We start from the raw sequence: 144,179 nt of genomic DNA on the forward strand, positions 1-144,179 counted from the left end.
TCTCTTTATTGAGCCATGGTACAAATAGGCTCTATGTGAAGGTTTCCAAATTCTCTGTAGCTGTCCATCACTGTACATAGACTAAATACATTCCTGAAAGGCTATTTGTAAAGCAAATTTTCCTTCAGTAAGGCTCATTTTTCTACTGATTGTCTCTTTATTCTTATTTATATTACAAAAGAAGTACCTAGTCACGTCACCTCTTTTGCTCAAATAGAAGTATATGAAGAAGTCTCTGATCCCTTTCTGTAGAGATAACAACTGTTCATTATCTAGTATAGACCTTTCCAGATGTTTGCTGCACACACGTACTGTGACATATACTTATTTTTTTTCAAAATGAGAGTGAATTATGTGTACGAACTGCATATTGCTCTTATTCGCTTAATAATATATCACAAACATCATTTCATGTCATTATGTTTGCATATAGATATTTAAATAATTGTGCCTCATTCTTTTTTTTTTTTTTTTTTAACCTAATACAGTATTCTATAGTATGGATATACCATAAGGTATTAACCATATTCCTATTAATGAACACTTGAGATTTTTTATTAATTTTTCACTATTAAAATAATACTCTGGTTACTATTCCTGTGCATATATCTTTGTGTATTTGTTCAGGTTTCTCTGTATAATAGAGCCCTGTACATGAAAATGTCAAAGAGTATATGCATTTTAAATTTTAAAAGATACTGCCACATTGTCTTTTAAAAAGGCCAGGCTGGGTGCAGTGGTTCACGCCTGTCATCTCAGCACTTTGGGAGGCCGAGGCAGGTGGATCACCTGAGTTCCGAGTTCGACAGCAGCCTGGCCAACGTGGTGAAACCCCATCTCTACTAAAAATACAAAAGTTAGCTGGGTGTGGTGGTGGGCACCTATTGTAATCCCAGCTACTCAGGAGGCTGAGGCATGAGAATCTCTTGAACCCGGGAGGCAGAGGTTGCAGTGAGCTGAGGTCGTGCCACTGCACTCTAGTCTGGGCGAGAGTGCAAGACTCTGTCTCAAAAATAAATAAAATAAAATAAAGGGACCAAAACTATTTACACTCCTACTTAGAATATATGAGTGCAGGCTGGGCGCGGTGGCTCACGCCTGTAATCCCAGCACTTTGGGAGCGCAGGCGGATCACGAGGTTGGGAGATTGAGACCATCCTGGCTAACATTGTGAAACCCTGTCTCTACTAAAAATCCAAAAAATTAGCCGGGCGTGGTGGTGGGCACCTGTAGTCCCAGCTACTCGGCAGGCTGAGGCAGGAGAATGGCGTGAACCCGGGAGGCGGAGCTTACAGTGAGCCGAGATGGCGCCACTGCACTTCAGCCTGGGTGACAGGGTGAGACTCCATCTTGAAAAAAAAAAAAAAAAGAATATATGAGTGCAAGTTTCTTCATATTCTTGCCAAAATTGAATATTATCAATCTAAAAATCTTACCAACTTGAAGGGGAAAATAAAAAATATTTAATAACCTTTTATATCTATTTCTAAAAGTAATACTTATTCATTCAAACATATTGTTAAAAAATGTTTTATTTGAATAACAGTAACTTGGCTTGTACCACGTGCCATGTAGGATCCAAGTGAAGCAGACAGTTTTATTACAGAATTTTGGTTTGAAGAGGGATGCTTTGAATAAATATCCAAAGGTTTAATCAGTCCAATAGTCCCAGTGGGACTATTCACTCGGTCTGAGTGAAATAGTCCCATAATTATTTAAGTATAATTATGGGATTTGTCTATTTCATAGAAGGCATTAGCAATAGGAATATTTGTAGGATTGGCTGGGTGCAGTGGCTCACGTCTGTAATCCCAGCACTTTGGGAGGCCGAGGCGGGTGGATCACAAGGTCAGGAGATCGAGACCACGGTGAAACCTCGTCTCCACTAAAAATACAAAAAAAATTAGCCGGGCGCGGTGGCAGGCGCCTGTAGTCCCAGCTACTCAGGAGGCTGAGGCAGGAGAATGGCATGATCCCGGGAGGCGGAGCTTGCAGTGAGCTGAGATCGTGCCACTGCACTCCAGCCTGGGGAACAGAGGGAGACTCCCTCTCAAAAAATATCTATCTATCTATCTATCTATCTATCTATCTATCTATCATCTATCTATCTATCTATCTATCTATCTATTTGTAGGATTGATGGGAATGGAGATTAACTTGGAGGTCAGATAGTGATTTAGTGAATGAAGTGGCTGTAGACCACTTCTCAAGGAATTTGTCCTTAGCTGTAAAGAAAGTCACTGAATAAGTGGGAGAATCTGGAGAAAGATTGTTCTGGTTCTAGCTTCCTTTTTCTCATCTGTGAAATGAAGAGGTTGAACTTGGTGATTAATAGCCATCATTTTATACACCCTTGCCATAAATCAGGAATTTTATAGGCATGATTTCATTCCCTCAGAAGAGTCTTATGAATGAGGTACCATTATTATCCCCAATTTACAGAAGAGGCTGAGAATCAAGAAAATGTTATATAACTTGGTCTAGAGTGGTTGACTTAAGTCCAAACCCATATGGTTTCCATCCTGCTACTCTGCATCTAAGTAGCTTCCCAGCACTAACAGTGGAAGATTTTGAGTAAGGGACACATTAAAATTTTGTTATTTTACTGGTCTTTTTAAGAATAGGACATATTGGAAGCTTTTTGTATGTTAAAGGGAAAGGATAACAAAGAGACATTTAAGGCAAGTTATGATATCGATGACCTATCTTTTTTCATAATATTACTGGGCTAGAATCACTACAGAGAGTGGGCAAAAATATACGAAAAGCAACGTTCTTACAGATTCAACGACAACCACAGCAGATTTTTCGTATACTTATGGCCTTATGGATAATAAAAATATTTTGTTATTTTTGATCCTTTATAGGAAGGTTGCACAAACAATTTCAAGGATAACTGTGGAGGATTTTATATGGGGGGGGGTTGGAGTTATCTTTAAAAAGGACAAATAAGGAGTTTCGTAAGAGAAACTGAAATTAAGTTCCACTAAAATCCTGCTGTGATTTTGACGTGGACCACAATGTCCTGATGGATTAATTTCCAAAGACTTGACTCCATACAATACTGTGTCTTCCTATCTGGGTGCATTAGATGTCTGTTTGTTTTGGTGTTTCCATTAATTTAAAAACCTGAAAAATGTGCCAGAATGAAAATAGTTATTTTGAAAAAACAAATCGTTTCTCAAAAATAACATTTAGATGTAGCTACTATGCCTTTGATCATTTTTTAAAGGAGTGGCTTAGGTTATTATTTATGTTCACGGTGAGATCATCTTCTGCCTAGGTTTCTGATTTCACTGGTTGTTTAACACAAGCCACTAAAGACAATATTTGGCCTGGTTGTTGGGTCTGCCAAAAATAAGGTTTGTTAATGACAAAATCTAACACAACTTGTCAATGCAAATATTATTATGAAGTCCTGCTGCTTGTATTTGGACCGCAGGAGAAAATTATTATTATTCTACAAACCCGTGAAGTTTAACACGCAAAGGCTTGTTACACAGTCAATGAAGAACAGTTGTTTTTTGCCCTTCCATAAATAACTAATGCCAAGAGCAGCCTGGCTATCTGTTTCAGCTTCTTGTTACAGAATAATAAAACAGGCAAGGCCTAAATATCAGTGCCTCTTAACAGAGCTGTCCTTTAAATTCTGTTTAGCTTCTAACAGACTAATTCTCATGCTTTTAGTACTTATTACATTGTATTTTGAATCTGTCAATTGTATTGTACATTTCCCTAACTCTTCCATTTCCATACGTTTATCTACTCCATTTCCAATTGGTTTGGTAGTTCTGGGTAGGACTCATTACAGAGGCAGCTTGATGTAGCGGCAAGCACCCTGGTCTAGGAGTCATAAGCAGTGTAGTAGGAAATTCAGGCTCTGTTACTAGTTAGTTGTGTGACTGGACAAGACACTTAACCTGCATCTATTTCTTCATCTGTGAAATAGGGATAATAATACCCTATCTTCCTAATAAACAGCGTTGCAAATGTTCTCTTTAAAATGTCAGACAGCTGCTTGGGAAATATTTTGCTCCTGGGCAGTAATTTCTGGAAGGTTTCTGATGACAAGAAATTAAGCAAGGTTTGTTTTGACTCTGAAAAAGGAAAGCTGGAAATAGCGTGGTTATACTTGGTTTCCTTTTTGGAGATATAGTTCTTCTTTCCTCTTCAACTTGGGTGCAGTTAAATGGGGAAGAAGGTGAGATGTGGTAGGTGATGAAGACAGCCAGAACTGTACACACTAATGAATAGTTTAAGTAATAAGAAATCTTGAAAATCCAAGTAGCTTCTTGGTCTGATAAACATACTTATATGTATATCATACACACATTCGTATACCAAAAAATGGATAGTTTCAGGCTATAGTGATTTCTTTCCTTTATGTCTTGTAGAGCTGGAGGAACTTCAGTAAGCTGAAGACTATTCAGAGGAAATTACCTAATTGAAAATGTCTGGGCTAAGAGACTGACAATAAAGGAAACTGGCAAAAGTAGTCTTTAATTACAAGTTCTTTTTCATCTTCATCCAACACATTGATTTATGTGCTACACTGGGTTTGTATTATGTCTATATTTTAATTCCACAAGTAGACACTAACTTTGTTGAGAGCAGCGATATTCATTTCTTCAATTTCATTTGTGTTAAGCCAACTGTAGGTGATAGTGCTCTGTACATCATAGTTAACTGAAAAATGATTGCTGATTTCTGGTATTGAAACAAGATTTCATAAAATAAACAATGCAATTAAACCAGTTGTTTGAAGTACTGAACTTTGTAGGTCAATCTTCAAAAAGGAAGCTACACGACTGTCTTAGCAATATTTATAGGTATATTTTATGTAAGTAGGTAGGTTTCTTGGAAATTGAAATGGTAATATGGCTTTAGAGTAGTAACACACAAAAACTGTAGCTCTGTGCTCTCAGCTAACCACTTTTAGTGTCACCTGGACTGCTTATTAAAAATTCAAATTTCTTATCCCTACCCAGATTAGAATAAAAATACCGGGGGGTTGTAGCTCCAGGTACCTACATTTTAACAAGCACCCCAGATAATTGTGATGCACACTGAAGTTTAAGAACTACTCTAGCCTGTAATCTCAGGTGGTAAGGCATTTTATATATACATATATATACACACACATATATATACACATATATACACACACAAGCAGAAATGGTAATTCTATGGGAAAATGGAAATCAGCAGGTGAAGTGAAATGTCGATTGCCATCAGGAACAGGAAGCTAGTTCACCATTACACATCAGTGAACTGGAAGAATTCTTGAGATTTAATTTTTTGGGTGATATATTCTTGGCAGTTTATCAGGGCTCATTTGCAATTATGGTCTTTCCCTTTTGAAGCCCTCAGATAGTTCGCTGGAATTTTAATTTTAATGGCAATTTCTTGCATCTGTTGTAATAGCATTCGTATGACCAGCTTATAAGCAATGATCAGGGCTAGTAAGATGTCACGGAGCTGCGGTGACTTTTCCTTATCAGTTGGGGATTCTTTTGCCATGAAACCATCGTGGAAATGGAAGACAACGTGAAAATCCTGCGTCCTTGTGATATTTCATCAGTGGGAGTCAGCGGGGATCTTAACGCAGTGAGAGGCAAGATAAATGGATGAGAGGCATCAGCTCAGGCTTACAGGAGCAAGATGTTTTTAGTCAGAGTGTTTAAGATAGCTCTCTAAACTTGGAGCAGTGAAATACAAAAACGAGTGTCTTTTGAGGGCAGCTGGAAGATGACCCGAGGGGAACTTTTATCCTGGGGTGGAGTCCTGCGAAGCAAGCCGCAGGTGAGGGCGTGGGCCAGTCCTGCGCCTCACAGCTATTAGGCGCAAGGACATTCCGAAACACACTCAACGACACCAGCAGCGAGCCTCACAGAAGCGGCTCGCCAGCGGGAGCAACAACTTGAGGCGAGCCGTTAGCCGCCTCGCCTTCCCCGCAGCGCCCCTCCCTCTCCCCGGGAAGCCCGTTCGGCTCCGCCTTTTCGGCTGACGTCCCGGGCGAGCGGGGGCGGGCGCGTGGGTGGGCCGAGCCGTCTGCAGCCAGCGATTCGGCTGGCTCTGCCACACCACCGCGCGCCCCCGCTCCGCCCGCCCCTCCGGGCGCGTCTTTTCCGGGATCGCGCTGAGCCCCGCCTCCGCCGGCTGTCCGGGTGCGCGCGCGCCGCTGCGGCTTTTTCTCTGGCCTCCGCGGCGCGCTCCTCCTCGTCCCAGCGCTAGCGGGCACGCGGTTCCTTTTTGCGAGCTTGCCGAGTGCCAGGCGCCAGCCGGCTGCGAAGACGCGGTGGGCCGCCCCTCCGGTGAGTATCCCTGGCTGGGGAGGCTGCGGCCCTGGCACCCTTGCCCTGTCGGTACCAGGGCCCCATCTCCAGGGTGGGGACTGGCGTACCTCACCTGAGCCGGGAGGAGGTTGGGTGGGCATTCCAGCTGCTGGAATCGGCTCGCTTTTTTTCTTGAGCTAGGGCTATCTATCTGTTCGCCTCCGCTGGGGCCGGGAAGATTCCCTAGGTTACAGTAACCTCCTGTAATGGAGTCTGGGGTCCTCGGAACCCCAGCCTCCCTCTTCCTGCCGCTCACCGCATCCCGAGGGCTAGAAGTCATCTTCCTGATCGGGGTAGTAGGTTTTGCCACGGCCCTTTCCAGAGGAGACCATGAAGTGCTTGCTAGACCTCCAAACGACCTTTAGGATGCCCCTAAACCTCAACTCCATTTTGTCCCCTCCCAGTCGCTCTGTTAAAGAGGGCCAGGGAGTCTCTCTAGCCCTAGAGGCATCCGCCCTCTCGAATTTGAGGGATGCCCTCGCTTCCGATATCTTCCTTGCTTCCTATATCTTCCTAGCTTCCGTAGGATTAGGTATGTTAGAAAACAGCTGGATCCTGGCGACGCGTGCTTTCCTTCCTTCCCCCACCCCCGTTCTTTCTGTCTACATCCCTGCCTTCAGTGGGTGCTATATATTTAGTATGAGCTTTATTCACTTCCTCTTCCTCTCGTTTGAGTGCCCGAAAGAACTGTGGCTGATGTCTATAGACATAGAAAAATCTAGGAGAATATGATTCATTGTCTAACCCCATCAAGGGGTTACATATTTTAAATAAGACGTCATTTCTCCTCTTCACTCCAGCATCTCCTCCTTCAAAGGCATTTTTCACCCTCTTGAAATTAATTTGCTCTATTAGCTCTTTTCACCTAAAAAAAAAGGTCAACCGTCGCCCTGAGAGACAACAGTGAGATGCAAAATAAGGGTAAAATGGCATTGAAATGAATCCCTTTGAAAAAGTAAGCGGTTTGCTTTATTAATGGTCTCATCAGCGCTTCAGTTTCCTCTTCTGCAAAAATCAGTCTGTTGAACTAGAGCATAACTAAGGTTCCTTCTAGTGTTTTGATTCTAGGACCTCTAAATTCATGCAGGCTGCGTAATGCAAACTTAACCTGATTAAAGCCTTACTTCTCATAGTTGCTTGTCACTTTAGTTTTTCTTTTATTTTGTCTCTAACAAGAAAGACTTTTAAATGTTCTTGATACATAAGACAGCAGGTGAAGATTCAATGATGGTACTGCCATTGAGCATATCAATCAAGATTTTAATAATATAAGACCTCTTCCTTAAATTGTAAAATAGCTCATCTTTTGATTGAAACTGCTAAAGTGTAAGACATGTAAGATTCCTGTTAGAATTAATACTCTGCCATTTAGGTGGGGGAATGAAACATTAAACTGTCAGTATACTTGTACCTTAGAATAAAGTACCTTATTGTCCTGATATAAGAAATAATTTGACAACTAAAAATCCATGGAAGGTGTAATACAGCAATTGAAAGCTTGAGTAAATTCAGTTTTTTTTTTTTGGAAAACCCCCTATTTAAAAACACAAGTGATTTAGATTAAGATATTTCTTTAAGTATTTTTGGTAGGGGTGAGATGGGTGAAGAAACAAGAGTCTTGTTCAATTCAAAGACAAGAGAAATGAATTGGAACTCTGAAGAGGCTCAGGTTCTAGACCCAGCTCTAGTTAGATATATAACCTTGAACAAGTCACTTCACCTCTCTTAGTGTTTGCGTCTGTAAAATAAGTGTCTTTATGGCTGTTGAAATGATCCACAAGTCCCCCAGTTTGAATGATATATTCTTAAAATGAATATATATGACAAATATATATGTATACACACACGTATATAATGCAATTTGCATTAAGGCTGTCATAAATCCTGTTATACCCGTTGAATAGAATGTTTTTCTCAAAGGTTTGTGTATAGTGGTTTCAATTTAGGTATACTTAGTTCTTAGTTCATCCTGATTAAATAAATTATTATATGTGAAAATCTGTAAACCCAGAAGCATTTTACAAATGTTGGGTATTACGTTAATTTCTGCTTACAAGTGAAATGTGTGTTATACAGCACTTTTTTAAACGTCCATGGCTTTTAGAAATTTGTAAGGGAATGGCTGGGTGCGGTGGCTCACGCCTGTAATCCCAGCACTTTGGGAGGCCGAGGCAGGTGGATCACGAGGTCAGGAGATCGAGACCATCCTGGCTAACACTGAAACCCCGTCTCTACTAAAAATACAAAAAATTAGCCGGGCGTGGTGGTGGGTGCCTGTAGTCCCAGCTACTTGGGAGGCTGAGGCAGGAGAATGGCGTGAACCCAGGAGGCCGAGCTTGCAGTGACCCGAGATCGCGCCACTGCACTCGTATACTGCCTTACAACTGTAATTGGCTAGGAACTTTAAAAGAATATGTGAGCATCTCAATCATTTATTAATTCATTCAACTGTCTTCTTCCTTCATCTGCCACTTGTGTCAGGCCCTCAGTACATGATGGTTAAGAAGACAAACCGTATTCTATGAGTTTATACTTTGGGCTGATGGAGATGGTTGTGAGGCATGTGGAGAGACAGATGTACATGCAGTTTATTTTTATTAAAAAGAACAACAGTCAAATCAAGGACAAACAAAATTCTGGAGAAATTAAGGCTCCATAGGGAAGGAAGATATGATTCTATTGTAGCCTGTAGACTCTTTGACATTACCTTTTTCTCCATCCTTTCACTTTCAATTGCTGAGCCTTTAGCAAAAGTAAAAGCTTTGTTTTTCCACTTCTACCATTGGCTGGTCTTATGTACTCTTTCTTTCCCTTTTAACTTTTTATTTTGAGATGCTTGTAGATTCACATACAGTTGTAAGAAGTAATACGTTTTATCTAATTTCCCCCAATAGTAATCTCATGCATAAGTGTAGTGTAACATCACAACTACAAAATGGAAATAGATACAGTCCATCAACCTTACTTAGATTTCGTCAGCTTTAATGCAGTCATTTGCACGTGTGTATTTAATTCTACATGATGTTATCATGTGTATATTCATATAAGCACCACCACAGTCAAGATACAGAACAATTGCATCACCACAAGGATCCTTTTTGTTGTCTTTTTATAGATGTAGCCATCTCCCTTCATCCCTGACTCCTGGCAACCAGTGATCTGTTTTTCAGGTCCATAATTTTGTCATTTCAAAAATGCTTATATAAATGAAATCACATAGTATATAACCTTTGGAGACTGGCTTTACTTCACTCAGCATAATTCCTTGGAGATTAGTTCAAGGAATTGTACCCTTTATCAATGGCTTGTTCCTTTCCATTGCTGAGTGGTATTCCATAATATGGATTTACTGCAGTTTGTTTACCAGTCACCTGTTGAAGGGCATCTGATGTTTCCAGGGTTTTTGTTTGTTTTACTTATTTATTTATTTATTTATTGCCTGTTTTGAATAAAGCTCATATGAACAGTTGTCTACAGGATTTTGTATGAACATAAATTTCTGTTTCTGAAATGCCCAAGAGTGTACTTCTTGGGTGGTATAGCACTTGCATGTTTAATTTTCTAAGGAACTGCCAAACCATTTTCCAGAGTGGCTGTACCATTTTACATTCCCACCAGGAATGTGTGAATGCTCCCCATCCTTGACAGCATTTGGTGGTGTTACTATTTTTTATTTTAGCCATTCTTATAGGTGTGTAGTAATATATCCTCCTAGTTTTAATTTGCACTTTTCTGATGGCTAATGATGTTGATCATCTTTCCATGTGTTTATTTGCCATCTCTGTATCTTCAGTGAAATGTCGGTTCATGTCTTTTGTCCATTTTCTATTTGGATTTTTTTTTAACCTGGTGAGTTTTAAGAGTTTTTTATTCTTTTTTTTTTTTTTTTTTTTGAGACAGAGTCTCGCTCTGTTGCCCAGGCTGGAGTGCAGTGGCGCGATCTCGGCTAACTGCAAGCTCCACCTCCCGAGTTCTTGCCATTCTCCTGCCTCAGCCTCCCGAGTAACTGGTACTACAGACACCCGCCACCACACCTGGCCAATTTTTTTTTTTTTTTTTTTTTTTTAGTAGCGACAGGGTTTCACCGTGTTAGCCAGGATAGTCTCGATCTCCTGACCTCGTGATCCACCTGCCTCGGCCTCCCAAAGTGCTAGGATTACAGGCGTGAGCCACTGCGCCTGGCCTTTTTATTCTTAATACTAATCATTTGTCAGGTAGTGGTTTGAAAATATGTTCTCCCAGTCCGTAGCTTGTCTTTCCAACCTCTTCACAGGGAATTTCACAGAGCAAAAGGCTTTAATTTGGATGAGGTCCAGTTTTAACTTTTCCTCTATAGACTGTGCTTTTGGTGTCAAGAAATCTTATGAACTTTTGTTGTTTAATTTTATTCCTTTCTGTTCTGTATAACATCTATTATTTCTGCAAGCTACTTGAGCATTTTCTCTTTCAACAATTTTAGAGCTCAAATATATTCTGTGAACAAGTGGCCTTAATGGCTTAGAATGTCAATACATATTCACACATGCTCTCACTATATTAAAATGGCTGCCTTCAAAATATAATGTCTACCTCACCAGGCTGTCAAATGAAACATTAAAATTTGTATTTTAAAATTAAATAGATGCATGATATGCTAAAGAGGTTTTTGGTCTCACTTTCTAAATTAAAAATATTTTGGCAAAGCTGTATCATTTTCCATCAAGGATTTTGGTAAGTAATCCAAAAAACAAATTTGTGTTCTTATTTAAATGCAAAGTCTACTTCTGCATTTTCAGTAGTGAAGTTATGATTCATGACCATGTATTTAGCACTCTTTTCTACTCACTGTTGATTATGAGAATAATGAATAAAAGATCATTGTATTTGACTGTCTAGACTGCATTTTTCCTTTTATAGCAGCTACATAACACTCATTGTAACTGTTTTTTGGAATAAGTATTAGGTTCAAGGTGATTACAGTTTTATATTTTGAAAAATGTATGTGCTCATATGAGAAGGACTTACAGGAAAATGTTAGTGATTAATTTTGAGAATATTCATTTCTGTAAGGCAGTACTGAAATCATTATTTGTCCCTTCAGTGTTACTATATTTACTCAAATACGTGTGCAATGAGGGAAGTGGATTCTTATTTGAAAAAGATAAAACATTGGTGTAAGGCAGGGGCTGGCAAAATACTGCCTGTGGACAAATCCTGCCCACCACCCGTTTTTGTAAATAAACTTCTCTTGGAATATAGCCACATCCATTCATTTATGTATTTTCTGGCTGCATTCACAATACAACATCAGAGCTGAAAAATAGACCTTATGGTCTGTGAAGCCAATTTTCTCTCTGGACCTTTATAGAAAAAGTTTGCTGACCCCAGAGATGAGGTAACCTTATAAATTGTTGATTTACACACACACACACACACACACAAAATTTAACAAACTATCCTGACTTTTTATATCTTCTGGTTCCATTTCTAGGTGATACTGTGATTCAGGAGAGTGCATTCATTTTCTTTACTAAGTCTCCAAAGCACTGTGGTCTAGGAGCAGCAATAAGGAATGCACAGAGAATTGAGACGGTTGATTTGTTGTTAAGTGTGGGTTATTTAAATGTGAATGTAAATTTACATGTGTGGCAACCAGTAAGCTGCAGATAGACTAATATGCAGTCTATGATGTCTTTTGGAGACCCTGTTGTGAGCCATAGCGGTAATGAGAGCCAGGCATAGTCGTGTTTTTGCTCCTGAAACTGCTATGTGATCCTTAACTACATAGTAGTAAGAGCCTATCAAACTGAAATTAGACTGTTGGTTTATTATTTTGTTTGTACAACTTCCTTTCTTATAACTAAGCAGTTGACACTTTAGTTCTTTTAAGTGTTCTACATGTGATGCTGAAAATGGAAGTTGAGTAAAGACAGGTGGCTGTGTATTTAGAAAGTAATACATCTCCATCTCTCATCATACATAAAAATAACTTAAGGATATATTTTAAAAATCTAAGTATATATTAAAAAAAAATCTTCTGGAAAGCGTGAGACATCATAACCCAGTTAAAAAGACAAGTGATGGTCGGGCCCTGTGGCTCACGCCTTTGGGAGGCCAAGGTGGGAAGATTGCTTGAGCCCAGAAGTCTGGGCAACATAGTGAGACCCTGTCTTTACAGAAAAAAAAAAAAAAAAAAAAAGGCCAGGCATGGTGGCATGTGCCTGTAGTCTTTGCTACTCCAGAGGCTGAAGTGGGAGGATCCCTTGAGCCTGGGAGGTCAAGGCTGCAGAGAGCTATGATTGCATCACTGCACTCTGGCTTGGGTGATAGAGTGAGACCCTGTCTCAAAAATAAATAAATAAATAAATAAAAATGAAAAAGCTTCTACATATGCAGTAGAAGCTTTAATTGACCTCCACTGACTCACCACATTGAATAATTTTTATTTCTTTTGTAAAATACAGTGTACACTGAATACTTGGTATTAGTTGGTGGATCTCCAGTACTCCAGTGTGCTTGTGTACCTACCAGTACAGTAAATTTTTTTTTGTTACTAAACCTGTATATGTTGGTTGTATTTGTTTGTTCGTTTATTTTTGAGATGGAGTTTCGCTCTTGTTGCCCAGGCTGGGGTGCAATGGTACAATCTCAGCTTACTGCAACCTCCGCCTCCCAGGTTCAAGCAATTCTCCTGCCTTAGCCTCCCGAGTAGCTGGGATTATAGGTGCCCACCACTATGCCTGGCTAATTTTTTTTTTGCATTTTTAGTAGAGATGGGGTTTTGCCATGTTGGCCAGGCTGGTCTTGAACTCCTGACCTCAGGTGATCCACCTGCCTCGGCCTCCCAAAATGCTGGGATTTACAGGCGTGAGCCACTGCGCCCGGCCATCTAAAAGGGTTTTATACTCACATTACTTTTCAAATGTAAAATCAATGGGCCTGGAGTTAGAGAAAAAGGTCTTGGCCTCTTGGCCCCATATGGAAACTTTGAGGCTGGCATGGTTGCTCATGCCTGGAATCCCAACATTTTTGGGGGCCAAAGCAGGAGGATTGCTTGAAGCCAGTTCAAGACCAGCCTGAGCAACATAGCAAGATCCTGTCTCAAAAAAAAAAAAAAAAAAAAAATTAGCTGGGCGTGGTAGCACACACCTGTAGTCCCAGTGGCTCAGGAGGCTGAGACAGGAGGATTGATTGAGGCCAGGAGTTCAAGGTCACAGTGAGTCATGATCACATCACTGCATTCCAGCCTGGGAGACAGAGTGAGATCCTGTCTTTAAATAAAAAAACAAAACAAAAACAAACAAACAAAAAACCCAGGTCAGGTACAGTGGGTCACGCCTATAATCCCAGCACTTTGGAAGGCCAAGGCAGGCAGATCTCTTGAGGCCAGGAGTTTGAGACCAGCCTGGGCAACATGGTGAAACCCCATCTCTACAGAAAATTGTTGTTATTATTTTTTGAGACGGTGTCTTGCTCTGTCACCCAGGCTGGAGTGCAGTGGCGTGATCTCGGCTTACTACAACCACTGCCTCACAGATTCAAGCGATTCTCCTGCCTCAGCCACCCGAGTAGCTGGGATTACAGGTGCTCACCACCACACCTGGCTAATTTTTGTATTTTTAGTAGAGATGAGGTTTTGTCATGTTGGTCAGGCTGGTCTCAAACTCCTGACCTCAAGTGATCTGCCTGCCTCAGCTTCCCAAAGTGCTGGGACTACAGGCATGAGTCACCATGCCTGACCCAAAAAATACAAAAAATTAATTGGGCATGGTGGCATGTACCTATGGTTCCAACTACTGGGGAAGCTGAGGTGGGAGGATTGCTTAAGTCCAGTAGGTGGAGGTTGTAGGGAACCGTGATCACTCACGTCACTGCATTCCACCCTGGGTGACAGAGTGAGATCTTGTCTCAAAAAAACAAAAACAAAAATTAGCCAGGCATAGTGATGCACACCTGTAGTCCCAGCTGCTTGGGAGGCTGAGGCAGGAGGATAGCTTGTGCCCGGGAGGCAGAGGTTGCAGCGAGCCAAGGTCACGCCACTGCATTCCAGCCTGGGCAACAGAGCAAAACCCTGTCTCAGAAACAAACAAACAAAACAAACAAAAAACCCCCCCCCCAAAAAAAATCAAAACCACACAAAATGTTTGGTGAATGAGTGTATATATATACACCACTGATGAAAGGAAGGTGAAATGTTTGCCATACATATTTTTTATGATCGTTTACCTGAAATTAACCCTTTAAATTATGTAACCAATTGTTCCAAATCACATTAGATAAAAAGGGTTTCTACTGCATAATATCCATAATAGAGAAAGAGCTCCTACAGATCAATAAGAGAAATGTACCCACTACAAAAAGCAAAAAGTGGCAGAAGATTATATGTGGGCATTTCCTAGGAAAATAAGTACTGGTGAATAAAAAAGAAAAGATATTCAAATTCACTCTGGTTATTAGGGAAATGTAAACCATTTTTCACCAGACAAATTGGCAAGAACTTAATATAATATCCACTTTTAACAAATAGGCATTCACATACACTGTTAATGAGAGTTCACATGTATAACTCTTTGCTGAAGAATACCAAAATCATCTCATTTTTAAATGTGCATACATTTTGACCCAATAGTTTTATTAGAAAACAATTCTAGGGAAATATCACATGTGTATAAATCTATGTATAAGGTTTCGATGCAGCGAAACTGTAACTGAAAATTTGGCAGTATCCTAAATAGCCATCAGTATGGGAATAATTCAAATAATGATACATTATACTGTGGAATACCATTGAGCTATTAAATAAAAAAAGGAGAAAAGCCTTTCAGTTAGACCCATATACACTGACATAGGAGTTCCAAAGTATGCTGTTAAGCAGGGGAAGAGAGGGGGAGGGAGTCAAAGAACTGTTGTATACCATAATTCCACTTATCTAAAAATAAACCCTTATCATATGTATGGGTAATACAAAACAATCGGATTGATACACATCAAGAGTAATTATCCCTAGAGGAAAAGGGAATGGTGTTAGAGGAGGGCAGTATAGTTTTACTTTTTCCCTATACAGTTCTATATTATATGTTATAATTTACAATAACTATGCAGATTACCAGTATGAAAGATTTGCACACTGGAGGATGCTTATTATAGCATTCCTTCATTCTACAACAACACTCTACTATAAATGTAATTAAGCCTTGTACTGAACACTCAGGTTTTTAAAAACAATGACGCTTTCTGCTATCGATGAAGTACTATTGGTATTTTCTAAATTTTTGAAACCAAAAATATAAGTATAAAAAAGAATAAAAACAGTAATTTCATACCCAGAGACATCCATTGTCAACTTTTTGGTATATATGCTTGTGCTTATATGTATGGACACTTGCATGCACATGTGCACACATGTATCACCTTTCTACAAAAATGGGTTTTTACTGTACGTACTGATTTGTAACTTGCTTCTTTAACTCGACACTATATTGTGAGCATCTTGCAGGATCAGTAACTCCAAGTAAGTGAAAAAGACATTTTTGGGAAAAGACCAACATCGTGCCATGTAAATATAGTGTTTTAGTTAAAATAACTGGTTTCTAGGACAAACCATAATTAAAAAAAAAAAAAAAGTCATAGTCACCAAAGTAAATAACCAAGGATTTTTAAAGTCTTTAATGTTGAATTAGTTCAGTTCTGTTTTGAATTTAACTATGAACGTGTTATTTATATTGTAGTTACCAATGACGATGTAAAAGTGCAGTGTATTAAAATATCATTAGGAAGCTTTTTTGGGTGGAGTTTGATTTTAACGAAGAATTAAAAACTGAACCTGAATGGTTATTTTTGTTCAAAGAAAAACCAACTGCTGTGGCTAGTTTTTGGTAGAGGTGTGTGTAGTTGTATTCTTTGACAACTTATAAAAGTAAAGAAAATCTAGGTATCTGTAGCAACATTAATCTTTTTCTATGATATCTCAGTTTGTAGTTTATCAAACTGATTGTTAGGAGAACTGTGTCAGATAATTAAGTTTGATTTGGGCAAGTATGTATGCTACTTTCTCTTGTTATCTAGAAGTATTTGTTAAACAAATTTGCTGAAGACCCATTATAACTTCCTCTGGGTTTATGCTGTAGGATTTAGAGGTGAAAATATCTTACTTTTGTTGAAGGCTTTTTGTTACTTATTATTTTCCATGAATTCAACAGTGCCTTTTACAGAAGAAGATTCTACCTGGTAGACAATGGTGTTAATGTGAAGGCCCAACATAGCTATACTCAGGTTTTTGTTATGATGATTGAAACAGTGTCCCTATTCTCCAAAGCCATTTAGGCCTTTTTGGAATTGATTTCACAGTACAGAGGATTTTAGGCGCTATCAAGTTAGCAGATTTTAAAGGGAATCAGGATAGAGTTTCTCTATTTCTCACTTGATTAATGAGAGGGCATGTGAGATTAAACTTTTAGAGAGGTATTGAAAATGTTAATGGTGGATTCTTGTGGTAGTTATGAGGTTAATGCAGTGGGGAGGTATGGTGAAATACCTGGTTTTTTTTTTTTTTTTTTTTTTGACGGAGTCTTGCTCTGTCACCCAGGCTGGAGTGCAGTGGCGGGATCTCGCCTCACTGCAACCTCTGCCTCCCAGGTTCAAGCGATCCTCCTGCCTCAGCCTCCCGAGTAGCTGGGACTATAGGCGTGTGCTACCATGCCTGGCTAATTTTTGTATTTTTAGTAGAGATGGGGTTTCACCGTGTTGGCCCGGCTGGTCTCGAACTCCTTATCTCAGGTGATCCACCCACCTCGGTCTCCCAAAGTGCTAGGATTATAGGCATGAGCCACCACACCTGGCCCCTGTTTTTTCTTAGGTATTCTGTTTTATTACCTTTAATGTGGACTGAAAGTGTTTTAATACTATAAATAATGATAGGGTTTTGAAGGACCAACTCTCCTGCGGATACCTGAATGATGCTTTATCAAAGAAAACCTGGAGAAATAGAGCTGCCACTGCTAAGATGGTGAAAATTCACTGTGCTCAGGATATGTTAGTAATTTCTGCTTTTCAAATGAACTGAAAACTGAAAACTTCCCTCAGTCGGGAGACAGGAACTTGGTGAATGAGGATAAGATTCAGTCATGGTTTTGAGAAGAAAAAGAAGAACTAGCACTAATACCGCATGGCATGAATCCAAGTAAAAGATCCTGTGTTCCACATGACCACTGAAGATACTAAGTTGAGAAGCAGCTTCAAAGAATAGTTGAAAAATCACAACTTTACTGAAGGGTAGAACTGGGCAGAAGTAGCTGTAGCAATTGTTAGATGAATATGTTTCAGACAAACAGAGTAGAAAAGAGAAGAGAAGGCCTAGGATAATGATATTTCTTCACCTGGAACCACGGAAACTTTCCTAATTTGGTCAACAGTCAATAGCAAGGTTAGTCTAGGATGGTTTAAAGTCTTTAGTGGAATATTTGGGGTTCAGAAAGTGTCAGGAACTAAGGCAAGACCCATTTCAGAAGGCATCGGGGTCCCTTCTATACCCAGACAATTCCTTATAGGAATAAGTTAGAATTTCTGTGAAGCAAGTTGTTTCCATAACCTGGAAACTACAAAAGGCAGGGCTCAGGCACACAGTATTGGTAAATTATAGCAGTCCGTAGATGGGAAGCTATGTAGTTTTTTTATTTACTCAAGTAGAAATGTGAGTATTAGCATATTCATTCAAATAGAGTTACATGTTATAAACTTTTAAGCAAAATGACTGACCTAAGTACGTTATACAGCTCAAATTTCCGCCCAGAAAGTTTTCGACTATTTTACTAAGATTTTATTTTTTAGTGTCAAGTATTAAGGCCAGGGTTTTTATGTGGAAGCAGTTTTTAAAAAATTTATATACACATTGACTTAATTTTAACATCCTCTTGATCATCAAGAGATTAAGTATTAAAATGTTTGTGGGAAAGTAGCTTTTTTTTGAGGCAGCGTCTCTCTCTGTTGCCTAGGCTGGAGTGCAATGGCGCGATTTCGGCTCACTGCAATCTCTGCCTCCTGGGTTCAAGTGATTCTCCTGCCTCAGCCTCCTGAGTAGCTAGGATTACGGGCCTGTGCTACTACGCCCAGCTAATTTTTGTATTAGTAGAAGAGTGGTTTCACCATGCTGGCCAGGCTGGTCACAAACTCCTGACCTCAAGTGATCTACCTGCCTTGGCCTTCCAAAGTGCTGGGATTACAAGCCTGTGCCACTGTGCCTGGCCAGGAAAGTAGCTTTTTTGTTTGTTTGTTTGTTTGTTTTCTGTGAGACGGAGTTTTGCTCTTGTTGCCCAGGCTGGAGTGCAATGGCGCAATCTCAGCTCATCGCAACCTCTGCCTCCCAGGTGCAAGCAATTCTCTTGCTTCAGCCTCCTGAGTAGCTGGGATTACAGGCATGTGCCGCCACACCCGGCTAATTTTATATTTTTAGTAGAGACAGGGTTTCTCCATGTTGCTCAGGCTGGTCTTGAACTCCCGACCTCAGATGATCCGTCCACCTCAACCTCCCAAAGTGCTAGGATTACAGGCATGAGCCACCACGCCCGGTGGAAAGTAGCTTTTTAAAGGAAACATTCCCCTAAAGGAATTTACTTCATTACAGGTGGTATCCCTTAAAGTACAGACTGTTTCAGAAGAGACAGTAGCAGAATGAAAACTTTCATGGTGAATTCCCGACCTTGTTTTTTATTCCTGTTTTGAAATGGAGTTCCCCATCATCACCATTACAGCTCAGCCATATCTTTGCATTTCTTTGTGGACTTGGTTAGAACTGAATGATTGATTTTCAGCGCGAGGAGTACAAAATAGGGGAGTTGACACTTGCACCAGCCCTGACAGCTGTCTTGAATCCTAGCTCAGTAGGGGTCACTCTTAAGCTGCCGTAGGCGTAACAACTTTTACATAGGTGGCACTTCTGGCACTTTGGAGAACATTCTAGTGGTGGGATAGTTCCTTTACCCCTGTCTTATCACTGTGGTACCCTCCATCTATGCCATTGTTGTTTGGTTACATAAAATGTTTCTGTGGAGTGATTGGCCTATGATTGCAGTGACAATATTTAGTAAAACAGAAGATTTGTTCCTAACACACGTTTTACAGAGCTGATCTTTTTATTGAAAAACCCCTAACCCTAAAGACCATGCTTGTTTTTTTGTTTGTTCGTTAGCCTCATAGGGATAAAGTGCTTCCTTATAATCTTGTTTCCAGTTGTCTTCAACCGAGGAAGTCTATTGACTGTCTTCCTACACCCCCTTTGATTGAAGGATCACCTTGTATAGGGCCCTGCCAGCTTAAAAGAGGAGGTGGATGCCATACTAGCATATTACCAAAGATGAGGAGGAGTGGCAGTGAACTTACAGTCTATAGCCAGAGTGTACATTGAGTTTTAAAAACCAAGAATCTGAGATCTAGTCTCTACTTAAGAGACATATTTAAACAACAAATTGTAGACTATGGGATTTCTTTTCTTTTCTTTTTTCTTGAGACCGGGTTTCACTTCTGTCATCCAAGTGCAGTAGTGTGACCTCGGCTCACTGCAACCTCCACCTTCTGGGCCCAAGTGATCCTCCCACATCAGCATCCTAAGTATGGGGGACCACAAGTGCACGCTACCATGCCCAGTTAATTTTTGTATTTTTTGTAGACACGGGGTTTTGCCATGCTGCTCAGGCAGGTCTCCAACTCGTGAGCTCAAGCAGTTTACCTTCCTCAGTCTCCCAAAATGTTGGGATTACAGGAGTGAGCCACTGCACTTGGCTGACTATGGGATTTCTTAAGCTAAGTAGTATATTGAGAAGTCTGCAGTATTTCATTTGATGATCAGTCTCCAGTGAAGATTTGCAAAATTGAGTCAAAATTGAATTTGTCTTTCTTTTTCAAAGTTGGGATTATTGTTATATAACACTTACCTGTTACCTTAATGACTTAGTGAGATGTAAGCAACACGTTTTGAAGCAGCTGACTTTGGGTGAAACAATTATTTTTCAACCTGGAGTTGATTTCTCCAATTTTGCATCATTCCTAGCAAATTGTAACATTAAGGTCATATCATTTGTCCAACCTTTTCTAAATGCTGTAATGTTTTGTCATGAAATCATGGGAAAATGTTACTTTTGCATTGTGAGGGGTGAGTAGGAATTTGTTTAGGACAGAAAACCAGATCTTAGAATTGTGGACTTTGCTTATGACGTCTACCTCTTTAGTTAAAATCAAAGTTGCACAGTTACCTGTTTGAGTTGCATAAAATTGTTTTGTGGAATGATCCTCTAAACCATGGTTGTCCAACCTTTTGGCTTCCCTGGACCACATTTGCAGAATTGTCTTGGGCTACACATAAAATATGCTAACACTAATGATAACTCATGAGCTTAAAAAAAAAAAAGGTGTGTACATAATTTTCACAGTATCTACCACCAGAGATAAGCAAAAAAGTCCTCGCATTCAAAGGGTTGGACACGACTGAGTATAAACTGTTGGCAATTGTGTTGAGTTTGATTTTTGTCCAGGATTGGGGCCATGTCCTGCTATTGCCGGACCATTTTTTTCCCCTTGCTCTTACTAGTACTGCCCCATTGCTGCTGAAAGACCAGGATGCTGTCTGGGCTTGGCACAAGGCTCTGAACCTCAATGTCATTCCCTTCTAGTTTCAGGTATTAGCAGCCCTGAAAACTATAAGATGGGGCTGTTGAAAGCATTTTGGTATTAATCTTTTCTTGTTTTTTTTTTGAGATGGAGTTTTGTTCTTGTCACCCAGGCTGGCGTGCAATGGCGCTATCTCGGCTCACTGCAACCTCCACCTCCTGAGTTCAAGCAATTCTCCTGCCTCAGCCTCCCTAGTAGCTGGGATTACAGGTGCCCACCACCACGCCCAGCTAATTTTTTGTATTTTTAGTAGAGATGGGGTTTCACCATGTTAGTCAGGCTGGTCTTGAACTACTGACCTTAGGTGATTCGCACGCCTTGGCCTCCCAAAGTGCTGAGATTACAGGCGTGAGCCAATCTTTTCTTATTCTTAAAAAAAAATCTGGCTTGTAAGACACGGTCACATAGCCATCAATCAGAGTTAAAGATGTATGGTAAGAGAGAACAGTTTTGTTTTCAAAACTGTCCTCTGTGTTGGCCTTAGTTTTGTCTTTGATGAAAAAGCAAACTACCTTCTTGTATTTTATTGCTATTCATATTGGTTGCAGCTGCTTCAAGGAGGATTGAATTACTGCCTAGTTTAAAGGTGATATATCTTAAATAATCATAGAAATAGCTGCAAAAGGATATCTTAAAGGTACATTACATTGCAGATGCAACAGAAGCTAAATGCATTAGGATACATGGGCAATATCTACTAGTAGGAAATATCAACACTGTTAGGATTACAGCAGTTTTCTTGGCTGACCTTTGTATGGGGATACATAACTCTCCTTCCTTAAATAGTATTTCATTGAGATGGGAAAAAAGACTCCTGCTCTGCTTGGGCTTTTTTAGTGCTCTGGCTCTTCTCTTTAAATCTGTTCTTAGAGTTCTTGTTTTGGCACCATGCAAAAGTGCCTTATACTGAGGCATTTTAAGTACTTAAAGAATGAAACTTCCATTGGCTGTGTTACACAGTGGAACTAACCTATTCCAAACTTTACACTTGCTGGAGTATTATAACCAGACAGCAGTGTTGTTTGTAACAGCTGGCTAGTCTGTAGATGAAATTCATCAAGATGTTTTAGTTTCTCAGTTGGTGCCCTTCGACTCTGCATTTTTCTTCCTCTATTCTTTCAGAACCTCACTTTCATCCTTTGGCTTTGCATACTCTTCCTTGCCCCAATATTTGAAGGAAGTTTTTAAATAACACTCATTTTCAAAGCAAGCCAGGTGATACCTAAGTAGTAACAGGTATAACTGGTTAATTCCAGAGGGTAACTATTATTTTTAACTTTTAAAAAGCATATAATTGTCAGGTTGGGCAATTATTATAGGGTTGAGGATTGTCTCATGTGTGACCTTCCTTTCCTATTCTACCTATATGTCTAGTTCTCTCTGTTAGTCTACTGTCCACTTAAAATATCAGTTGGACGGTAAGCCTCACAAGGGCAGGGCATAGTATATACTTACTGAGTATTTCTTGAACAAATGCATGCACATGTACCTGTAACTACCCAGGGTTTAGGAAACTAGCTTTTTAAAAATATTTTGAAGGAAAAGGGTTGTTACTGGCTATACTTAACTTTTAATTTTTTCTCTCCTTAAATCAACATGTTATTCTTCAGCAATGATGTTTACAAAACCAAATAAAACAGAGAATTAATCGTTTCCCACTTCAGGGAGTCTGTACCCAGTGGGGTGACGTCACTGTCATATTTAGGAGAGGCCAGAGGATATAATTGCCTTTATAACTTTCTGTTGCAATTTAAAAGAGCATAGTGACTTACTACCAGAAAAGGTTTGTGCCACCGTATTCTTGCTTATATGTAGGGACCACTTAACCAGATGGATACTTTTGTTTAGATTTTTTAAAAGTTTTAGTTTCATGCCCTCTAGATTTTAAAAATATGATCTTATTATATGATTTATTTTTTTGATCTCTCTCTCTATATATATTTTTTTCTTTTTTTTTGAGATGCAGTCGGAGTGCAGTGGCATGATCTCAGCTCACTGCAACCTCAGCCTCTCGGGTTCAAGTGATCCTTCTGCCTCAGCCTCCCAAGTAGCTGGAATTACAAGTGTGCACCACCACGCCTGGCTAATTTTTGTATTTTTAGTAGAAACAGGGTTTCACCTTGTTGACCAGGCTGGTCTCGAACTCCTGACCTCAGGCGATCCTCCCACCTCAGCCTCCCAAAATGCTGGGATTGTAAGCATGAGCTGCTGTGCATGGCCTGTTTTATAATTTTAAATTACAGAAAATTTGTTTAAGACAGTTCAGAGGTCCTGTGTAATGTGCACCCAGCTTCCCCTAATGTTAACATTTTATATAACACTAGTGTGATACTATTGACTAAACTAAGGAATTTATTTGGATTTCCCTTGTTTTTCTACCAAAATCTTTTTCTTTGGTTTCAGAATTCAAAATTATTATACATGTTTATTTTAGAAAATGTATGTTTATAAAAGTGTAAAACAAAATACAGTAATCTTCCTACCCAGAGACAACTACTGATATTTTTAGTATATATTCCTCATTCCTTTTTTTTTTTTTTTGAGATGGAGTCTTGCTCTGTTGCCCAGGCTGGAGTACAGTGGTATCATCTTGGCTCGCTGCAACCTCCATCTCCCAGGTTCAAGCGATTCTCCTGTCTCAGCCTCCTGAGTAGCTGGGATTACAGGCTTGTGCCACCATTCCTGGCTAATTTTTTTGTATTTTTAGTAGAGGTGGGGTTTCACCATGTTGGCCAGATTGGTCTCGAACTCCTGACCTCAGGTGATCTGCCCACCTCGGCTTCCCAAAGTGCTGGGATTATAGGCATGAGCCACCACACCTGGCCCTTCCATACTTTTTTACATGGAGAATATAAATCCATTCCCCCCAAAACTGTTGAGATTTCCCTAAAAGACAGGTTTCAAACCTATTTTATATACTGTTTTGCATTTTGCTTTTTTTTTTTTTTTTTTTTTGAGATGGGTTCTTACTCTATCACCTGGGCTAAAGTGCGGTGGCACAATCATAGCTCAATGCAACTTCGACCTCCCCAGGCTCAAGTGATTCTCCCACCTTAGCCTCCCAAGTAGCTAGGACTACAGGCACTCATCACCATACCTGGCTAATTTTTTTTTAGTGTTTTTTGGTAGAGATGGGATTTTGCCATGTTGCCCAGGCTGGTCTCGAACTCCTGAGCTCAAGGGATTCCCCACCCCCGCCCCCACCTCAGCCTCCCAAAGTGCTAGGATTTGAGGCGTGAGCCACCACACCTGACCCATATTTTGCTTTTTTAATACTTAATATAGCATTTAGTTTTTTTGTGAACCTCTTGCCATGTTTGCTGTTTTTAATACATGTAGTTACATAGTCATAGGTTGTTTAATGACAGTGACATGTTCTGAGAAATGGGTTGTTAGGCAGTTTCATCATTGTGAACATTATAGAGCGTACTTACAGAAACCTAGATGGTATAGCCAACTGTGCACCAAGACTGTATGGTACAGCCTATTGCTCTTCGGCTACAAACCTGTGCAGCATGTGACTGTATTGAATACTGTAGGCAGTTATAACACAGTGCTCAGTATTTATGTATCTAAATATATCTAAACATAGAAAAGGTACTATAAAACAGTATAAAAGATCATAAAATGGTCCAGCTGTATAGGGTGCTTAGCACGAATGGAGCTTGCAGGACTGGAAGTTGCTCTGGGTGAGTCAGTGAATGAGTGGTGACTGACTGTGAATGCCTAAGACATTACTGTACACCACTGTAGACTTTATAAATACTGTACACTTATGCTACACTAAATTTATAAAACAATTTTTTAGTAATAAGCCTTAGCTTACTATAACCTTTTTAGTTTATAAACTTTTAAATTTTTTTGACTTTTTGATTCTTTTATAATAACATTTAGCTTAAAACACAAACACACTGTACAGCTGTACGAAAATATTTTTTTCTTTATGTCCTTATTCTATAAGCATTTTTATATTTTTAAAATTGATTTTTTTTCTCTTTAAACTTCTGTGTTAAAACTAAGACACAGTCGGAGGCCGAGACGGGTGGATCACGAGGTCAGGAGATCGAGACCATCCTGGCTAACACGGTGAAACCCCGTCTCTACTAAAAAATACAAAAAACTAGCCGGGCGAGGTGGCCGGCGCCTGTAGTCCCAGCTACTCGGGAGGCTGAGGCAGGAGAATGGCGTGAACCCGGGAGGCGGAGCTTGCAGTGAGCCGAGATCCGGTCACTGCACTCCAGCCCGGGCGACAGAGCAAGACTCCGTCTCAAAAAAAAAAAACAAAAAAAACAAAAAACTAAGACACAGTCTAAAACAACAACAACAAAGAAAACTAAGACACAATCTAAAACAACAACAAAGAAAACTAAGACACAATCACAAACATTAGCCGAGGCCTATACAGGGTCAGGATCATCAGTATCATTGTCTTTCACCTCCACATCTTGTCCCACTGGAAGGTCTTTAAGGGCAGTAACATGCATGCAGCTGTCATCTCCTATAAGAAGAGTGTCTTCTTCTGGAATGCCTCCTCGAGGGCCTGCCTGAGGTGCTTCTTGAGAAGGTGTCATTCTTTTCAGAAATATTGATACGTCCATGGTGGTTTGCTAGATTTGTTCCTTTTTTTTTTTTTTTTTATCATAGATATTCATGAATAATGAGCTCTGCTGTGACTTCACTAGTCTACAGGAAGTTTTCAGCTCCGTTATATTCTTATGAGACTACTGTATATGCAGTCTGTCATTGACTGAAACATTACTGTGTGGTGCATGACTGTAGTTTATTCGCTATTTTTAGATATTTTGTTGTTTCCATCTCTTTGCTCAGTTAATTCTTCATGATTTTAAGTAAAAGGCCAACTGTATGTGTCTTCTCAATCTTTTCCTCCCTAACAAATGAGAAATATGACAGTCATTACAGTGGCTCAATAAGCCAGTGATTCTAAATGTATGTATATTATGTTGAACCACTTAAAATTGCCTTTTTTTTTTTTTTTTTTGTCTGTAGCAAATTTTTTACTATTGGCAATTTTATGTGGTTCAACCTAATAGCTTAAAAAAGCTTTCTAGGTTATTCTGACCACCCTGCACCCCTGTCCCATCTCTCACTTCCCTGAGAATCTGCACTTAGAATAGTGAGCTGTTTCTGAAGCCTTTGGACTAGGCAACAATGTTGACAAACTCACCTTCCAGGAGTCTCTGATAAACACAACATCCTGAAGACATATCCTTGTGTTGATGACATACGCAGAGAACTTTAACTATAGTGACTTGCATCTGTGTGTCAATACAATGGAGATAGACTTCTGAGTTTTCACCTAAGCTCTGCAAGAGAGCCTCATGTTCCTCTATCCTGGTTCCGTATCTGTAGTGACTAGCTAAGGACAGTGGTGCCACCCAGTGGCACGTTGTAGACAAGCTGCTGATGTTGCTCTAGCACTCTTCACTGTATCAAATTCTTCTTTTCTTTCCCATCCCTTTCCCTTCCCTTCTTCCCTTCTTCCTTCCCTCCCTCCCTCCTTTTTTCCCTCCCTCCCTCCCTTCTTCTCTCCCTTTCTTCCCTTCCCCCTTCTCCCTGCTCTCCTCCTTCCCTCCCCTTCTTCCTTTTTGTTTTCTTTCCTTTCTCAGAGTCTCACTCTGTCGCCCCGGCTGGAGTGCGGTGGCGCAATCTCGGCTCACTGCACCCTTCACCTCCCAGGCTCAAGCGATCTTCCCACCTCAGCCTCTGGAGTAGCTGAGACTACAGTCATGTGCCACCACGGCCTGCAAATTTTTGTAGAGACAAGGTTTCCCCATGTTGCCCAGGCCAGTCTCAAACCCCTGAGCTCAAATGATCCACCCACCTCAGCCTCTTGAGTAGCTGGGACTACAGGCACCTGCCATGGCACCTGGCTTTCTTTTTCTTTCTTGTATGCTCTTCCACATTCATGGTCTCACTTTCCTTTTATTTTCCCCACCTGTGCCACTGGTATTTATGCGCTTCATTTTGGCCAGCTGATAATATTCAGGGAGCTACACTAGCCACATAATTTTGCTGTGATACCCTTATTTTAATAAAGCTTTGGAATATAGGATGTGAAATAATAAGTATAAACACACTGAACACACTATCACTTACTCTGCTTATGAAGTCATGGTTCTTACCCAGAATTGGCATCAAGTTTGTTCTTGGTCAGAATATGGCACTTCTTGGCCAGGCATGGTGGCTCACCTCTGTAATCCCAGCACTTTGGGAGGCTGAGGTGGAAGGGTCACTTGAGCCCAGAAGTTTGAGACCCGTCTGGGCAACATGGTGAGACCCTGTCTCTACAAAATTTTTAAAAACGAACCAGGCATGATGGTGAGTGCCTGTAGTCCCAGCTACTCAGGAGGCTGAGGCGGGAAGCTTGCTTGATCCCAGGAATTTGAGGCTGCAGTGAGCTGCGATTGTGCCACTGTGCTACAGCCTGGGCAACAGAGCAGGACCCCATTTCTTTAAAAAAAAAAATGCCACTTCTCCTGTTCAATAGTGAGACTCCTAATATATGAGAGGAGGCTCTCCTATGTATTTCAAGTGTGGAGAGGCATATACTTCTACTCAGATTGAAAGACTTAGCTTGGAAATCCTTTTTTGGTTTCCTTTCTACATAATGTGACTTGTTATTTCATTCCAACTTAATTCCAAAAATATTTATTCAGCACCTACTGTGAACCAGTACTGTGCTAGGCCCCAGGTATTACAGTGGTTATCAAGACAGACATGACCTCTGCCTCTAAGGAGCTTACAGCCTAGCAGGGGAACAGAAACTTAGACAAGTTTAAGTGCTATTCTGTAGAGTACTTTGAGGTCAAATAGTAGAGGCACCTCATATAACAGGAGGTCAAGGAAGGCTGTCTACATATTTCATTTAAATGCAGACCTAAAGGGAAGCAAGAAAAGGCAGAAGAGAATGTTACTGGCAGAGGGAAAAGCATGTGCTAGAAGCAGAGATGAGAGATTAAGCTTGATGCTTTTGAGAAATTAAAAGAAGTTCAAGTTCATAATGGCTAGCGCTGTAAGATCAACCCATTTAAGCCTCATGACAGTACCTGTAAGTAATAATATTATCCCCTCCATTTTTATGGTTGTGGCAAATGAGGAAAAGATGTTAAATATTTTGCCCTAGGTCGTCTGTCTCTAGTAAAGTGGCACAGCCAGGATTTGAACCCAGGTCATCTGGCTGTAGTATATTGGCTCCTAACTACCATACTGGATTGCCTCTCAGCTGGGGCATAGTCTTCCTTAGTAAATGGAATGGTCTGTCTGGTACTACATATCATAAAAAGAGCTGGAGCTTATAGGATCTGGATTAGTTTAGAAATACAGGTTTGCTTGAGTCTTTTATTCTTGATTGGGAATGAACTGCTTCATTTGATATGCAACTCTGAGGCTATTGACACGTATTTTCCAGAAAATCATAGATGGGAAATTATAACTGGTTACATATTTTATTACAAAAATAAAATTAGTGTGAAATATGTATTTCCTGCAAGGCTAGGGTTTTTGTTTGATTATTAAAGTTAACTTGGCAATATCCTTTTCTCTGATTTTTAAAGTTAGTTAGGCTGAGTGCAGTGGCTCATGCCTGTAATCCCAACCCTTTGGGAAACCAAGGCCGGAGGATCACTTGAGCCCAGAAGTTTAATACCAGCCTGGTTAAGATAGTGAGATGCTTACTCTACAAAAATAAAAAAAGTAAATTAGCCGGATGCAGTGGTGAGTTCCTAAGTCCTAGTTATAGGAGGCTAAGGCAGGAGGATCCCCTGAGCCCAGAAGTTCAAGGCAGCAGTAAGCTGTGATTGTACCACTGTACTCCAGCCTGGGTAACAAAGCAAGACCCCATCTCTAAAAAAAGAAATAAAAAATTAAAAAATAAAGTTAGTTAAAGGGTGAACATAACTTATTAAATAGGACTATAATTTTTTTAAAGTCACAAATTAAATACCTATACACGGAGATATTTTCTTACAATGCATCTGATTTATCCTATATGTGTTTAAGATACAAGTGTGTTTTTTGTGAGATGAGAAATTGACTTCAGTTTGAAGTCATCAGTTAAGGTGTTAATCTAGATTTTAGAAATTAGATTATAAATGTTGTACATAAACTAAGATTGTAGTAATTTGATATCATTGAAACACTTGGAATAAAGAGTCTTGTGTGTATGTGATTAATGGTGTGCAGCTGGTGCTTTCATTTACTTGCCCATCGTATATGACTGTGGATTCAAACAGGAGTTTTTACTTGGAAGTGTTCTTCCAGGAGTGAAGGTTGGCTTCTGCTAATATACCCATACCATACCTATACTGCCTTGTTCTCTGTGGGATGAAAGTTAGGATACAACTAGGGTCATCATTAGGATATTTTTGCAAAAGAAAGAGGGATTTGATAATTATGCTGGGACAACCACAGGACAGTCCTTGGAAAGCTGGGAAATGTGTTCACCTTTATTTTATTTTATTTTATATTTTATTTTATTTTTTGAGACAGTTTTACTCTTGTTGCCCAGGCTGGAGTGCAATGGCCTGATCTTGGCTCACTGCAACCTCTGCCTCCCGGGTTCAAGCGATTCTCCTGCCTCAGCCTCCCGAGTAGAGGGGATTACAGGCATGCACCACCAGGCCCAGCTAATTTTGTGTTTTTAGTAGAAATGGGTTTTCTCTGTGTTGGTCAGGCTGGTCTCGAACTCCCGACCTCAGGTGATCCGCCTGCTGCGGCCTCCCAAAGTGCTGGGATTACAGGCGTGAGCCACCACACCCGGCCTTGCCTTCATTTTAACCAGTTTATCTGGGGATCAAGTTTGTGACTCTAGCTTCAGAAGTACTGGCTCAACCCAGTTTAGTGAACCATCAATGACAGAGAGATTTCCCTTTGGAGTAAAAATGTTAATTTTTGTGTAAATATTCTATTGTATTATTATACTTGAATTGTATGCATAGCATCTGTATTCTTTTTATACTTTCTAGCATTGTGAACTCCATGCTGCCAGACCGTGCTGGGGTTATTACAGGACACATTTGTAGATGTGTGGGCCTTACAGGAAGTGAAATTACCTAATGATACTTTACCACTGCTTGAAACATTTTGAAATAAAAACTTTGAGAGAAAGAAATGATTCAGCCTTTTCTGCCTCCTACTTTTTGAAATCAGTTAGTACACATTTGTAATGTGATAGCACCGTTGATTGGAATGTCTGAAGCTAGACAGGTAAGATGATATCCTCTGAAGTTTGAGTATTTGGCCCCAGAACCAGGTTGTAAAGAAGAGAGTACTGATGGAAAGCTCACTTCTGAAATACCCTCGTTTCACAGGCCCTCTGATCACCTGTGTGGAAAATAGCCCTCTGGGTCTACTAATCACAGACATCAAAGGAATGATACTCATTTGGTTCCTTTTGTTTAAGTTACCTTCTCCTGGGGCAGGTTTCATTTCCTGTAGGGGACTAATTCTGGTCAGTTGAAAAACATTTTCACTATGGGGCAGAAGGTTGCAAATATGGCATGGTACCTATTCAATCTCGTGCAGATATAATCTGGCATTTGAGTTCCCATTTGTTTTGTTTTAATAGGATAAGTAAGTAGAACTCTTACCTTTAAAGAAATTATACTTTCATCTGTGCAGAACCCATCATGATTGTCTGGCTTTTTGATACTGTCTGTTCACTTGCTATTACAGGTTGAGTATCCCTTATCCAAAATGCCTGGGGCCAGAAGTGTTTGGATTTTGGAATTTTTCAGGTTTTGGAGTATTTGCATTATATACTGACTGGTTGAGCATCCCTAATACAAAAGTCTGAAGTAGTCCAATGAGAATGTCCTTGTGTCATGTTGGTGCTCACAAAGTTTCAGATTTTGGACCATTTCAGATTTTGGATTTTTAGATTAGGGAGACTCAGCTTGTACTAGTCAATTTTTGTTAGTCACGTTTTGACATAGGGGACCACAAGGATGCTTAGCTTCAGAAAACAGTTAACCATGGTAGTTATAGTAAGGAAGAAAACCCTCATTTTATTTAGCTTATAGATTATATTACATGAGCAAAAGAAGAGTTTATTTTGCTTTGAGCCTAATTTAAAAACAGAAGAGTCTAACCTGCTTTCCTTAGTACAGGTAAATCCAACATTTAGCTCCTTTTACAGTATTACTTTGCCACTTGAGTAGGGCTAAACACCTTTTGGAGCATATTCATTGTTACTATCAATACAGAGACACACGTTAGAATTAATTGAAAGGCTGGTGCTATATTTTCTACTTTATTATTAAATGATAAAAGTGACATTCACTGTAGAAGTTTTAGAAAATGTAGGGAAATTATAAGGATAAAACCAAAAATAACCTCTAGGTGGGCACAGTGGCTCATGCCTATAATCCCATCACTTTGGGAGGCTGAGGCAGATGGATCGCTTGAGCCCAGGATTTGGAGACCAGCCTGGGCAATATGGTAAAATCCTGTCTCTACCAAAAATACAAAAAATTAGCATGTGGTGGCGCATGCCTGTCGTCCCAGCTACTCAGGAGGCTGAGGTGGAAGGATGGCTTGAGCCCAAGAGGTCGAGGCTGCAGTGAGCCGAGATTGCACCACTGCTTTCCAGCGTGGGTAACAGAGCAAGACCTTGTCTCAATTAAAAAAAAAAATCACCTGTAATTCTACAACCTAGAGATTAACATTTTGGTTTATAGCCTACATAAATTTCAGGAAGTTGATCTTGAGTATGAAGTTTCATCTTAAACCAATTTTACTTCATATATCTTAAACATTTTCTCATACTCTTAAATACTCTGGCAATACTGCATTTGATGGCCGTATAGTATTTGATCACATGGATACATTATTTTACCAATCTCCTATTGGGCATTTGAAGTTGTTCCTATTTTTTTTTCTGTTATCTGTACCACCATGATGACTGTCCTCTATTTTTTGTGTGAATCTCTAATGATTTCCTTTAGGATAGGGGTCCCCAACTCCCAGACCATGGACCTGTACTGGTCCGTGGCCTCTTAGGAGCTGTGCTGCATAGCAGGAGGTGAGCGACAAGTGAGCATTTCTGCCTGAGCTCCACCATTGGTCCCTGGTGCCCAGAAGTTTGGGAACTGCAGCTTTAGGATATTCCCAGAAATAGAAAGTGAAATTACAAGTGCAGGAAGTATAACTGAAGGCCTGTTGTCAAATATTGCCAAGTTGTTTTCTATTTAGCATGTACTAATTTCTACTTCTGTCAACAGTATATAAAGTGCCTTTTTGTATACTTTTGGCAGCACTGAGTAATTTCTTTATTCTTAATTGGCACTAGTTTTTATGGACCCCCAGCGCATTGCTATCTGTTTTAGTAAATAAACGTTATTCATGGCAGAAATGAAAGTAAGGATGCAATATTATAAGTAGTAGTCCTGCAAGGAACTGGTAACCCCAGCTGGTACTTTGAGAATTGTCTAAACGGACCATGTTTTAACTCTAAGAGTCTATGTTTCTAAAAATATATTTTTCCTTTCTGAAATACTTTATCAGCCTCTAATGTAGAGGAAAGTGCTAATTTTTTTCTCCTAAAATTATAATTCCATATGTACTTTCTGCTCATAATGTTAGGCATTTCTCTGTGTGTAAGACTTATGTTTTTGTCATTTTAAACAAAAACAAAACATACCTTCTGGCAAAAATTGTACAAATTTTGTGGGAAGTCTTGATTGTTACACAGGAGTGCTTTCTGGTTAAGATCACTTAAGGTAACAAACAATTTCTTCAAGTATTGTTCAGGTCTCTAGTATTTTAATGAATGCCTTGTAAATTCAGATTCATCCATGTATCAACACACTTGTTGACTAAACTTGGAAGGGAGGGAGAGTTGTGGTAAGGTCAGTGTTTGCTGTTATGTAATCTGTTTGTCCAAAATATTTAAAAATCAGTATCATAAGATTCTTGATTCTGAGTCAAGAATTACCAGTGTGACAGCAATTTTCATATATTGAAAGTTTTTTCCCCAGTAGTTGTTTCATAATAATCAAGCTGTTTCTTAGGTGTGGACCTAAAAAAGCATGATCTGTTGATTTTTATGACTTTGAAAAATTCTAACTTAAATGCAATTGATATATTGAGAGCTCATAAAGAGAATGTGCTTTCACTGTTGATACCACTGCTAATTTAATTCTAGGTAACTGAAAGAATAGGAATGGTGTACTTTCTTGCTGTTTTTTCATATTCTCACATTCATCTTTTATCTAGTCTCAAGATGATCTTAAGAGTAAAGCTGTAATTATAACTGATTAGAAAGAATTTCCTAATTTTAGTATAGAGGGAAGTACATAGGGTGCTTTCTTAATGTTCCAGAAAGCAGACCCTATTTTAGCTTCTTAGTCATGGAGTAGGGGGAACTGTTTCTTTCTTTTTAAAATTATTTACAGTTATCGTTATGTTCAGTTTTTAAAATTCTTACAACACTCTGTGAGGAAGGTAAAGAGTAGATTAATAAATTTTAACGTCAACCTTGTACTTCACTCCATAATTTATTTGTGTTATAGTAAGTTATTTTAAGCTAGTATATACCCCTATTCAAAAGTCAAGATTTAAATATTATTGCTAAAAAGTAAATGGGGCCTGGCACGGTGGCTCACGCCTATAATTCTAACACTTTGGGAGGCTGAGGCGGGCGGATCACCTGAGGTTGGGAGTTCGAGACCAGCCTGACCAACATGGAGAAACCCCGTCTCTACAAAAAGTACAAAATTAGCCAGGCTGGTGTCGCATGCCTGTAATCCTGGCTAATCGGGAGGCTGAGGCAGGAGAATCGCTTGAATCCGGGAGGTGGAGGTTGTGGTGAGCCAAGATCGTGCTGTTGCACTCCAGCCTGGGCAACAAGAGTGAAACTCCACTTCTCAGGAAAAAAAAAAAAAAAAGGAATTTTCTGGCGTTTAAAAAACTTTCTATTTGTCATTAAATATGAGGGATGGGTGGGGTTGTCATTAAAAAAAATAAATAAATAACAACACTTTCCCAAAAGGTACATATTTAAACTGAATTTCAAAGCTGAGATAAAAAAGTATGGCTCAGAAACTGGAGATTTCAATTAAGCCTCAGGTAAAGGAAGCAAATAGGCAGAATAAACCACACAGACAAAATGTCAAACCAGGCAATGTTTGTCTTTGAGCATCTTCCATTTCTTATTTTAGTAGGCATCTCACTGGTTCCCTGTGTCTTTTACCCTGCTCTTTGTCACTGGTAGCAGAACAAGCTAAACTTCTTAAGCAAAACTGTCCTAAGAAATGTATACTGCAGAGACTTCCTAAAGAGAGATGGATGGATTCATTTGGAAACCTCTGTGTGCACACTCTAATTTGTATTCATTTTTCCCTGAAGAATGATTACACCTGTATAATTAAAAAGTTGCCTTTGAAAACTATTGGCACCAAAAATGGACAATAATTAACCACCCATCCCTCATTTTTTAAAACCATTTTGTTGTGGTATGATTGACATACAAAAAGCTGTAAAAATGGAATGTAAACAACTTGGAGAGAATAATCACCACAATCTATGCCATAAACCCATCCATCACCTCCAAAAGTTTCCTTCTGCCCTCTTTTGTATTGTTATTTGTGTGTATGTGTGATAAAAACACTTAACATAAGATTTACCCTATTAGCAAATTTTAAAATACACAATGCAATATTGTTAAGTATAGGCACTATGCTGTACAGTAGATCTCTGGGATTTTTTCATCTTTCTTATGAAACTTTGTGTCATTTGACTAATACCATCCTGTTTCTCCCTCTACCCAGCTCCTGGTCACCACCATTCTGCTCTCTGCTGCTTTGAGTTTGACTATTTTAGTTTCCTCCTATAAATGGTATAATGTAGTATTTGTCCTTCTGTGTCTAGCTTATTTCACTTAGCATAGTGTCCTCCAGGTTTGCCCAAGAGAAGAGTTTCTTTTTTAGAGACAGCCTCATTATCTTCACTTTAAAGCCTATTTTGGTTCTAAGAGTCTACAACTTGGTATGTCAGGAGTGAAATTTGTGTGCTTGCAGTTCATTAGGCACTTGATAGATCTACATCAGTATTTATATATCTCCTTACTAATGACAGGGGATAATTTATGTAACAAAGTGAATGATAATAGAATTATTAGCTAAGATTGGAATATTTCTCTTGGCATTCAAACTAGACTCTGTCTTTGAGTTTAGATGAAGAGAATGGGTCTAGGATAAATAAGCATTGCTTATTTGCTTTAATTTTTACCTTACTTAGATAAGAAAAATAAAAATAAATAAACTGCTTCAAAATGGATAAAGTGAAAACTATCAGAATACTGCATATTTATCTATGCAAAGAAATATGACTGTTGTCATGGATATGTAATTTGGTGTCTCAAGCAAGAAGGCATCAGAGAATGTGAATATGGCATAGTTTATAAGATCTTCGACCTAGTAATCATACTTCTAAGAAATGCGAGGGAATAATTTTATAGTCTTGAAGTGGGAAAATGACCCAGAAGCCATAAAGGAAATACATTTTACTACTAAAAACTAAAAAACAGACAACAACAACAAAAAACCCCACAATATTTATCCAAAACAAGCACTCAAAACAGAGAAAAGCTATAATGGAGAAAATATTTGCAATATCTCAAAGGGCTTATTTCCTTAATATACAAAGGGCTCTTATGAATCATAAGAAAAAAATGAAAAACCAAGTTGAATATGGGCAAAGAACTTGAGCAAGTAATTTATATAAGAAATTCAGACATAGTGAATTTTTTTTTTTTTTTTTTTTGAGATGGAGTCTCGCTCTGCAGTGGTGCGATCTCGGCTCCCTGCTACCTCCACCTCCCGGATTCAACCAATTCTCTTGCCTCAGCCTCCTGAATAGTTGGGATTACAGGTGCCTGCCACCACACCTGGCTAATGTTTGTATTTTTGGTAGAGACAGGGTTTCACCATGTTGGCCAGGCTGGTCTCAAACTCCTGACCTCAAGTGTTCTGCCCGCCTCGGCCTTCCAAAGTGCTGGGATTACGGCATGAGCCACCGTATCCAGCCAGTGAAATATTTTCATATGTTCATTGGCTAATAGTGAAAAGCAAAAAATTAAGACAATGTTTTTGGTATCTGTCAAACAGTTCAATCTAGTATTGGAGGAGGTATGGGGAAATGGGCATGTTAATATACTGCTGGTGGGAATATGAAATAGTATACTCTTTTTTAGAAGGCATTTTTACATTTTCATAAAAAAAATTTTAGACTTACAATAGAGTTGCAAAAATTATACACCATTTCCATGGGACCTTTACCCAATTTCCCCTAATGTTAACATGTTACACAATTATAGTATAATTATAAAAACTAAAAATGTTCCTAATCTGGGTTAATCTAATGTTTTTTCATGATTTGATTGAGATTATGCAATTCGGGCAAGAATACCACAAAAGTGATGCTGTGTTCTTCTCAGTGAATCAAGCTAGGGCTTACATGATATAGATGCACCTTATTACTGGTGATGGTAACTCTGATCACCTAGTTAAGATGGTATCAACTGTTTTTCTACCGTAATGTTATTATTTTCCCTTTTGCAATGAAGTAATATCAATACACTTTTTATTAATACATATTTGGGGGAGATACTTTGAGACCATGTAATGTCCAGTTTCAGCTTTTGCTCACCAGCATTAGCATTCACGGATGGATTTTGCCTGTAGTAATTATTCCTGTGGTGCTCTAATGGAGATTTTCTATTTCCTTTATTCCTTCTACATTTATTAGAATTTTTCTGTAAGGATGATTAGTCTCTTCTCCCTCATTTACTTATTCAGTTGTTCATTTATATTAGTATGGACTCATGGATATTATTTTATTCTGTGGGATATAATCTAGTATTACTGTTATTTGTTGCCCAGGTTGTGTTAATACCAGCTTTGGCCATTGGGAGTTCTTTTTGGGTTGACCCCTGTGTCCTTTTCACATGTCCCCATTTAAAAAAATTCAGCCCTCCTTTATTCCTTGGCACCAGATGACACTAACTTCATCTTGACTATTTCCTGCCTCAGACCTGGAATGAACTGCTCCAAAGAGCTCCGGTTCCTTTTCTTAGAGAATTGTATTTGGAACCCAAGATCTGTGTACTAGATATACTCATTGCTATTGGGGTATCACTGCTTCTAGGCCTGGAGGGCAATTTTTAATAGACTAAATATAAAATCATACCCTTTTGAATCAGCAATTCTGCTAGATATAAACTTTCTAGAATCACTAGCATAAGTATATTGATAGGGATGTTCATTGTGATCTTTCGAGTGATCAGAAATTAGAAAAACCCCAAATGTCTACCAACAGAGAATATGGGTTGACTTAATTGTGATGTGGTCATGTAATCAGTGGAATGCCATGGAATGGTTAAAAAGTAGATCTGTGTATTCTGCCATGGAAAGACATGTAAGAGTCAGTTTTTTGTTTTATTTTTCTTTTTGAGACAGAGGTTTGCTGTTGCAACCTCCGCCTCCTGGGCTTGAGTGATTCTCCTGCGTCAGCCTCCCGAGTAGCTGGGATTACAGGCACCCACCACCATGCTCGACTAATTTTGTTTTTGTATTTTTAGTAGAGATGGGGTTTCACCATGTTGGCCAGGCTGGTCTCAAACTCCTGATCTCATGTGATCCACCCACCTCGGCCTCCGAAAGTGCTGGGATTACAGGTGTGAGCCACTGCACCCGTCCCAGTGTTTTTTTTTTTTTTTTTTAAAGCAAGTTGCAGACATGTATAGATGGTATGATTCAATTTTTGTTTAAAAATTTTATGTGTTGGCCAGGCGAGGTGGCTCATGCCTGTAATCCCAGCGTTTTGGGAGGCCGAGGTGGGTGGTTCACTTGAGGTCAGGAGTTCAAGACCAGCCTGTCCAATATGGTGAAACCCTGTCTCTACTCAAAATACAAAATTAGCTGGGCACTGTGGTGTACGCCTGTAGTCCCAGCTACTCAGAAGGCTGATGCAGGAGAATCTCTTGGACCTGGGAAGTGGAAGTTGCAGTGAGCCGAGATCATGCCACTGCACTCCAGTCTGGGTGACAGAGTGAGACTCCAGCATCTCAAAAAAAAAAAAAAAAAAAAATATGTGTATATTAGAATATGCTTAGAAAAAGGGCTTCAAAGTTACCCACCAAACATAAAAGCTGTTATTTCTAGGTGGTTGGATAAAAAAGGACACTTTCACTTCATTTGATATATTTTGTAATGTTTGAATATTTTTATTTTATTGTTTGTTTGTTTATTTATTTATTTTGAGACGGAGTCTCACTCTGTCAGCCAGGCTAGAGTGCAGTGGTGTGATCTCAGCTCACTGCAACCTCCGCCTCCCGGGTTCAAGTAGTTCTCCTGCCTCAGCCTCCTGAGTAGCTAGGATTATAGGCATCCACCACCACGCCGGGCTAATTTTTGTATTTTTAGGAGAGGCGGGGTTTCACCATGTTGGTCAGGCTGGTCTCGAACTCCTGACCTTGTGATCTGCCTGCCTCAGCCTCCCAAAGTGCTGGGATTACAGGCGTGAGCCACTGCGCCTGGCTCACATATATTCTTTTTTTTTTTTTTTGAGACGGAGTCTTGCTGTGTCACCCAGGCTGGAGTGCAGTGGCCGGATCTCAACTCACTGCAAGCTCCTCCTCTCAGGTTCACGCCATTCTCCTGCCTCAGCCTCCCGAGTAGCTGGGACTACAGGCACCCGCCACTTCGCCCGGCTAGTTTTTTGTATGTTTAGTAGAGACGGGGTTTCACCGTGTTAGCCAGGATGGTCTCGATCTCCTGACCTCGTGATCTGCCCGTCTCGGCCTCCCAAAGTGCTGGGATTACAGGCTTGAGCCACCGCGCCCGTCCTGGCTCACATATATTCTTAAGGGGAAAAGGAAAGTTTCTCCCACAGCTTAGCCTGTGAGCAACACCTTCCGTAGTTTGGCTTACTACAGTTTTTTAGTACTGTTTTTAATGAGTCATTTTCTTGTTCCTTTATGGTTTTTAAAATACATTTTAAGTATACAATTTTTATTTTTGAAAATTTTGGAAGACACTAAATCAGCAGAAAAAACCCAAAATATATGCAAATATTAAAACAATTCACCTCTAATCCTACCACCCAGCAATAACTGTTAGTATTTGAAATACATTTTGCTAATTTTTCTATGAATATGTAACACTCAAATATATGTATATATGTAGAATGGAGTCATACATACTGTTTTTGACCTGTATTATTTCTTGATAACAACGTTTCTAAACATTGAAATGTATTTTAGTATGGCAGTTTTAATCTACTATTTACCAATATGTGATTTATGTATACTTATCTAAAATAAGACTTATCAAGGACCATTGCGTAGGGAATTGTTTTGAAAAGGACTTGGCCAGAATTTACTTTTAGATTTGAACATTAAGTGCTAATATTTTTATATTTCTTAATATTTTTCTTTTTTTCTTTTTGTTTTGGAGACCGAGTCACTCTGTCACCCAGGCTGGAGTGCAGTGGTGTGATCTTGACTCCCAGGTTCAAGCGATTCTCCTGCCGCAGCCTTCCCAGTAGCTGGGTTATAGGCATGCACCACCACACCCAGCATATTTTTGTATTTTTAGTAGAGACAGGGTTTCGCCATGTTGGCCACGCTGGTCTCAAACTCCTGACCTCAGGTCATCTGCCCACCTCAGCCTCCCAAAGTACTGAGATAACAGGCATCAGCCACCACCCCTGGCCAAAAGCTTTCTTAATATTTTTCCACTGTTTTCTGAAACATTCTATTTTAAACTTGTTAAGATCGATTTTCGAGACATTAAGTACAGGACGATGATTTTTCGTGCTTGAAACACTTCGTTTTGCTCACTGGCATTTGGTGAGTTGGGCTTTCTCAGGTTGAAATAAACAATATATGCTTCAGTCTGTTAACAATTTGCTAGGCTAAGACTTTCTAACTTTCTTATGTTACAAAAACCCGCATTATTTCAACCTAACAGTAACATGGTGGCATTAAAAAAAGAAAAAAAGAGATAATACAGCATCAAGAGTTTATTATCTTACCATTAGAAAAGAAGGCAGCACTGAGAAAGCCCAACTCACCAAATGCCAGTGAGCAAAACGAAGTCCATGCAGCTAATAGGACAGCAAAAAGTGATATAAAAAAAGTAAAAACTGATAAAAATACAAGGCAGTGTTCAATTTCAGACAACCCTCATATCTGGGGACAGACTTAAAAACAAATCATTAATGTGTTTGGCTCTAGCCCTCTCTGCAAATAAGTTGGTCTCTTAACCAATATTTTGAAAACATTCTTCCACAAGCAAAGTCAATACTAAACTTGTGATAGCATCTGTTGGAAACCAAATCACATTTTGTAACCTAGTCTAATTTAGTTCTACACAACAGAAAAACTGATTCTGCACTCTCCTCTCTTTTCTTTCCTGGGTAGCTGCTACTTTCTTTCATTTTTTTGTGATGAAAGAAATGGCTTTTAAGGTGATAGGCATTGAGAAAAATTACTTCCTTAGCATTAGAGAACCTCTGAGAGTTGCTTCTCCTGCTCAGCCAATTTGGGGCTACGAGAATGGAGATGAGTAGAAGGTTTAAGCTGGGGCTCTCATCCAGCTTGGAGAATTCCCTGACACTCTCTAGTACCAAGGGTCAAGAGTTGACTATCCTTTGCAAATATTTATTTATGGAGTTATTTTCCAAATTAAGCAAACTAGCAGATAGTTTTGTGTTTTCCCTTATCCCTCTCCCCTGCAACTTCCACCTTTAGATCTTTAGATGATTTTTTAGAAGGATGGGTGTTTTTTTTTTTGTCATTTATTTTTAAGTTATTGGAATTATCTATGGGGGAAATGTGTATGTTTTTATATAGAAGTATGAAGTTTTTCTTTCCCAACATTCTCCTTGTGAGCTCTTTGGATCTTATTTTAATATAAGTGCCCCAGCCCCCCCCCCCGCCCCCCGCCTTCATGTTAATAGCCAGTGTTAGCCTTCTGGAAGAAAAATAAGAACATATGAAATGGCATGACTTCTGTTTATAAGTAGTTTTAACTATTTGTGTTAAGACATATACTGATGCTGTCCCTGGTAACCCCTCAACAAAAGTAGATTGTGGATATTAACATAAAGTTGAAAGTAGTTCACTGTTAGTAACTAGTCTTTGTTAGTAATAGGCTTGGGTATAAATCATTCTTTCCTTCATCTCTTTAATAGTAGCAAGGAGAAAATTAACTGTCTGAATTAACACCAGCTAGTTAGTGTGATGATTACAGTTATGTGGATGTTTGTATGACTTCCATGGGGGCGTCTAGACTAAAAAAACAAAAAAAACAAAAAACTTGAAGGGTTATTCTTGTTACATAATCATATGCAAGTAGTAGTGAATACTGCTGGATGGAATAAAGCCTCAGTTATTTAGAGTATAGCATCATGCCCAGGGAGCCCCAGCTCTGTAGAAAGCAATATCAAATTACCGAAGGGCCTTATTTTACTATTCCAAGTATTCAGATGGTAATTAGTTTATTCCTGCATTGTCCAAAATAGGTCAAATCCCAACCCTAAACTGACAAACATTTCTGATGTATATATCTTTTTCCTTTTCTTTTCTTCCCCCCTTCCTTCCTTCCTTCCTTCCTTCCTTCCTTCCTTCCTTCCTTCCTTCCTTCCTTCCTTCCTTTTTCTTTTTCTTTTTCTTTTTCTTTTTCTTTTTTTAAGACAGGATCTCACTCTGGTTGCACAGTCTGGAGTGCAGTGATACAATCTTGGCTCATTGCAGCCTTGACCTCCCAGACTCAGGTGATCCTCTCACTTCAGCCTCCTAAGTAGTTGGGACTACAGGCATGCACCACCATGTTCGACTAATTATTTGTATTTTTAGTAGAGATGGGGTTTTGCCATTTTTCCCAGACTGGTTTTGAACTCTTGGATTCAAGGAATCTGCCTGCCTTGGTCTCCCAGGGTGCTGGGATTATAGGTATGAGCCACCATTGCCTGGCCCTTTTGGTGTATATCTTGAAAAATGTCACAAAAATGGTGTGTTTACAGACTGAAAGAAGATGGAAATATATTTAGGTTTCTACTTAGACCAGTGTCGTATTTGTATTTGGGAAGGAACCTTGTGTTGTTTCGAGGAACTTACTCGTTTTTGGTTTCGATGGGAGAATAGATGCCTGCAGTCATCTGCATGTGGGGATGGCTGTCTTGTGTGACTGACTAGTTTGCTGTGGTCAGACATTGTCTCTGTGTCTGAACATAGCTTTGGTCCTGACCATAGGGGATTCAGAGATACAAATAAAACCGTTAAGAACATGACTCTTGCTTCTTGTCATTCTTCCATAGAGTTTCAACTACTGTTACTTAGAGTCTGGCTCAGTTACTTTCTGAGATTGTAATAGCACTAATTCTAGTCAGATACTCATCTCTAGTCATTTCTTGCTTTTCCTTTAGTAAAAAGGAAAAGCTTACGAGCTAAGGTGCGCAGATAATGTGAATAAGCACTCAATATTTCTTTTAAAGGGGTACTTTTCTCATGTCATTGTACTCATAAATGCTGTCTCTTACTGCAGATTGAAATCACAGAAGATATTCGTGTTCTTCTTAAGAGAAAAAGAGGACATTTGTAAGTATTTGTCCTTTAGAAATTCTAAATGTGTAATTTTATTAGCTTTTTGAGAAAAGTAAGTGACCATACTAATGGGCATCTTGACTCTTATAGAGGAAAAACTCCACCAATATTTATGATTGTGTTTAAAAAGGCACTATTTTATACAGCAAAATAGGAAAACATTTTACCTTGTGCAGCTTCTAAAATTTTAACCATTTGCCACTCATTTGTAAAAGAGCAAGTGGTAATTAAAATCCAAGCAACATCTTTCTATTTGAGTCCTACCCAAAACTGGATCAGAGATTAGAGTTCCAGTTCTGACTACTGAGGCTTATAGAATATGTGTCTTTGGTAAACTACTTAGTCTCTCATTATCTCAGTTGCCTTATCTTTAAAATGAGTTTAATAGTAAGTACACAATCAGGGGTTCATTATTATTATTATTATTATTATTATCGTTGTTGAGACAGAGTCTCGCTCTGTCTTCCAGGCTTGAGTGTAGTGGCGCCATCTCAGCTCACTGCAACCTCCGCCTCCCCCTCCCGAGTAGCTGGGGTTAGAGACACGTGCCACCATGCCCAGCTTTTTTTTTGTATTTTTAGCAGAGATGGGGTTTCACCATGCTGCCCAGGCTGGTCTTGAACTCCTGGCCTCAAGTGATTATCCCACCTCCGCCTTCCAAAGTGCTGGATTATAGGCATGAGCCACCGCACCTGTCCTCAGTGGTTCGTTATTGTTGATGAAGTTACATCCATAGCAGTTTATGCTTGCCCTGATGCATTGAAGTTTATTGGTTTTTTTTGTTGTTGTTGTTTGTTTTTTGCCCCAAGATGGAGTCTTGCTCTGTCACCCAGACTGGAGTGCAGTGGCATGATCTCGGCTTACTGCAACCTCTGCCTCCTGGGTTCAAGCAATTCTCCTGCCTTAGCCTCTTGAATAGCTGAGATTATAAGTGCCCACCACGGCGCCTTGCTAATTTTTGTATTTTTACTAGAGCAGGGGTTTCACCATGTTGGCCAGGCTGGTCTGAAACTTCTGACCTTGTGATTCGTCCACCTCGGCCTCCCAAAGTGCTGGGATTACAGGCGTGAGCCACCATACCAACCTGAAGCTTATTCTTTGAGAGACAGCCACAATGTATACTTGCGCCAAAGCTTATTGAAGAATAAACTTCAATGTGTTGGGGCAAGTATACATAGAGGCTCTCTCTCAAACTGATTTAAGTGTATTTCTGATCTTCATAAATTTTTAAGTAGATGTTTCGTTGAGGCATCTATTCTAGACTACAATATGGAGAAAAAGAAATACAACAGAGCACTTAAAATTAAAATCATAGTGTTTGAGGCTTGGACTTTGAAATTTACCTATTCCTATAATCCCTAATTATCGACTTTTAGACCAGTGCTGGTTAGTGAAAACATTTTCACTGGTCTATGGTGAAGTGAGAAAAATAAGGACAGAAGATAATGAGTTTTTAAAAGCTAAACATTTTCACTTTAAAGGAGTGCTTCTTACGGAATATATCTTTCTAATTTAGGGGAATTAAACATGTTCTTTATCTCGTGAAATGATGGTGATAATAAATGGTAGGGCTTTAAAAAAAATTCATGCTCGGCAAAACAACAACAACTTGGTAGCTCTATGTCATTTCCACCTACGATTCTTCTTTCTTTTACATTTTTTACTGTTTTGTGATATCTTAAAATATGAACCCAACTTCGCATTTTACAGATGAGGAAACAGACATTGACAGGTTAATTTGTTCCAGGTCTTACAGCTCAGCAGCTTGTGAACCACGACTAAAACCCTATGTGTGATACTGTCTCTCTAGAATTCCTGGTCTTCTGAAAATTGCTTTCATTTTAATAGGTTATAAATTTGAAACTGAAGATATAGTAGTTCTTATGTGCTAATAACTATTTTTGATTTCCAAGTATAAAGAAATTCAAAAGACCATGTTCTTGTATAGCTAAGTGCTGAAGTCCACTGATTAGCCTGCATTAGAAGAATCTTAAACATGGCCAAAGATTTTTATCAGCAGATCAGAATTAGCTGTCACCGAATTCAGCTACTTAGGTGTTACATGCTCCCCAATGACTGACAAAGAAGTTAAAATATCAGTAAAGTTACTATTTCCTTTTGGAAGTTGACAGACTATACTGCCACGGTGGAGAGTGTAGTATTCAAACTTCTATAGTTAATTTAACTACAGAAAGTACTGTTTTCTCTCTCACAGATATACACCCACACACGCATACATATTCATACCAATCAATCTGCAGCCCATCTAGATTTGGAAGGGAAAAAACTACCAGGGTGAAGAGTAGAAGTTACCAGAAACATTGGCATGAACATATCTGGCCAGTTGTTGTGTTCAGGAGATTGCAGATAGTACTCTGTGACACTTTGGAGGCTCCCCATTAATTGCCGTTGTCTGAAGTTTCCCAAAGTATGTTTCAAAATGGAAATAATTAACTTCCTTATCACCCTTGTCTCACTCATCTTACTGAAACATAAGCCAGATAAACAAATGAATGTGGAGGGAGAGAACGGAATGAAATGTATTCCCAATCCTAATGCGGAGACATTAACTCTAGGGGTACTTTTCCATGGCTTCTTATATTTGACTTTGTGTGACTTACTTCTTTACGTAGGAATTCTTTAATTTCTGAAATGTCAGACATACTCAAAATGAAATGCTAATAAGGATAAAATGCATTTTTGAATTACCTGCTGTCTTTAGAATATGTGTCCTTCTGTTCTTTACTATGGCTAATATGTGAGCGTTGACTATATGGCCATAAAATTTCAATATTCAACAGATTATTGAATAATCTGTCTTTGAGTTCTTTAATTAGAATCACTTCTAAGATCCCTTTAATACTGAAAAGCAGAATGAGTTTTTTGTTTTTTTAATCACGATACAATTTTGTATTATGGTAGTCAGGCAGCTGAATTATAGTCATTTATTTGGCCATTTTATAAGAAATGGTTTAAGACTACATTGTTGCATAATTTATTAACAGTCTGACATATTGGAAAGAACATTCACAAACTAACCTATTAAACTGGTTCCTCCTCTAGCAGATGGGGAGGGCAGATCATGTGGCAGAAAAGGGCATAGTTGTAAAATTCTCCCTGTAACATGAAGATATTCCTATGGGAAATACTACTGCTGCTTAAAGACTTTTTTGGAACCTACACTCATGGTTGAAAGCCCTAAGTTGTATTACTTTATTATAATAAATATGTAAGATTACAGGAAACAGATGTATAACCTATAGATATTTTGTATATTCTTCACTTGAAGAAAACACATTTGTTATAAAGTTAACTTTAAAGTTAAATTCTATAACCCAATTATTTTTGGTTAACTTCTGTTAAAATCATCTATATATCCCAACAGAGAAAAAGCACCCAATAAATTGAAGACTTTGTAGATACAATTAAGTCTCCACTGTGGTACAATGGGCAGTTTAATTTAGCAGCAAGGTTTTGTGTACAGGGACCTGCAGCAGTTACTCTTTAGCATCAGTTGGACAACATTAACATTGTCATTATGCTATCTGCTGCCCTTCTACAGCACTGAACCATTTGTATTGCTCTCTAAACACGTATCACCCAGAACTTAGTTTTTGTCCCTTTTTCATTATGTTTAATAAAGTTTGATTATAGCATCATGCTTAGCCAGCAGGTGCCACTTCTAGCCTGATTTATCCTCAAGATTCCTTAGATGTAAGCTTTGGATTAAATTATTTACAACCAATTATTGGATTAAATTATATACAACCAATTCCCAGCTTTAGAAAGCTACACTTTAAAAAATCAAGTATATCTTGATCACTTGAAATGAGGAATAGATGTATAATTATACACAGTGTAGGTGAAGTGTGTAGGCAGCAGCATTGACTCCTAGAGCTCCTCATTTTGACACACAGATAGGATACCGATTATAACATCCTATGACCTAGAAACAACATTATCTGATGCATGCTGGGGATCTTCTTAAGGCACGATGGGAGGGAACTCACTGTAGAGCATTAAAAGTATCTTCAACATGGCAGCTGAGGTGCTTTCTTTGCTGGGAAAAGCTGCAAAGAGACTGGCAGAATGGCGAATTCAGGAGTTAATACCTCTCCAGGTGATGAAGTAAACAGGTTCAGTTTATCTTGTGAGAGACGCACCCAAAGATCAGTCATAATTGTGAAAAGCTTTCAGTCAAACTAGCCAGGCACAGGTGTAATGCGTTGGTATACAGCATCTATATAGTCATCTTAGGTTTTGTTTTGCTTTTCTTGGTTTTAAAATGTATTTATTATAATTACTGTGTATTTGAGCTTAAGGTTTGATTGCACAAGTTATTTTATATTGAATAGACTGCTTGTTATTTGCAATATAACAATCTGAATCAGATGAGACAAGTGCTATGATGATACATGTATTTTACATGATTATTTCATCTTGCAGACTGATCAAAGATCTTGTTAGCAACTCTTAATGCCTTTATTTTCTTAAGGTATTGTCATTCTCTAAGTTTTAATGTTAAAGTATAAAGTTAATTGTCTCTTGTAAAGTTCGATTTCATTTACGAAGTGAAACCATTCTTAACCTAGTAGTTTAGCTTTCTCTTGTATATTTTACAATCATTCCAAAAACAATTTGGAAGTTTTTAATAGTGTGTGAAAGAAAGTAAGATTTTAAGGAAACACTCTGCCCCTTTACAAAAGTCTTTGTGATGCAACATCTATTTAGAAATATGATCTTTTAAAGTACAGCAGATAGTCTTATCTGTTTAATCTCTTGGAGCTTTTATAATTGTTTCCTGATTTAATGTTTACTAGTTACAACTAGTCTGTTTCAGAAGGCAAATTGTCTCTTTATTTGGTGTTTAAATTACTCTTAAATAATGTGTAACTTGAAAATGAAACTTTAAAAAAGTAGCACTTACATTATTAATTGTTGATTTTCAAATTGATTTAAAAACTATTGTAAGATCTTATGTCAAGGACAAAGTTAATTTGGCACTACTGTATGTTTCAACGTGGCAGATGCATGGATCCTTGCTTGGTTTAGTTCATTTTCTAAAACTTTTGAAAAAATGTCTTGGCATTAACCAACTGCAGTTCAGTAGTTTTTCTCTTTCATTCTCAAATTGGTGTTGTGTCACATGCTTCTGGGTAAGACGATTTCTTCTTTTAAATTCAGACTTTAATTAATATGTAGTGTCTGTTTACTTTGTGTACTAGAGCTTAATGTATCACTAATGCTTTTTGTGTTTAACCTATCTTGGAGTGTTTGAAGTAACTGGAATGAAATACTTATTAAATCTCACCTCAGAACAAAAATATAAAATTGAATCTGATTTTCACTAAAACTTCTAGTACTTACTGGACATCTAGACAGCCCCCGCCCCCAAACGAAATGTCTTAGGATGTAGGGACAGATCATTGCTCAAAATTGTTGCCAGTATTTCTTCATACCCAAAGTTTGTCACTCTCACTTATTTAGATTACACCACTATGACTAGGATCACAGACAACTGAGCTAAAAACATGGACTTTAAAATCAAATCGACCTGGGTTCAAATCTCTACTCAGCTGTGCTATCTTGGGCAACTTAATCTCTCTGAGTCTGTTATATCTTTAAAATGAAGGTACTACCTCAAAGGAGTTTTCTGAAGGATTAAATGAGATAATAGATCTGAAGGACTTAGCACAGTACCTAGCTTGTAGTAAATGCTCAGTACCTGGTTATTACTATGATTCCCATATGGAATGGTGAAGTTCAACAGGAGCAATGAACTATCCAGTGACTGAAGATAATGCCCTGCCTTTTTCTGGCTGACATACAAATACATGATCTCAAGGAAGCGCCAAAGTCCATGTCCTCCTAATGGTGGGATAGCAGTATCACTCTTCATACATGGAAGGACAGCATACCTTTGTGAAAAGTATCAGTGAAGATGCACATAGTGCAAATTGTGTAATCTTCATGCTTTTATAACACCAATCTTTTTCCTCTGTGCAACAGGCAGTTTTTCCAGTTTCATATTTTCTATTAAGCAACTAATAACACATTCAAGTTTATTTTAATTACCAGGGATTTTAAGAGTATAGTATTTCCTAGGATGTTGACATGGACAAGTAATTGTTTTTAAGATGATTAAAGTTAGCTACCTTCATGTTATTATACTTGCATATACTTTTACCTTATAGATTCAGAACAATTCCGGTACATTCTTAATTCAGTAAACAGTTTGAAGCTAACACATGGAGGCACTGTTCCAGTCACAGATTCAGCATCACATGAGACAAACTCTCTGCCTTGTGAAGCTTATATTCTACTGGGGGCATAGACAGTAAACATGAAAAATAAAACATGGTATATTAGTGAAAAGTACTGTGGACAAAAAATAATGCAAGTAAGGGACAGAAAGTGTGGGGAGTCCAATTTTAAAAGAAGGTGGTTGGAGAAATGCCTCACTGAGAAGGTGTTCTTTGAGTAAAGAAAAAAAAAAAAAAGAAGCAAGAGAATAAGCTATGTAGGTGTCTTGGAAGAACATTCCAGGCAGAGGGAACATCAAGTACAAAGGCCATGAGGCAGGAACAAATGGGATTGCAGAACAGTGTTCCAGGGAAAGCGTACTAGGAGGTGAAGTCATAACCTTGGGGTAGGGGAAAGATTATATAGTCTTATAGGTTATAGTAAGGACTTTAGCTTATATTCTGGGTGAGTCATATGGGAATTCTTTAAAAGATTTTGAGCAGAGGAATGGTATGATCTAACTTACATTTTGAGAATAGTACTGTGTCTTCTGAGTTTAGAATTTATTGTGGGGGTATGAGGTGGAAGCAGGGAGACTAGATCGGCTATGCCATTTATCCACTTGAGAGATGATAGTGGCTTAAACCAGGATGGTAACAGTGGAGGTGGTGAGAAGTAGTTGAATTAGATTCAACTGTTTTGTAAGTCAAACCATTAGGATTTGCTGATAAATTGCCTGTGGAATGTGTGAGAGAGCGGGGGTAAAAGGGTGAATCTAAGGTTTTTGGTCAAAGCAAGTGGAATATATAGAGATGGGCAAGACTGGGTGAGATAGGATTGTGGAAAGATGATCTCAGTTTTAAACACGCTAAGTTTGAGGTATTTAACTGACATCTAAGTGGATCTGTTGAGGAAACAGTTGGATATACAAATATAGTGTTTAAGGCAGACTTCCAGGCTTGAAGGAGAAATTTGGAAGTCATCACAACATATATATGGTATTTAAAATTGTGAGGTTCGAAGACCAAGCCCCATACCATTTAAAGGCCAGGAATATGAGGAAGAAGCAGGGGGAAAAAAAAAAAAAAAAAAAAAAAAACCAAAAAGGAATAGCCAGGGAAGTAGGAAGAAAACCTGAAGAATATGGTGTCCTGGAAGCTAAGTGAAGAAGTTTAAAGCAGAAGAGGGCTCAGCTGTGTTAAAAGCTGCCAGTGGGTCAAGGAGGAAGAGAATTGAGCTTTAACTGACCTTTGGATCTAATAGCATGGAAGTCGTTGGAGACCCTGATGAGGAGAACAAGTTTATAGAATGGTAGGAGACATAAGCCTGATTGTAGTAGGTTCAAGAGAGAATAGGAGAGAACTGGGAGACAGAGAGCCATAGACATGTCTTTCAAGGAATGCCAAAGAGATAGAAAATAAATGGGCTATAGCTGAAAAGAAGATGCAAGGGAGGGAATGATTTTTAAGATGAAAGAAATAACAGCTGGTTATGATGCTGAAGGGAATAGTTCAGAAGAGCAGGGAAAATTAATGAGGAAGGAAGAGAGGGAAGAATTGGTAGAGTAGCACTTCCATGTCCTTATAAAGACAGGGTGTAATGCACAAGTGAAGGGGTTGGCCTCAGCTTGGAGCATCAACAGTTCATCCATAGTCACAGGAGAGAAAAACAGCATGTGGCCACAGATGTGATTAGGTGGGTAGATGTAGCAGTGAGAGTCTGTGGAAATTCTCTTTGGATTGTTGCTGTTTTTTCTGCAGAATAGGTCAGCTGCTGAGAATGAGTGTGGATGAGGAATGTTGGTGGTCTGAAGAGAGTAAGTATGAAATCCAGAGGAGTGGGCCAGTGAGTGGACTAGTGCAGTGTGGTCTCTCTGCATCAGGGAGAGGCCATTTGAGGTAGCAATCACAAATTTAAAGTGAGACATTCAGCACAGTTGTGTGTTTCTCACAGCAAATTCAGCTGCATAGGTACAGGTACAGATTAGGTGGAGAATTGGATAGGATAGAACCAGGCTGTGGTTGAGATGATTAAGTACAACCAAGTGAGGGCGTGGCAAGAGAGATGAGAGTATTTATCAGGGACTGAGCATGATTAGCTATGGAATTTAAGAGGAAGAAGACAAAAGTTTCTCCCAAAAGCACTATAAAGGAGGTAATATAAGCAGTATTCCTGTTTTACAAATGAAGCCACTAATATAGACCTTTCTTTTTTAAATTATACTTTTAAGTTCTGGGATACATGTGCAGAACATGCAGGTTTGTTACATACGTATACATGGGCCATGGTGGTTTGCTGCACCCATCAACTCGTCACCTACATTAGGTATTTCTCCTAATGCTATCCCTCCCCTAGCCCCCCACTCCCTGACAGGCCCCTGTGTGTGATGTTCCCCTCCCTGTGTCCATGTGTTCTCATTGTTCAACTTCCACTTATGAGTAAGAACATGCAGTGTTTGATTTTCTGTTCCTGTGTTAGTTTGCTGAGAATGATGGTTTCCAGCTTCATCCATCTCCCTGCAAAGGACATGAACTCATTCTTTTTCGTGGCTGCATAGAACCACATTTTAAACCCAGATCTGTGAGCCTAGAAAATTTTTGTTGTTTCTCTCATGAGACATTATATTCTGCCTAATGATGGGTACGATGCTCAGCATCATACCCTTACCACCAACTCTTTTTTTTTTTTTGAAGTAAAATGAAATGTTTAAATGTTTTTTGAAATGAATATATCAATAGACTGAGTATAACACCTGACAAGGAAGTATTATAGTTTAAGATGATAGGCAAAACTGGGCAGAGGCTGGCTAGTGTACTTGAAAGAGCACTGGGTGCTCGATTTGTGCTCTACCATTCATTTGCTTCTCTGTAAGATGAGGGATCAGACAGTATCAGTTGTTCAAATATTCAGCTGAACTGGAAGTTCCAAGGAGTACCTTCAGGGGCTGTCATAGCCTCCCCTACCAGAGCAGCTATGCTTTTTGCTTTCATCTACACTTGTGTTTTTATATAAGATTCTATTCAAATGGATGACCCATGACCCCCTCACTACCTGCAGAAAGAATTTGAAAACCTCTAGACTAAATGATCTCTCTGGTTTCTTCTCACCTGAATGTTCTTTGAGCTTTGCCTACTGTGTGTGTGTGTGTGTGTGTGTGTGTGTGTGCATGCAATGTGTGTATGTCTGTACTAACCATTATGAGGATTACCTAGAAAGCATTTCTCTTTCTCCAAGACTTAAGGCAAATATGTATAAAAGATTAAATTTATGTAACATCAATAACTAAAAAACATACAGTGCAGTTTAAATCCAACTAAAGTATAGGCTCTTCAAAAGCTATTTTCTATTTCTTTATATATCTTCAGCCTTAAGTCTGAAGAGTTCTCAATTGAGGATAAGGTGGTACTCACCCCTTAGGGGCATTTTATAAATCTGAAGACATGCTTTTATGTCTGCTAATATTGTCTCTGAGAATGTATGTTTTGAAACAACTATTTTTAAAAATTTTAAATTAGTTTCTTTATGGTACTCTTTTATAGTACCAGTAAGAAATTATTTTTTAAAAATGGTGTGTTGGTAGATTATGACTATCCTTTGATGTTTATGAAGAGGTATCACAAAATATTTGTCATAAGAAAGAGGTATTGGGTTTGATATGGTTGAGAACTACTGGTCTATGTTCTATACTAAGGCACCCAGAAGTTTGGAAGTGATGGTAGTATAATCATATATCAGATTGAATGGTAGATACTGCTAATGATGTGTGAAATTAGAAAAATTAAAGATTGTTCTGGACTTGGGTAGCCATGAAATCTTCAGTGGGAGGAGAGGATTGTTAGAGGGGATCTTACATTCAGCACTATGATTAAACACTTGACATGACACACCTTATCTTGAAGAAATGAATGACCAGACTTGTCCAAGAGACTGAGAAAGTACTTTCCAGGTAGGGTATATCATAGAATTTAAAGCTGGAACGGCCCTAAGAATCACCTAGGCCAGACATTTTTAGTTCAGGATTGTTGCCCTTTGAAGTTCATGGATGGATTTCAAGGAACTTGTGAATCACTTGAAATTGTGTCTATCATTTAGCATGTCTTTCTGAGGGGAATTGGGTTCCTAGTTCTCATTCTCAAAAAGGCCCATCATCTCTAAGAGGTTAAGGCCTACTGATCTAGTGTGGTCCCAGATTCAGACAGATGGTTTGCTCAAGGTTACACAGCCAGTTAGGGGCAGAGATGAGGATCGACACCCAGTGACTTCTAGTTTCTTGCTGATTTCACTATACTCAGCTAAACTACATGAACAAAGGCACAGGCAGGATTAAGCTACGATTTTATATTAGATGGCATAAAAACAATCAACTAGCCTGGGGTCAATTGAATTAAGTCTGTCAGTCTGTTTCTACAAAAGTTTCGGAAGGATGGGCTTCAGTTTGTCTCTTCAAAGTGAACTAATATTTTGATTTTTCTTGCTACGACTCACCAAAGTAGCTTTCTCAGTAGAAGGTAAACTCTTTGAAAAATATTCCTATTCTTAGGCTGGGTGTGATGGCCCCCGCCTGTAATCCCAGCACTTTGGGAGGCCATCGAGGGCAGATCACTTGAGCCCAGGATTTTGAGAACAGCCTGAGCAGCATGGCGAAACCCCGTCTCTACAAAAAATGCAAAAACACTAGCCAGGCATGGTGATATCAGCACATCTGTGTTCCCAGCTGCCCGGGAGGCTGAGGTGGGAAGGATCTTTTGAGCCCTGGAGGCAGAGGTTGCAGTGAGCTGAGATCACACCACTGCACTCCAGCCTGTGTGACAAAATGAGAGCTTGTCTCAAAAAAAAAAAAAAAAAAAAAAAGCAAAATTACTATTTTTGAGCCTGTTTCCGCAGTTTCTTTCCAGTGGCACTGTTTTTCTAACCTGCAGCAGCCCCCAGCTTTCTGCGTAATCCAATCAAAATTACTTGGCCTGATTTGTTAAATCTTGTAACTACCGTAGCATATTTAGTCAAGCGTATTTAGCGTATTTAGTGTATGCTGTGCCCCAGTCAGACTAGTGTCCTTGCTATTGGTACTTCCTATTCTCCCAAAGTCCTTTCATTCCCACCTTCGTATCTTTTTTCGTACAGTCCCTGAGCCTGGAATGCCTTCCATTCCTCTTTCATTTCTAGATGCCCAACATGAGGTCCAGCTTAAATCTAATCTCCACAACGCCTCTCCTAGTTACTCTTGGCCATTTTGCACTTTCTGTGAACTCCTTTTGCGTTTATTGCTTATACTGCTGCCTATACTGCATGTGGTAGTTACATATTAGTTATGTATTACCACAAGGCTTTTCAGTGGAAATGCTTTAGTGGTCACCTTGGGAGTTGGGATTCAGGGAATTCTGGTGCAGGACTCTAGACATCCCCAAACCCTGTTTTGGCCAGAGCAACTCCACTTTTTAGTGTTATATATGGGCAGTTTGCAGTAGTGTTTATTAGAAGAGATGGTTTAGTTGCGCCCCCTGTCCCCATGCCCCCAAACAGTTTCAAAAACACTGGATCTATCTTGTGTGATAGTTGACTCATAAATGTTAACTTATAATGGCCAAGGGCCAGGAATTAATACTACTTCAGACTTGTATTACCACTCCTAGGCAACTGGTGCAGTTTTGAACACAAAGTGGACATACAGGAAATGATTTTACAGCTGTATTGATCCCATATGGGAAACAGGAGATAGTAAATAGCATTACCTGAGAAATGTACCTTAATGAAGAACTCAGAATAATGTTTCTGGGTTGACCTTTGAGAAGTAAATCTAAGTTGGTAGTTTCTGCCCCTCCACCCCCCGCCTTTGGATATAAACTTAACACTATTTAAAGATGTCTAGTTTACATGCACATGTTTAAGAAAAATCTCATTGGCATACCCTATTCTACCAAAGTTTTGCCAGACTTAAATATCATATTCATGCATTTGTGTAAGCATTAAGGTTGTTGTTCAACTCACAGAATGATATGCAGAGTACCACTACACCTAGAAATCTAGAAAAAATTAAATTCGGAAGTTGATGTGCTCAAAGACATTTATGTCAATAATGATTACAAATGGAAAATGCCAGCCTTTCAGACCAGTTATTTCAGCTTTCTGTAATTAATTGTGTAAACTAATAAAGACCTGAGTATTTAAATCAATTGTGCTATCAACTTGTTAATACTCTTTTTTTTTTTTTTTTTTTTCTCCTGCTCTCTGCTTGGTTCACTGTCATCACCTACAGGCGTACTTTATTGTTGGCTTCCAAAGATTACTAACTTATCTGTATCACTGAGATTGAACTGCCTTGGCTGTACTGCTATTCTTACTGCTGCTTCTATTATTGCCTTCTTCAGCAAAATAAGGCTTTCAAAAGCCAAAGAATAACAAGAAATACCATTTTAGAAGCCTTTCCACTATGAAACTTAAGCTAAATGTACTCACCATTATTTTGCTGCCTGTCCACTTGTTAATAACAATATACAGTGCCCTTATATTTATTCCATGGTATTTTCTTACCAATGCCAAGAAGAAAAACGCTATGGCAAAGAGAATAAAAGCTAAGCCCACTTCAGACAAACCTGGAAGTCCATATCGCTCTGTCACACACTTCGACTCACTAGCTGTAATAGACATCCCTGGAGCAGATACTCTGGATAAATTATTTGACCATGCTGTATCCAAGTTTGGGAAGAAGGATAGCCTTGGGACCAGGGAAATCCTAAGTGAAGAAAATGAAATGCAGCCAAATGGAAAAGTTTTTAAGAAGGTAAAGTATTTTGGTGCTTTTCATTTATGTTTTAAAGAGTAAGACACATTTGTTTTATTATAAATGGAATGCATTTTAAATATGCTGGCATTCTATTATAGTGCTGTGTAAAACTACTCAGAAGCCGTTCGTAGCTTCTTTATGTTCACTTAAGAGCATTTTTAGAGTTTTATGCTTTGGATAGTATTTTAATTGCTTGTTTGAATATATTAATATTAGGGAATGTATCACTTTAACAGTTAATTCTTGGGAATTACAAATGGATGAACTACCTTGAAGTGAACTGCAGAGTGAATAACTTTGGTAGTGGACTCACTGCACTGGGACTAAAACCAAAGAACACCATTGCTATCTTCTGTGAGACCAGGGCCGAGTGGATGATTGCAGCACAGACCTGCTTTAAGTACAACTTTCCTCGTAAGTGCCTTGTGTTTTTGGAGCGGGGAGAGAAGAGTCTTTGCTTGCATGTGAAAATTGTTTTGAGATGTTTCTGTTTTCAGAGTAGGTGTTGTTTAGCCATTTTACACAGAAATTACGTCCACAATACATTTTGTAATATTGCGGCTAAAAGATATCTGATAGCTCCTGTTAAATATAACTTTTAAGAACTAATATGGGAATTGGCAGCTTTAAGGGATATGATTTACATTTATTTTCCAATTGGAAATGAATTGTACCTGAAAGAGTTGGAGTTTGGGGGTATTTTTCAGGGATGATATACAAAGAGTAATGATTAAAAGAACAAAAAACCATTTCTTAGGATAATTCAAGTTCATTGCTACACTTTGAGACCTCTTATTTGACTTATTCCATTTTACATGTGAAATATGCATGTGACAACTGGAATTGGCATTAGTTATGTTAGAAAGTAAAATTGAGTATGTTTCTAATACTCAAGCATTTGTTGTTGCCACTGTTTAAGAAGTAAACAATGTATTGTTCCATACTAAGTACTCCATTGTTTGTTGAATGAAATATAACACTGTAGGGTAGGATTGAAGAACTTAAATTTCAAACAAAAAATAGATAATATGAAAATGATCCCCTATGTACCCATTACCCACTTTCAACGATCAACAGCTTGTGAAAAGTGGCTATTTTTAACCACGTTGTTTCTAGTTACCAATCTAGAGCTGAATTTTCAGTTCTTTCTAAGTTTAGCAAATGTCCTTTGATTCCAACTGATCTTGGTTTAAGTTTATGTTATCTCTGGTGGCTCCTAAGGAGTAGATCTCCTTGATCTCTCTAATTAAGGTGTGGAGGTCACCAATCACATTGGACATTGGACTCACAAAAGCAGCTTCTTAGAAGGAGTAAGGACATTATCTGTGGCTGATCTTATGACTTAAGATCCTCAAGATTTTCAAGGACTTATCCATTCTTTGGAGTCTATGGCCAATGAAAGTGTGTATCAAGAGGAAGCCCTAGCTGGGCCAGTCTGACCTGAATTAAGAGTTCAGCCAGTATCAATTGGCCCTGAGCATCTTAATTGACAGATTTTTGATCAACTGTGGCAGTGCGAGTGTTTCTGGGTTTCTTCAGGTTTAGGAAGTGAGAGTTCTGGGAATTTGTAAGGAAAACTTTGGGCTCCGAGGGAGTTTGAAGCAAGGTTGAAGGATGGTGACAGAGACTATGAAATCAAATTAAAATATACAATGTCTTTGTGTCTCTAAGTGTACCTATTATTAAAGACTGACTTCAATAATATCCATTTCTAATAGATGTTTATTACTTAATATTTCTGTTTATTTTTATTATGTAGTTGTGACTTTATATGCCACACTTGGCAAAGAAGCAGTAGTTCATGGGCTAAATGAATCTGAGGCTTCCTATCTGATTACCAGTGTTGAACTTCTGGAAAGTAAACTTAAGGTAAATATGAAATTTTATTTTAATTCATGGTTTGCATTGTCTGGCAGGACAGAAAAATATTCAGTAAGTGAATTTTTGTTACAGGCTCAAATTTAATAGCTGTTTTTTTTCTTTCTGCCTAACAGACTGCATTGTTAGATATCAGTTGTGTAAAACATATCATTTATGTGGACAATAAGACTATCAATAAAGCAGAGTACCCGGAAGGTTTTGAGATTCACAGCATGCAATCAGTAGAAGAGTTGGGATCCAACCCAGAAAACTGTAAGTACAGCAGTAGAAACAATTTTATTTACCTATTCCAGGTTAGTTATTTCGGTAGGTTAGGGAAACAAGTGATATGAGTAAATCCACAAAAGTTCTTTGACTGAAAAAAAAAAGTTTAAAACTCTTTAAAAACCATCAAGACCATATATGATTAAGATTTTCCCTCCATTTCTCCTCAAAAAAAGTAAGTTAGTAAATTTCACTAAATGGTTGAGATGTAATCAGTGGTTCAGACTTTATGGCAGTTGCTGCCAAATGTTTCTTCATTTTTTAAATAACCCACTATAACCTTCCAATTTGGGCCTCATAAAAGAAAAATATTTCAGGCCTTCCATTCAGTAAACTTTCTGAAATAAATGCTTAATGCTAGTTATCTTAAGGATGTTTCAGAGGATGCAAAACTGTTTACCAAGATTAATGCTTGGATGTATTTTACCACTGAAGTGGTAGTTGGTATTTCATTTAAAGCAAGTAAGTGTACCTTGTAGCAAAATGTCAGTTGGCCATCAGGGCAGAGAGTTGAGGAAATTAATACTCCATTTGAAGAGTTTTCTTATCATGTTTAATGCGATGGTCATAATACCATACTATAATGAGGAAAGGATACATTTTTGCAGGAGAAAATGTTGGTCGAACCGCTACTCAGCTTCTGAACATTTTACTGTTAGAGAATGAACATGCGTTTATAATAACAGGTATAGATTATAGCTTTCTGCCATGTGTCCAGAATGGCAGAGAGTCTGAGATTTTACCCTGCTTGCCGGCAAACAGATGAGCCTGCAAAACTTCTTGGGGCCATAGACTTTTGGGTCTGAGATGAGGGACAGTTTTTTACTCACAACAATAGCAGTAGCCAGAGTATCATATCAACATTTATGTCATAAGAGAGGAACTCTGAGCTTAAAGAGCCTGAATATCTTATTATCTTATTGTACTGGACAGTAAGCATGCCTGCTGTTTGCTCTGGGGAGAGACACTATCTCTTTGCAAATATCCTTGTAAAGATAGTCTGGAACAAAGTCAATGTCTCTGCTTGCAAGATGTGTGGAACATGAGACCCATAGAGAATTATTTCTCTACACCAGGTTGACCCTGTAAGACTGGGATAAACTTGACTGAAAAGTCCTGATTGGTAGGGATCAGTTGCAGTTCTGCTGATTCACCAAAGGGTGTTGGTAGCAAACTAAGGGGTCACCAGTCTTCATAATTTTGTGTGAGCAATAATGTAATAGGCCACATATCCCACTTAGTTCTATTCATCTCTGCAATAGATAGGATACATATGTTTTTGTGGTACAGACAGTTATTATGATGCCACTTTTTTGCATAGTTACTTAAAAGTGGGCAGAAGCAAAGCATCACATTATGTGCTTAGATTAAGAATTTAGCTACTGCTGTTGCTTTGGTTAATCATCAGAGGAAATATGCAGTCCTTATTTGCTTGGTTTATAAACTATGACTGTATCTTTAAAAAGCATTAAAATTAGCCAGTTTAAGTGTAACTATCTTTGTTTCAGTGGTATAGCTCACTGTTTTAAAAAAATTTTATTTTAATGTGTATAAAAATGTAAATAATTTGTGTAAAGGTTTTAAAATCTAATAATCCTGTTAAACTTGTATTTAATTCTGATGATATATCTGTGGCTTCTTAGCCACTTTGGTATATTCTTGGAAGGAAAAGTGGTTACAAGGTTAGCACTATACACTGTCTTGAAAGTGGAAGCTCCAGGGTGCTGTTTAAAACTTATCACCTTCGAATTTTAGCATTGGAATCACCTTAAAGATCAGATCCAGTGGTTTTCAATCAGGGGCATATATGAGAATCACTTGTGGAGCTTCATTCTATCCCAGACATATTGAATCTGAATTTTCAGAAAGGGGGTTCAGAAATAGTATTTTATTTAAGTTCTGCAGGTGATTCTGATACCCACTAGTGGTTAGTAACCACAATCTGTCCAACTGTCTTATTTTAGAGATGAGAAACTGAGGCCTAAGAAGTTTGTACACAATACTCTGTCCTCCTGATACTCCAAAGTCCCAGAAATCTTTCTACGACATTGCTCTGTATACAACACTGTGGAGAGGCAAAGCACAGACAGGGATTAGGTTAAACATCCAGAAAATGGGCCAAATTGAGTCCAAAATGCTCACTGTAACCAGAATTTGATAAACATTTTTGTTTTCTAGCCCAGGCTGGAGCACAGTGGTATGACCACAGCTCACTATATCCTCAACCTGCTAGGCTCACCCAGTCCTCTTGCCTCATCCTCTTGAGTAGCAAGGACTGCAGGTGCATGCCACTGCATCCAGCTAACTTTTTTAGTTTTTGTAGAGACAGAGTCTTGCTATGTTGACCAGGCTGGTCTCGAAATCCAGGGCTCAAGGGATCCATCCTCCCACCTTGGCCTCTCAAAGTACTAGGATTACAGGCATGAGCCACCTCACCCAGCTCATTTTGATGATTTAAAGCAATACTGTCTATTGATAGTTTATCATTATGCAAAATCTAAATATCCTATTATTGTTTAGTAATTTAACTTTTGATCTGAAGTAAATGTGGTGTTTTTCATTCATTCATTTAGTGGGCATTCCTCCAAGTAGACCAACGCCTTCAGACATGGCCATTGTTATGTATACTAGTGGTTCTACTGGCCGACCTAAGGGAGTGATGATGCATCATAGCAATTTGATAGCTGGAATGACAGGCCAATGTGAAAGAATACCTGGACTGGGGTAAGATAGTTCTTTAACTTTCTTCTTAGAAATCAGAGTTCATGTTCAGCATTCTCTAAACTCAATCTATATTAAAATGATAAAGTTCTTGGTATTTCTAACTTCAAATGCCTTTTCAAGAATGGTTAAAATATTTCTCTTGTTTTAGACCAAAGGACACATATATTGGCTACTTGCCTTTGGCTCATGTGCTAGAACTGACAGCAGAGATATCTTGCTTTACCTATGGCTGCAGGATTGGATATTCTTCTCCACTTACACTCTCTGACCAGGTGACAAACTTTTCATATTGGCATGATTATATGATGCTGCATAGTTTGGCTGAGAACATAATACTAGGACACGAGATATTTTAATTCAGCTAAAGCTTTCTCCTTGACATCAAAGTAGCTTCCATGAACAATATGTAGCTATAGGAAATTACCCTGTGGATGTGTTAGCATTGCTTTAGCTATATATTTTTAAATTATTTCTTTTTTCTTTTCTTTTGCTCTGTCGCCTAGACTGGAGTGCAATGGTATGATCTTGGCTCACTGCAACCTTTGTCTCTCGGGTTCAAGCGATTCTCCTGCCTCAGCCTCCGGAATAGCTGGGACTACAGGTGCCCACCACCACGCCCTGCTATTTTTTTTGTATTTTTAGTAGAGATGGGGTTTCACCATGTTGACCAGGCTAGTCTTGAACTCCTGACCTCCAGTGATCCGCCCATCTCAGCCTCCCAAAGTGCTGGGATTACAGGTGTGAGCCACTGCGCCCAGCCTTACAATTATTTCAGAATGAATAACTATTTTTATCTTTCTCTGCTAGATTTTTACTCTTGAGAACTATGATAGAGAATATAAATACAGTGAGCCTTTTTGACACACTACCCATGAGCATTGGTGGGTTTTCTGGGAGGACATATGTTAGGGTTTTGGCCCAGTTTTTCTGAGATTTTTCTGGAGCAGTGCTGTCTGATACAGTAGCCACTAGGCAGATATTTAAATAAAAATTAAGTAAAATTGAAAAAAAAATTCATTTGCTTTAGCCATATTTCAAGCGCTCAATAGCTATGTGTGACCAATGGCTACCATATTAGGCAGCAAAGATAAAGAATATTTTTATCATCACAGAAAGTTCTATTGGTAAGGGCTGAGGCATCTCCAAAGGTAGTCTCAGCTCACCATACTAAGTTAGGATTCTTCCTTCTTCCTGTAGTTCATAGCAGAAATCCCAACAATGGGTGGGGCTAACTCATATATGTTTTACCCATTTGAAATTACACACCTAATACTGTTGTCCACAGTTCTGTTTTATGTCTTCTTTGGAATAGTTGCTGTAGAAAAGCTTCAACCAGGCATAGGGGGAAAAAACAGCCACTAAAGAAGCTGTGGGGTTCTGGATACTGAAAGATAAAGCGAGTATAGGTAGGAATGACTTGTCTATATGTGGCTCCGCTCCTTCAACACTGGGGGCCCAGCTGTTGTTTTTCAGACGCCCCACCCCCCCACCCCCGGCAATGCTGCCTTTTGTTTGAGTCTCCATGGAGCATGGAGTTGGTAAGATATGTCCTTGGTGTTCACAGTTAGAAATTGTAATACTTTATTTGTAGAAATACCATTTTAGGGAAAGGCTAGATAGGTTGTATACTACTAAAACAAAAAAAGTTAAATAGTTTTTTTTTTTGAACTTGAGATTCCAATCACCTTTTGTGTGTGTGTGTGTGTGTTTTTTTTATGTATGACTCAAAGTGCACAAATATTAAGTGTACTGCTTGATTAGATTTAATAAGTATATATACATATAGACCTCTGTGATCATTACCATCTAGATTAGGAAAACAAAGAACATTTTCAATACCCGTGAATGTCCCTTGTGTCCCCTCCTAGTCATTACCACATTGGATTCTCTTTGAAAGAAGAATCCAGCCTCCTTTTAAAGTGGCTTTTTCTGTGAGAAAGCATTCTGTTCCAAACAACTCCTACGTTTTTACTTTAAGAAACACAATCTTTGTATGACAGGGTGCTGCTGTGTTTGACTATACCACTCAGCTATAAATTCACACTTAAAATCTGCTAGAATAGTAATGGAATGAATAAATACACTATCCAGTTGATAAACAGAACTTGACCTAGTAAAATCAAAGTAGACCTATCAATAAGACTGAGGCTTAAACTCTAAAAAAAATTTAGTAAAATCTCTGATGATTATGTTTTATTGTCATGGGTTTTTCTTATGCTCAGAGACATTATCAAAATGTAGAAAACATTTCAGTAAACTTTCAGTATAATTTTTTTTCCCTTTGTGAATTTGGAAGCCGGGACTAGCCACTCTTTGATTTTTCACTGCCTTTCTGAGAACAGTAGCCTCAGTGTGGGAAAGGAGGGACAGTTGGAGTCTGTTGCTGGTCTGACTTAATTCTTGCTGTCTCTTAGGCTAAGCTAGTACATTAGAAGCCTGTTCAATAAAATTCACACCTGCTTTTTAAATGAACTATTGTAAAGACTCTCAATCTTTAGGAATCTAAAACACAGGAACTTCCCTCACATAGGAAATCAGAAGGACGCAGGAGACTAGAAGCATCACATTTGGAGCCAACTGATGATAGCAATATTGTCATAACCAGGATTACTATGATCACAAGAAGACGAAATAACTGATAAAATTACTAAGTAAAAAAAACAAAGAAGGACTTCTTGTGGCTTCTGCTATCCTAGAACTGCTCTCTGTAGCAAGAACTGGTCAATAGCCTGCAGAGGGCAACTCTGACCTGAAGGACATGAGAGCCCATTTTGTCTCTGCAGAGCAGCCCTCCTGTGTGTGGTGTACCTGGTTTCTGTGTAGGTTTCCACTTGCAAATTTGCACATCCTTGCACACACGTAAAACAAGTTATTTTATCTCCTTTATCCATATTAAAGAAAAGTAGGAGAAAGGCAATTTAGTTCTATCAGGAGAACCATCCTCTATATGGCCAAGCTGGTAGTTCTTATGGATCACACTGCTTAACAGCTGGTTTTCTTCTTTCCTGTATTAGTAATGGCTAACGTGTGACAAACACCTAAACTTGCAGGCTAATGAACTGTGTTATAGCAGATTTTTATTTTTATCTTGCTTTTTCAGTGGGTTACTTTATCAACTTTTCTACCAACTGATCTAACATTTGAAATACCAAATTGTATTTATGTGTATAAGAAAGAAAGTTAAAAAGAGAATATGTGCACATTTTTGTATATATATGTGTATCTCTACTTTGTCCCTGGCAGTGTTCTCTGTATCTTACCAACTAGGGTATTACCAAATTAGAGTTTCAGTATGATGTTAATTGATGTTCATAGTAGTTTTCCTTTTTTTTTTTTTTTTTTTTTGAGATGGAGTCTCGCTCTGTCGCCCAGGCTGGAGTGCAGTGGCCAGATCTCAGCTCACTGCAAGCTCTGCCTCCCGGGTTTATGCCATTCTCTTGCCTCAGCCTCCTGAGTAGCTGGGACTACAGGCGCCCGCCACCTCGCCCGGCTAGTTTTTTGTATTTTTTAGTAGAGACGGGGTTTCACTGTGTTAGCCAGGATGGTCTCGATCTCCTGACCTTGTGATCCGCCCGTCTTGGCCTCCCAAAGTGCTGGGATTACAGGCTTGAGCCACCGCGCCCAGCCATATAGTCGTGTCTTTAAGATGTGGCTTTGCCTATTGGTTAATCAAAGAAAGTTAAAATCACCTTCAATTTTGTTTTAGTGTTATATCTGTCTTAATCATTTTTTTTTTGAAAATGTAGTAGTAGTCTGTGCTATAATTGATAGTGTGTTATTAATAAGAATGTTTGATTCATCAAAATATCCCATTCTCTTCTTATCCTGGATCAAGGTTTCTCCTCTAAGGAAGGTGAAATGTGCTAGAAGCAGTTATCTGTAGCACTAAAGTACTTACACTTGAGACTTGTAGGTTATGATAGTTGTTAACAGATAATCACAGAGCAATAACAGCTCAAATTCCATGTGTAACTTCTATATTTGTTATTAATACTTGAATTACAACATGTTTTGTTAAGGTTGGTTTTCCTGATCATATTTACTTTTTCTTTAATGTAGTCCAGCAAAATTAAAAAAGGAAGCAAAGGAGACTGTACTGTACTGAAGCCCACACTTATGGCTGCTGTTCCGGTGAGTACAGAATATGAATATGAGCATAAGAGGATCGTTTATTTAATTTATTGCTCGTACTTGGACCTTTTAAAAAGTAATACTCTTAGATATGTCTACATTTTAAAATAATTTTACCTTGTTGAAATCATAGCAAATATGTTCATTAAAATCTTAGGTACCGTACTGGGGAAGACAAAATGGCAAGCTTTTGAAATGTATGCCTGTTTGAGTTTGCTGATACATGAAAATTAGGTGATGAAAATGACCTAGTTCAGATTACCTACTGTGAGAATTGGTCAGACCATTTTAAGGTAGAACATACTCTGAAGACCATCTTGTTTAATCTCTTAATTTAAAAAATGAGGAAACTTTAAGCCATCCTAGGGAGCTGAAGAATCATATACAAGGTCGAGGATCTAAGCCCTCCCAACCCTCTTACGGTGATTAAGTAAACTGAAAATTGGAGAGAGCGCCCAAAGGAAAAATGTTTAATTCTATATATTCAGAATCCTCATGTGAAATACTGCCTTAAAAACAAAAAAACAACAAGATGTTACATTTTATAGCCTTGTAATGATGAATTTTGAAACATTTAACACCATGTTTCTTATTTGTGTAATCAAATATCTTCTAGCTTTTTTATGCTTCAGAAACTCCAGAAAGACTGTGTGTCGCTACTGCTTATATTATGATCAGACTTGAAATCTTATCCCAGTATCTTTCACAGAATTACTTTGGTATATGGAAAGTGTGAAATTAGATAAGAAAGTATTCAGTCCAGATTTTTCTGAGAATTACAGATGGAAGATACTTTATGGTCATTTTAGCTTCTAATTGCAAAATTACCAAATAACAAAGAAGTAGAATAGGTCAGAGAAGACTTTGTCTTTTTATTTAGAGGTTCTGTATAATTCATAAAGTTTTCAAACAGAAAGAAGAGGCTTCTGACTAAAACCATAATATAAAGTTGCTAATAATAGCTAGTGCAGTGCTTCCTATGTGCTAGGTAGGCACTGTGCGAAATGCCTTGGATAAATGATCTCACTTAATTCTAAGACTGCAAGGTGGGCCCTGTTACCCCTATCTTACAAAGAAGGAAAGTTGCCCCAAAGCCACACAGCTCATAGGTGATGGAATCAATGTTTGAACTCCACCAATCTGATACTGGTGGAGTATCAGTCTACCAGTCTTCTTAACCACTATGGCTGGTTATTTAGGACTGTTGTATGTTCTTGTTATTATTTCATTTTGGAAAACAATACATTGGCTTTATTATCTAGCATACAGAATTCCGTAGCAAACCTTATCAGATAACATAGGAAGAGGTAAGGGCTGAGGTGTTAAAGAAGTAATCTCCAGTAATGGGATGGCTGGGTCAAATGGTATTTCTAGTTCTAGATCCCTGAGGAATCGCCACACTGTCTTCCACAATGGTTGAATTAGTTTACAGTCCCACCAACAGTGTAAAAGTGTTCCTATTTCTCCACATCCTCTTCAGCACCTGTTGTTTCCTGACTTTTTAATGATCACTATTCTAACTGGTGTAAAGACACATGCACACGTATGTTTATTGTGGCACTATTCACAATAGCAAAGACTTGGAACCAACCCAAATGTCCATCAGTGGCAGACTGGATTAAGAAAATGTGGCACATATACACCATGGAATACTGTGCAGCCATAAAAAAAGGATGAGTTCGTGTCCTTTGTAGGGACATGGACGAAGCTGGAAACCATTCTCAGCACACTATCGCAAGGACAAAAAACCAAACACCGCATGTTCTCACTCATAAATGGGAATTGAACAATGAGAACACTTGGACACAGGAAGGGGAACATCACACACTGGGGCCTGTTGTGCGGTGCAGGGATGGGGGAGCTATAGCATTAGGAGATATACCTAATGTAAGTGACTAGTTAATGGGTGCAGCACACCAACATGGCACATGTATACATATGTAACAAACCTGCATGTACCCTAGAACTTAAAGTATAATTAAAAAAATAATAATAATAAAAAAAGAAGTGATCTCCGATTTTAGGCCTGAAGGATAAGCACAGTTAACACATAGGCTGCTTATCCTCTAACTGCCCATTGTCCGTTCTCCCCTGCTTTACTTTGTGTCTTGAGGGGCTACGTTCTATGCACGAATTACCAGTGCTTCCTTGCCTTATGACTTCTGGTTGGGTTCAGCCAATTGGAGGCCCTCATGAGAGATCAGAGGGCAGAAAGAGAGAGAGTCTACACACTTATTACCTTTGCTCCTTTCCTGCTGGGCTGCAAATTTTAGCAGTTGTCAGAAGACCCTGTTGGTTAGTCTCCTTCCCATTGTTTGTAACCAGGTCTTTCCCATGGCTAGAGTGCTCATCCAGGTTCCAATGACACTTTTCTTATTCCTTGAGGCCTTGAGATAGTAAATGGTCTCCTATGTTGCTAGTCCATTGGCACCTCATCAAATATTATCGGGTTTCCTTTTTAGCTCCTCCTATTTCTCCAGAAATAGGCCATTTAAAAGAAAAACACTTTTTATTGAGAATTATTTTTGGTAGAGTCTGTTTTTTGAGTTTGTTTCTTTCCTGGGTCAGAATGAAAGATTGATTGAATACTATAACATTCACAATGAGAATTCAGAATAAGTCACTACTTATCAGCTGTGGCTCCATTGAACATCATGTAATGTTAGGTTGAGATAAAGGGTGACTTAATGTGCTAACAATAAACTCTGCCAACATGTTACAACTGTGTTATGTTCCTTACTCATCAAGGCCTTGCCTAAGTCTATGATTAGTACCCAGTGCTGGAAAGAACAGTAGACATGGTTCTCACACATCTGTCTCATTCCCAAGCCCCTGCCCCTGCTCCCCTCCCCCCACCCCACCCCCCTTTTTAAAGATCTCATATGCTTTTTAAGAAGGATGGTTACAGTATGTTCAAGTCCTGCTAGGGAATGATTGGGGATTCTGTCACAGATGTAGAGAAATATTTCAGTTATATAGTAGTGACTCCTCTTGTGGAAATGGAGAAAACAATATTGTACCATGCTTGAGTGCTATGTAATGGTAACTTTTTTTTTTTTTTTGAGACGGAGTCTTGCTCTATCACCCAGGCTAGAGTGCAGTGGTGTGATATCGGCTCACTGCAACCTCCGCCTCCCAGGTTCAAGCAATTCTCCTGCCTCAGCCTCCTGAGTAGCTGGGATTACAGGCGCCTGCCACCGCGCCCAGCTAATTTTTGTATTTTTAGTAGAGATGGGGTTTCACCATCTTGGCCAGGCTGGTCTCGAACTCCTGACCTCACGATTCACCCACCTGGGCCTCCCAAAGTGCTGGGATTACAGGCGTGAGCCACCGCGCCTGAGCTGTGGTAACCTTTTTAAGGGATGGTTCTGCTGTCTTCATTTGTGAGTGGCTCTATTCTAATATTAAAAGAACTGCCCATTAAGTTATTCATTATAGCATACCTTAATTTGTACTGATAATTGATATTTTAAGTATTTGGAAACACGTATTTATAAACAGGTGTGCTTTATGTAATAATTCTTGTTAATTTGTGTTAAATAATTTCAAGATAACATCATTTAGTGGTAGTCTGGGCTCTTTGGTTTTTTGTTTGTTTTGTATTAACCTTGGAGTCAATATATCTTAAACCTGGTCCTACTTCCAGTTTTTCAAGTTTGTATGAGCAAGAATCATGTTCTTTGCTTCTGTTAAAATGTAATAGAAATGCTTAAACTATAGATACTTAGGATTTTAAGAAACTAATGCTTTCTGCCACGCTGTAAGAAGATTACAAAGTTGTAGTAAAAAAAGAGAAAAGCATCATGAACAGATTCAACATAGGTATTTTGGTACTGTTTGAGAATAAGTGAATATATTGTAACAAAGAGATTTCTTTTTTTTTTTTTTTTTTGGTGACAGCTGAGTAAATTCTCTAAACTCGAGCTAACATTTCTTAAAAATGTAGATTAACTTGGCCGGGCGCGGTGGCTCACGCCTGTAATCACAGCACTTTGGGAGGCCAAGGCGGGCGGATCACGAGGTCAGGGAATCAAGACCAGCCTGGCTAACACAGCGAAACCTTGTTCTACTAAAAATACAAAAAATTTAGCTGGGTGTGGTGGGTGATGGGGGCCAGTAGTCCCAGCTACTGGGGAGGCTGAGGCAGGAGAATGGCATGAACCCAGGAGGTGGAGCTTGCAGTGAGCCGAGATCCTGCCACTGTACTCCAGCCTGGGCAACAGAGTGAGACTCCATCTCAAAAAAAAAAAAAAATTAGATTAACTTAATGTATAGAACTAAAGAAACCCCTATAGCTGTCCTTAGTCTTTTTGAAGTAGTGAACAAGTAGTCAGTGAAATTAATTATATAATTAAAGAAACAAATATGTCCATTATGCTAATGACTTTTACCCAAGATGTTGCAAGTAAGGTATCTTCAACTAAAGACTGTCTCCATTCTTTTCAGATTATTGAATATTTTGTTTAACTTTCAGGAAATCATGGATAGAATTTATAAGAATGTTATGAGCAAAGTCCAAGAGATGAATTATATTCAGAAAACTCTGTTCAAGATAGGATATGATTACAAATTGGAACAGATCAAAAAGGGATATGATGCACCTCTTTGCAATCTGTAAGTACATTTCATAGGCTCTGTAGTTTGAGCCTTTAAATTTTTTTATGCTTTTAAATCCAGAAGATGAATAAATAAATGGAAACTTAATTCATTTGAATATCACCACCATGATCATAAGGTTGAATTTCTCTTTTATTCTAAGTCTTATTGTTCATACAGCAAGCAGAGGACTCTGATCTTGGCAATTTAACAGATTTTAATAATTGAGTATGTATTTAAGATTTATTTATAAAATTGAGTCTCATGAAGAAAAACTAAAATAGACTTTTGAATCAGACACTTGAGTTTAAAAAATGTCATTTCTAACTAAAAAAGTGACCTTCATTGCATGAAGGTTTCTGATTTATTGTATTCATAAAATAGTGTTGTAAGTGTATGAACATAACCGTTATTTTAAATGTGATACTGAGGAGTGGGGATGGGGAAGCATTTTTTATTGGAAGCGAGATAACATAAGTGATCATTTACTTGTGTCAGCATAGTTTCCCGATACTGCACATTATCTTTCTTCATTTTTGAAGAGTTTTTTCTGGCATTTTTTTCAAGGCGTTACTGGTTGTTGCCTTGTTAACCTCTCATTCTCACCGTGATTCTGACATTGAGATGTTCAACCAGTTGAGGAATCTTTCCCAGAGCTTATCAATTAATGCGTTGCCAAGAATAATGTATGCGTACATTAAAATCATTTATCCTCCGTTTATCAAGGTTACTATTTAAAAAGGTGAAGGCTCTGCTGGGAGGGAATGTCCGCATGATGCTGTCTGGAGGGGCCCCACTATCTCCTCAGACACACCGATTCATGAATGTCTGCTTCTGCTGCCCAATTGGCCAGGGTTATGGACTGACAGAATCATGTGGTGCTGGGACAGTTACTGAGGGTAAGCATTATTAATGTGGTAAATATTCTGTATCAGATGCTACTAATAAAATATATTTGCATTACCTTTGGAAACCATGGTAACTTTAAAATACCTCTTAACTAATATCAGATTCATTGCAACTTTAAAATACCTCTTAACTAATATCAGATTCGTGGCAAATCAGTGTAGTTTTAGTTTATGAATTCTTAGTTATAAGTATCATGTGGACCCTTTTATTTTAAGCCTTACAATTTTTTTTTTGAGTCGGAGTTTCACTCTTGTTGCCCAGGCTGGAGTGCAATGGCATGATCTTGGCTCACTGCAACCTCCACCTCCTGGGTTCAAACGATTCTCCTGCCTCAGCCTCCCAAGTAGCTGGGATTACAGGCGTGTGCCACCACGCCCCGCTAATTTTTGTGTTTTTAAGACGGGGTTTCACCATGTTGACGAGGCTGGTCTCGAACTCCTGACCTCAGGTGATCTGCCTGCCTCGGCCTCCCAAAGTGCTGGGATTACAGGCGGTGAGCCACCATGCCCGGTCGCCTTATAAATATTTATGCCACACAGTCAGTCCTCAAAATCCTGTCACCCTGGTCCTTTAGTCTTCTTTCTATAAATGATCGCTTCTTTGGAGAACCGTACTATTAAAAATGAAGTATCACTTTTATGCTCCCCCTTAAATCTGTGTTCCTGTCCTGACTTCTTTGCTTTCCTGTTTGTTATTTTTCAACAGCCTAAAGCGAATTTTCCCAACCTTGACAATGTTCAGATTTTGAATCCGATGATTCTTTGTTGTTGAGGACTCTTGTATGCATTGCAGGATATTTAGTTGCCAAAGCAGATATTTATGGGCTCACCCCAGCTGTGACAATGAAACGTATCCCCAAACATTGCCAGATATCCCCTGGGGGGCAAAATCACTTTAGGTTGAGAAACACTGGGGTATAGAAATTGTATTTTTGGATAATCTTATTTTCACTTTAAACTCATTGTGTCCGAAATCAATGCCATTATTCTAAACTGTCTCTCTATTGACAAATTATTTGTTTGTGTGAGTGGTATCACCATCCTTAAAGTCATTCCAGGTATCAGCTTTGAAGTCATCTGATTGCTTATTTTAAAATATCTTTAAATGTCATCAGATCATTCCTTCATTAGGTTTCTCCTTTCCCTCCATACCACCTTTGTCATCCAACATTTTATTGCTCCATTCTGCTCTGACCTAAAACCCCCTTTTTTTTTTTTTTTGGAGACAGAGTCTTGCTCTGTTGCCCAGGCTGGAGTGCAGTGGCACAATCTCAGCTCACTGCAACCTCTGCCTCCCAGGTTCAAGCAATTCTCTTCCCTTAGCCTCCTGAGTAGCTGGGACTACAGGCGTGCGCCACCACACCCAGCTAAGTTTTGTATTTTTAGTAGAGGCGGGGTTTCACCATGTTGGCCAGGCTGGTCTCGAATTCCTGACCTCAGGTGATCCACCCACCTCAGCTTCCCAGAGTACTAGGATTACAGGCATGAGCCACTGCGCCTGGCCTGACCTAACAGCCTTTTAACGGCTGTGTCTGCCTACATTACATCACTTCTAATGTATCCTGTATCCTTCTATTAGATACATCCACCTCACCCACTGCTTGATATCTGATGTATCAAATCTAAACACCTCTTTACCTAGCTTTCAGGACATCTTTAATCTGACGCTAGTGTACTTATCCAACATCATTTTCCATTATTCCCCACATATAAACATGCCTGGCCCTTCTCTCCAGACCAGCCAGTCTTCTTACTGTTTCTCATGAAGGCATTCTTGGTCTCACCGCTCTGTATTTTCTTTTCCCTTCTCTTGGAATGTCCTTTTTGCTAATTGATCACAACCATCTTTTAATGCCCACTTTTCAATAATGTCTTTCCCAACTACTTCATTTTACATTGATTGTTTGAGTCTCTAAGCTGCTATTGTGCTCACCTTCAGTGCCATGCAGTTTAGTATTTAAATGTTCTCTGAATTGTTCCACATGCATTTCTTCCCAGTTCATTCCTAAGGTCATTGAGTGCAGGGTCTTCTTATCTCTCCTGTGTTTTCTTCACAACAGTTAATATAATGCTGTTTACATAATAGGCTGTCCATAAATATTTGTTTATTGCTAGCAATAATCACAAATTGCAAAGGGATATCATCATCATGATGATGTTTGATAACAACAGCTAGCATCTTTTGAAAGATTAGCTTGTGCCAAGAAGTGTTAAGCATTGTCCATGTATCATCTCATTTAATCCTCACAGCACATCCCTGTATGAAGTAGCTTTTGTTACTATCTCCATTTCATAGATGAGGAAGTGGAGGCTTAGAGAGGCTAAGTTACTTGTCCATGTTACACAGCCAGTGAGTGGTAGAGCAGGAATTCCGATTAAAATCTATGTTATGACAATCTTAGGTAGGTAACGGTAGAGCCATCTCTCCTCCTTTAACAGATTTTTGTACTTAATTACATAAAATATAACCATGAAAAGCAAAAATGATGTAACAACAATGGAATCCATCGCACTATTGAAATGGAGTTGAAATACTGAAAAATGATCACACTTTCCACTCCTTCTTTTGTCATTTTTCTGACTCTGGCTCTAACTCTGATATTCCCAGTACATTGGTACAAATCTGGAATGTGGTATGTTAATCTCTCTGTTACTTTTTCCCTCACAGTAACTGACTATACTACTGGAAGAGTTGGAGCCCCTCTTATTTGCTGTGAAATTAAGCTAAAAGACTGGCAGGAAGGTAAGAATTTTATGAAAAGCTCTAGTGATTCAAGATATGCTGAAAATTACTGTCAGCTTTATGACTTTCATTTCTTTAAAGTCTGGGGGAAGCAAATAATTCTCTGCTGGTTTGCTATTGCCTGTCCCCATGCGTTCTTTTTCCTTAGTGATATCTTTAGGTTCCCAAGAGGAAAATAAAATCTCTAGAATCTAGGATTAATGATTCCGAGCTTGACAATACTTGAAGGTAAAGAGAAAAAAAATTCTTAATGGAGCTTTCTGGGTTTAGAGAAGGTGAGGATCCTTGAAACTTGACTTTACTAGTGAGAATGTTTGGGCTGAGAAAGAAACCCCAGATTTTTAGGGGATAGAATGATGGGTTGCAAACATACACCAACTTCTTAGATCTTGACCCCAGAAAAGATTTTCATAGTTGAGACTCAACTGTCCAGCTATTTGTATAGTTTAATTTTTATATGTACCTGCAGAGACAAGCCACTTAGAAGAAACCTAGAGATATTGGTGATCATCCTTTCTATAAATTAGCTGAAGGCAAATATCAACCAGTCTTCTTAATGAAAGATACTAAACATACACAGTAACTACAATAAAGTAGATTGTTAAATAAAACAAATAATTAACAGCCTAGCCATGTCAGATAAAGAATAATAATTAAAATGCTTAAGATTTTAAAAGAGAATAGTTACCTTAGGATGGAACCACAGACTAAAAATTTAAAGTACAATTTACCTTGTAGGACGTAACCCTTAGGTTGTCCAAACCCTAAGAAAATGAATGCATTTTTATCTAACATAAACTTTAAGTTTCTAAAGCATTTTTTTATTATGTGTGTTATTGTCAGTGCTCTATGAGCAAATGACTATTTGTTTTTTAAAAACACATTTTAAAAAGCCAGTTGCATTCCCAAGAGTTTTACACCTTGGGACTTAGTCTTCCCTTCTTCCATGGTAATGGCATTCCAATTTTACCATGAAAATCTGAAGAAAATAGTATGTGTGTATGTGTTTTGGACATCAACATCAGAATTATTTTATTAGGTAAGTTTTTATTTGTTAGGCAGTGGAATCACAGAAATGTTTAAAGGCAGAAATCTCCTCAACAAGTTTTACTATAATTTTTATTTTCTGATTTCCTGGTACTGGGCCTTAATGTCAGTTTTGGGGAGTAGGTCCATTGTTGAACATGTATTTGGAGTTTTCCTTGCGTGAAGTCTCTTTGGCTTTATACTGTAGGAATGATCTCAGTTTTTTTTTTTTTTTTTTTACATACAATGGGTTTTATCATGTTGAAATATTGAATAGTTTTATCAGAGCAGCTAACAGCTGAAAGGAACCCTGATTTTAATCCTTTTATGACACAAAATCTAATCTATATTTTAGTTTACAAATTTAGATTTTTGTATATTTTCCTTAAAGTAAGCCTCCTTCAGTAATACAGAGGTAATGAGTAGTGATAAAATATATTAGTAGTTATTGTCAATTAGTTTAGTGTTTGAACTTTTAAAGTCATGACTGGCCGCAGGTAAAATTAATACAGTTTTCTTCCTGTTTCCCATAGTCCCCCCTTTCCCTCTCACTTTATGGTGCTACCATTTTTGGGTACTTACTGCATGTTTTTTTTTGGTTAAAACCTCCTTAGAAAAAATTTGAAATGCATTGATATCAGTATGTTAGTAATTTACTTATAACAGCTTCAAGTGTTACTCTTCCTGGGGGTGATTTTATCTTAACAGAGCTCTATGAACACTAAGCTCTAATGGTGTTCTAAGTGTGAAATGTTATGGTATGGGAAGGTTTGAGATGGGTGATTGTTGGTAGTGATTATCAATGAGCCTTTCTTGGTGTTTTTAAAATCACAGTCACCCAGTATCCTCATGTAAATCTTAATAAATATAAACTAATGTTCTCTCATAAAGTGGTATAAAATTTGATCAGCAGAAAAATACTAACATACAAGCTTTAAGAATTAATGAAATTTGTTGTGGAATAATAACTAATTTACTTTTATGATTTCCAGGTGGTTATACAATTAATGACAAGCCAAACCCCAGAGGTGAAATCGTAATTGGTGGACAGAACATCTCCATGGGATATTTTAAAAATGAAGAGAAAACAGCAGAGGATTATTCTGTGGATGAAAATGGACAAAGGTGGTTTTGCACTGGTGATATTGGAGAATTCCACCCCGATGGATGTTTACAGATTATAGGTCAGAATGTTTTCTTTTTATGGTTTTCTTTAGTTTTATAACTTCAATATATATGAAAGGTAGTATTGATCAGTCATTAATAAAGTTGGTGGTTCCATTAGTTCAAACTCTGGACAAGTTATTTAACTTATGTATGAGCTTCTCCATCAGCAAAACAGGGACAATACCAACCTTATAGGGCTGTTGTTAAGATTAAATGAGTTGATAGATGTAAAATATTCTAAACAGAGCCTGAACCTTAGTGTAAGTACTAGCAGCACTAGCCACAGCAACATTGAGTGTAGAGAGAATGGACAGGGAAATAGCAAATTGGTAATGAGAAAACAAAAAGAGCTCAGAGGAGGTCTTTCTTGGTCAACCACATGTGATTTTATATAACTATTTCCTGTAACATACTCTATGCTAGGCCTTCCTCACTCTTTACCTCTCCACCCATGGGGCAGCATGGGCTCATATTTTTTTTTTTTACTGTTGGCTATTTATATGGGTCTAACTAGGCCTGAACCTTAGAAAATTAGTATCAATCCTTAGCACTAGTCGGTTCTCAGAATGTCAGTTACTTTGGCATTGTCCTTATTGAGTCTACTGAAGTGGACCTTTATGTTCAAAAAATGACTCCAAAATGGGCTGAATGTGCTGTTCACTTGGATGAGGCAGAAGTTAAAACTTGCTGATGAGGACCACTCAGCAGGATCCCAGTCAGGTCTTTTTTAAGACACAGAGTTTCCTCACCTATATCCAGTGACTGATTTCAATCCATTGCTGGACCTCACGATATCTGACCTGAATATAGTTAGAGATTTCCTGGGAAAATTGGTTCTTCATCTAGAAATTTGATCTGCTGGGGAAATTCCTAGGAACCATGGTTCAGTTGAGAAACAATAAGCTTATTTTCCCCTTGTTCCTTAATTGCACAAAGGTTATTTCTGTAGACTGGGTTCCCAGGCTATGGGTAGGCAAATCAGCACTCACACGAAGGTTCCAAGGCCATGTGATGATTATTCAAGCTGTGCCATCCTGTACTAGCACTTTCTTAGAGAACTGTCATTTTAACAAGATAATGTCAAAAGTGGAAAAGGAGAATTAACATGTGTTAAATGTGTTCTATATGCCAGACATTGTGGGATATATCTGTATGAGGTAGGCATCATTATTCTGATAAAACTTGAGGATTAGGAGGCTAACTGACATGCCCAGGATCACTTAGCTAGTATCAGGCAGAGTTACCATTAAAATCGAATGTTCCAAAGTCCTAGTTCCTTCTATTAAATTGATTATAATATTTAAGATTATAATAAGATGCTAAAGCTTTGGGTATAAGGTGTAACTTTTAGCCAATACTTATTTAACTAGGCATTTTCTTTTTAACTGGTGTGTATGGGCAAGCATTATATATATGCAGTTTTTGCCATTTTAAAAGTAATGGCAAAAACCACAATTACTTTTGCACCAGCCTAATAATAATTTTAGAAGAAGTAGTTTTGTAAGTAACAATTAAGGCAATGATATTTAAAGAAGACAGTCAGAATTGCATATACCTTAGTAAAACAAACTATGGCTGACTTAACATTCTTTATGACTTACAGATCGTAAGAAAGATCTAGTAAAGTTACAAGCAGGAGAATATGTATCTCTTGGGAAAGTAGAAGCTGCACTGAAGAATTGTCCACTTATTGACAACATCTGTGCTTTTGCCAAAAGGTAACTTTCCAAAGTTGTATTTTTTGTTTCCTAAGTCAAAAGATATTTAGAAAATAATGTGATTACGTATTATCATAAGGGTAACATAGACTCCTCTTAGAATTTTCATCAGATCTGGGGAATTGTACATTTATGAAAGTTATTGAATCAACAGCTTGAAGATCATTTGAGATAACTCAGACATGTTAACTATGTTTTTGGACACCTGCATCTTGCTAAATACTTAGCTATGCGACAAGTTACTTCGTTTAACATCCGTGACAACTGAGACTTAGCATAAGTAATTTTCCCAAAAAAAGTAACACAACTACTACATGTTGAGATGGATTTTGAACCCAAGTTTTTCTAAATCAAAAGCCTAAGAGACTGAGCCATTTTCTTTATATGTTGGTATGTCTTATTTTTATGGATTTTATTCTTTTTTAAAAATTGTGATTGTGGTAAAAAGCATATAACATAAGATTTACTATCTTAACTGTTTATAAATGTACAGTTCAGTAGTGTTGTGTATATTTACATTGGCATGCAGCCAATCTCCAGACCTTTTTTTCTTGTAAAATGGAAACTATACCCATTAAACAACAACTCCCATTCCTCCTCCCTCCTTCCCCTGGGACCCACCATTCTACTTTCTGTTTCTATGAATTTGACTTCTCTAGAAATCTCACATAAGTAGAATGATACAGTTTTTGTCTTTTTGTGATTGGCTTAATTCCCTTAGTATAATGCCCTCAAGGATTATCCATGTTATAGTGCATGTCAGAATTTCCTTCATTTTAAAGGCTTAACAATATTCCATTGTATCCATATAATGTATTTTGTTTATATATTCATTGTCAGTGCACATTTTGGTTGCTACCCCCTCTTGGCTGTTGTGAATAATGCTTCTAGGAAAATGGGTATGCAAATATCTCTTTGAGATCCTGCTTTCAATTATGTGGATAGATACCTAGATGTGGAATTGCTGGATGATATGACAGTTCTATTTTTAATTTTTTAAGGAAGAGTGATACTGTTTTCCATAGCAACAGCACCATTTTTACATTCCTGCAACAGTACACAAACATTCTAGTTCCTCCACTTCTTCATTAGCACTTGTTTGTTTTATATAGTAGTCATCCTCATGGATGTGAGGGGATATTTTGTTTTGGTTTTGATTTGTATTTTTCTAATGATTAGTGCCACTGAGCACCTTTTCCTGTGATTGTTGGCCATTCATATATTATCTCTGGAGAAATGTCTATTCAAGTTCTTTGTTCATTATTTAATTGAGCTATTTGTTTTTTTGTTATTGAATTATGGAAATTATATATTGTGTTTATTAACCCCTTATCAGATATATGATTTGCAAATCTTTTTTTCTATTCCATAGATTGTCTTTTTACTCTGCTGATTGAGTCTTTTGATACACAGAAGTTTTTAATTTTGATACAGTCCCAGTTATCTGTTTTTGCTTTTGTTGCCTTTGCTTTTGATGTCACAACCAGGAAATATTGCCAAATCTATTCTCATAAAGTGTTTCTTGTGTTTATTTTTTTTTTTCTAGCAGTTTTATAGTTTTATTAGATTGGTGCAAAAGTAATTTCAGTTTTTGCCATTAATGTCAATTACTTTTGCACCAACTTAATAGCTCTTCAATGTTTAGATTTTTGATCCATTTTGAGCTAATTTTTGTATATGTTGTAAGGTAAAGGTTCTCCTTCATTCATTGCATGTGGATATCCAGTTTTCCCAGTACCATTTGTTGACGAGACTGTCCTTTCCTCATTGAGTGGTCTTAACACCCTTGTCGAAGATCATTTCTCCATAGATACAAGGGTTTACTTCTATTTTCTCTGTTCCATTGGTCTATATGTCTGTCTTTATGCTGGTACTATGGGTTTTATTATTTCCTAATGAAACTTTATCTGTACTGTACTGTTTCATTGACTAATTTATGAATAACTTTTCTCAACCCTTTCATTTCTATTTTATTTTCTATTTTTTTAGTGACCAGTCCTATGTGATCAGTTTTGTGGTTCCTAATCAGAAAAGGTTGACACTCTTGGCACAACAGAAAGGGGTAGAAGGAACTTGGGTTGATATCTGCAATAATCCTGCTATGGAAGCTGAAATACTGAAAGAAATTCGAGAAGCTGCAAATGCCAGTAAGTAAGAAATTGCTAGACTGGTGTAGTCCCTAAAAGTCATCTAATGATGTCTTTTGCATTAGGCTCTTCAAGATGTTCACTTTAATAATAAAATACAGGATTTTAAGAAACCTGTTTCTTAAATATGTATAATGGATTTCCATGTTGGAAGGATCCTTCAGTGTCGTATGGTAAAATAACCTATCTAGTTCTTTATTGCATGTTTCAACATCTTTCCCAAAGTGGTCATCTAGCCTGTGTTTGGAATGGTCCATCTTTGGGTAGATATGTTACATAAATCTACTTTGTGTCTGCAAAGCAGAAATTAATAACTCTAAGTTTAGTAAATAGTGTTATAACCATGATTATGCTTTTGTGTGTATACTTTGGCTCTGTAAATGGACTGTCTCAGATGGTACGTTAATAACCAATTGGAGAAAATCTGCTTATATAGTATATGCCAGCAATTGTGTTACACACTAGGAATACAGAAAATAGTAAGACTCATTTCTTGTTCTCATGTAGTTCAGTATCAGGTGAGAGGGGCACATGAGAGAGACAACAATCTTAACAGCAATAGAGAGATGAACAGAATCATAGTACCACAGATGGGGGTGCCCAACCTACTTGGGAGGACGTGGAAGAGATGTCACTTAAGCTTATTCTTAAGGGTTAATTAGAAGTTAACTAGGTTGGGCATTCTAGGCCAAGAAGCAACATGAGTAAAGGCAAATAGGTATGAAAAGGATGATGTGTGCAGGGAACTACAAGGTGTCTGGTGTTACTGGTACAGTACAAACTATGAGGTAAGGCTGTAGAGGTTGGCAGAGGCCAAGTTGTGTAGTACCTTCTATGCTGTGTTCAGAAATTTGGATGTAATCCTGTAGGCAGTGAGGAGCCATTGGCAGGTTTGACTAGGTTAGTGGTGTGGTCAGGTTTGCATTTTGGAGAGATGCAGTCACTCTGGAGGCCGTGCTGAAGATGAATTTGAGGGGGACTGGACTGAGGCAGAAGGCCAGTTGAAGAGGACTGTAGGAGATACCTAGACTGGGGGGTGGTGAGTAATGAGGGCCGGAAGCAGGGAATCAGGAAACGTTTATGAAGCAAAATTGGCACACTTTAATTATTAATTGGATAATGTAGATAAAGGAAAAGAGGAGTCTAGGAGGGCCCCCAGATTTGTAGCTGAAGTGACAAGGTAAATACTACTACTGGTTGAGCTAGAAAATACAAGAGGAAGAGCCAGCATATACAAGAAGATGATGAGGTCAGTATGGGACACACGTAGTTTGAAACATCTTTTGGATTAATCAAAGTTAAAATGCCCAGCAGGCGGTTGTGTATAGTCCAAATTTTATTGGGAGAGGCCTGGACTATACTATAGACTCAGGGATAATTGAAACCATGAAAGAAGATGGGCCAACCTTGGGCGAGATTGTAAAGGGAGAACAGAAGGCTGCAGATGGGTCTCTGGATAACACCAGCATATAAGGAATGGATGAAGAAAGAGATGTGTGTGGGAAGCATGATTGGCAAGATGCCAGGAGAGCAATGCCCATGCAGAGCACTGCTAAGAGAGTTTCAGGAAAGAGAGTAATCAGCAGTTTGACATTAGCAGAAAGGACTGACAAAGCTTATTGGAACATTGATTGGAAAATTAAAGAGATTAAAAATTAATGCTCAAGTTCAATAGTAGGCTTTTTTCCCCCTTTTTCCCAACAAGGGATTCCATTTTTTTTTTAAGTTTCAATGTTGTCAATATAACAAGTATATATCGTTTTAAAAATATCAGTATTATGGACTTGCAACAAAAAGCAGCCCATATTGTATCCCTCTTTTCCCCAAGTCTCATCTGTCTTCAACTTTAGTTGTTTTTTTTAAAGTTTCTGGCATTCGTCTCCATTTTTCTAAAGAAAATGGTTATATTGCTCCTCCTTGAATTTTTCATTTATGATGTTGTAGACTTTTATGGACCACTAACCATAGAAGATGATTTAGCTTTCTTATTACCATTCTCCTCCCCTTCCCCACCACACACTTTTTCTTTTCCAATATATAGTACAATTCGCATTTTATCCCCAGGTTTCCATTATGACTATGAAAATATTCACAGCTGAATTACATAGTGTTTTATGATTATATTTCCTTTCTTGGACAATTTTTTGTGTTTCCCTGGATCTTAAAATTTCCTCTCTTCATTAGTTTTTTGTATACCTATTCTTAACTCTTCTTCCAAACTTTGATAAAATTATAAAAATTCTCCCTAATACAGGAAAGGATAGTGTGTCTGTATTTTTGTTTTCAGAGACATACTTCTTAGAGCCCTTTATCCTTGTGCTGAAATTTAGACTATTTGCTCCCCAAGGCTTCCCTTTACTATCATCCTGGGAATTTCCTTTGCTTCTCTCCTATGTTGGATCCTGTTTCCTGGATCTCATATCTGTCTTTTTCCTGGTTTACTCGCCAGTTTGGGTAGAGCACATCCTTCAGCAGCTTCCTGAGAAAGGTGCATGGGAGGTAAATTCTTGAGACTGTGCTTGCATGTCTGAATATGTTTTTATTCTGTCCTCACCCTTGAGATGTGTCTTGGCATAGCTTAGAATGATAAATTCTAAATCATTTTTCCTGAACACTTTGCAGACTTGGCTTTGTTGTCTTCCAACTCCAGTGTTGCATCCTGATTCCCATTCCTTTGTGTATGATCTATTTTATCTCTCATAGCTTTCAGAGTCATTATGTTAATTTCTGGTGTTTTGATAGTTCATAATGATGTATCTTGGTGTGGGTCTTTGATCATTTATCATTGCACATACTTGGGGTGGGCCCTTTCAGTATGGAGATCTCTGCCCTTCAGTTCTGGGAAATGTTAATTTATCTTTTGTTCGTTCATTTGCTTTTTTCCCCATAATTCCCCCCACCCTGTATGTCTGTTTCTGGGACTACTTTTATATGGCTGTTGGACTTCCAGCTTTCATCCTCTAATTTTATTATCCTTTAAAAAATTTTTTATTTCTCTTCTTATTTAATATTCTGGCAGAGTCTCTCAACTTTATCATCTCTTCTGTCTACTGAATTTCCAGTTTCCAATATCAGAATTTTAATTTTCAGGAGCTTGTTCCTGTCCTCTCAGTGTTCCTTTTAATAGCACCCTGTTGCTCTTTCATGGATGCAGTCAATGCATTGTCTCTTATTCCTCTGAGGATACTAAAAGGAATCCTTTTAATGTAGTTTTCCTCTCCTGTCATTGTCTCTTTTACCTCCAAGTTGCACTTTACGCTTGCTTTGGTCATTGAGTCGCAAGTGTCTGCTGATCCTTGTATGTCCGTATTTAAGAACCAGGTACTAAAAAACTGTTTGGAAAGCTTACTGGGCTTCACTGAAAAGGCATTCCAATGTTAGTGTCTTTTTCTCTTAAGTCATTCTATTTCTCCAAAGGAGATTTCTCCAGTCTCTTGCCCAGTGATATTAGCCTGACTGCCAGAATTCTGGTACCCAAAAGAGGTAAAGGAGTTACTGGGGGGATGGGAGAGCCGTGGGTCTCACCCTCACTGAATCCTTCTCTTTTCAGCTTTACTCCCTCCTTCTGTTGTACCTAATGTCTTTGAGTCCCGAGTCTCTGCTTCAGTTTTTCCAAAAAGTAGACCTGCCTACAAACGGCTTTGGGAAGAGCAGCACAGGGTGAGGGAGAACTATTCTCTAAACAGGCTGGAGCCCGGTGCTGCTGTTTCCAGCTTTACCCCTCATCTCTATCTTCAGAAGCACAGGCTTAGAGGGCACTTGCCCAGGCTCTACTGTGAGGGCAGTTTGCTGCTTGTTGGCAACTTCTTTTGTTGGTAGTTGCTTTGGATCCCTCAGCCTTAACTTAATTACCACAAATTCCTTTGCTTTTTGTCTTCTAAGATTTTGTTGCACTTTCTCATTCAGTGCTCTTTTTCTCTTGTTTCACTTTTTGCCTGGTGGTTAATACCTTTTTCATTTTTAAATTATTCTAAACAATTTAAATTCTTTTTTAGGCAGAACAGAGAAAAACTGTATACTCTTCATGTTCTGTTGGAAGCTCTTAACCTAATTTTAACCCATTGTTTTTCTCTTACAAATAAAAATATCATTTTTTTCTGATTATAGGTTATCTATACTCATTATAAAATATTGGACAACAGAATATTATAAAGAAGGAAGTCAAAATCACTTGAGAGTAGTTTATCTTTGGGTGGTGAGATTACATTTTGGTATATATACTTAACCTGTCAACATAATCAAAGTTTTTCTATGTCAGTAAATAGAAAATTACAGTATCATTTTAAATACTAAATAGTCCCAGTACATAAATAGCCATTTAAAGTCCCTGTTAGATTTTTAGGTGAGTTTCACCTTCTTCCCCATCACTGTAAACAAATATAACACGAATCTTGTATACTCAATTATTTTCTTATGTGATTATTTTCTTAGTGTGAATTCCTAGAAACGGAATTTCTGAGTCAAAGAGAATATATATTTTAAAGACTTTTTTCCTCATTGCCAAATTGCTGCCTCTCCCCAGGAAAACTGAACCGGTTTATATTCCAATCAGAGATACATGAATATACCTATTTCCCTAACTCTGGGCTCCTATTATTTTTATTTATTAAAAATATTAACTACTTAGGTTCCATTTGGGATTAAAAATATAGTTTGTAGTAATAGTTTTTCTATCTGAAAACTAATTTCTCCCCAAGAATAATTTTCTGAATTCTAGATACTGTAAAGTTTTAAATGACAATTGCCTATTAACATAATCAGATTGAAAAAGCTTATTTATTTTATACCTATAAAAACAGTGTGACATAATATTTCCTTCTTCAAGATGGTTTTGTTACAATATTATTGATATAACACACTTTCATATTAATGACACCAAGCTCCCAGAACCTTTTTTGATACAAGGCCTGATTTGCCTTCAATATAGTATTCCCAAAAATATATAGTATTTTCTTTAAGTATTTAAGTATAGCATTTCAAATATAGTATTTTCTTTAAATATAGTATTTCAAGAAATATATAGTATTTCAACCAAAAGGCTAACCATCAGAGGTGCACTGTCGTTATTCTTAGCCATCCTCTGAATATATTAATGGATTAGAATGTGACTTGAATAATTTTCCATTGCATATTTAATTGTGTAAAAGCAACAATGGGGGAAGTCAAGCTGTATCCCACTTTGTTAGAAGGCAGAATAAAATCCTAGGACCCACTAGGTCCTCATAACTTTCCTGTGCTTGGAGTGAGGCATGTAACTCATGATTTGGATAATGAGTGGTAATCATGAGCTAAATGTATAAATCATAAGCCTTTTGTGCCACAAAGGATTTATCTTGCCAACATTTTGCAAATTATAATTTCGGAGACTTATGCAAAAAAGTGTAAAATAGTTTTGATTATATTCAGCAAATCTGTCGGAAGTTATACATCTTTCATAGCAGGCCTCTTCATATTTTAAGTATAATTGTGTGAGGTATACATAGTGTCATAAGAATGCAAAATACTTGTTTTTGGGTGATTTGAGCGACTTCCAATGGCTATGAAAATCGATATTTGCTGCCACCTGCAGGTCACGTTTCATAATGTTGTAGTTAATTCAGATAAAAATGCCACATTTTTGTTGGTTTTGTTTGTTTTTCCTTCCCCTAACCTTTCTCACTTGTTGGCAATTTATTCTATTTACGGGAAACTGTGATAGCCCATTGCTTCCTATGGCTTGGGGTATTAGATAATGTTTAGGAGTTTTCAAGATGAAACCTCTATAGCTGTCTTTATTTCTCTGGCTTTAAAGCAGGAATTTAACTAAATAGAAAGATTGTTTGCAGCCTGCTTTCATTTGCTTGTGTGTAACTGAAATAATGTGCTTGCCTTGTCCCAATTTTGTCAGTGTTTCTGGACTAGCACCTATGTATGTAAGAAAAGTAAAATAAAATAAAAAATTGGGGGGCCAAATCTGTACCTGAGAATTTAACTGTTTACTTGAGTTCTAAATGTGACCTTGGGAGCAGATAGGCTTATTTTATGAACCTCTGTGTAATGGAGCTGTACTTTATTAACAGAGTAGACCTGGTTAATTCAAGCAAGTTTTATGTTCCTTTATGACCTATTCAGGCATTATTTGTAGGAAGTTGGTTCTAAGTTAGATTTAAAAGATATTTTTCATACTCAACTTTATATTTTTCTGTCATTTTAGTGAGAAACTCACTAGTTCAACCAAACTTTCATAAAACATAGACTAGTACTAGAAAAGAACTTCGGTGAATGTGAGTTCTTTGTGCTTGCCACTGAAACCAAATCATTTCTAAAGTCATCTAGGCTATTTTTTAGTAGTTTTTAAAAATGTGCCAATGTTTGCTTCTTGGCAATTGCTGTTTTAAATAATCACATAAAATAAGGCTCATCTATTGATTAACATTACTGTTAATAGGCCTCCATAATTTAAAGAATTACCCTTGTAGTCATAATAAATAACTTGATGGCATATAATTTATGGAATTTGAAAGTATTAATACTACATTAATTATCTTTATGTCCTTCCTTATATTTTTTCCAATATGTATTAGGTTGTCTAACTCAAATACAATATTCATTGCATCAGTTTTAATACCATTTAAAGATATGAAATTCACAATCCCCTTTTTTATCTGTATTTGAATATATACTAAAGTTTATAAAGAATATTTGTCTAGAGAATTTTCTGTAGAATGAATTAATAAACTTGTATGTATTTATGGAGGGCTCTCAACCCTATGGATGACAGTGAAAAAATAAAAGACCTTGCTTTTATGGATCTTACATTTTAGCTCCATGGCGAGACAAATATATAATATGTTGGGTGGTGATAACTACTTTGAACAAAGCATAGTGTTAAGAAGATATAGAGAGACAAAGGTACTTCTCTTTTGTTATGAGTGATCAGGGAAGTCCTCTCTGGAGAGGTGGCATTTGAGACATACAGATAAAGTATGGAAGTGACACACAACTATATTGAGAAAGACCATCTCAGGCAAATATAAAATCTCTGAAGAGGAAGATGTGTGTGTTTGTGTGTGTGTGTGAGTATAATGTGTATATGCATGTATATTAAAAACCACAGAGACTAAAACTATCCAACTGAAACAACTTATGTATACTTTGAGAAATATGAAATGAAATTGTAAGGTAGAAGTAGCATTAGTAAACTATCTAGTATACCATTAAATAAGTTTGTGGTGATTGGTGATTCAGCACCTGAATCATCTAGGTAAATCCTGAAAAACTCATATTTTATTAATTGCTTCTCCTTCCCCTTCTTTCCCTGTCCCCACTCCTTTCTCCTCTCTTTCCCCCCCTCTCCTTTTCTCCCATCTTTTCCCTTCTAATTTCAGTGAAATTGGAGCGATTTGAAATTCCAATCAAGGTTCGATTAAGCCCAGAGCCATGGACCCCTGAAACTGGTTTGGTAACTGATGCTTTCAAACTGAAAAGGAAGGAGCTGAAGAACCATTACCTCAAAGACATTGAACGAATGTATGGGGGCAAATAAAATGCTCTCTTATTGACAGTTGTGCAGGAGGTAGCCTGGTGGTTTTTCACTTCTAGAATATTAAGCCTTTGTTGAGCTGTTAGAATGTAAGGTATATCATTCTAAAGATACAGTAAAAAGAAAACAAAACCAAAAGTTATTAAAATTGTTGTCCAGTTTACTTTAACTTAGTTTTGCATAGTTCTAGTGCAGCTGAAATTGAAAAGTTATTTCCCTTTAGCTGTGTTATTATAGAGCAGAAATTCTGTTTTTAAAAATTAGCCTAAGATATACTTGTTTTTGTAAAGAAGAATATTTAATGTTGAACAAAATAAATCGGAGTTGGAGTAGAATGTAGTTTGAGGAAATTCGCAGCTTCCAATGCCTCTTGTCTTCCTATTTCAGAAGAAGTTTAAATATTAAGCATGACAGAAAATATGTATTAACACTACTCAAAGCAAAAGTGCTGCAGGGCTTTAAAATTCTCTTCCAACCATTTATCTTGAAGGAAAAATTCAATAGTAATATAATACACAAAATCAAACAATACCTTAGAAGGTATTAAGATTATAATTGTTGCATAGGTTAGATATAGAGTCATTGTAATGTTGTGAATAATTGCAGTGCCTAAAGTAAGAATAAAACAACATACACAACACCAAAAAATATCTAGTAATATATTTAAAGGGAAATTGAGCTGCTTTTTTGAAACTTTGAGATCTAAAAATAACTGTAATTATTTGAATGACTTAAGAGGAAAGTACATTGTTTGAAATGCTGAAAATTGCCTTTCTGTGTTTATTCAAACTGAAAAGCTGAGACCAAGAGCAAAATGACAGGAAGGTAAAAAGTTAACAGGCAAACATTTTCTCTTAGAAAAGATGATAAAATCGTAAGTATTTGGAATTAGAACCCTTGCACAGCACTGAACCTGGGAAAGAGATTTAAACTCTGAATTTATCTTTGATAACAGGGATTGATTTTAAAATGTACATGTAGTAAATTACATTTGTAATTTAAGGTCTGTTTGCTGTTGCTGATTTGATTCTTGATCAGTAGTTTGCATTTCAGGAAGCCTTTCATTTTGCTTTAATTTTAGCAAAGCGGGTTATAATGAATGACTTCCCCAATATCTTGCTCGAACTTACAGGTGATTAACTTGGATGAGTTTTGGGAAGTTAAAGGGAAGAAAACACTGTTACCATTTTTTCCTGTTTGGGAAGAGCTTAGAAACTGGAAATACTAGATTTGGGAGAAGGGCAGAGTTACTTGATAAGGGACTGATGTTTGTGCAGTAACTTGGGAGTGTGGTTTCTTTTTGAATCTTTAATTAAAACCTGGGATTATATATCCCTGATAAATATTCACACTTGAACCATAGTTACTGTAAAACACAAAAAATCTTAATACTGTTACTCTTTGCACTTTTTCTTAATCATTTTATATATATATGCATATATACATATATATGTGTGTGTGTGTGTGTGTGAGTTGCTTATGTTGTTTTGTACAGATGTGGGCCACCATTGCAACAAAACAAATTCTTTTTGCTCTAAAATATTTATAAAGAAAATACTTAAATGTTATGCATATGGTGGTAATAAGGGAAAAATCAAGTATTATAAACAAGAATGAAGGTTTTTGTAAAGATTTCTGTTCAGTGTTTTGCAAGGTAAAATTTTAGGCAAGTTTTCCCTGGAGTTATGTGTATGTGAGTATTCTCATTCTTCCCAACTTGCCTTTGAAGAGTGAAAAACCATTATTATCAAGTAGACTACTATTCAGCTTTTATTCCTGCCCTGCTGTTTACCCATTAAGAATGAGTTTCTTAGACTTTTCCAATATGTGATTTTTTTTTTTCCCATTTAGAATGGTGATTTTAAATGTGTGAGTGCATGCACTGTCTTATCTCAGATATTTGCACCCCCGATCCGCCCCCGACTCCCAAAAGCTGGAACACTGCCAACTGATCTGTTATATAGGTCCTGTAGAAACACATCATTAACACTTAAGGTTGGGTGCTGCTAATTCTTTGCAAAAATCCAAACATTGTTAAGGGACCAGGGAGATGCCACTACCCCTTGATTTTCCATCCAAAAATATACATGTTTATGTAAGCAAATCTTTCCATATTCATAGTGACTTTTCAAGTATTTAAAGATTTTGATCTCACATTTTTATACTGTTTAAATTGCTCACAATTATTACATACATGTCAGCCATCAAATAAAGTTGTACTTTAAAAATTTACTACAATATGGACATTTCTAAGTCAAACACTTGTGACTTTTGCTTTAATTCCGTGAATGTTCCTGCCTCCTTGATATTTGTATTTATTCTTTTTTTCTCTAGAGTGGAGGGTATAATTGTGTGATATTTCAGAAATATAGATAAATGATTCCAAAAGTCACAGTTAAGGAGATTCATGTTTCTTTGATCATGAATAACTGATTAGTGATTCTTGCCTATATTTTCCTGATAGCATATGACAAACGTTTCTAAGGTAACAAGATGAGAACAGATAAAGATTGTGTGGTGTTTTGGATTTGGAGAGACATATTTTAATTTTTAAATGCAGTTACAAATGATAATGTATTCGTATTTGTACTTTCTGTTAAAATGCACGATTGCAGAATTGTTGAGATTTTGTGTTTATTCTTGATGAAAAGCTTTGTTCTTGTTTTTAAGTTTGCACTCAAATCTTAAGAAATAAATTCACCCATGTTATCAAGCCAATTTGTACTTCATTATGCATTGAGAGAAAATCTCCAAGTCTGAAGATTATTAGCCAACGTTTTAAACACATATTTTTAAAGTACCCATTTCCAAGTTTGTAGAATTGCATTAAGCAATTAAACAGGCTTGTATAGTCCCATCCTTTAGTTCAGAGTATTTGAATCCCAAACTGTTACTTTGATCCAGTCAATAGAGTAAAACCCCTTTGTAACACTGATACTTTGGGACAAAACATGGATTATCAGTAGGTGCTACCAAATTATAACTGCTACTTTTAGGCTAATTAATATTTTAGAGAGAAATTAATTTGAGTTATATGAGGGTGTGTATAAAATGGCATTAAGAGCTCTATTTCCTGGCTTTGCCACTGTAGTTTTTGGCAAATTGATTAATATTTTGGAGCTGCATTTCTTCATCTGGAAAAATTGGGTTGATAGGATCTGCCTAATAGGATTGTTGTGAGAGTTAAAATGTAAAGTGTTTAGAAAAATAGCTTATGCTAGCTATTGTTATCATAATTATTATTGTATCTAGACACTATTCATCAGTCAGGTTGTTTAAAGTATTGACTAGCATACTCAGGGCCTTCAAGAACTGACTTCCCCTGAAGATTTTGTGAAAAAAGTTCTAGATCTAGAGGTCAGGAGACCTGGGTTTATTGACACCAGCTTTGTAACCATGGGCCAATTTCATAACCTTAGCCTTAGCCTTAGTTTCTTCTTCCCATTAAAAAAACACATACACACACTTCAAAAATGATGCCTTTTGCAAAAAGGGAAACACAAATGACAGAAGAAATAGGGAACACGATAGTCCTTATGGTGCATCATGTCTAGCTTTAGTATTGTGATCTTACTGTTCCAAGCTCTCTTTTCTTAAATGATGCCCTAGGTTCTGAGTTTCCTATAGGGCTATGAGACTATGGATCACAAGAAGTTGAGGATTCTACTAGGTATAAGGAGTCTGTGACTCTTATTTTTTAATTATTTATGTATTTTTGTCTTGAGATGGGGTCTCACTCTGTCACCCAGGCTGGAGTACAGTGGCTCCATCATAGCTCACTGCAGCCTTGAACTCTCCTGGGCTCAAGCAATCCTCTCACTTTAGCCGCCGAAGTAGCTGGGACTACAGGCACGCACCAGCATGCCCAGCTAATCAATTTTTTTTTTTTTTTTAGAGATGGGGTCTCGCTATGTTGCCCAAGCTGGTCTTGAACTCCTGGCATCAAGCAATCCTCCCACCTCAGCCACCCAAAGCGCTGGAATTACAGATGTGAGCCACAGTGCCTGACCCTTATGTTTTTTAAAATTTTAATCAGGGTTTTGCACACATAATGTAAAGGAGTGCTTCCAAACTTCTTTTTATTGTGATCCACAATGCTGTACACACATATTTTATGAAAATATTTTGTGAAAAAACAATACTAATGAGGTGCACACTGGTTTTCTATTCTATTTCATTTACTTAAATGTTGGCTGTGACTCACTAAATTGATTTAATTACCCTGTAAAATAGTGCTGCTCAGTAGAACTTTCTGTGAAGTTGAAAAGATTCAGTATCGGCACTATCCACTGTAGTGCATGTGGCCGTGGATCATTTAAAATGTGGTTATTATTGGCCAGGCCTGGTGGCTCGCACTTGCAATCTCAGCACTTTGGAAGTCCAAGGTGGGAGGATCGCTTGAGGCCAAGAGTTTGAGACAAGCCTGGTCAGCATAGTGGGACGCCAGCTCTAAAAAAATAAATAAAAATAAAATAACAAAAGTTTAAAAGATCTTTTAAAAAATAAAATGTGGTTAGTATGACTGAGGACCTGGATTTTTAGTTTTATGTCCATGTTGGACAGCATCACTCCAGAGAGATTGTAAGTCACGGTTTGAAAAGCACAGGTTTAAAGGCAGCTGTTATACAAAGTCTCTGAAAAACAGCTATCCACTGCCTTCATCCTCCCCATTTCCTCTGCCTCAGAGGCAACCACTTTTAACTCTTAGTTGATTATTTTGGTATTTACCCTCTTGTATCTAAATAACATGCTTGTATCCCTGCTTCTTAATTTTATCAACTTTTCAGTGTACACAGGGACACTTCTCATCCTCTTAATATAAATGCATAGTTAGATAAATAAGTCTTTACATTATAACAACTGCTATTCAGAGCTGAAAAGTAGTGGGAAAACAATGATTCATTTTCTTCTGCACTTTTAAACCACTGGAACTAATAATTGTCTTTCTTTCATTTGCTTGGTTTTCTATGCACTTACTGCTAATTCTACCGCAGGCTCTGCAACTAATTGCTTAAATCTCTCTCGACTTCCAGATAACAAGAATTCTAACAATTTCATCTGGAAAAAATCTCTCCTAGAACCAGATCATTTGCCCTCCTTTCCCTGGTGCAGGGTCTCATCCTGAGACTTCCCTTTACCTTCGTCATGTGTTGGATCTCCTGTTTTCTGTATCCCATGTCTTTTTCTTACTTGGATTATCACTTCTCCTTGATAGAATACATTCTACAGTACCTTACTGAGAAGGGATAAATGCGAAATAATTGGAGACCTTAACTGATAATTTGGTTGGGTATAGGATTGAAAATTTCCTCTCCATGTTGAAAGCATTATTCCACTGTCAATAAGCTTTCCATCTTCGCTCTCCAACAGGAACTTCCCATTCTAGTTTCCTTCCTTCCTTCCTTCCTTCCTTCCTTCCTTCCTTCCTTCCTTCCTTCCTTCCTTCCTTCCTTCCTTCCTTCCTCCCTCCCTCCCTCCCTCCCTCCCTCCCTCCCTCCCTCTCTCCCTCCCTCCCTTCCTTCTGTCTTTAGACCAATTTATTTTATATCCTTTTAAAATATCATCCAACAAAAAACAATGAAGTTTACATCTAGGGCAGATATACGTAACTCAAGGCACTTGTAGTCCATCATGCCCCTTGAATAACAACTTTGCTGTTGAAATTTCTTAAAACTTACCAAGTTAAAAAGCTGAGTGATGCAAAAGGAGGAGTATTTTAGTGTAATCTGTAAATTGGCTTTTCTAAAAAAGGAAATACATCCTGTTTCCCCAGATGGGTAAATAAGCAAGAGCTACATGCAGCAGTGTCAGTAGTAAGACATTTCTCAAGTCTTTTCAAATGAATTCAAATGAATCAAAGGTGGGTATGGGATAGGAGAGAAAATTGATAGAAAAACATTGACACCATAACAATATATTTAGATAATTTAACGTTTAAAAAGGCAAGAGGCAGCATTTCAGTAGCAAAGTGCTTAGTAAAGAGTACATTGTAGAGAGTCATACAAGAAAGTATGTCATGCCAGTCACAATGGCGATTATTAAAAAGTCAGGAAACAACAGATGCTGGCAAGGCTGTGGAGAAATAGGAAAACTTTTACACTGTTGGTGGGAGTGCAAATTACTTCAACCATTGTGGAAGACAGTGTGGTGATTCCCCAAGGATCTACAACCAGAAATACCATTTGACCCAGCAATCCCATTACTGGGTATATACCCAAAGGACTATAAGTCATTCTACTATAACGACACATGCACACGTATGTTTATTGCAGCACTATTTACAAAGCAAAGACTTGGAATCAACCCAAATGCCCATCAGTGATAGACTGGATAAAGAAAATGTGGCACATACAACCCATGGAATACTATGCAGCCATAAAAAAGAATGAGTTCATGTCCTTTGCAGGGACATGGATGAAGCTGGAAGCCATCGTTCTCAGCAAACTCAGGAACAGAAAACCAAATACTGCATATTCTCACTTATAAGTGGTAGTCGAACAATGAGAACACATGGACACAGAGGGGAACATCACACACTGGGGCATGTCGAGGGGTGAGGGGCACAGGGAGGGAGAGCATTAGGACAAATACCTAATGCATGTGCAGCGTAAAACCTAGATGGTGGGTTGATAGGTGCAGCAAACCATCATGGCACATGTATGCCTATGTAACAAACCTGCACGTTCTGCACATGTATCCCAGAACTTAAAATAATAAACAAAAAAAGGGGCCAGGCATGGTGGCTCAGGCCTGTAATCCCAGCACTGTGGGAGGCTGAGGTGGGTGGGTCACGAGGTCAGGAGATTTAGACCATCCTGGCTAACACAGTGAAACCCCGTCACTATTAAAAATACAAAAAATTAGCCTGGCATGGTGGCATGCACCTGTAGTCCCAGCTACTCGGGAGGCTGAGACAAGAGAACTGCTTGAACCCAGGAGGCAGAGCTTGCAGTGAGCGGAGATTGCACCACCGCACTGTAGCCTGGGTGACAGAGCAAGATTCCATCTCAAAAAAGAAAAAAAAAAGAGGGCACATAAATGGCTCAGCAGCAGGATAGGTAAAAGCCTCAAAGGAAAAATGATGTCCTCGGTGTCATTGTTCTGGGAGGAATAACATTCTGAATCTGGAACTGTCTGGAATAAATTTATTTCCCTTGTATTTACATATTTGAAGATGACTGAAGCAGTATTTCCACAACAATAGCAGTAATTAGGAAATGTATAACTTGTGTGTAACAGAGGTGTATATAGCACCTCTGTAGATGTGCTCAGCAGAAGAGTTTTAAGTTGTTGATATAATAAATTCATTGTGATCTTTAGTCCAGTATGTTCTCCAGTATGTTAAGCTCATCTCTCCCAGTGGTTCTTCACCCTGGCTGCACTTAGGAATCACATGGGAAGGTTAAAAAAAACAACAAAACAGAAAAACAATTTTGATGCCTCATCCTCCCTCACTGGCCAATGGAGGCCATACTGCTAGATATTTCAATTCCTTTATTAGCATTTATCTTTAGGATTAAATAATAAAATAATTCACAGAGGAGGCGACAGTCTTCACGGTTAACCAAGGAAGGAGGCTCCTAGTTAACTGTTGGCTCTTCTAACTCTTCCTTCTTGGTAGTATCAATTTTTCTTTCACTTTGGCAGGTGTATTAGTCTGTTTTCATACACTAAAAAGAACTACCTGAGACTGGGTAATTTATAAAGGAAAGAGATTTAATTGACTCACAATTCAGCATGGCTAGGGAGGCCTCAGGAAACTGACAATCAGGTCAGAAGGTGAAGGGGAAGCAAGGCACCTTCTTCACAAGGCATCAGGAAGGAGAAGTGCTGAGCGAAGGGGGAACAGCCCCTTATAAAACCATAAGATCTTGTGAGAGTTCACTCACAATCACGAGAACAGCATGGGGAAACCACCCATGATTCAATTACCTCCACCTGGTCTCTCCCTTGAAATGTGAGGATTATGAGGATTATGGGGATTACAATTCAAGATGAGATTTGGGTGGGGACACAAAGCCTAACCATATCAACAAGTTAGCTAGCTATTTCCTTTAACACTAAAAAGAATGAGAGATTCTGAGAGGATGAGATATAGAATCAGAACATTTCTTGGGAGATACTCCTAAGGGTATCACAAATTAAAAATGGGCTCTAGTGGTAGTGGAGGGACACTTGGGAGTGCTAAACATCGAGTTTCCCAATTCATATTTTTGCCTTGAGGTTATAATAAATAAATCAAACAAAAACAAAGGGAAAAAAGAAAAGAGAGAGTATGCTGAAAATTTACCCACGCATGTGTCTCTCTAGAGTGACTTTTGCAGTAGAAATCAGAAAATAATTCTTTTGAGGTCAGGTATTTATTTTTGCACCTGGCTGTTTGCTAGCCCATGAAGTTATAAGAAGCTTCAAATTAGATATACATATACATACATGTAAATTACAGACATGTCCACATATACTTTCTTCTCTATGGCCAACTGCTCTTCTTACAAATGACTTTCTCACCTTAGCTGTATCTTCGACATTCCTTACTATAGGGCACTTCATGCCCCACATTCAGTTTTGGATGTTGAATAGCAGGTATCAACATAGGAAAGTGGCAATGTGGCTCTCCAAGAGTAGGTGAGGGACAAGGCCAGAGAGAAAAATTAGGAAGCCCCTCCTGCCTAGATACTGACTGAGGGAGAAATATAGAAAGACAAGCTGAAATTGCTCAAGTGTGCTCCCCAGCCTTCCTCTGGGTGGCATCATTTCTCACGCAGTTCTACATTTTATTGCCCATCAAGATTCATGGTGGTGACAGAATTAACCTTTCTCAGGGAGTCCAAGTGAAGGAAAGGATATGGAATCTTCTGTTACATTTCAGCAGGAGTCTTTGTTTTGTCTGCAAGAGGCCCCCAGGCTCTCTTTGCTTGTGAACTCTTCCTTTTTGGTTATGGTATAAACAATAGCGCTGTGTATCCCATCTCCTGGGGTTGTGGGCTATCTTGGTTGGCCTTTGGTTTTGCTCAGAGAAGACAAACTCCAAAACCAATTGGCCTGGAGCTGCAGGGACTCAGTAATCTGTTTCCAGAAGTAAGGTTGTACAAATATGTTAGCTTGAGCTGTTGACTTCATTCTCTCTCTTAAAGCTTTGGGAGTTTCTCTTTTACAAGTTTTAAAGACAGATTGAGCACTGGACTTTTCTTAGGTAGCAAAGCCATTTTTGTTTTAAAGCTCTGTGAAGTTCCAATACTCTTAGATTTCCTTCGTCTTAAAACATGGCACTTAAATGCTTCTGGCCCTTCTTGTGTAGTATTACTAGGTGTTATGAAGAGACAAAAAAGTTCTTGTGCTATTAGCACATGATGTCAGACCATGGGGGTGAGTGAGAAGCTGAACTGTGAGCTGAAGAGTCTACATATGTAGGAATTTGGAAAAGACAAACAGTCTTTAAGGATTCAGTTGCCTGAGATGGCCTCCAGTCTGAGCCTACTGCTGAAGAGGCGAGAGTGACTTTTACCAAATTCCAGATAATAACAAGGAGCATGCACTCACTCAAAGCAGCATCCTCTCTGCCCACTGCATCATGAAATTCCTGTTGCTTTCACCCCATGTAGTCCTTGAAGGCCCCATCAGTCTTCATGGACTACATGGGGTGAAAGCAATAGGAATTTCATGGGTTACAGCTTGAGGTTCTACACCAGAGATCTCCAAGAGATTCCTCATGCACCTAAGATATTGATGCCTTCTGCCTTTGGGGTGGCCAGAGCTCCCTGGCAGGTTGCTTTTTTATCCATTTATCCCAGGGAGCCAATATATGTTATCTATGTGTGCTATGTGGTAAAAACTGCTAGAAAGCACTATTTCAGATGTATCCCTCTTCTTGGAGAGCTTTGGTAACACATGGTCTCAATGATTTGTTTTCCTGTCTGTAGTCCAAGTTACACAGGCTCTGTCAAAGTAGAAACTGTGTCTGTCTCATATGCTGTTATATATCTAGTGCCTGCCACTGTGCCTAGCTCGTAGTACATGCTCATAAAATATTTCATGAATGAATGAATGAGGAAGTCTAGGCCTTGAAGAATGAGTAAAATTCGGATAACCTGGAAGGGATAAGGGTTTGCAAGGGTGATGAGCAATAGGAATAGAGTCAGATATGTTTGTAGTATATGCCAGGCACAATTTGGAGGCAATGGGAAATTATCAGGCCCCATCATGCCTATTTAACATAATGCTGGATGAATAAAGAGCCACTGAACATCATTGCCAAAGAGCAAAGTAGAAATTAGAACAAACAGATGGTAGTTGACACAACCATGTTTCTCTTAGCATCTAATTTCAAGTCAAACTCTGTGTGTTCACTATGGAAACAATTTCTAACGTGGTCTGGGGCCTAATTCCAATAATTCCTAAATGTTCCCATACCATCTTCCAGCTTAGAAGCCCTCACTGCAACCTCTGGTACCCCAGAGGCAAAGGAACACTATGCTGTCATCCCTCACAATGTGAGATTAGAGGAGTAAACCCTATTGTTTATTCCCTACCAATGTTACAGGCATTGTTTTCCGCACGGAGAAAGGAACCTAGTGGCTATTTCCTACTCAAAACTTATGTCAGTTGTCACATGGTTAGGGAAATGTGCCCTGAGCTGTCTGAGGTTGAGTTAAATGCTCCTCTCTGGTTCCCACTGCACCATACGTTTAATGTTAATGAAATAACCACAGCCAACATTATTGAGCATTTCATATGTTCCAGGTACTATGTTCAGTACTTTACATGAATTATCTTACTCAATCCTTGCCAAAAAATCCTATGGTAAGCATGGTTATTATCTCCATTTTACAGTCGAGGAAACTGGAGCAAAGATAAGATGAATGACTTTGCTTAAGGTAACAGCTGGTAGGTGGCCAAGCCAAAATGTAAAAAGGCAGGTTTGTCTGAGGCTGGAGCTGCTGTTCTTAAGCACTATGCTCTATTAACTTCTAACAGTGCCTTTTCCACACCTTGTTGTAATAGTCTGGGTAGCATCTGCCTTTCTCCCACCCCCTGGAATGTTAGCAACATCACATCAGTAACCAAATTACCAAGTCTCATCTAGATCCCAGCAAATAACACAGGGCCTGACACAGAAACATTTGAGTAGGAAAACATTCTGCAGCACTATTCACAATAGCAGAGTCTTGGAACCAACCCAAATGTCCATCAATAATAGACTGGATAAAGAAAATGTGACGCATACACACCATGGAATACTATGGAGCCATAAACAAGGATGAGTTCATGTCCTTTGCAGGGACATGGATGAAGCTGGAAACCATCATTCTCAGCAAACTATCGCAAGGACAGAAAACCAAACACCACATGTTGTCACTCATAGGTGGGAATTGAACAATGAGAACACATGGACACAGGAAGGGGAACATCACACACTGGGGCCTGTTGGGGGTGGGGGCCCTGGGGGAGGGATAGCATTAGGAGAAATACATAATGTAAATGACGAGTTGATGGGTGCAGCAAACCAACACGACACATGTATACGTATGTAACAAACCTTCACGTTGTGCACATGTACCCCAGAACTTAAAGTATATATTTAAAAAAAAAACCCTAAAAATAAATAAACACGTATGAATTAAAAGATAAGAAAAGAAAAACACTCTGAATGAGGAGAAATGAAAACTCCAGGCCTCCACCAGATGGTGCTGTGGGAGTCCAAAAGAAAAGTGCCCTCAGACCTCTTCCTTTCCCACTCCTTTCTCAATACTCCAAATAGCCACATTTTTTATTTTATTTTATTGTATTTGATTTTCCAGAGAAGCCTGAGTGGGTGAGAAAAACATTTTCAAGATAATGTTTAGGCAGGAATTGACATGAGTTTGACAATTTTATTTATGACTTTATGTTTTGGCTCAAAAGGCAAGGTTGACCTTATTTCACTCCACCCTTTTAGATTCATGTACTTATTTCAAAGATCTCAAAGTGGTTTTTGCATCCTTGTCACCATTACAAAGCTGGAAATAAAATGTGAATTGCCAAAAGCATTGGAGGAGGCCGTGCAGTGGAGTGAAAAGGTGTCCTGACTGTGAAGCAGTCAGCAGACTTGGCTTCTGATGGCTCTGTCATTAACCAATGAGAGACTTCAGGCCAGTCCTTTCTCCTCTCTGGACCTCAGTAGCTCCAGCTTTACAATAAGAGGGTTAGATAAGACTTCCAACCCTGAAATGTTTTATTTTCCCTGATAGTTTCTACACAAAGGACAGTGGACAATAAAAAAGATAACTGACTCTGGTTCAACTCTCAGCTTGACCACCAATGAGCTAATCGACTTTGGACAAGTTACTTAACCTCTCTGCAACTTAATTCCCTCATCTGTTTAATAGGAATGCTGTTTTACCTACCTCAGAGGGTTGTTGTTAAGGATTAGGTGAGATAATGTATGTAAAGTGTTTAACACAATGTTTGTCACTTTCAGTAAAAGCTATTATCATGTAGAGCTTACCCTCACAATGTAGTAATTTCCTGGAGCTTGGGTGTTCATTTAGTAGTCATCAAAATTGGGGGAAGTTTTAAGTACTAAGCCACAAACAGGCTTGGCCCTTTTATAAGTACAATGATAAATGCATTTCATGGGTGCACTGCAAGGCTAAGCATGCAATTGAAGCAGAGAGCTGCACAAGTAACCATAAACAATTGGAATCCTCTTACACTGTTGGTGGGAGTCTAAAATGATACAAGGCACTTTGGTAAAATGTCTGGCAATTTCTTATAAAACTAAAGTACATCTTTCCCTTGACCCAGCATTTCCACACCTAGGTATTTACCCAAGAAAAAGGAAAACATATGTCCACCAAAGGACTTGTATGAGAACATTTGTAGCAGTTTTATTTTTAATAGCCAGAAGTTGGAAACAGACCAAGTGTTCATCAGTAGGAGAATGGATAAACAAACTGTAGTATGGTCACACAGTGGAGTACCACTCAGTAATAAAAAGGAACAAACTACTGATACTTGCAACAGCATGTATCATGATTTATGTATCATATATATGAATTATGTATCATTATGTATCATGTGTTAGCATGATCCTCAAAAACATTAAGCTGAGTAAAGGCAGTCTTATTCAAAAAAGTTCATGCCTTATGATTCCATATGTATGAGCTTCTATAACAGGCTAAACTAATCAATGGTGGAAAAAAAGAACAGTGGCTGCCTCTGGGGGTGAAGGGAGAGGATTGCCTATGAAAGGACAAGAGGAAATGTTCTTGAGTAGTATTCTATATCTTAGTAGGGGTTACATTTGCCAAAACTCAGAAAACATGCAATTAATATTTATATATCTCATTGTATGTATATTTTACCTCAAAAGGAAAAAAGAATAAGAAACAAATATTGGACTATAGTTAATGATAATTATGGAGAAAGTGCTTAGGAGTGAAGTGCATACTGATGTCTGCAACTTCAAAAAAAAAAAAGATAATGAATAGATAAATGGAGGGAGGAATGGGTAGGTGAGAGATGAATAAAGCCAGTATAGGAAAATATTAGTGGTAAAGTCTAGATGGTTACCAGATATCCTCTGTATAATTCTGTCAATGTCGCTATATGTTTGAAATTTTACACAATATTGTTTTGGAAAAATGTAACTTCAATGTTTCACATTCCCCACAGAGTCAATCTTTTTCAAAGCTGGAAAGTTTCATTGCAGGAAGGCAGATCTCAGACCTAGGTAAATATTTCCTGAGCACATACTATGTGCCAGGCACTGTGCCAGGCATGGTGAGGGATACAAAGAGGAAGAACACAGCACCTGCCCTCAAGAGGTCTGTAGGGGCCATCTGATGAGCCCATCCATCACTATTATTTTACGCTATGAGATTGCTAAGGAGAGTGAGATTTCATCTAGTTGAGAAGGTGTGTGGCATTGAAGACATTTTGGGTAATTAGTGCTGTAAGTAGGGGTGGACAGCGTCTTCAAGCCAGAGCACAGAGAGTCTTGAAGGCCACACTAAGGTGATCATTTGGAAGTCTAGTGGACCCATTCAAGAATTTTGAGCCAAGGAGTGACATCTTTAGGAATTTACTGGGAGAAAGGGGCAGGTGCAATAGATGCCATTGCTTTAGGGGGGTTGGCAGGCAAGGCAGCTTTTCAGGTACCTGCAATGAGCAACGGGAGCAGGTGGAAGCATCCATAAAGAGAGGTTCAGAATGACCAGGACAGCCCCAAAGCCTAAGGAGATGTGATCTTGGTTTGATCCCCTGGGAAATGGGAAGCCATTTAGTCTGTGCCTCTGTCCTACTTCTTTGCCCAATGATGTTGTGGCTCTGTAAGGCCATACTAGTTGTTCACAGTCAACATCTATTCTGATGGTTTGTTAGTCCATTCTGATTGATCAGCATTGAAGACATACTGCTGTTGAATCCATACCTGCCCACCTCATAAGGTTGTTATAAGGTTAATTAGTATAATGTATGTAATATGCCTGGCATATGCTAGACACTTGATAAATGAAATCAGAGACCAAATTTGATGCTTCAGTATGTGGCCTGAATAGAGGGGGATATCAGCACAAGCCCATGAAGATCTCCAAGAAGTCTCTAAGTAAGGCATTTGAAGCTCCTGAGGCCCATTCCAACCTACAATTATTGTGATCTTTATCAAAAACCAGTTAGTCTGAAATGCTGTGTATATTCCCATGGAACAACTGAGAAGCCCCAGTTGGATTCAGGAACCGTCTAATTTATATTCTCATCAGTCTTTTGAGAACAGACCTACTGTGGTAGCTTATGGCAAACCATATCCTCAAGATGGTGCTGCTAGGAGGAGGTAGAGAAGCTTGCAACATAGCCTGGGACAGTGAGCTCAGACCACCTGGAGTCTTCCTTTTTCCAAACAAGGCTTTGGACTCCAGTGCTCAGAGATTGGGCCCAGAGTCTCAGTTCTCTCCAAACCAGAATTCTGGCTGGTCGTCCTGCCCACTACTTACCCAGCTCCACATCTTGGCACTCCCTATTTGTCCCCAGTTCACAAAGAAGTGTCTGTGAGAGTTATAAAGGCACAGACTGTTCACCGATGTGACTTGCTCACCGATGTGTCTCTAGGACCCAGCAGAGTGCTTCACACAAAGTAACATGCAATAAATATTTGTTGAATGAATGAATGAATGAATGATTCTTTCTCAGTCTTTAGTTGGTGCCTCATGAAGCCTTCTTTCTTTCTCTCCTTTAGAGCCCACAGTGGCTTTGCCAGCCTTCTGGATTCCGACAGTGCTTACCATCTGTGTCTGTCCTTTGGCAACTAGCCAAACTCAACTCAGTTCAATTCAACCAACTTCCATAGAGCTGCACTTTTGGCAGGAAGCACTCACAGTCTCAAGGAATGGGGAAAGCATTTCCTATCCATGGCGCCTCAATTGTACTTTTAAAGCAACCTTGGCATGGAAGAGAATCTTTCCTGAGACTCTTTGAAAGTCTAAATACATGATTGTAAATTACTTCCCTTTGTCAACACCCTTGATTACCATTTTGGAAATGAGTTCCAGGTGATGGATAAACAGATGATTATTTGACAGGTATGGGGCTCATGGAAAGTGAGGGTGGAGGGGTGGTGAGGAATGAGAACCAGTGCCCATCTGTTGGATTTGCAGTTTCATTAAGTGTGTAGGGAAAGGGGTTGGCATCTCAGCCATTCTAGGCTGGCCTGGAACTGAGATTTAAAAGATGCCCAGAAGCCCCTAGTGTGAAAAGAAAGCCAGAATCCCCTCCGCCCACACCTGTTGTTTTTTTTCCGGAGCGTTGGGCCTTTTTAAATTTTATGACTATTCTCCGTTTGTTTCCACCCGCTTCTACACATCTATCCCTCCCCATGCCATTCTTCTATAAATTAGTAGGTTGATTTCTCTCTGGTAATGATGTCTTTCAATAAAACTAGAAGTAGCATTGTGTTTATTAAAACATTATTTTAATAGCAAAACCTGAAATAACATAAATATTACAATAAATGACAAAGTTAAATAAATTATGGCAGATCCATAGTCTGGAGTACTGTGTAGACAAAAAACACTATGGAGAAATAGTAAATGACATGGAAAAATTTACAGTATGTTGTTAAGGCCATGAAACACGAGAAAAAGGCCATGAAACAAAGGCCATGAGAGAGAGAGAGAGAGAGAGAGAGAGAGAGAAAGAGAGAGAGATTTGTCATGAGTATGCACTATTGGTAATTTTTTGTTCTTTTTTCTTGTCACTTTTTTGTGTTTTCCAAGATTTCCAAAATTTTTCTTGGCTTTTTTGCGTTTTCCAAGATTTCCAATTTTTTTCTTGTTGCTTTCTTGTGTTTTCCAAGATTTCTGCATTGAATGCTGCAAAGTAAAGCTCAGAAGGGTGCATTGTGAAGAATCTGAAAGCGCAAATGGGGATACAGCAAGGCTTCTTTCAGTCAGCAAATTTTGAGGAAGGCAAAATGCACAGAGGATTGCAGAGGAACTCCAGGAAGATGCTGTTTTTCAAATTTAAAGGGGAGAAGATGGTGTCTATTGGTGGTAAGGACTTAAGTTCCACCACAGAAGACTAAACTCTATTAAAGAATCAATGAGTAACAACTCCGGGGTTTCTGAACATAGGGCTGAATTGATGGAAGTGGTGTTGCAGGATTATTCTAGCCATAACATGATAGATTCGGCTGTAAGCCAGGATTCTCTGTTTGCATATTTGGCCTGAGGTAATGAGGACATGGATTAAGCTTGTGGCAATAAAACGAGAAAGGAAGGCGCAGAGGGATCTGAGACATGCTACCAAGAATCAGAGCTAGAGATTCAAATTTGGCTAAATATATGCCAAGTGGTAGGTGAAACCATGTAAAGAGACATTCTTCAAGGAAATGGGTGTTGAGACAGAATAGCTGAGGACTGAGTCTTTGGGGGATTCCAATAGTAAATGGGAGAAGGAAAGAAGAGGAACCAGCAAAGGAGACAGAGAATGATGGGTCAGAGAGATAAGAAGAGAAACCTGAGAATGCAATGCCACAAGAGCCAAGGGTAGGACAGTTGCAGGAAGGAGTGGGTGGTTGATGGTTTCAAATTCATCCTCGAGGTCAAAGATGCAAAGGGAGCAGAGACCCCTGAATTTGACCGGGAGGTCACTGGTGAAGTGACTTATGGAAAGCAGTCTTGGCAGAAAGCACTGGACTCTAGAAGGTTCAAGAGGAGGGAGAGGTGGGAAAATGGAGGTAGCGCTTGAATACCACCCACGTGACGCAAGTAATGTGTTAGGACTGAGAAGAAGAAGGTCAAACTTTATAATTCCAGTCCTGCTACTTAACCAGTCTGAACCTCAGTTTCCTTTTTGGAAAATGAGAATCTTATTCACTCATAAGGCTGTTTAAATTAGAAAACAGGCCGGGCACGGTGGCTCAAGCCTGTAATCCCAGCACTTTGGGAGGCCGAGACGGGCGGATCACGAGGTCAGAAGATCGAGACCATCCTGGCTAACACGGTGAAACCCCGTCTCTACTAAAACTACAAAAAAAAACTAGCCGGGCGAGGTGGCGGGTGCCTGTAGTCCCAGCTACTCGGGAGGCTGAGGCAGGAGAATGGCATGAACTCGGGAGGCGGAGCTTGCAGTGAGCTGAGATCCGGCCACTGCACTCCAGCCTGGGCGACAGAGCCAGACTCCGTCTCAAAAAAAAAAAAAATAAAAATAAAAAAATAAATTAGAAAACAAGTTTAAATGATTATTTTTATGTTACAGTAAAGGGGCTTCTTCCTCCTTTCCTCTAAAAAAAAAAAAAATCCCTAGATATTTCTAGGTATGTTTTAACACAGCAGACCCAACATTTTTGGCACCAGAGACTTGTTTTGAGGAAGACAATTTTTTTCCATGGACATTGGGGAGGGGCAGATAGTTTCAGGATGAAACTGTTTCATTTCAGATCATCAGGCATTAGATTCTCATAAAGAGCATGCAACCTAGATCCGTGGCATGCGCAGTTCACAACACAGTTTGAGCTCCTCTGAGACTCTAATGCCACCGCTGATCTGACAGGAGGTGGAGCTCAGGCAATAATGCTCACTTGCCCTCTGCTCACCTCTTTCTGTGCGGCTGGTTCCTAACAGGCCAGGGTCCAGCAGCCTGGGAGGTTGGGGGCTCTTGTTTTAACAGATAAGAGAAGTCTTTTTAGCTCAACAGTCATATCACTAGGTTAGTACTGCTTTGAAAATTCTCTAGCTGTGTTCTCTGGCATTCATCCTGCCAAGTTGCTTTAACAATTCTTTCCTGAGCCCCTCTGAGGTGAGAAGATTGAGGCAAGGTGATTAGAAGGCAGCCAGTGTCAGGGTCATGCGGAATGTCTGAGGCCTGTTTAGAGGCTGTGAAGCAAGGCTCTTTTTGAGACCCTGGATACAGTTTGATGCCAGCCTCACCTGAACACACAGAAGGCTACAGCCCCTGGGTGGATGGTGAGCTGAAGAACGGCTGGGGAAGAGGCATCGGAAAACCTTCCTTTTTTAACCCATGGCACCTATAGATGGAATGGTCCCTGGACTGAACGGTCTTGAACAGGCAGCATTATTTTCAAGGTGTGCATAAGGTCATACACTTTTCTTTCTTTCTGCTCTCATTTGGCAACTATGGACAACTACACCTAGCCAGCACTACCTCATTTTTTCTACCCCACCATTTACAAACCAACCCTTTTCCTTTGTGAAGCTCAGTCTGTTTCCAATTTAACATATCTGGCCTGATCTTTGTCTTGGTGCCTTGTTTTCCCCTAAAAAAAGACAGCCTTTGAGAAAAAATGGCTGCCCTATAAGCCATTAGGGCCTAGACCTGTTACCAAGTCTAGAGAGGCACATAGCTGTGTGCTGGCCTAACTGGGAGTAGGGTGAGCATATTCTCTAGAACTGGCACTTTTCAGATCCCGAGACATCTACAGAGTGTATTCAAAGGGCCTTTTTTAATGTGCATGCTACTCTTACTGGAAGAACTTGGTTTCACTTCTGGGAAGATGGCTTATTTTCCCATGGGAAACAGGGTCCCATTATGAATAGGACATTCATGTGCTAAGATGTGTGGACTTTTCAAAAAGTGTCATAGAACATCAGAGCAGGGGTGCTTCCAAGAAGGCTGTTATATCACTTATATCACCAGAAACCATTTTGGATAACCGGGGAATTCTACTCTGCCTTGGCCTTCTAGCAGGTGCCTGAGCACTCAGTCACCAAATTCAGCCTGAGCATCTTTTGAATGAGATGCTCTCCTCCGACAAGGTGGGAGGGGGATGACAAGGGGGGCGGGGGGAAAAAGAAAGGAATGAGGACTAAAAAGATAGGCCTGGGTCCTCGTATATGGGAGTAACTTCCATAAAATGTGGACAAGGGGTCTCTGCCGCGGAAAGGCGTCTGCCCTCTCCCTTGAGCGCCCCAAGGCAGAGTTGCCTTAGGGGGCCAAATGCTGTATCTGGGCCAAAGCCTGGCCTACAGGGCAGGTGGCCAGAACTTGGAAGGAATTCTCTTCCGCAGCCCAGGGTCCAGGCTTGGCCCCAGCAAGCTGCCCTGCCAGCCTCTGCTGCCCGGGGCCTCGCGCATTCCGAGCCCCCGCCCCCTCCGCCCGTCTCTCAGCCTCGCCCCCCCTCTTGTCCCCTTCTCCTCCCCCCACCAGCTGTCCCCTTTCCCTGGAGCAGTGAGAGAGCCAGAGCCTGGGGAAGAGGCGGCCGCGGGCCGGAGGGGGCGTGGTGGGGAAGGGGAGGAGGGGCGGGAGTGAGGGAATAAGGAGGCCCCGCGGTCAGCGCCCCCAGCCACTGCGAGACCGCCCGAGAGCTGGGTGCCACCGCCGTTGTCACCGCTGAGCCCTGCCCGCCGGCCGGCCCGCTCGCTAGCTCGCTTCCCCTCGCCCAGGGGGAAAGGTCAGCAGCGTCCTGGAGCCGCCGTGTCACTCCCCGAAAGCCATGAACTGCAGCGAGAGCCAGAGGCTGCGAACCCTTCTGAGCCGCCTGTTGCTCGAGCTGCACCATCGGGGTAACGCCAGCGGCTTGGGCGCAGGCCCTGGCCCCAGCATGGGCATGGGGGTCGTGCCTGACCCTTTCCTGGGCCGCGAAGTGACCAGCGCCAAGGGCGACGACGCCTATCTCTACATTCTGCTCATCATGATCTTCTACGCCTGCTTGGCCGGAGGCCTCATCCTGGCCTACACCCGCTCCCGTAAGCTCGTCGAGGCCAAGGACGAGCCGTCCCAGGCTAGCGCCGAGCACGAATGGGCCCCAGGAGGCGCCCTGGCCGCCGACGCCGAGACTGCCGCGGACTCCCCGGCCGAGGGCTGCCGCCAGCTTGCCCCCGGGGGGCTGCCTGCCCTGGCCCAGGGGGCTGAGCGGGTCTAAAACCACAGCCCCAGGTTGCTGGTTCGCGCCCTCCTCATCTCGCTTATCCCTGGGCGCACCTCCCGCCTTTCACCCCCCACTCCTTTCCAGGGTTCGCCTCATCTGAGGCCTAAATAATGGTGAGAGGCCAGGAGACCTTGTCTGGAAGGCCCTGGAAGGAGAAGCACCACCTTACCCATTCCTGGCCAGTTTCTCCCTCTTCACCCCTGCGCCTCCACCCCTACCCTGCACATCCAACTGCACTAAACTGCCTCTGCTCTCTTGTCTTCAGACAGCCCTGACAGCAGGCTCCAGCCCTCTGGGAACTGAATCCAACACGTCCAACACTTGGCATTGAACTGAAGCAATGCATTCTATCAGAACTCTGGGCCGTCTAACTGGCAGCTGCTCCAGGGGCTGCCAGCGACTGCTCACTCTGTAGAGCCAACGGGCTTGCCAGGCCGACTGCAGCAGCTCCAGCTTCCAGTTGCCTTAGGGACAGAGACAAAGGAAATGAAGAGACCTCAGACATCTTTTCCCTTCCTCTCTCTTTCAGCAGGGAGCTAGCAGGACACTAGGAACAGTCTGTGGGATAGAATGAACTTAATGGGGCACAGAAGCGGGAGGAGTGCTCAACGGGGAGGGAAATGATCTATGACTGCAACTGTATGGTTTTCTCGCCTCCCCAGTTTTCATCCCAGTGGTAACTTGCCTGATTTCTGGTAGCTATGCCATCTTCTGCTGAGGGTTACCATTACTGGGTGTATCACCCCTGTACTTCCAAATGCCTCTCTTCTATTGATTCAGTTGTTATTGCAGTGTCTGCTTCATCCGTGGAACTTGAGGCTCAGATGTTCCCTGCTCTGTAACCCTGGGGAATGTCAGAGGCAGGTAATAAAGGTTGTTTAAACAATAACGCAAGACTCTTCTCTCAAAGATTCCAGCCTTAAGACCCAGTACCATATGGAGAAGGAATCCTTTTTCTTTTGCTTTTGGAAATGAAGTTTGGATTTGGGGGTTGGGTGGTTGTGATATTTATATCTATATATCCAGTTCCAATTTGATACATGTGATTGTGGGTGAAGAAAATGTTTATGTGGCTAAATGGGTTGTTTCTTCAAGTGTTTCAAAAGTTATACCTACTTTATCACTTACCCCTCCTTTTTTCTTATTTCTGAAGCACTTTCAAAGATCACAATGCAGTTTTTCAGGATGCACTTTAAAAAAACCTCTAAGACCCATCACTTTCAGCTATTATCAAACCTAATGTTTACAAGCCACCTTAATAACTTTTTATTTTACTTTTTTTGAGACAGAGTCTCTCTGTGTCACCCAGGGTGGAGTACAGTGGCACAATCAAGGCTCACTGAAGCCTCTGCCTCCTGGGTTCAAGTGATTCTCCTGCCTCAGCCTCCCAAGTAGCCTCCTTAGTAGCTGGGATTACAGATGTGCTCCACCATGCCCAGTTAATTTTTGTATTTTTAGTAGAGACGGGGGTTTCACCATGTTGGCCAGGAGGGTCTCGAACTCCTGACCTCAAGTGATCCGCCTGCCTCGGCCTACCAAAGTGCTGGTATTACAGGCATGAGCCACCGCACCCAGCCAATAACTTTTTAAAAGTGGCTTATTAAAAGACAAGGAAGCCACCAAATAGTGTAAATCTAAAGTCAAAGAGAAAATTCTTGAACTGAGCAATCTTAACCAATGATGGGTAAAGTTAGAGGTATGTGTTGTACTCATCTGTTCTCCTTGTCTCAAAAAGGTTGTCAGAAACTTCCCTGCTTACAGCTGAAATGCTTATATCTGATGATGGCTGTTTGGGCTTCATCAACCACAGATAAAATCACCTCATAGAAGTAAGCCAATTTGCTTAAATATAGCTGGGTTCTCTGATAAAGACAGCAGGACAAATATATTACCAGTCACTTAAATGCATTGATAACACACAAACCTCATTCAAAGCATTGGGTCTGACCTTCCAGCCCATCTAGCATTTTATTGGAACTATTAATAAGTTAAGTGAACTTACCTTTATTTCCAGGATTCACTCCTTGAAGCTATACTGGCCTTGCCCCATTGGCTCTTCTCCAGTCCTTGTTCCAGCCATAAGGTCACTCTTGAAGGTGAGGGCCAGGGATTGGGCAGGAGTCCAAGATGATGACAGAAAGAGAAAGGAAGCTGTGTGAGCCATTTCAGCCAGGCAGGGAGGCCTGGGGAGGATGTGGAGGGAAGGCATAATATACAGCAATGCTGAGGACATGTGACGGGGCAGTCTTCAGTCCTGTGTTCTAAGTAAAATAATGTCATTCATTTATCTGGCATAATGGGGACTCAAGGTTATTAGTTTTTAGAACTGAGATGGAGTCTTGCTCTGTCGCCCAGGCTGGAGTGCAGTGTCGCGATCTTGGCTCACTGCAATCTCTGCCTCCCAGGTTCAAGGGATCCTCTTGCCTCAGTTCCCGAGTAGCAGGGCTACAGGCTGCGCCACCACACCGGCTAATTATATATATATATATATATATATATATATTTTTTAGTAGAGACGGGGATTCATCATGTTGGCCAGGTTGGCCTCAACCTCCTGACCTCAAGTGATCTGCCCACCTCGGCCTCCCAATGTGTTGGGATTACAGGCGTGAGCCACTGCGCCCAGCCTCAAGGTTATCTTGATAATGAAGCATAGTCACTGCTTCAGGTGTTGAAATTTGGTACACATTTGTACCATTTTCCCATAGACATTTAAAAGAATATATTGCCAAAAATAAAAGAAGCTGGGAGCAGTTGGGACAGTGTCCATACTATATATTAATGTGCCAGCTGTGGAAAACAAATCCCATGGAAAATGTTCCTGCTTTTAAAAACATTTTAACCTTTTTATGATGACTTAGGGTACCCACGAACATGTAGCGAGAGTAGCTACAGAACCCTCCTGGTGAGAAAAGTGACGTGGGCTGGGAAGAATGATTTAATTTACTTTCTAGTGGCTTTTTTCAAATACTCTCAGACTTTCAACTGTCTCCCAGATAATGAAGTTTTTCAGACATCTGGACACTCAACTTTTACCAGACAGTGGAGGTGTTAACAGCATTGAAGTGATCATATTGTGGTCAGCGAAAGATAGGGAGAAGAAAGAAGAACTGGGTGCTGCTTGGCCAACCCCTGGTTTTGATAATGTATCCCTGAATAGCAATAGCTGACTATACAAGTTGGGAAAATGTTAGCTTTGTCCTTAATGTGATTTTAAAGATGTTAAACATTCCAATAGAATGATTTTTTTTTTTTTACTCCACCAAGCAATCTGTTTCTCCTCTGCATAACCAGATCCTCTTTCAATTCAGGTTCGATCTTCACTTCAAAATAATAATGAAGCAAAAGACCTTTGCTTCCTTACTTGTAACTTGAGGCTTTCTACAAAGAAGAACTAGGGGAATGTTTTGAGTTTCAATGTCTGGAATTTACTCATCGACAGTGCGAAAAGAAATGAAAGCTTTTCTTCTATTACAGACACAATTCTGTGTTGTCAATTTTACTTTCCTAGAAGGATATAAGTGGGGTCGTTTGTTTGTTTGTAGTTACCATCTTCTCATTTTCAATTTGTCGTTGCTTTTATAAACCCAAGGTCTGCACATAACTTGTATCATCAACAACAATAAAAGGGTCTGGGCTGCTTTCCAAACAATCTTGCCTGCCGGCTACAGCAAATTCACCATGATGTGGAGACAGCATAGGACCAGAAATCAGGAGAACTTGGGTCCAGCTCAGGCTTTGCCAATTAACCAGCTTTGTTTCTCAGAGTGAGCTGCTTAACCTCTTGGTGCCCCAGTGTCTACAGCTGTGGGGATTTGAGGATCAAGTGAGATAATAGATGGGAAAAGGCTAGGAGAAGTATAGAAGCTATAGAAGGTATTAAGTTTATACTTTCCTTTTCTTTCTTTGGAGGAGTGCTCTTTGCACTTGGGTAGGGGTAGTGGGAGGAAGAGAAAAGTTTCCATTATGTAGTTTCTACTGTTAACGCTCAAAGAAGAGGACTGCTGATACTTAGCCACTGGCTCCCACATTTTCAAGCTTATCTACCCCATTCTCAGGATCTTGGCTGACTAGGAAACTGCATAACTGTCTCACCATTCTACTCTACTCTCGTTTACCTGCAGGCCCATGGTGCTCTTTAAAAAAAAGTATGACAGTAGCACTTTATTTACAATGCTCCACCAGGACTGGAGTCTAGACTTTTGAAGACAGGAGTCCTCAGGGATTGGTAGCGAGCATAAGAGAAAAGAATGAAGGGTAAGAATCAGGGGTGCTGGGCTTCATAAGGGAGGTAGGAGGAAGAGTGAACTGGAATGTTCTGTGAAGGTAACAGAGTATGACTGAGGATCACCAAAGGTGAACAGATTAGATTGGTCAATAGTCAGCCTAGATGAACTTGACCTTTCCATCAAAAATGGCCTTGGGAGAAGCTGTTGGATGAGAAGTCACATTTCAGCCCTTTTGTTCCTACTTAACATAACCTATAGGCTGTCCAGGAAGACAAATAATGTGGTTAAGCCAATTCCTCTTTCGGTGCTAGGCCTCATAGCATGGGACCAGGTGGCCCCAACTAGTCCCCCATCTGCTATGTTTTGAAAGAGGACAGAATCGTGGTCAAAGCTGTGGCCTGCGCCTCTTCCTCTGAAGAGAGTGCAGCCAGAGTAGGCAGGGAAATACCTTAGATACATTTTTTAGATTGTGGTAAAATACACATTATGTAATATTTACCCACATAGCCATTTTTAAAAGTGTACTGCTCAGTAGTGTTAAGTACATAGACACTGTTTTACCACAGTACCATTTTCAGTCAGAGAAAAACGAGAACGCTTAAATTCCCTTAAATAGAAGTGGCATACTTAATCATTGCTTTAGATGGTACCCCTTCCATGGATATTCACATTTTATAACAGATCACTTAGGATAGTGTAAAGGTAAAACCCCAAGAAAGAAACTCCAGTTGTGGGGTTCAGTGGAATATGGAAGAAGATATACCTTGAAATGTTTACAGATGTCAGGCAGAGTACACAGGTGGGTATGCTGGACTTCCCACAGCTTCTCAAGTCACATTCTACTCTCACTGCCAGATGCTCTTGGAACCCTGGGGAGGATGGAGGTGGCCATGAATGACTGGATTGCAGTACAAACTCACTGGATTTCCACATACCTGACTCATAAGATGTCTATTCAAGAAAACGCTTCAGGTCCCTAGAAGAACAGGGGATCTCCCCTTGGTTCCTTTTAGGATCTAACTGTGATCCAGTAGGGGCTACAGCTCCAGCAGGCCCAGCACAAGAAAGAATGGAGACAAAGGACTTGTTAATTTCAATCTTCCTCTTTTAGGACCACTTCTTTAGGGGCAATGTGATTAGGATCAGCTTCTGGAAAAACTATGGGATTGGTATTTATCTCATTTTTCCCCTTCTTGTTCTGAGCTCACTCTTGCTCTCCCTAGTCCCAGTATTCCCAAACTATCTCTTTCCTACTGCTAGGATCTAATGATCTTATTCATTTATACCTAATCTGCGATTCATCTCAGCGATGATGCAAGAATATACTTTTAATGGTGGCTTTCAGACACTGAGTGAGGGAGAGGAGCATGAAAGAGGGCTTGTCCTAGGACACTCAAATATGATATGGGTAAGCTAACTCTGGCAGTCACAACATTGTGATTAGCTTCTCAAGGAAAGGACTTTTTTTTTTTTTTCTTTATCTCCACTGCTTCTAGGGGATTTTGGAAGACTGCAACATTCAGCCTAGGAGGGCATCTTCATTTTCATGTGAGGCTCCTATTGTGGGGGATAAGATGCGGGTGGAGATGGGAGTAATTGAGGCAGATGGAAGGGGAGAGAAGGCCTTGCCCTGCTTCCCAGTTAGCCCTTTGTCCACTGGAAGGCCACCTTAGCAAACATAACACCAAGAGGAATGGCTGAGGGGAATGAGGGAAGAAATACTAGGATGGGTCCCCTGAGGACTGTAAGAATGGAGTTGCCATCATTTTCCTGCAATCTACCTATAAGTCTATACTAAATCAAGGCCAAAGAGAAATGACAAGCCCTGCTTGGAGGTAGCTGCTCTGAAATCAGCTGGGTTAGTCTCCATCCTGTGTACCAAGTATCTGGCACTATCCCATGGAAGTGTGAGCCTCTCCTTTAGCAAGTCCTGGTGGCTGGTACGTTCAAGATCCCCCACCTTCTTATTTTTTCCATCTTCCACTAAGGCAGAATACTGTGGTGCATAGGATGTAGGTGCTAGTGCCAGGATGCATGGGTCCAACTCTATGGTTTTTCACTAACTGGGTGATGTCAAGAGAGTTACTTAACCTCCAAGCCTCCTTTCCACCTCTGTAAAGTAGATATAGTACCTACCTCCCCAGGGTTGCTGTGAAGATTGACAAGTTAACATAGTGCCTGGCCCAGGGGAAGGGTTCAGTAGCTACCATTCTGTACTTCCCTCTCATCTTGACTTCCAATCCCTCCACTACTATTGCTATTTTTTAGGATGTTCTTCTTCTTCTGGCTCCATTTGTTTCATTTCTTGTCAGCACACAAAATATATCAGGCTTGTTCACCTTAAAAACAACTCTCTTGCCCTTCTTTCTCCTCCAGCTGTTGCCCTAGTCCTCTTTTCCCTTTTTGAGTAAAACTCCTCAAATGAATGGTCTACACTCTGGCTCTGTTTCTCATCTTCCAATCTTGTCTCCTCAACCTCTCAATGTTGAACTGCCCATGACTTCATCCTGGGACCTTCTCTCTTCTCCGTCTTACTCTTTCTCCTTTGATGATGTCAACTAGTCTCAACATGAAAAATATTATCCTCACATGTAAATACAATCTTTACAATTATGAGTCCCAAATTTATATAGTTTTTATCCATTGAAACCCCTACTCTTCAGACTTGCATATTTGACTGCCTATGTAACATCTCTCCTTGGGTATGTAAACCTATCTCAAAGTTAACACGTCCAAATTAGAGTTTTTGAGTTCCTTTCCCCCAAATTTGCTCTTCTATGTGTGAAAGAAAAAACAATCCCTGACATCTGGGAACTGATGTGACATTACATCTAGGTTTCACTCTTCTTAGAAGCTTGCCTGACGTTCACAGGTTATTTTCCTATTGGACATAAGCAATCTCACAGAACACCAGTACCAGATAAGTTCAATGGCAAGACAAGACATGTCTTTGTGACCATAACGAAGTAAGACAAAACAAGATCATTTCATCATGTTATATATGCACAGACAAACATAAGGTTAGCGTGAAACACAAAACACCAAACATCCTCCTTTCCTAGCTAATTTGAGTGAATACTATTGCTCTAGAAATTACACCTTTGGTCTTTCTGTGTAGTCTTTCCTGCTTCTAGATGAGACTTATTAAGATACTTAATTATAGGATTATCCTTATTGATAGCATCCATTTTTGTAAACAGTACTACCACCAACCACCCATTTGCTTATGCCAAAACAGAAGTCAGACTGATTCTGCTCTTTCCCTCATCCTCCCACAGCCAACCTAGGGACCAAATTCTTTCCATTGTACCTTCAAAAGAAATTGTATATGTAACCACTTCTCAAGACCTCCACTTCTACCACCGTAGTCTATATCCCCATCATTTCTTACCTGAACTAGCCTAACACTTCCTAGTTGCTCTTCCTACCTTTACCACTGCCCCCCACAAGAATCAGTTCTTTATATAACAGAACAATATTGAACCATAAAGTAGAACATGTCTCTTCTCTATTTATGTTCTAATCATATGGGTAATCCAAGGCCCTCCATTGGGTTACCCATACGATTAGAACATAATCTCAACTCCTTACCATGATCTATAGCTCCTCATGATCTGACCCTAGCCAACCTCTCTAAACCTCACCTCCTGATACTCTTTTCTCCTTGCTTACTAAACTCAAGCGACACTAGTCTTCTTGCTGTTTGTTCCTTGAACACTTCAAGTTCTTTTCCGCCTCAAAGTCTTTGCATGTTGTTTCCTCTGCTTGGAATGTTCTTTATTTACATCATCCAATGGCTGTTTCCTTCTCATTATTCAGGACTTCGCTCAATGGCAATTTCTCAGTGGCCTTCCTTTACCATCCTATCTATAGTTGCTCCTTTTTCCCACTCCCACCCTATTGTCTATCTATTTACTTTACAACAGGAAACAATGTCTAAAATAATCATTTTTATTTACTTACTAGTTTACTGTAAGTCTTTCCCATGTAGTCTATAAGTTCCATGAAGGTAGAGATGTCATGGTCAATTTTTTTTATTTTTATATTTTATTTTTCTATGGTCAATTAAAAAAAATTTTATTTTGGTAACTTTTTTGAGGTATAATTGACATGCAAACAGTGCATACATTTAAAGCGGATGATCTGATGGGTTTTGACATGTGAATATGTGTCTTGATTTTGAATATTGAATATGAATTTGAATTTGACATATGAATATTGTCTTGATTCTGTGAAAACTCACCAAAATCAAGATAATGAACCTACCTATCACTCCCCAAAATTAGCTTTGTGTCTCCCTCCTGCTGGCCCAGACAATCAATGACCTGGTTTTTGTTGCTGTAGATTTGCATTTCCTACAATTTTATACAAATGTAATAATGCAGTATGTACTTCTTTCATTCAGCATACTGATTTTTGAGGTTCATCTATATTGTTGCATGTATCAATAGTTCATTTCTTCTTATTCCTGAGTAATTTTAGGTAGGTATCATAGTTTGTTTATGCATTCACCTGTTGAAGATTATCTGAGTTTCTAGTTTTTCACAATAATGAATAAAACGTGCATAAACATTTGTGTGCAAGTCTTTGTGTGGGCCTGTGTTAAATACAGGAATTTTGTGTGTATGGTTCTTTTCAGCATCCCTCATGCCCAGGCACTTGTATAATATGTATAAAATATATTGTGGTTAAATATGTGTTGAAGGAATATAGATGAACTTCCTTTGCAGCCCAGGTCCATGGACTGTTTCATGGTTCCTGTACCCATCCTACAATCCTTCACTATCCTACCTTTCGTCCCATTCTTGTCTTTCCAATATGCAGCCCTGAGTGACCCCTTGAAGGTGGCTGCTTCCACTCTTGGCTTGTTTGAAAAACCCTGCACTGGGTTCTCTGCCAATGTGTGCTCTCTAAGCTGGCTTCTCTGGCTGTTCAACAATCCGTTCATTCCTCGCTTGCTGACTCCCTATCACATTCCCTACAGCAGCTGCTCCAAACTTCCTGCCCTCTCCTCAAGCCCCCAGCCGCATCCCTCCCCTTCATTCTCAGGAGATGATTTCACCTCCTTCATTTCTGAGAAGATTGAGGCCAACTAACAGGAGCTTCTTCAGCTTCTATCTGAGCCATCTCCACACAGCCATCTCAAATGCTTCCGGCTCTGAGGAAGATGTGCTCCCTCACCTTGCCAGAGTTAAGCTCTCTGCCAGTGTGCTTGATCCTAGCCCCAACTTTATATTAATAACAGCAGCAGCAAAAAATGTACTTAGCTTTTGATATGTGCCACACACTGGGCTAAGCACTGAGGAAACAACTCTGACATTTATTGAAAAACTATGTCATTAACATGTATCATTTCTATTTTTTCTAAGCTTAAAAACTCATTAATTTTTTTGTAAAAGTGCTGTAAATACATAAATACTAAGCACTTTTTGTGTGTTATCTAATTTAATCCTCACAGCAAAACTGTAGGGTAGTACTATTATTTCAACAGATAAGGAGAGAGAGAATGAAAACAGGTTAAGTAACTTACTTTGGGTGATATAGCTAGTAAGTGGTAGAGCTAGGATTTGAGCTAAGGTTTAAATCTAGAGCTCTCTTTTCCTCTCTCTCTCTCCTCTCTCTGTCTCTCTCTCTCCTCCTTGAATTTCAGAGAAAATTATCTTAATCCTACTTCTCAGTTCATGGCAAATGATCATCCTTAGTCAAAATATAAAGCAATTACAAAGAAGAAGTCAAATAAAGGGGAAGAGAGTCACACTAAGGAGAAGACATGAAAGATCCTGCCAGACTAAGGAGTTTGGACTTCATGCTGTAGTCAGTGACTCCAAAACTTTAATAAACACTCTCTGGGGTACTTGTTAATAGGGCAGATTCCCAGGCTCCCAACTCAGACCTCCTGGATCAGTACCTTTGGGGGTAGACAAAAGCAGAAGTATAAAAGACCAGTTAGGAGGCTGTGACAGTATTCCAGAGGAGAGATGACAGTCGCCTGGACTATGACAGTGGCAATGGAGGTAGAGAGATATGGTCAGTTTTTGGTTGTTGCTGGTTTTTATTGAGACAGAGTCTCATTCTGTCACCCAAGCTGGAGTACCTTTGGAGTGGCACAATCTTGGCTCACTGCAGCCTCAACCTCGTCATTTTTTATTGTAGTAAAATACACATAACAAAAAAGTTACCATTAGAACCATTTTAAAGTATACAATTCAGTGGCATTTAGTGTATTCACATGGTATGCAACCATCACCACTATCAACTCCAAAACATTTTCATCATCCAGATTGGAGAATTTTTAAAGGTAGAATTGGCAGAGTTATGCAACCAGTAAGATGGTGAGTGAGAGGGAAGGGTCAAACCCATTAGGGTTTTTTTTTTTCTTTCATCCCATACAGAGCTGAAAAGTCTTGGGTTTGTTTTTTGTTTTGTTTTGTTTTGTTTTTGAGATGGGTTCTTACTATGTTGCCTGGGCTGGTCTTGAACTCCTGAGTTCAAGTGATCCTCCCGCCTCAGCCTCCCAAGAAGATGGGTTTACAGGCATGTGCCAGTATGCCTGGTATGCTGGTATAACAGCATGCTGATGAGGATAGTGGTGATATTTGACAGAGACGAGTAATAAAAGGTGGGATAGGAAGAAGGAGACATACAGGCAATTATGGACATGGTGAGTTTCTTAGAGTTTGGGGAAAGATATGAAGAAACCAGTTGAAGTGGGCCTGGAGTGTAGGTGAAAGTTAGGGCCTGGGGGCCCAGACTATATAAAAGCAAACACTTGCATGAGGCTTACTATCTGTCAGACCCTGGTTCAAATGCTCTATATACATGATCTCAATGAATCCTCATGTTACAGATGAGCAAACAGAGGCATGGAGAAACTTGCCAAAGTTATTAGCACATGACAGAGGGGTATTGAAATTCAGGCAGCCTGACTTTAGAGTCAGTGCTCATAGCCACTATGTTATGCTGCCTCTCACTGAGGCATTGCATCTTGAATCTAGGAGAGTGGAGGCAAGGTGGAGGGCAGAGCCTTGAGAAAAATCCACATCTATGGAGAAAGGCATTAGAAAAATCTACGGAAGAGGACAGAGAAGGACAGATAAAAAAAGGTGACAGGAAAGAGGAAAAACTGCAGAGGACAAAAGAGAGAAGCGTTTCAAGAAAGAGGGATTATCTGACTCTGAAAACTTGTTGCAACTGAAGGCTGAGAAGGAGACATTTGATTTGCTGATGACTTTCACTGGTCACCTTCCAGATGCCTAGTTAGTGGGGAACAGGGAAAGCCAGAGGGAAAGGGTTAAGCAGTGAGTTGGTGGTAGGAACAGAAAATAGCCAATATGGTCTATTCTTCCAAGAATGGTGGACATGAAATAAAAGGGAAGGATTATCAATTGATAAATCTTTGGAAGGAATCAGCATGGCATCTTGGATCATGCAGACAGATCAGACTTCCTGTTCTGTCACTTACCTGCTCAGTGACGTTGGGTAAGTGATTTAACTTCTTGGAACCCCCATTTCCCCCATGATAATATTAGGGCCTACCTATCTCAGAGGGTTGGGAAGTGAGATAATGCATGTAAAATACACACAATTAGTTATTGTTATTAGTCACTCAATAAATGCCAGTGAATACAGTTCAGTGACTTTGCATGTCCAGAAAACTCCCAAATCCTGCCTCCTCAGGGTCTTTGAGATCAGTAATAACTGGACTGCTGTCTCCAACTGTTGTCAATAGAAGAAGTCCTCTTGAGGTCACCTCAGGCTGGAGCTAAGTTGTAGGGGTTAAACTCAAAGCACAGCAGCTTAATTTAGATGGCCCTTCAACTTAATGCCTCTCTGCACAGTGAACTGGGTAAACTTGTGTAAATTCCCTATGTGACTGGGAAGAGAACTAGAGCTTCCCTTTAAAGGAGAAATGAATAATCACATCCACTCCCCGACCTGGTTTCTCTAAGCACCTAAGGAAGTAAATAAATGCCTACAGCTTCTTGGCATTAGATGTTTAAGAAGACTGTCCACTTGTAAGATGGGAAATTCCCTCCCTTTTTCCTTCCTCCTCTACTCTCCTAAACATTACCAAGTTTTTCTTTCAGAATTGAATACATTTAAGGATCTTGCAAAACCTCAGAAATCCAGAAGCATCTATTATTAAGGTGGGTATCTCTAAGAGCTGCAGAAAATTTTCCAGAATCTGAATTGAATCCACATGATTCCTTGAAAGTTCATTTTATTTTTTAAAAAGTATCTCTCCTGCCATCTGCTTCTCCACAAACTTTAGTGCATGATGACCCAAAGCCAGGTTTTTGGTTATTTGAGATTTTCAAGTTCAAGATCAAGGGGAATTTATCAGAGACATGTTTTTCCAGGTGTTGGTGGTAGGGGAATTCCATCAGTGCTCAAGGCATACAGCAGCGGTCATGAAGTCAATCTGCTGGGGCTGGCAACTAACTTTAGTGCTCACTTTACAGAGCTACAGAGAGTAAGTGCTGACTGAATGCTCTCTGGGTGACATGTAGGCCCCAGCTCCTAGGAGTTTCTGTCCAAAAGCATCTTACATGAAAAGGGATGTTTTTGCTTCTCCTCTGCATTTTTCCTCTTTATGCCACCCCATTTCTTTATCTCTCTTTTTGTTCTTCTGCTCATTCCCCCTTGAGTCTTTGGGGTAATCACCCACAATTAAAACCTTTACTGCTCCCTCAGCTGGGTTAGCCTCAGAGCTGTTTGCCACTTGGAAAGACCTCTCTTCCATGGCTGAAGTTGCCTGTGTACGTTTGGTGACACTCACTGGAGTTTTCCTAAGTGGGAGTCTGTTTCAGCAGAGAACTGAATTCAAGCAAAATGTCTGAGAGGGGAGAAGTGGAAACAAGCATTTTCTGCAGCAGAAGCCTGCCACTGAGCCCTGTCAACTGATCAGTATGGAGGCCAGGCTTCAGGGCAAAAAGGCTGCTCTCATCTATCTATAGAAAAGCAACATTTCTCCGCCAAGCCCAGGCCCCAATCAAAATACAATGTGACAGAGCCTACTTTTCATCTTATTTACTCCTATGGGGAGCAGAAAGGCCAATCCAAAGGCTGCTGGGGCCTTGTCCAATATGCACTGGCTACCCTTTGGGAAAGAAGAGTTAGTTCTGCCTTTGGATACTCTCTGAGCGATGTGTATGGTCCTGAGTGATGTGCACAGTCCTATAAGACTCAAATGCCTTGTGGCCCTTTTAGCTTGTGACTCTGGGTCACATTTATAGCTATATTCAAGTTTCTATACTTCCCCATCCCTCAAGTGCTCTAGGTAGGTAGGTAGTTCCCTCAGAGAGTTCTCTGCTTGTATCTGAGAATCACTCAAAAGGAGCTTCCCATGTGCCTATAAGCTGATCCGTCAGTTGCACTTACTATCCTTTTTTTTCTTTTCCTCCAGAACCCACTGTCAACCCCAGCTATTGTGGCTAGGAGATGTCATCATGAGCATACTGGTGTCCATGCCCAGGGATCTGTCTGGCACCACATGCTCCTCTGGGAGGCACTGGAGATCTGAGTTATGAACAGAGGCAGGCCTAACCATCCTTTTTGTAATTCTTTTCTATACTGGGTTAGTGGAGCCCAAAGTCAGGCTTATTTATGCTTGGAGTCTCATCAAGTTGCAAGTGAATTGTCTTATCAGCCTCTGAACCTCAGTGCTCACTGAGAAGCTTACAAAGTCTATGTGTTTCAAGAGGGACTTAAATCCAGCCCGGTGGGCCAGAGGGCTAACAGGAGACAGGCCAGTCTTCCAGGTCAATCTCCTCTCTCCTCAGCTAAAAGTGTGTCTCCCCCCAAAGCAGCACTGTCTCCCCTACAGCAAGCAATACTTTTTTCTTCCCTTCAAGATAGATTTGTAGCAACTTGGCACCACATATACAGCATCTTAGACCTCTCAGCTCCAAAGCAAGGTCTTTGCTTTTACAGTTGCATTATTAGAAGAAGCAACTTGGAAGAAGACCTAGGGTTGAAGAAGTGTGTCTGTGTTTGCTGCTATTTCTTTTTTTTTCCAGACCAATTAAATCAGAATCCTGGGAAAGGGGTATAGAACTCGGTATTTTTTAATGATCTCATGGTGATTCTTTTATTTTCTTTTTTTAAATTAAAAACAATTTTTAAATTATACTTTAAGTTCTGGATACATGTGCAGAACATGCAGGTTTGTTACATAGGTATACATGAGGCATGGTGGTTGGCTGCACCCATCAACCCGTCATCTACATTAGACATTTCTCCTAATGCTATCTCTCCCCTTGCTTCCCACCCCCCAACAGGCCCTGATGTGTGATATTCCCCTCCCTGTGCATACAAGTTCTCATAGTTCAACGCCCACTTATGAATGAGAACATGCGGTGTTTGGTTTTCTGTCCCTGTGTTCATTTGCTGAGAATGATGGTTTCCAGCTTCATCCATGTCCCTGCAAAGGACACAAACTTAGTCTTTTTATGGCTGCATGGTATTCCATGGTATATATGTGCCACATTTTCTTTATCCAGTCTAACATTGATGGGCATTTGGGTTGGTTCCAAATCTCTGCTATTGTGAATAGTGTTGCAATAAACATAGCTGTGCATGTGTCTCTATATTAGAACGATTTATAATCCTTTGGGTATATACCCAGTAATGGGATTGCTGGGTCAAATGGTATTTCTAGTTCTAGATCCTTGAGGAATCGCCACACTGTCTTCCACAATGGTTGAACTAATTTACACTCCCACCAACAGTGTAAAGCGTCCCTATTGCTCCACATCCTCTTCAGCATCTGTTGTTTCCTGACTTTTTAATGACTGCCATTCTAACTGGCATGAGATGGTGTCTCATTGTGGTTTTGATTTGCATTTCTCTAATGACCAGTAATAATGAGCTTTTTTCCATATGTTTGTTTGCTGCATAAATGTCTTCTTTTGAAAAGTGTCTGTTCATATCCTTCACCCACTTTTTGATGGTTTTTTTTTTATTGTAAATTTGTTTAAATTCCTTATAGATTCTGGATATTAGCCCTTTGTCAGATGGATAGATTGCAAAAATTTTCTCCCATTCTGTAGGTTGCCTGTTCACTCTGATGACAGTTTCTTTTGCTGTGCAGAAACTCTTTAGTTTAATTAGATCCCATTTGTCAATTTTGGTTTTTATTGCCATTGCTTTTGGTGTTTTAGTCATGAAGTCTTTGCCCATGCCTATGTCCCGAATGGTATTGCCTAGGTTTTCTTCTAGGGTTTTTATGGTTTTAGGTCTTATGTTTAAGTGTTTAATCCATCTTGAGTTAATTTTTGTATAAGGTGTAAGGAAAGGGTCCAGTTTCAGTTTTCTGCATATGACTAGCCAGTTTCCACAACACCATATATTAAAGAGGGAATCCTTTCCCAATTGCTTGTTTTTGTCAGGCTTGTCAAAGATCAGATGGTTGTAGATGTGTGGTGTTATTTCTGAGGTCTCTGTTCTGTTCCATTGGTCTATATATCTGTTTTTGTACAAGTACCATGCTGCTTTGGTTACTGTAACCTTGTAGTATAGTTTGAAGTCAGGTAGCATGATGCCTCCAGCTTTGCTCTTTTTGCTTAGGATTGTCTTGGCTATATGAGCTCTTTTTTGGTTCCATATGAAATATAAAGTATTTTTTTCTAATTCTGTGAAGAAAGTCAATGGCTGCTTGATGGGAATAGCATTTAATCTATAAATTACTTTGGGGAATATGGCCATTTTCACAATATTCATTCTTCCTATCCATGAGCATGGAATGTTTTTCCCATTGTTTGTGTCCTTTCTTATTTCCTTAAGCAGTGATTTGTAGTTCTCCTTGAAGAGGTCCTTCACATCCCTTGTAAGTTGGATTCCTAGGTATTTTATTCTCTTTGTAGAAATTGTGAATGGGAGTTCACTCATGATTTGGCTGTCTGTTTGTCTGTTATTGGTGTATAGGAATGCTTGTGATTTTTGTACACTGATTTTGTATCCTGAGACTTTGCTGAAGATGCTTATCAGCTTAAGGAGTTTTTGAGTTGAGATGACGGGGTTTTCTAAATATACAATCAAGTCATCTGCAAACAGAGACAATTTGACTTCCTTTCTTCCTATTTGAATACTTTTATTTATTTTTCTCGCCTGATAGACCTGGCCAGAACTTCCAATACTATGTTGATTAGGAGTGGTGAGAGAGGGCATCTTTGTCTTGTGCTGGTTTTCAAAGGGAATGCTTCCAGCTTTTGCCCATTCAGTATGATATTGGCTGTGGGTTTGTCATAAATAGCTCTTATTATTTTGAGATATGTTCCATCATATTTTTTTTTTTTTTTTTTTTTTTTTTTTAGCATGAAGGGGTGTGAATTTTATAGAAGGCCTTTTCTGCATCGATTGAGATAATCATGTGGTTTTTGTCATTGGTTCTGTTTTTGTGATGGATGACGTTTATTGATTTGCATAAGTTGAATCAGTCTTGCATCCCAGGGATGAAGCTGACTTGATCGTGGTGGATAAGCTTTTTGATGTGCTGCTGGATTCAGTTTGCCAGTATTTTATTGAGGATTTTTTCATCAATGTTCATCAGGGATACTGGCCTGAAATTTTCTTTTTTTGTTGTATCTCTGCCAGGTTTTGGTATCAGGATGATGCTGACCTCATAAAATGAGTTAGGGAGTAGTCTCTGTTTTTCTATTGTTTTGAATAGTTTCAGAAGGAATGGTACCAGCTCCTTTTTATGCCTCTGGTATAATTCAGCTGTGAATCCGTCTGGTCATGGGCTTTTTTTAGTTGGTAGGCTATTAATTACTGCCTCAATTTCAGAACTTGTTATTGGTCTATTCAAGGATTCGACTTCTTCCTAGTTTAGTCTTGGGAGGGTGTACGTGTCCAGGAATTTATCCATTTCTTCTAGATTTTTTAGTTTGTGTAGAGGTGTTTATAGCATTCTCTGATGGTAGTTTGTATTTCTGTGGGATTGGTGGCAATCTCCCTTTTATCATTTTTTATTGTGTCTTATTTGATTCTTCTCTTTTCTTCTTTATTAGTCTGGCTAGCAGTCTATCTATTTTGTTAATCTTTTCGGAAAAACAGCTCCTGGATTCATTGATTTTTTGAAGGTTTCTTTTTTGTCTCTATCTCCTTCAGTTCTGCTCTGATCTGAGTTATTTGTTGTCTTCTGCTAGCTTTTGAATTTGTTTGCTCTTGCTTCTCTAGTTCTTTTCATTGTGATGTTGGGGTGTTGATTTTAGATCTTTCCTGCTTTCCCCTGTGAGCATTTATAGTGCAATTATAGTGCTATAAATTTCCCTCTAAACACTGCTTTAGCTGTGTCCCAGAGATTCTGGTATGTTGATCTTTGTTCTCCTTGGTTTCAAAGAACTTTTTTATTTCTGCCTCAATTTCATTATTTACCCAGTAGTCATTCAGGAGCAGGTTGTTCGGTTTCCATGGAGTTGTGCAGTTTTGAGTGAGTTTCTTAATCCTGAGTTCTAATTTGATGGCACCATGGTCTGAGAGACTGTTTGTTATGATTTCCATTCTTTTACATTTGCTGAGGAGTGTTTTACTTCCAATTATGTGGTCAATTTTAGAATAAGTGCTATGTAGTGCAGAGAAGAACGCATATTCTATTGATTTGGGGTGGAGAGTTCTGCAGATGTCTATCAGGTCCACTTGGTCCAGAGCTGAGTTCAAGTCCTGAATATCTTTGTTAATTTTCTGTCTCATTGATTTGTTTAATATTGACAGTGGGTTGTTAAAATCTCCTGCTATTATTGTGGGGGAGTCTAAGTCTCTTTGTAGGTCTCTAAGAACTTGCTTTATGAATCTGGGTGCTCCTGTATTGGGTGCATATATATTTAGGACAGTTAGCTCTTCTTGTTGCATTGATCCTTTTACCATTATGTAATGCCGTTCTTTGTCTTTTTTGATCTTTGTTAGTTTAAAGTCTGTTTTATCAGAGACTAGGATTGCAACCCATGCTTTTTTTGCTTTCCATTTCCTTGGTAAATCTTCCTCTATCCCTTTATTTTGAGCCTATGTGTATCTTTGCATGCAAGATGGGTCTATTGAAAAGAGCAAATCTATGTATCTTGACTCTATCCAATTTGCCAGTCTGTGCCTTTTAATTGGGGCATTTAGACCATTTACATTTAAGGTTAATATTGCTATGTGTGAATTTGATCCTGTCATTATGATGCTTGGTGGTTATTTTTCCCATTAGCTGATGTAGTTTCTTCATAGTATTGATGATGTTTACATTTTGGTTTGTTTTTGCAGTGGCTGGAACCAGTTTTTCTTTTCCATATTTGGTGCTTCCTTCAGGAGCTCTTGTAAGGCAGACCTGGTGGTGACAAAATCCCTCAGCATTTGTTGTCTATAAAAGATTTTATTTCTCCTTCACTTATGAAGCTTAATTTGGCTGGATATGAAATTCTGGGTTGAAAATTCTTTTCTTTAATAATGTTGAATATTGGCCCCCACTTCCTTCTGGCTTGTAGAGTTTCTGCAGAGAGATCCATTGTTAGTCTGATGGGCTTCACTTTGTGGGTAAACTGACCTTTCTCTCTAGCTTCCCTTAACATTTTTACCTTCATTTCAACCTTGGTGAATCTGATGATGATGTGTTCTGGGGTTCCTCTTCTTGAGGAATATCTTTGTGGTGTTCTCTGTATTTCCTGAATTTGAATACTGCCCTGTCTTGCTAGGTTGGGGAAGTTCTCCTGAGTAATATCCTGAAGTGTGTTTTCCAATGTGATTCCATTCTCTCTGTCCCTTTCAGGTACAACAATCAAACATAGGTTTGGTCTTTTCATATAGTCTCATATTTCTTGGAGTCTTTGTTCATTCCTTTTCATTCTTTTTTCTCTAATCTTGTCTTCATGCTTTATTTCAGTAAGTTGATCTTCAATCTCTGATATCCTTTCTTCCACTTGATTGATTCGGCTATTGATATTTTTGTATGCTTCACGAAGTTCTTGTGCTGTGTTTTTCAGCTCCATAAGGTCGTTTATGTTCTTCTCTAAACTGGTTATTCTAGTTAGCAATTCCTCTAACCTTTTATAAAGCTTCTTAGCTTCCTGGCATTGGGTTAGAACATGCTCCTTTAGTTCAGAGGAGTTTATTATTACCCACCTTCTGAAGCCTACTTCTGTCAGTTCGCCAAACTCATTCTCTGTCCAGTTTTATTCCATTGCTGGTGAGGAGTTGTGATCCTTTGGAGAATAAGAGGTATTCTGGTTTGTGGAATTTTCAGCCTTTTTGAGCTGTTTTTTCCCTCATCTTCACAGATTTATCTACCTTTGGTCTTTGCTGTTTGTGACCTTCAGATGGAGTTTTTGCATGGCCATCCTTTTTGTTGATGTTGATGCTACTGCTTTCTGTTTGTTAGTTTTCCTTCTAATAGTCAGATCCCTCACCTGCAGGTCTGCGGGAGTTGGCTGGGGATCCAGTCCAGAGCCTGTTTGCCTGGGTATCACCAGCGGAGGATGCAGAATAGCAAAGATTGCTGCCTGCTCCTTCCTCTGGAAGCTTTGTCCCAGAGGGGCACCTGCCCGATGCCAGCTGGAGCTGTCCTGTATGAGGTGTCTGTTGACACCAGCTGGGAGGTGTCTCCCCATCAAGAGGCACGGGGTTCAGGGACCCACTTGAGTAGGTAGTCTGTCCCTTGGCAGAGCTTGAGTGCTGTGCTGGGAGATCTGCTGCTCTCTTCAGAGCTAACAGGCAGGAACGTTTAAGTCTGCTGAAGCTGCACCCACAGCCGCCCCTTCTCCCAGGTGCTCTGTCCCAGGGAGATGGGAGTTTCATCTATAAGCCCCTGATTAGGGCTGCTGCCTTTCTTTCAAAGATGCCCTGCCCAGAGAGGAGGAATCTACAGAGGCAGTCTGGCTACAGAGGCTTTGTGGCCGTTTGCTTCTATTTCTTAGGAAGGGAGAGGCTTGTGCATGTTTAAATGCTGTTGAGAGTGTAGAGAGGGAGAAGGTGAAGGCACAGGAAGCAGACGGGGATATTATTGGAGCCTGAACTTCAGTGGAAGGCAAAGGGTGGAATATCCTCCCCCACCTCTTTTTGACAGGACAAGAGAGGGGGACCCCTTACTTAGACAATTTAAGAGTGATAGCATAGGAAGTTAAGCATTCCCACCTGAAAAGTTTTATTTTCTCTGTGAGATAGGAGAGGGACAGAAGTGAGGGATGGCGATCAGAAGCTTGGTAAAAATGAAGAATGTTTTAAATTGGCATTGTGGAGGAGGATTGAAGAGGCTAATGAAGAAACTAATAAAATTGTGTGGCAGCAATAAGGACCCCATTGAGATTGGTCATAATGACTCTATAGTGTGTCATTTAGTCTATCATATAGTGTGTCATATAGTCTGCCCAGCTGTATATTTTTACATGAGGGGTTAGCAGTCATGGAGAAAGAAGCTTCCTTTCTCCTATGTGGAAATAACTCCTTCTGCTCTTTCCTGGCAATGGAAAAGGTACTAGACTAAGAGTGGAGAGACTTGGGTTCAAGTCCCAGTTTCATCATCATCTGTGTGTCCATAAGGCAACTAATGTGACATTTCACATCCATTACTTTACCTGGAAGGGCTGTTATGTGAAAGAAAGCAGGTGAAGACTGACGAAAGCCACGCACAAGGCATGAAAATGGCAAAACCAAAGAAAATGAAAAGCAATTCTATCATAAGTACCTTTAAAAATAAACTGCAGGAAAATTTTATACAGAAAATATTTGCAGCACATGATACAAAGGGCTTACTATACAAAGAGTTCTTACAAATCAAAAACAAAGCAGAAAAAATGGGCAAAATGAACGAATAAGAAATTAATAGAAGAAATACAAAGAGCCAATAAACCGAAAAAATGTTCAACTTCACTAACATAGAAGTCAAAATTAAAACAAGCAACAATTACTAACCATATTTCACCTGTCAGATTTACAAAAATGAATCAGTATTAAGACATTATTATCACTGTAGACCACACTTTTCCAGATTTCACTGGTTTTTCCCCTAACGTCCCCTTTTCTGTTCCAGTATGCCATCTAGGACACTACATTACATTTAGTTGTCATGTCTCCTTAGGCTCCTGTGGACTATGATAGTTCCTCAGATTTTCCTTGATTTGATGACCTTGATACTTCTGAGGAGTGCTGGTCTAGGTATTTTATTAGAATATTCCACAGTTTAGGTTCATTTAATGTTTTTCTTATGGTTAGACTGCAGTTTTGTAACTTGTCAATATTTACAATACTCATGTTTAACATTTGTAATCAGACTCAATAAAAATACACATGTTAAAAAGACATGATGGTGGGTGGTGAGACAGCTGACAGTAAGTAGCTAAAAAGAAGAATGTCTACTTGGAGCAACTTGCAGAAAATACATAAGGATGTGGAAAGCCATGGTTGCCCAGAGTGGTCCAAGCTGATCTTATGCTGTCACATCCAGCAATGGCTATAATCTGCCTGAGAAGGCGCCAGCAAGAGGAGGAACATGGTGAGCGGGGAGAGTCACAGAGATTCCCCAAGGGGGACTGAGATCTTTCCGTAACAAATGTCTCCTAAATCAAGAAGCTTTCTAATCTCGAAGGACTGACTATTCAGCACCACATCAAGTGAGAATTCTTTACCACCTTCTGCGCAGATAGCGACTGGAAGCTGGATAGTGAAACCAGTTCTAGGAATGCCCAGGCATGAACACAGCCTCAGCACTAGGTCTATTTTTGGGAACATTTGGACATATTGGATATATTCTGCAGCATCATATTCTTTGGCAAAACAAAGGTTTAAGGAAATAGTCCTTGTCTTCCCCCTTATGCCTTCCATGTTTGTCTATAGAATGGCATATTCTGAGCAGAGATGGGGAGCCAGGGATGGCTGGTTAACCATCATGAAAGTCGGCCATCTGCAGGAATCGACCTGGATTTGAAAGAGCAAGTGCCCCGTTATACAGGGTTAATGGTGTCAGAGAGGGATCAAGTCAGTGAAATGTGAGAGAATCAATATGTGGAATGCTTGACGATAGCACATTCACACATTTCACAGAGGAAGGAGGCTAGGGTTACACCCAGCAACTGCAGATGCTTGATTTAAAAAACCAACCTTAAGTATTTGCTATTTGCTGGCTGCCTTGGGGATCTCGAACTGCCCCACAAGCAAGCCTCAATATTCTTTCTCTGTTCTCTCTGGAAATCTGTAGCCTAAGACTGCTCTCCCCCAAACCTCTCCAGTTCCCCACCTCAGTTCCACGTGAACTTAGAGAAGGCTTGGGCAGGGCGGTTTCACTCTCTGAGTGAAAGTGTTCCCCAAGAGAATGTGTGCCTATGTATTGGGGGCGGGGAACAGCAGGCTAGTGGAAAATGAGCAAACAGCTGGAAACGCTCCAAAGCAAGATAGGCTTTTAGATCCGGCACTGGTGGGGGCAGGAAGAAGAAATGGGGAGGGCTTGGAGATGGTGAAAAGAGACGGAATCTAGGAGCCTCTGTGGCTATTAAAGCTCGGCACCTGGTCTAGGGCTGTGCACACAAATGACACATTAATTAATGTTCTAATAATAACTAGGATTTATTCGGCACTTACGTTTTCCCGGGTGCTATATTTCATATGCATTATCATCTTTAATATCTCAATACCTCATGGGAGGGGTAATACTATTATTGTTCCCTCATTTTACAAATAAGATACCCAAAGAGGTCAGGTTGGTTGTCCAAGGTCATAATTAGCAAGTGGCAGAGTTGGGATTTCAATCCAGAGCCCGCTGTGCTCAAATTCTTCCATTGCGTGAAAGGCCTCAACGTGGTCTGTCAAGATTGGCAGGACGAGGGGGCTTGATATTTCCAGCTCCACACTCTTCCTTCTCAGAGTCAGGTCTCCCTCTCTTGCCAATAACGTTCCTCCCCATTCCTAACCCTTGGGCCTGCCCATCCCTAAGGCTAGCAGAGAGAGCAGCTTTCTACTGACTCCCCTTTAAAGGGCAGGGCGCAGTGAGAGGCGGAATGAGAATAACTGGCTTCTCTGTCCAGCTCCTGTCCTCCATGATCATCTGCGCTTCCTCACCCTCCTCCTCCAGATTATCATCCTCTTGGAACAAGAGGTACTTGCTGCATTTGAGCTTAATGGCTCAAGAGGTGGGTGGCGCAGCCGGAGCCTTCCCCTGGAGCCTCACAAGTGAGCTGACCCTGTGGATGGGCAGACTTCCCACAGCCTGGCTTTGCAGGCTTCGTCTGCCTTTTTTTTCTGGTCTGCTTTCTTCAACAGTCGCTCCCATCGATATATATTCAGAGCCCCACTCTGTTTCCCTTAGGTACAGTTTCAATGACTGTGAAGTTCTGCTTCTTCCCACATTACTGGAGTGCCCGCCAGTCCAGGCTGCTGCAGGCAGCTGGCCACAGACGCGCGGGGATTAGCAGCTCCAAGGCTTGTGGCGGCGTCTGACCTCAGGCGCCTGCCTCTCCGCGCTGCTTAGATCCCATCCTCCTCAATCACCGACTGCAGTTTTTTTCTCTCTTGCCTTTTGTCTTATCTTCTCTTTTCTCTTCTCTTCTCACTCTCTCTCACCTGTCTGTCTTGCTGCTTGCAGTCTTTCTTGCGTTCTCTCCCTGCCCTGAATTTCTCTTTGCTAAGTGAGGGTTTAAACGACTTGTTCGTTTTAAATTATATACGTTTTAAATTATATATATTGTATTCAGAAAAAAAAGTTTTCCCTTCCTATACAACATCTGGGGTATAATCAGTGTTAACAGTTTGATGTGGGTCCTTTCAAATTTTTCTGAAGAACCCTATTAAAATTGATAGGAGAAGAACCCTATTAAAATTGATAGGAGAAGAACCCTATTAAAATTGATAGGAGGCCACTGGTTCAGACTGAGCCCTTGCGCTGGGCCCAGTAGACCAAACCAAAATGGAGTTACTCATGCAGAAGTTTCATGCCACCAGGTCGAAACTAAGTTATTTGTCTGACTTTCTGACAAACCAAGAGAGGCAAAGATAATAGCCAAATTCCCAGACAGGCCAGTTTTAGCCAGTGTGATAAGAAAGTCCCCTCTATTTTAACCTTTACAAGGAAAATAATTTGGAAATGACCTATCATTTTTTGTTCACTATTTCTTTCTTCAGCCCTTTTCTGCCTATAAAGTCAACCTCTGCTCAGTTCATGGACACCTTCACTTTGTTTTCCAGAATCACAAAAAAAGCCAATTAGATTTTTAAAAAGCATTTGTTGTAATTTTGTCTTTTGACAGTATACATACACATACACACACAAACACACAAAGTTACTTTAAATTTTGATATAGGCTTTCTTTAAACTTGAATACTTTACCAAAATTGTTTTCTGTCATTTGAACACTTACCAGTGTGGTTTGTTACATGTTCCTTTAATAAATATACCAGGAGAGCCACAATATCACACTCTTTTAACAGAAGTGAAGTACTTTGATTTGATAGAGAAATACATGTTTACCAAATAATTGTTCCCTTGTAGTCTGTTATACAGAAACATTTCATGAACTACATTCAGTAGAAATTCAGGGGGATCTGAAATTATATGTGAATGTGGGCAGATTCTTTTCTGAATTCTACTAAATGCAGTTATATATGCACCCAGATGTATGTAGTTCCTTTCTCCAACTCTTTTAAAATAAAGATACTATCATATTATGAAAAATACTCTGCATCTTTTTTGAAAACAACAATAATACATCATGGACAACTCTCCTGGCCGATAGTTAGAGAGCTATCAACTTGTGCTCCATTTTAGTATTTGAGTGTATAGTTGCCTGCTAACTTAACCACTACCTTTTTGATAGACCTTCAGATTGTTTTCCTTTGTGTGTGTGCTAATACCTATGGCAGTGAACATCCTCAGCATAAATCAATACTGACTTGTGAAAATAATATACTAGGAAGAATTTCTAGAAGAGGTATTGGCAGATCAAAGGTCTACACATTTAAAATTTTTCATAGTTACTACCAGATCACCTTCCAAAAAGGTTGTGGCAACTTACTCTTCTACTAGAGGTAAATGTAAGGTAGTTGGTTTTCCCCATGTTCTGGCCAGCACAGAACATTATCAATATTTTTAAATGATGCCAATCTGCAGGGTAATAAAAATGCTACCCCATCATTTACAATATTTTGTATCCTTGACTGCCTATAAAGTTGAAACTTATCATATGCTTGTTGGTATCTGTATGTCCACTTCTGTGATTTTCCTGTTCGCAACCTTTGCCATAATTTTTAGGCTGTTGGTTTTTTCACAAAAAATTTTAGGAGCTCTTTATATTATATGGCTATTAATCTGTTTTCTTTCACTTGATTTGCAGATATTTTCTCAGTGAAGTTTTTACAGAGTCTTTTGAGCCGCAGAGAGTTTTAAAATTTTATGTTCTCAAGTTGGTCAATCTTCTTTATGGTTTCTAAGTTTCCTATCTTGCTTAACCCATTTATGGGCCATATCCATTCCAAGGTTATAAAAATATTCTCTTTATTTTCTTCTAAAATTTTCATGTGAAAACTTAAATTTCTAATCCCGCTGGAATTTATTTCATGTGTGGCACAAAGTAATGATCTAAAATTTTGATCCCGGTTACCTAGATGAAGTACATTCTTTCTCAGTGAAACACAGTATCTATTTGACCATATTCATTCTAGCCAGCAAGGCTGAAGCCTATGAGGCTGCTTACAGATAGCCCAACCCAGAGGGTGTTGCATTCAACCACCAATACAGACACAATTTTCCATTTATCTTTTATTTAACTATATTTAATTTTATTTAATTGTATGCTTAAATTTATTTTTTGAATCATAATTGACAAATAATAATTGTATATACATTATGGGGTGTATTAGTCAGGATTCCCTAGAAGGACAGAACTAATAGGATTGATATCTCTCTCTCTCTCTCTCTCTCTCTCTCTCTCTCTCTCTCAGAGAGGTTTATTAAGTATTAACTTACACGATCACAGGGTCTCACAATAGGCTGTCTGCAAGCTTGAGGAGCAAGGAGACCCAATCCGAGTCTCAAAACCCAAGAGCTTGGAGTCTAATGTTTGAGGGCAAGAAGTATCCAGCACAAGAGAAAGATGTGGGCTGGGAGGCTAGGCCAGTCTCACCTTTTCACGTTTTTCTGCCTGCTTTATATTCACTGGGCTGGCAGTTGATTAGATTGCGCCCACCAGATTAAGGGTGGGTCTGCCTTCCCCAGCCCACTGACTCAAATGTTAATCTCCTTTGGCAACACCCCCACAGACACACCCAGGATCAATACTTTGCATCCTTCAGTCCAATCAAGTGGACACTCAGTATTAACCATCACATGGGGTACAATGTGATTTTTTTTTTTTTTTTTTTTTTGAGATGGAGTCTTGCTCATTCGCCCAGGCTGGAGTGCAGTGGTGAGATCTCAGCTCACTTCAACCTCAGCCTCCCAGGTACAAGCAATTCTCCTTCCTCAGCCTCCTGAGCAGCTGGGATTACAGGCATGCACCACCATGCCTGGCTAATTTTTGTATTTTTAATAGAGACAGGGTTTCACCATGATGGTCAGGCTGGTCTTGAACTCCTGACCTTGTGATACACCCACCTCAGCCTCCCAAAGTGCTGGGATTACAGGCGTGAGCCACCACACCTGGTGTGATTTTTTTTTTTTTTTTTTTTGATAGAGTCTCACTCTGTCACTCAGCCTGGAGTGCACTGCAACCTCTACCTCCCAGGTTCAAGCAATTCTCCTGCCTCAGCCTCCTGAGTAGCTGGAATTACAGGTGTGCACCACCACGCCCAGCTAATTTTTGTATTTTAGTAGAGATGGGGTTTCACCATGTTGGCCAGGCTGGTCTCGAACTCCTGAGTTCAAGTGATCCACCTGCCTTGGCCTCCCAAAGTGCTGGGATTATAGATGTGAGCCACCACACCTGGCCACAATGTGTTATTTTGATATATGTGTACATCGTAGGAAGACTAAATTAAGCTAACATATCCATCACCTTACCTACTTTTCTGGTGGTAAGTTTAAAATCTACTTTTTTAGTAATTTTGAAGTATGTGTTATTATTAAATACGGTTATCATTCTGTGCAATAGACCATTAAAATGGATTCCTCTTGTATAATAGAAATTTTATGACCTTTGACCAGCATGTCTCTTTTCCCATCCTGCATATATATTTATATGTGTGTGTGTGTGTGTGTGTGTGTGTGTGTGTGAGAGAGAGAGAGAGAGAGACATCATGCAGTGTTTGTCTTTCTGTACCTGGTTTATTCTATTTAGCATAATGTCATTCAGGTTCATTTATCTTAATTCTTCTGGAGACTGAGGTCATTCTCAGACAGGCCTGCTGCAGCCCACGATTGATGTTACCTTTTTTTACTCACAGTATCTCATAGTATTCGTTGGGTTTTGGCAAACAGTCTATCAGATTGAGGTGTTTTCCTTCCATGTTTGTTTTCTTTAAAGACTTTATTAGCCATGCCTGATGAGTTATGAATACTTCTTCATTACCTCTTGATACAATCGTATAACATTTATCACCTTTAGTATGCGGATGGAATGAATAATATGGATAGATTGCCTACTTTAGCCATATTTGCATTCTTCAAATATAAACCCTGCTTAATCAGAATAAATTACTTTTCTTTCCTCTATGCTGGAATCTATTTGCTAATATTATATTAAAACACTTTGATTTTTAATAATCACCATTTGGTGCAAGGCTGTGGAGAAATAGGACCGCTTTTACATTGTTGGTGGGAGTGTAAATTAGTTCAACCATTGTGGGAGACAGTGTGGTGATTCCTCAAGGATCTAGGTCCAGAAATACCATTTGACTCAGCAATCCCATTACTGGGTACATACCCAAAGGATTATAAATCATTCTACTATAAAGACACATGCCAATGTATGTTTATTGCAGCACTATTCACAATAGCAAAGACCAATGCAAATGCCCATCAATGACAGACAGGATAAAGAAAATGTGGCACATATACACCATGGAATACTACGCAGCCATAAAAAAGACTGAGTTTGTGTCCTTTGCAGGGACATGGATGAACTCGAAGCCACCATTCTCAGAAAACTAACACAGGAACAGAAAACCAAATACCGCATATTCTCATTCATAAGTGGGAGTTGAACAATGAGAACACACGGACACAGGGAGGGGAACATCACAAACTGGGGCCTGTTGGGGGATGGGGAGCAAGGGGAGGGAGGGCATTAGGACAAATACCTAATGCATGTGGGGCTTAAAACCTAGATGACCGGATGATAGGTGCAGTAAACCGCCATGGCACATGTATACCTATGTAACAAACCTGCACGTTCTGCACATGTATCCCAGAACTTAAAGTAAAATTAAAAAAAAAAAAAAAAAAACATTTTGCATCTATATTTATAAGTAAAAGTGGCCTACAGTTTTTTCTTTGTTGCATTCTTCCATCACATTTTAAAAAGGTATGTGCACAAAACATTTGGAAGTTTTAACCAAATCCGAGACAGTTTGAGAAATGTAAAAAATACTTTCTTGAAGGTTAAATAAAACTCAGAAATATCCTATTTTTTCCCTATAGTTATTGGTCTGTTCAGATTTTCTACCACTTCTTGAGTTAATTGTGGTATTCTATGTCTTGCTAGAAATTCGTTCATTTCCTTTAGATTTTCAGACTTGTTGACCAAGTTGCATATAATTTTTGTCTTATCATTATTTCAATCTATTAAGTGGTTAAACTTCATTTCTTACTCCTAATAGCATATATTTTCATCTTTGCTGTTTTTAAAAATTAGGCCTCTGAAGGAGGGTCTCTTCTATAGATCTGTTGATTATGGTTTTATTTATCCATTCTCCTTTGTGTGTCTGTGGTAGGAGGCAGGATGTGGGGCTGTGTGGTGGTGGTAGTTTCTATTTCTTTAATTTTAGCTTTTATCTTTACTAACTCTCTGCTTTCTTTAAGTGAATGTTTTTCCCTCCAATTCATCCTCTGAAAAACTATTTATTTATTAATTATTAGTTTTTTTGAGATGGAGTTTTGCTGTTGTTGCTCAGGCTGGAGTGCATTGCTGCGATGTCAGCTCACTGCAATCTCTGCCTCCCAGGTTCAAGGGATTCTCCTGCCTCAGCCTCCCGAGTAGCTGGGATTACAGGCATGTGCCACCACACCTGGTTAATTTTGTATTTTTAGTACAGATGGGGTTTCTCCATGTTAGTCAGGCTGGTCTTGAACTCCTGACTTCAGGTGATCTGCCTGCCTCCCAAAGTGCTGGGATTACAGGCGTGAGCTACCACACCTGGCCAGGAAAACTAATTTTGTTTTCAGCGGTGACTATGTGACTATGTCTCTATTGAAGTTTTAAATTTGGCAATCATATTTTATTTTAATTTCCAGAAACTCCTTTTAATGTCTTCTAATGAAATCTACTATGTATCAGTATGTTTGTCACTAAATGTATAATAAAATCCAACCGGGTTATTAAAAATCTGAAGACAAAATTGGAACGATATTTAGAGGAAGGGACAAAATAAAAAAGGATTTTGATTATTTAATGCAGACTAAAGGTACAAAAGAGCCTACAGAGGGAGAAAATGTAGGCAGAAAAAATAGAAGTTCTATGCCATAACCTGAAAGGCAGGAAGGAGGAGGAATTGGTATCTGCATCAACATTGAAACTTTAAGCCATCATGTCACACTCATTCTCCTACCATTCTATAAAATGAGCCACTAATACCCAACATTGTTCCTGGCAAATATTCCACCACTCCCCTGGCTCAAAGATACTCCTTCATGTTTTCTGACATGCTATTACTTCCAATATATAACAATCCAATTTAAAAATCAACATCTTGTTTGTGACCCCACTCTAGTCCTTGCAACTGGATGTTGCACCTTGTCTCACTAGTTCTTGACTCTGTTCTTCCTCTCAAAGACCTGGACTCGAACTGGACTACTTCCTCTTCCATTCCCTACTCCTCCTTCTTCTCTTCCTTCTCCTTCCTCTCTCTTTTTGTCCCACCTTTTCTGTTTCTCTTCCTGATATGAGAAACCTGGAGAATACTACTTGCATTTGGGCCTTCTTGTAACCCAGCCTCAGACTTTGGTCCGCCAACTAGTACACAAGCCAGTCTACTCTATGAGTGTGGGAAAATTCCAACAGGTTTAATGTGATGGGTTTTTAACAATGGGCAGGTTATGAGAGGAACAGAAAGAGCAAAGAGCTCACCATAGGGATAAGAGTGATGTGTGTATGTGTGGGGGAATTCTCTCAGTGAGGAGTTAGCTTTATTTGAATGGAAGGTTTAATATAGAGGCAATGTCCAAGAACTTCCTCCAATGGGGAAGGAGTGGGAGATAGAAGTTGAGATGTAGAGCTGGAAGGGTTCTTCAGGCTCAATGCTGGTGAAACAAATGTTTTTCCCTAAACCGTAGGGCAATGTTAAAGTCAGAGCAGTAAAGGGTTAAGAGTTGAGTCCAGTCAATCAGAAAGGAGATTTGGACCAATTCATCAAAACTAAGAGGTTAAAAGATGATATCAAGAGCAAAAGGCAGGGATTGGAGGTCCAGGAAGATAAGCAAGCAGCAGCAGATTAAGAGAATCCAGGAATAGGCTAAGGAGATTGCTTGCCACAGTCTTTAACTTTTAGGTACTTGCTACAATGTGGTATGTGGACATGCTCACGAAGTGAGGAATGGAGGGTGGGAAGAAAAAGGCCAGATTGTTCTGGGTCTTGAATGTCAGGCTGAGTAATTTAGATTTGAAACAGTGAATGACAGGAAGTTATCAATGGATTTTTGAGCAGGAAGGTGATATGATGTATACAATGTTTTTGCGAACAGATATTTAGCAGTTTGGAAGGCATCAAAGGAAGGGAGACTGGAAATGACCTTGAAGATCATTTAGGAGGTTCAGGTGTGAGATGTGGATAATTCAGACTTGGTTATTGGAAAGTAACAGAGAGTGACACATCCAGGAGACATTGTGAAAAAGCATTTAATAGGATGTTTAGGTGGGCTAGATGAAAAGAGAAGGAATCATCAAAGTTAAATATGAGATTTTTTTGTTAGTTTGGAGAGTCTACAAAGCAGAGTTGGGAAGGTTGGGTAAGTCTAATTTGAGGTAATGACTAGACACTCACTTGGTGGAAAACACTATTTCATTTTAGTCTATGGGTATATGGTCATAGAAGGCTGCCGTTTTGGCTTTTGATGTCAAGCTGCATCAACGTACAAATGGTCACTGAAACTATGAGAGTAGATGAAAGAAGAATGGAGAAGGAGGGTTGTAGGAGCAGCTTATCGAGCACTAGGCAAACATTCATATTTTGCAAAAAGGAAGAGGCAAAGGAGATACTGAAAGAGAAATAAAAGACAAGAGAAATTAGAGATACTCAGGGATGAGACATTTAAACAAGGAGGTGGTTAAAGAGCTCAACTATAATGGGGTGGGGGGTTGGTGGTCTGCCAAGGAGAGTGATAAATTTAAAAGGTTTGGCTAGACGAGTGGTTTTCAAACTTGAGTGTGCATCAGAACCCTCTGGATAATTTGTTAAAACAGATTGTCAGGCTCCATCCTCAGAGTTTAGAATTCAATAAGGTCTGGGTGGTACCCAATAATTTGCATTTCTACCAAATTTCCAGATGATGCCAAAGCTGCTTCTCTAGGAATCACTCTCTTGAGAGCTACTGGCCTAAAAGAGCTGTTCTCACTTTTTTGTTGCTGTTCATTTCTATCCCAACATATCTGAGTGCTATGATACACTTCTATTCATAGCAATTGGTCACCAAAACAGTGATACTCACCTAGTGAGTGGTGGCAACGTGCTAGCAGCCCTACCTCTCGGCGCCTCCTCAGCCTCCGCGCCCACTCTGGCCATGCTTGAGGAGCCCTCCAGCCAGCCATGGCACTGTGGGAGCCCTTCTCTGGGCTGGCCAAGGCCGGAGCTGCCTCCCTCTGCTCCCGGGGAGGTGTGGAGGGAGAGGCTCCGGCAGAAACCGGGGCTGCGTGCGGTGCTCCTGGGCCAGTGCAAGCTCCGGCAGGCGTGGGCGCAGGCTCAGCGGCTCCACACTCGGAGCGGCCAGCCGGCGCCGCCGGCCCAGGGCGGTGAGGGGCTTAGCACCCCAGCCAGGAGCTGCAAAGGGTGCCGGCAGGCTGGCACTGTGCTCGAGTTCTCACAAGGCCTTAGCTACTTCCCCACGGGGCAGGGCTCGGGACCTGCAGCCCGCCATTGCCCAAGCCCCCCCTCCGCCTTGGGCTCCCGCGCAGCCCAAGCCTCACCAACGAGCCCCGCCCCCTGCTCAGTGGCGCTAGATCCCCATCAACAGCCCAGGAGCTGAGCACTGTAGGTGCACGGCGCAAGACTGGCAGGCAGATCTGCCTGTGCCCCCATTGAGAAATCCACTGGGTGAAGCCAACTGGGCTCCTGAGTCTCATGGGGACTTGGGGAACTTTTATGTCTTGCTAGAGGATCGTAAATACACCAATCAGTACTCTGTGTCTAGCTCAAGGTTTGTAAATACACCAATCAGCACCCTGTCGAAACGGTCCAATCAACTCTCTGTAAAGTGGACCAATCAGCTCTCTGTAAAATGGACCAATCAGCAGGATGTGGGTGGGGCCAGATAAGGGAATAAAACCAGGCTGCCGGAGTCAGCTAGTAGTAACTTGGTTGGGTGCCCTTGCATGCTTTGGACGTTTTGTTCTTTTGCTCTTTGCAATAGATCTTGTTGTTGGGCACTTTTGGGTCCAAGCTGTTTTCATGAGATGTAACACTAACTGTGAAGGTCTGCAGCTTCACTCCTGAAGCCAGTGAGACCACGAATCCACAGGGAAGAAAGAACAAACTCCGGACACACCATTTTTAAAAACTGTAACACTCACCATGAGGGTTTGTGGCTTCATTCTTGAAGTCAGTGACACCAAGAACCCACCAATTCTGGACACACTAGGACTGAGAACTAGTATATCTGGTTTTCTGAAGTACTTCCCTCACTTTCAGATGTTTTCAAACACCCTTCACTTGGGAATAATTACTGAGCTGATACATGACAGTAATAATTTTTTTTTTTTTTTGGAGACGGAGACTTGTGCTGTTGCCCAGGCTGGAGTGCAGTGGCTGAATCTCGGCTCACTGCAAGCTCCGCCTCCCGGGTTCACGTCATTCTGTGCCTCAGCCTCCCGAGTAGCTGGGACTACAGGCGCCCGCCACGTTGCCCGGCTAGTTTTTTGTATTTTTTCTTTAGCAGAGACGGGGTTTCACCATGTTTGCCATGATGGTCTCGATAGCCTGACCTCGTGATCCACCCGTCTCAGCCTCCCAAAGTGTTGGGATTACAGGCTTGAGCCACCGCGCCCGGCCGACATTAATAATTTTTAAAAACTAAGTTAAAACAACAGTGGAACCATAGCAAAACAGGTAATTCTGTCCTTGGTGATCCAGAAGGTACTTAGGGATCTGACCTGTTTCAAGATACAGTTACATGTAGGTGGTGTCCCTTCTATCTTTTGACTTGAGGTGAATTTCTAGCTACCACTGATGGGGGAAGCAGGAGAAATGGACTTTACTGTCTCTCCAGCTGGATTGCCATCCATGAGTAGATAAGCGTTGTAACCCTGACGCCCACAGTTGTTTGCAGGTAGGCACTTCTTGCTACCCCATAGTCCATAATGAGGGTGCTGTCGATGTCCATGGAGAGAGCAAGGCAGCTATTTCGCTCTTTTGCTCCCTGTTGTGCTGCCACATTTGCCTTCTCTAAAGTATACCATGTACCTTGGACCCTAACAAACCCTTAAGCATTTCTCAGAGATCAGGTGATTGGTCCAAAGCCACACCAAGCTGAGAATGAGGGCAGGCACTGTAGCCTTAGCTGAGCTACCTCATTCCCTTACAAAGGCACAAGGTCTCAGTGCCTTGGTTCTTGGGGGCATCACATATAAAAACTCTCCAAGCCTCCAGAGGTTGGCCATCCTTCCCTGATTTGGTCCTTTCTTTATCTTCCTTAAGTCCTCTCCCTTTTACCCTTTCCTTCTGCCATGTCCCTGCCTCCTCTTTTCTGGGAATGTGTGCCTCACCCCTCCCGACAGAAATAAAGCCTTCTGAAGTCTGCTAAACTCCCCCTCCAAAAAAAAAAAAGGAAAAAAAAGAAGTGATCATGTCCCATGTGTCTGCTTCCTTCAGTGTCTACTGAATGTCAAAGTTTTCCCTCTCCTGACCAATTTCTGCTAAATATGCAGAGGGGAGGGGTGAGCTCAATCTTTCTATCAGATTTAACTTTTTAGGAATGTTCACATGGTAGTTGAACAACTCAAGTGATATAGAGGTATACAAAGAAAACTACAGACCTGTTTACCCTCATATCTTAATTCTACCTCCTAAGTAACCAGTGTTAACAGTTTGGTGTGTATCCTTTCACACCTTTCTCTATACCCTTACAAATGTGTATGTGTGATTGTGCTTGTTTCCCTTATGGTAGATAAAATACTTAAATTAGATTATATCCTATGCATTACTCAGCAACTTGTGCCTCCAAACAATATATAAACCCATTGTCTTTTGATTTTGTGAGTAGTGAGATTGAATTAATTCCAGTGGGTGAGGAAAAAGCCTTCCACTCTAGACTGTGAATTCTACAGGATTAATTTCCTTCTGGACCCCCTCCAATCTGGTTTGCAAGAGAGATTCATATTTCTCCTTTTTAAACATAACTTAGAACTTGTTTCTTGTTCTAATGAGCACTCACCTGACCTCTCTCCTCTAACTGCCTGATGGGCAGATGATTGCTACAATATATCACCTTGACAGCTGCTTCCACCCTATTCCTGGCTGCCCTGAGGCTGGACTTTATATGTTGAAAGTGATCCTTGTTGTTTTCTACCACATACAGCATGCCCTTCCAATGCTCAGCTATCTTAGACAGATTTAGGATGCCCAGTTTCCGCAACTGGACCCAATCTCCGGTCCTTGACTCCTGGCACCGTACCTGTGTATCAAGTGCTTTTTTTGTCTTCCTAGGTTATTTTGGGCTACTTTTTCCTTTGGCCCAGTTGCATATCTGTTAAGCCTGTTTCCTTCTCTGCCCTGCTCCCAACTCCTAAGCCGAGGTCAGTGGACAGCTGTGGATCCGGCAGAAATATCCATAAAGGGGGAATCAAGCTTGTGGAGTCCTTCCTGGTGACATTTGTGGGCATTGCCAGAAACGGCACATGCTAACTTCACTGCCCCTTTTGCTCTGGGTGCAACATCCCCACATGTTTAATAAAGTTATGTGACTGTAAGGTCAATTTCCCACTGACCCAGATTGGAGTACTGTTATATTCGGGATCCAATTATCCAACACTACAAGCACAGGTACAGATTCTTCCCCTGCACCCCATTAGGTGTCCCAAAGTCCCCTTGGATATTACAGTGGTCCTGGTAAGTAGGCCTCTCATGGAGTAGTTGTACAACATTGGACTGAAGATTCACAGGACATTCTCTTGAATAATTTTCCCAGTTTAGGGGGCCTGGCATTTAGACTTCTTTCTTCTCTCTACATTCGTCTGCCTCTGGCCCCTGCCCACTTTATCTTCCCAAACCAAAACTCTTTCTTTCTTCCTCTCTCTTTTCACATAATCTTCAATGGTCAGATCTGGAAGCTTCTCTTATGAGTTCATTCAAATACCAGCCCAACTCACAGAAAAGCTGGGAGTTTTCCACCTGCACCTTGCAGGGTGTGAAACCTGATTATAATTATCTGAGTCCAGAACCTAACTCTGTGTTAAATAAAAACACGAAGTAGCTTTTAAAAGGTTTCAGTATATACTGAATTTTCCAATTATATAACTACCATGTAAAATGAGAGAAAATCGTGCTTTGTTTTGTTTGCAATTTTACCAAGAATTACTTACCATTTTGGAAAAGCACAACACTGATTAGTCATCTTATTTGAGTTGACAATACCACAAATCTTTATCAATCTGCAACTGTGGCTGCTACATTCATGTTTTCTTTGACATAAGGGCATAAACAGCTCAATATTTCAATATTTCTTTAGTGTAATCATAACCACCTACATACATATTGAAATATGAATTATTTTATTCTTCACACTTTTAATTTTTATCTCTTTAAATGTATTATTTGATATGTAAAACTATGTAACATACATATATATTAAAATGCATAATAATATAATGAGTATCAATGAATTCACAATGCCATTCATGAAATAGAACACTATATTAGTCCATTTTCACACTGTTGATAAGGACATACCTGAGACTGGGAATAGAAAGAGGTATAATTGGATTTACAGTTCCGCATGTCTGGGGAGGCCTCAGAATTATGGCGGGAGGCAAAAGGCACTTCTTCAATGGCTATGACAAGAGAAATTGAGGAAGATGCAAAAGCAGAAACCCCTGATAAAACCATCAAATCTCATGAGACTTATTCACTACTATGAGAACAGTATGGGAGAAACTGCCCGCATGATCTAAATGATCTCCCACCAGGTCCCTCCCACAACATGTGGGAAGTACAGGAGTACAATTCAAGATGAGATTTGGGTGGGAACACAGCCAAACCATTTCAAACACTATTAATAATTCATACTTGCCTATCCCATCCTACCCTTTCCCTAAACCCAGAGGTAATTAGTATCCTGAATTTTGTGTTTATTATACCCTTTCCTTAAGGAATAGCTTTATTACATAAGTGTGAATGTCTAAATAATATTTATGAGGTTTATAAAAATGATATTCTACTGCATATGGTCTTGTTGGATTTCTTTTGTCCGGAACATAATGTTTCTAGGATTTATCCACACCATCCATGTTGCTTAATGTAACTGTATTATATTTTTACTATCACATGATATTTCATAATATGTTAATCCATTTTCTTGTTGATGAACATTTGTTTGCCGCCAAATATTTGCTATTATGAACAGTACTTCTTTGAATATTCCTGTTTTTGACTCCTGGTGCACATGTGCAAGAGAACAGTCCAAGGAGTAAAATTACTGGGTTGTAGGGTATGCAAATATAAAGGCAAATTGTTTCCTACAGTGGTTGTACCCATTGACAATCACACCTGCAATGTATGAGTTCCTGTTGATCCACATCCTCATCAACATTTGGTATTATCAGACATGTTAATTTTTTCCATGGGCATAAAGTATTGTCTCCTTGTGGTCTTAATTTGCATTTTCCTGA

The 144,179-nt window shown here is 39.5% G+C and overlaps 2 protein-coding genes across 12 annotated transcripts; both read left to right on the forward strand.

The window, feature by feature from the left end:
- Positions 1 to 6,205: 6,205 nt before the first annotated feature.
- On the forward strand, positions 6,206 to 101,913 carry ACSL4 (acyl-CoA synthetase long chain family member 4). Of its 11 annotated transcripts, none has more exons than XM_073013460.1 (16): positions 6,206 to 6,314; positions 42,539 to 42,591; positions 55,094 to 55,618; positions 55,858 to 56,035; positions 57,381 to 57,490; positions 57,616 to 57,754; positions 60,340 to 60,490; positions 60,639 to 60,762; positions 64,550 to 64,621; positions 69,096 to 69,235; positions 69,944 to 70,116; positions 72,794 to 72,868; positions 74,887 to 75,078; positions 76,665 to 76,779; positions 78,769 to 78,926; positions 101,660 to 101,913. In XM_073013460.1, exons 3-16 carry the CDS (start codon positions 55,268 to 55,270, stop codon positions 101,896 to 101,898), a joined length of 2,217 nt encoding a protein of 738 aa, XP_072869561.1. In that variant the 5' UTR covers positions 6,206 to 6,314; positions 42,539 to 42,591; positions 55,094 to 55,267; the 3' UTR covers positions 101,899 to 101,913. The 11 variants fall into 11 exon arrangements, with proteins under 11 accessions (XP_072869561.1, XP_072869563.1, XP_072869565.1 ...); XM_073013462.1 differs by having other exon boundaries at positions 55,379 to 55,618; XM_073013464.1 differs by having other exon boundaries at positions 55,382 to 55,618.
- Positions 101,914 to 106,209: 4,296 nt separating this feature from the next.
- On the forward strand, positions 106,210 to 107,696 carry KCNE5 (potassium voltage-gated channel subfamily E regulatory subunit 5). Its single transcript, XM_037989017.2, has one exon. The coding sequence runs from the start codon at positions 106,373 to 106,375 to the stop codon at positions 106,799 to 106,801; it is 429 nt and encodes a 142-aa protein (XP_037844945.1). The 5' UTR covers positions 106,210 to 106,372; the 3' UTR covers positions 106,802 to 107,696.
- Positions 107,697 to 144,179: the final 36,483 nt, after the last annotated feature.

The sequence above is a fragment of the Chlorocebus sabaeus genome, chromosome X, assembly GCF_047675955.1.
Source record: "Chlorocebus sabaeus isolate Y175 chromosome X, mChlSab1.0.hap1, whole genome shotgun sequence".
Classification (NCBI taxonomy): domain Eukaryota; kingdom Metazoa; phylum Chordata; class Mammalia; order Primates; family Cercopithecidae; genus Chlorocebus; species Chlorocebus sabaeus.

Bases quoted from the DNA above. Each gene is read 5' to 3' on its own strand.
- ACSL4 (XM_073013460.1), top strand. From the start codon at position 55,268: ATGAAACTTAAGCTAAATGTACTCACCATTATTTTGCTGCCTGTCCAC. The intron at 57,491-57,615 runs GTAAATATGAAA...TCTGCCTAACAG, and splicing joins TTCTGGAAAGTAAACTTAAG to ACTGCATTGTTAGATATCAG. The intron at 64,622-69,095 runs GTGAGTACAGAA...TTTAACTTTCAG, and splicing joins CACTTATGGCTGCTGTTCCG to GAAATCATGGATAGAATTTA.
- KCNE5 (XM_037989017.2), top strand. From the start codon at position 106,373: ATGAACTGCAGCGAGAGCCAGAGGCTGCGAACCCTTCTGAGCCGCCTG.